Source organism: Pseudochaenichthys georgianus, chromosome 12, assembly GCF_902827115.2.
Source record: "Pseudochaenichthys georgianus chromosome 12, fPseGeo1.2, whole genome shotgun sequence".
Lineage (NCBI taxonomy): Eukaryota > Metazoa > Chordata > Actinopteri > Perciformes > Channichthyidae > Pseudochaenichthys > Pseudochaenichthys georgianus.
Genome location: NC_047514.1, coordinates 5596592 through 5740770, shown reverse-complemented (window position 1 = coordinate 5740770; position 144179 = coordinate 5596592). Strand labels below are relative to the sequence as shown.

General features: G+C 40.8%; 3 protein-coding genes across 4 annotated transcripts; 1 reads left to right on the top strand and 2 right to left on the bottom strand.

Annotated features, from left to right (window-relative positions):
- Positions 1–31704: 31704 nt before the first annotated feature.
- On the bottom strand, positions 31705–98953 carry igsf9a (immunoglobulin superfamily, member 9a). Its single transcript, XM_034095361.2, is given in 22 exon segments — positions 31705–41241; positions 42115–42188; positions 42631–44859; positions 45165–45201; positions 45590–45760; positions 46828–46912; positions 47426–47634; positions 50198–50391; positions 52598–52709; positions 53428–53578; positions 55256–55372; positions 55790–55930; positions 58771–58913; positions 59609–59754; positions 68001–68056; positions 68058–68143; positions 72403–72514; positions 73444–73592; positions 76121–76267; positions 86377–86586; positions 86716–86810; positions 98706–98953. Coding segments are annotated over 21 exon segments (4761 nt in total). The 5' UTR covers positions 86777–86810; positions 98706–98953; the 3' UTR covers positions 31705–41110.
- A 786-nt stretch (positions 98954–99739) lies between these two features.
- tmem230a (transmembrane protein 230a) lies at positions 99740–110945 on the bottom strand. Of its 2 annotated transcripts, none has more exons than XM_034096483.1 (4): positions 110817–110945; positions 104511–104607; positions 104025–104147; positions 99740–100543 (listed from the first exon to the last, which is right to left on the bottom strand). In XM_034096483.1, the coding sequence occupies exons 2-4, from the start codon at positions 104589–104591 to the stop codon at positions 100403–100405; spliced, it is 345 nt and encodes a 114-aa protein (XP_033952374.1). In that variant the 5' UTR covers positions 104592–104607; positions 110817–110945; the 3' UTR covers positions 99740–100402. The 2 variants fall into 2 exon arrangements, with proteins under 2 accessions (XP_033952374.1, XP_033952375.1); XM_034096484.1 differs by having other exon boundaries at positions 110831–110945.
- A 14288-nt stretch (positions 110946–125233) lies between these two features.
- Positions 125234–138417, top strand: adra1ab (adrenoceptor alpha 1Ab). The gene is made up of 3 exons (XM_034095386.1): positions 125234–125388; positions 130972–132272; positions 136986–138417. Exons 2-3 carry the CDS (start codon positions 131357–131359, stop codon positions 137453–137455), a joined length of 1386 nt encoding a protein of 461 aa, XP_033951277.1. The 5' UTR covers positions 125234–125388; positions 130972–131356; the 3' UTR covers positions 137456–138417.
- The last annotated feature ends 5762 nt before the right edge of the window (positions 138418–144179 follow it).

The following is a 144179-nucleotide window of genomic DNA, read 5'->3' as shown; positions in this document are numbered from 1 at the left end:
TTTGGCCTTTCGGAAAATGCCTAAAAAGAAGGGGGAAATATGAAAGCATGATTGCACGTTATCAACTCGCTTGGCTCATATGTATTTATGATTTAAACAGGGACTAAACTGCAGTGTATTTTTGGTCATCTTGTTGTGGGCGGGTTGGGGATTTGTATGCACTGTAGCCTATGTGTAATATATGCTGGTAAAGGTAGGAACAAAGACTGCAGATGTACATGATAGATAGCAAGAAGGATGGATGGAGTGTTCTGTTTAAGTCTTTTAAAAGAGTAAAGTTACAGAAAAATACAATAAATGTTTGTATTGATAATCACCCTACAATGTTGTCAGTGCTGATTTCAAACAGTGCTACATCCTAAATGATGACATCACTTTATTATTATTAGTATGCAAGACCATACTCTTGGAATATCATCTCACCTTTTCCTGTGGAGTTAAATGGAAATGGTTTAAGAGTTTTTGCTTTTTATCCATTTCCCAGACATCAATGCAATGACACTCAATTCAGTCAAGTACTTATGGAATACACCTATATTGTAATTCATATTAAGTTACATTATATATTTTGTCTCTTTTTTGAGGTTTTGTTATGAACAATAAAAGCCTGGCCACACCTTAATTCAAAGTAAACTTCCTTGAGATACTGAGAATCAAAGGTAATGGGAACTAAATGAACTTTATAATTCCACAACACAGAGCAATATCTCTTAAAATGCAATTATACTCTTGTGTCTTTTCACTATGAACTATTCATATAGCTTATTGACTTAACAAAACAAACAGTATAAAATATAACTTCAATCAAATTAAACAACAGGTCTAAACTGAGCTCATAATACAGGTCTGTCACTGCAGAAATATCCACATATTACATAGTTAAAGTTCTAAGTAACGTGATCATGTCCTAAAATATCCAATTAAAGTATGTTTTTCTACACATATACAGTAGAGAAGGCGCATATCCCTTTTCTAGTTGGTACTGCACCGAGTGGATTAGAGTTCACATTTCCACTGATGATCCCAATGAAACAACACCAATTGAGAGTTTAGCAATTCAATATGCAGTGGAACTAGCAGTAACCTGCATGGGATTAGCATGCACACACAGCCATTCTTTTGATTGGGTTGCGCCACCTTGAATAATAAAGACATCAATGGTTTACCATGACAGCCCAAGGAATCCATTTAATTGCCTTCCTTGCAGCAATATGTCTCAATATTCGCAGGGACAGATAACAAAGATGAATATTCATGGCTGTGGTTGTCCACCAGTTGGTGCTGCTGTAACCTGTGTTTCTTGTAATCAGCAGTGATGGGACCCACCTGTGGCACTTGATTCCAGTAGATAAGAGGGCTGCAGAACAGGCTCTCGTTCTCTCTCAGCTGCCCTGCTCGGTGCAGCAGGACAACGCTCCTCTGTTCTGTTTTATTGTTGGTTGTAACCACTGTGTTGGATAAAATAAATGATTGTTTTGGGCAACTCCGGTGTGGAACTGTTGTCCTTATTACATTACATTACATTGCATTTAGCTGACGCTTTTATCCAAAGCGACTTACAATAAGTACATTCGACCAGGAAGACACAACCTTGAAGAAAACAGAATCATATAAGTACATCAGGTTTCATCGAGCCAAACATTTCAAGTGCTACTCAACTGGCTGTAGATAAGCCAGTCCTTTATTAGTATATAAGTGCTTTGTTAATAGTTCTTTGTTAGTAATTCTATCGCTCGAAGTGGAGTCGAAAGAGATGAGTTTTCAGTCTACGCCGGAAGATGTGCAGGCTTTCTGCTGTCCTGATGTCAATGGGGAGCTCATTCCACCATTTAGGAGCCAGGATAGCAAACCCACGTGTTTTTGCTCACGGGAACTTGGGTCCCCCTCGCAGCGAGGGTGCAGCAAGTCGTTTGGTTGATGCAGAGCGGAGTGCACGTGCTGGGGTGTACAGTTGAACCATGTCCTGGAAGTAGGAAGGGCCAGATCCATTCGCAGCATGGTATGCTAGTACCATTGTCTTGAAGTGGATTCTAACAGTTACCGGAAGCCAGTGAAGGGAGCGGAGGAGCGGCGTGGTGTGGGAGAATTTAGGAAGGTTGAAGACCAGACGAGCCGCTGCATTCTGGATGAGCTGCAGAGGTCGGGTGGCACATGCAGGTAGACCAGCAGGAGGGAGTTGCAGTAGTCTAGGCTGAGATGACGAGAGCCTGGACCAGAACCTGCGTGGCTTTCTGGGTCAGCTGGGGACGTATCCTCCGGATGTTGTAAAGCGTGTATCTGCAGCAACGGGTTGTAGCAGCGATGTTTGCAGTGAAGGACAGTTCTCATTCATAACACTCCGTTCGATGTCTCACTATGGGATGCGCCTCATCGCGGAGCAAACAGAAGCATCAATCTCATTACGCCAATCCTGATTGGCTGGTGATCTTGACGTCAGCATCAGGGAATTCACCCCCTATAAGTAGCTTGCGCCACGACGCATGCGTCATTCAAACACCTCTTCTCGCTTCAGAGCACATCTCTACAGTAGCCGGGCAAGCTTCACTGTCTACAGACTGAACCCAAATACCCATTTCGGTCGACGGGCGCTCGCTGGCTACTCCTTCTGCTTCGCAGGAAGACGGTAGTACTAACGCTGTTAGTATTTAAAATCGACCTCGCCCTTCTCTTACCCGAGAAAGTAAGGTAGGTCCGATTTTTTAAGCTAGCAGCACACCTGTTGCTAGCTCGCTCCCTCTCTACCGACACCACGGTAGCGAGGAAGTTTTTTCTTTTCTCTTCTCCACGGAGGAAGAAAGGATTAAAAAGGAGCATACTGTCACACCAGTCAGTATTCTCCGGGAATAAAAGACCCACACCGTCCTCTTTCTCCGGATTAAGGACAAGGTTGTAATACCTTTTTTCCCGTCCCACCTGTCGAGAGCGGGCCCTCTCCACGCCACGAGGCGAACAAGATGGACGCCCCTCTCCCTCACACCAGAGGAGTCAGGGACTCGGTGGCTCGACTCGGTGGCTCGACTCTGCGGCTGCGGGTTGAAGATCTCGGGCACAGACACACACCAGGTCTGTTCGTCCTGCCTCGGGCTGGAACACGCTATCGACAACCCCGGCTCATGCGGACATTGTGTCCGCTTCACCGTCAAGAGCCTCCGCCGACGGTTAGCAAGACAAGATAGCCTGTCGGAACAGGACCCCCCCATGTCCATGGACCCGCCGGCCGGCAGTCAAGACACGGGGGCGTCCGCCACAGAGAGTGAACCCCTCTCCGTGTCGGTCTGGGGCTCATTATCTGCGATGGCTATAGAACCGGAATCCCACGCCCTGGCAGGCCGGGACCCGGTGACGACAAGACACCAAGCTGGGGCTCCCGGTTAGACCTCACCATGGTCTCACCCGCGGAGGATGCCCTCGAGCTGGACTACGAGGAGGACTACGAGGAGGACTACGAGGAGGATGCCTTGGCGTTCCTCCTGTCCGAATCGGATGAACAGGAAGAGGACACCTTCATGTCACCGGCTCAGGCTGCAAAGCCTGAGGCGAGAGCGGCTCTCCCGGGCGATAGCACACCAGCTTCGCCCGGTCTGAGCATGGACCTGCAGGCCGTGTGTAAACGCGCTGCGGCCAGACTCAACGTCCCGTGGCCCGAAATGGCCAAGGAGACCTCCGGGTCCCGCTATGAGGGAAAACATCTTCCCCAAGCAGCGGGGAAAAGGAGGCAACTCCTTCCTGTCTTCCCGGAGATGTTGGATGAAGTGTCGGTCTCGTGGAGAGACCGGCCCTTCAGCAACAAGGTCCCAATCCAGGGTGCCTCCTCCCTAGACTGCGACGGAATGGAGAAGCTCGGCCTGCTCCGCATGCCACCCATGGAACCGCTGGTAGCGGCCCACCTTCTACCACGGGTGGGCCCGTCACCAAGCAGGAACCCCACGCTGCCAGCAAAGTCGGACCGTTTTCAGTCAGCAATGACTGAAAAGGCCTACAAAGCGGCAGCGTTGTCCGCCAGGGCCCTGAATGTGTCCTCGCTGCTAACCGCCTACCAAGCGGAGCTCTGCGAGGACCTGTCGGGTAACCCGGGGGCAGCCACTCTGGACGAGATGGCAGCCGTCACGGACATTTGTCTCCGTGTCCAACGCTGCGCCGTCCAGGCCACGGGCAAGGTAATGGGGATCATGGTGGTGCAGGAAAGAGCGAGATGGCTCAACCTCACCAACCTCCCAGACCGGGAAAAGGAGGATGTGCTGGATATGCCCATCGTTCCCGAGGGAATTTTCGGCTCCGCTCTCGCCTCCATGCAAAGGAGGTGTGAGACGAAGAAGAGGGAGGACAAGGCACTCCACCTCTGTCTCCCTCGAAGGGTCCAGCCGCTGCTTTCACAGCAGCAGTCCTTTACCCAAGCTGCCTCGAACTCTGCTCGGTTTAAAAGCGGTTGTTACGCAGACAAATGCCCTCATAAAGCACCTGCTCAACCTGGGTTTCATAATAAACACAGAGAAGAGCATGTTGTGCCCCGCGCAGACTATACTCTTCTTGCGTTTACGCCTGAACTTGGTGCCCTTTACAGCCCGACTGTCAGCGGAAAGAGTGAAAGCTTTCAGAGCTTGTCTTGCTCTTTTCCAGCTGCGCAAACATGTTCTCTTCAGATCATGCTTGCGATTGCTGGGGCTCATGGTGTCAGCCATCCTGATCGTACGACTGGGTACACATGAGGGAGTTTCAGCGCTGGGTGGCCACCCTAAAACGAAACCCTGCGCGTCATGGCGCGTGGAGAGTGATGGTTACTGTGAAATGCGTAATGGCACTGCGCCACTGGCTGCACCCGACTTTTCTAGTACGAGGTGTGCCCATGGGTGCTGTCCTTTCACGGAAAGTGGTCACCACGGACGCATGTCTGACAGGTTGGGGAGGTATTTATGAAGGTCGCCCGGTGAGGGGTCTCTGGAGCAGAGACCTCCAGCGGGCGCACATAAATTACCTGGAGCTTTTAGCGGTGTGTTTCTCACCCTAAGACACTTTCTGCCTTTCCTCAGGGGACATCACGTCCTCGTGAGGACAGACAATACGACCACAATATCGTATATTAACCGCCAAGGGGGTTTGCGTTCTCTCCAGTTACACACACTGGCGCGCAAACTTATCCTATGGAGCGGTCGGCGTTTCCTCTCTCTGAGAGCGACGCACGTACCGGGAGTGATGAACCTCGGGGCAGATCTATTGTCCAGAGGTGCACCACTTTATGCAGACTGGACTCTACATCCAAGGATTGTGAGCCAGCTGTGGGTGCGTTACGGCAGGTGGATCTGTTCGCTTCGAAAGACAACGCTCAGTGTTAGCTGTTCTTTTCGATGCGGGATCTGAATGTACCGTTAGGCGTGGATGCACTCGCGCACGATTGGCCCCCGGGCCTTCTGTACGCGTTTCCACCACTGGCTCTGATACCTCCAACTCTGGCCAGAGTGAGAGAGCAACGCCACACACTTATTCTGATAGCTCCACACTGGCCAGCTATGTACTGGCTAGCGGAGATATATCAGTTGCTGTGCGGGCAGCCATGGCAGCTCCCACTACGCAGGGACATACTGTCCCAAGCGGGGGGGGCGATCTTTCACCCACACCCAGAGCGATTGGCTCTGTGGGCCTGGCCCGTGAGTGGTACCGTAATTGGGGGTGCTTTGTCATAATGACCAAGCACCCTGTGTCCTGGGCTATCCCTTACAAGGGCAAGCCTGTTACTAAGCAACGGCTCTCCCACTATTTGTGGAAGCAATTGCTGTGGGGCCCGTACGAGTCAGAGCTCGCAGGCACCTCCGGGTTCGCGAGCTCTCTTGACTCAGGGTCTGGCTGCATCCTGGGCTCCGTCCAGGATGTCTCCCATCCAAGACATTCATTTAATTTCAAACCTTTATTTATACAGATAAAATCCCATTGAGATCATTGATCTCTTTTCCAAGGGAGACCTGCTCAAGTAGTTCCACATGAAACATAAAAAGAACAACAAAAGGACATCATACAGCATCATTTACAAAATTATCCACATAAGCAGGTACCAATAGCTTCCGATTGAGTAGCATCCAACCGAGCTTTAAAAACATTTAGTGGCACCAGATTGTTCAGTTTCCATTTAATTTGCAGACTATTCCAAGACAGAGGAGCTGCGCATCTAAAAGCTGACCTCCCTAAGACAGTCGTAGCAGTTGGCACATTTAATAAAACCACAGCATTCGATCTCAGGCAGTAGCCACTTACAATTCTCCGTGAGATCAGGGAGCAGATATAAGATGGAAGTTTCCCTAACATGGCTTTGTATATAAAAATGTACCAGTGACTGAGCCTCCGTACAGTTAGTGAAAGCAAACCAGCCCTTGCATACAGGGTACAGTGATGGGTTAATGCTTTACAGTTTGTCACAAATCTCAGTGCACTGTGATACGCAGCATCTAACTTGACCAGGCAATTGGCAGGTGCATTCATATAGACCAGATCCCCATAGTCCAGCCCAGGTAAAAAGGTCACAGTGACTAGCCTTTTCCTGGCCTCAAGCGAGAAACAGGACTTGTTTCTGAAAAAGAAACCTAGCCTAACCCTCACTTTTTTTAGCAGGTTATTGACATGAAGTTTAAAAGAGAGACAATCATCAAGCCAGATACCAAGGTATTTGTAACAGGCAACAACTTCAAGTTTTGTTCCTTGCGTAGTTACAATATCTAAAACAGGCTCTGGTGTCTTTTTTGCTTTTGAAAAGAGCATTACCTTGGTTTTATCCACATTTAAAAGAAGCTTTAATTCAGAGAACTGAGTCTGAATAGTGTTAAAAACAGCCTGTAATTTAACAACAGCCTCTTTAATGGAGGGACCTGCACAATACATCACAGTATCATCCGCATAAAAATGTAAAGTAGCTTCATCCACATTATCACCTACACTGTTAATATATATGGAGAATAAAAGTGGTCCTAAAACAGAACCTTGTGGTACACCATTAGAAATGTTTAACCACTCAGAAGACAGTCCATCAAAATGAACACATTGGGACCTTTCAGAGAGGTAGTTCACACACCACCCCACTGCAAGGCTGGATATGCCAATACTGAGTAGCCTCTGCTTCAAAATGCGATGATCAACGGTGTCAAACGCTTTGGAAAGGTCAATAAATAGAGCTGCACAACTCTGCTTATTATCTAAGATACTAGTAATGTCATTCACCACTTTCATTGTGGCAGTGATGGTGCTGTGTTTCTTTCTGAATCCTGACTGATGTTTAGACAGGATGTCATTTGTACATAAAAACTCCTTTACCTGTTCACTCACTAGGCGTTCAAGAACCTTAGCCAGAACTGACAACGTAGAGATTGGCCTATAGTTATTTAATAAGGTGGCCTCCCCTCCTTTCAGTAAAGGCAAGACATAAGCAGACTTCCATACTTTTGGAATTGTATTTGTGCTGAGGGAGAGGTTAAAAAGAGAAGTAAGAGGTGGAGCAATAAAATCTGCAGCTATCTTTAAAAAGAAAGGTTCTAAGTTGTCCGGGCCAGCCGGTTTCTTAGGATCTAACTTGGTTAAAGCTTCATGAACAACATTGACAGTAAAAGGAGTAAAATTGAAAGGGTTTTCCAGACCACGTTGTTCAGAGTCACAGACTGTAGTGTTCACAGAAGCAGAGTTAGTCACAGAATCAAACATAGAACCGCAGGACACAAAATGCTCATTAAAGCAATTTAGCATAGTGGCCCTGTCCGATATAGAGCCAGATGCTGTGGTAAGGCACGGAGGTAGCTCATTACGGATCTCACCGGTTGTTATCGATGTTATTGCTTTCCAAAATTTCCTAGGATTATTTAGGTTTTCTGTGGTAACTGACAAATAGTACTTCGACTTTGCACTTTTGACATTTGAAGTGAAGCTATTCCTTAGCTGCCTAAAACGCAGCCACTCTATCTCTGAGCCTGATTGCCTAGCCTTTGCCCAGGCCTTGTTTCTCTCATGAAGGAGACTAGACAGCTCAGCAGAAAACCAAGGATTGTCTCGTCCCTTTACTCTAAATGTACGCAGGGGTGCATGTCTATCAATGATCTCCATAAAACCAAGATAAAAATAAGACCATGCGGTTTCTACATCAGCACACAGATCGATTTTACCCCAATCAAAATCAAACAGATCATACACAAAACCCTGCTCAACAAAATGTTTTATGTCTCTCTTAATGATAATGCAAGGTTTAACCTTTTGGACCTTAGTGTCCTTAATTGTGGCTACAACACAGTGATCGCTCAGATCATTTGCAAATACTCCCACAGATGAATATTTATGGGGAACATTAGTTAAAATGAGATCAATTAGGGAGGATTTATTAGGGGACTTAATATTTGGGCGAGTAGGACTGTCCACAATCTGAGTAACATTCAATGAGATACAAAGGTTTTTTAAATCCTCTGACACTGCAGTTAACCAGTCCCAGTTAAAATCTCCAAGTAGGACTATTTCCTTGTAGTCTAGTTGTGATAAAAGATGTGCTAGTGAAGACAAGGAGTCTTTGACAGCTGAGGGGGGTCTGTAACAACTCACTACCATGACCTGTTGACCCTTTGCCACTTCTATATTTAAGGCTAAAAATTCTAATTGCTTACTGATCGATTTGGAAACTAATGTGGTTACACTGAACTTATTCTTAACATAAATTGCAACGCCACCACCTTTATTAGGCCGGTCGGTACGATACACATTAAAACCATTTAAGGCAATGTCAGAGGCCAAAATAGACTTATTTAGCCATGTTTCAGATAAGACAATGACGTCAGCGTCAGTCGATTTTGCCCAGATGCGGACAAAATCTAGTTTACCTAACAGACTGCGCACATTCAAGTGGATGAAACCCAACCCAGACCTAGCTTTAAAATCAGCAGGAGTAGCGATCTGACTATTACTACTGGGCGGACCAGGGTTAGGTTGTACATTTCCTGACAGTAATAACAACAAAAAAAACAGACATATTTTCCTCTTAAATGACACACATACATTGTCAACTGATTTAGAAACACCGGAAAAGTCTGCGAGAGTGTGATTAGAGCTTAAGAAGCAGTCCTGAAGAACCATCAACGCAGGAAAATAAAAAAGACAAACATATTTTGTCGAGCAGATTGACTGTGACAAGGCAACCGGGAATTGTTTGAGCAACACATCCGAACCTTTGCAGGGGATGCCCACTGCGGGTGGCAGAACAGACCTGAATCCAGTAGTCTTCTCAGAATGACTAGAGATCTTCTCATAGTCCAAAACAGTTAACAGGCACAGTAGAATCACGATATGGGCCATTTTCCCAGACCAGCACAGCATCCGGATAGGCGTGCAAGCAGGCCCGAAATGTGGAGGCGCTCCAGTCTCTCCGCGATATCCCCGTGGTAAAACGTCCTCGGCACCGTAGAGCACGACAGGTGGAGCAGGTGGATACAGGCCTCAACTACAGCAGGTGTAAAGCAGGCCGCAGCCCGAACGCGAAGCCACTCCGGTCTCTCCGTTACGCCCCCCGGGGCAAAATCTCGCCAGGACAGCAGCACACGACAAGTGGAAGCAGGTCCCCGCCACAGCACAACTGGGCAGGTGGAAAAAGGGGGCCCAAGCAACAACGTGCAGCCGCTCCGTCTCTCCGCGACTTCCCGGGAAAAACCTCCCCACAACAGCACAGGTGCACAGGTAAACCTCCTATCCACGCCGACGGAAGAGAGGCAGCCCTGCCCCTCACTTTCCACGCTCCGTGAGGCGGATGAGAAAATGTGCTCCACTCGCGAAAATGCGCTCCGCTCGCTCTGATCGACGAGTGTAGAGTGACGGCCGAGTGTAGAGACATTGGTGCAAGCGGCGAGCTGGTCCTCGCCGCTCACTTTTGTCCGCCTCTTAACAGGCTGGACGTTCTACTCCCAGTTTTGACTCAAGCAGTGCTGGGCACCTGGTTGAGTCGGAGCCCTACCTGTTAAAGTTCTGGTCGGTTTGGTGATCTTCGAGATAAGCTCGCCTGACAATACGGGAGCTACAATATCCCATAGTGAAACATCGAACGGAGTGTTATGAATGAGAACTATAGGTTACTTACGCAACCCCCAAGTCCTCAGAGTAACATGAAGTGAGATGTCTCACCAGACGGCCCTCCTTGCTATGGTGAAGCGAGAAGAGGTACTTATTTTGAATGACGCATGCGTCGTGGCGCAAGCTACTTATAGGGGGTGAATTCCCTGACGCTGACTTCAAGATCACCAGCCAATCAGGATTGGCGTAATGAGATTGATGCTTCTGTTTGCTCCGCGATGAGGCGCATCCCATAGCGAGACATCTCACTTCATGTTACTCTGAGTACTGGGGTTACGTAAGTAACCTATAGTTTGTTATCTAGGATCACACCCAGCCTGTATGAAACTCCCACTTTCATGAAAATATACCAGTCAACAATACAATTGTTGTTAGAATTTGTGTTTGATGAATGCCATGTAAACAAGAGACAAGATGTACTCATACATCTACTTCTATGTGCAATTACTCACACAGTGTGTACAAGCACTGCATTGTCATGTCCTTTTGTGTGGATTAACTAGCATTTAGCGGTTAATTGGGATCAACTGGTAGACACCTTCAATTAATGATAACAATGGGATTAATAAGTATAATAAACACAGGACAATGCTGTGAATGGATCTGACAAATTGTCTTCTAAGAACGATGCAAAGCACTGCAGGGGGGGATTTTTTCACTTGTTTAAGAAACTATTTAAAAAAAGTCAGTTATGGTACAACATGATTTGATAAGATGATGATTTCCAGAAGCAATTTGACACAAGACCATGGAAGAGCAGGGCTGTACACAAAGAGACAGAATAACAGTTAACTGAAGCATCAGAGTGAATAATGGAGGTTATTTGTTGAAGTGCGTGTCAGTGTGACGGCGTGTTCAAATTCAGTATTTACCACTTCCAACTGTAAACTTGCTTAATTATTATTCTCCTCGCAACTGTTGCATTGGTTTGAAACCCAGCAAGGGCTTTTAGTCTTTATGGCTTTATTTCTAAACAATATGTGATGTCAGGGCTTTGGGAGTAACGGATTGTAACAAGTTAACGTAATGAAAACAAACTCCCTCTGGAGGGAACTTGGGGATTTTAGCCTTTGCAGACATGCACAAACATCTTTAAAACACTAACAAAACATGCTATTGGTATTTATTTTAGTTTTTATTTGCTTTGCATTTGACATTGAGGTAATCAAAAAGAAACAGAAAGTAATCAAGTTAGATTAGTTTTATATTTTGATACTCAGAATATGTTACATTTTGTACAGGTAACTAGTCATTGTAATTTAATTAGTTTTTAAGGTAACCCTTCCAACCCTGTTTTGTTCTACTTATAGTAAGTTCCACTGTATATCTAGAGCATTAAAGGGAGCAAACTGTGTGAAGTTTAGTCAAAACAAGAACGGCCTGATGTTGACTTTTAATTACAGGCTGCGGGTGAAGTGAAAATAAATCAGGTGTAGTAGAGGTTAGTTTGTGGCTTTATTTATTGCGGTTTTATCACTGAAAACACCTTGTATGCAGAGCATGTGGAGCTGCTACTGAGAGACAGAAGACGGGAGGGAGGGAGGTTGGAGGTTGGAGAAAAAAGGCGTTATCTCACAGATAGGAGCAGAGATGCCTTGTCTGAGTAAATTACCAGCTGCTCGGGGGAAGTAGCCTGTGTAGAAGTGGCTTGTGAGGCGAATCACTCCAGTGGTTTGCGGCCTGCAGGGAGCTGTGTGGGGACAGCAGCCGGGCACTGAGCGATGAGTGGCAAACAAACAGTTCACTGAGTGACATGCAGCGTACGCAGCATGGACACCCCGGGTAGGAGGTTAAAACAGCAAGTGCAGGGAACTCTCCAGGGTGGCAGGAGAACGAGCGAGAGGGGGAGAGTGTCTATGTGTCAGACATGAGGGTGTGTGGGTGTGTGTCTAATGCAGAGAGAAGGGGGGAAAAGAGAGGTAGAGGCAGATAAAACAGCAAAGATTAAAAAAAAGTCGTCATTTACTAATTACATGTTATCCATTTTATGATTGGGTGTTACGTAATTTCTATTTTCCTAGGCTACTGCGTGTTTACACAATTGCGATTAATTATGATTATACTTAATTACACATCACAAATGATCTGAAGATTAGGATATCAAATTGAATCTTTAGAGTGTAATTTTCGTTTAAACACTTTTCTTATGAAACGTTTTAATTATTTCCCCACAGGAGTATGAACAGGAGCTACAGCAATGCTAGCAGCTCTGTTGAGAAACAAAGTAGCTTTGCGCTAAAGGGCTAATGCTAGCATGACACAACATGACTATAATGCTGATATTTATTTTTATTTTGTAACACTTTAATCTCAACCGGAAATTGCAGTTCAAATGTATAGTTTATTAAAAGAAAAATAAATTTCTATGTTAATAGAAGTATTTGTTTTCCATTGTATTTAATGCCATCTTTTTATTGTATATTTTTAATTAAACTTCTTGTGTTTAAATACATATTTTTTATTCTATTTTAAATGTTTTGTATTATTACTTTATTCAAATGAATGAAGTATGCTGATAGAAATTAATTTATAAACGGGTGTACTTTGGTCTTGTTTTTGGAGTTCATTTAATAAAATCATTTTTCACAAAAAAAGATCTGAGCCTCAACATGGATAGGAGAATTGTTAATCTTTTTACAAAAACTAAATCATTTTAGAATATTTTAAATATTGTATATCCTCTTTGTGAACATAATACTCAGCTAAAAATCTAAACATACTCTTATTGATCCATTAAAAATGATATTTCTACCAAGCTATAAGGGACAGTTATTCAGACTTTTGTGATAATGCAAAAAAAATAGGTCCTTTTAAGCCGGTTTCTGTTTGAAGGGCTTTCTGAGGTGAGAGTACAAACGCCAGTACAAAGATCATTTTATGTGCATCTGTCAGCAAATCACTTCCAAACTGCACTCTTAATTGCTTTGTTGACATGCTGCTGTCTTCTGCTCTTGAAGAGTGTACTCAAGAGCTCAGAAAAACACAAATAGACTGACTACATTTGACTCTGATTATCCTGATTTCTCATCTTATTTACACGGCTTTGTGACATTGAAAAAGGAGGACACAGGAAAACAGTAATTGATGAAGACCAACAAAACTTCTCTGCTTGAGAAAACATCAGCCAAAAGGTGTCAAAGTTTGCCCTTGTGCAACAACAGCTAAATGAAATGCCTTGTTATCAAACTGAATGTATAATCCTAACTCATTTACATTTCAATGTGGATTTAATAACCAGACTGAAATGAAAACTGTTTTTGTATTTGATTACAGGGTAATGAAAGTCTTTAGATCTGATGTCTGCAAGTGTTGACAAGTGTTGTTAAATGAGACTCAAAATGTCAACAAAGAAACGCAAAACCATACCAAAGAGACACAAAACAACCATAAAGAGACAATAAATAACTACAAAGAGAGAAATTAACTACAAAGAAGACCCAAAATGACAATAAAGAGATATCAAACAACAAAGACATGTGTTACAAATCCAAAAATACACAAAACAGCTATTAAGTCTGAGTCTCTTCCACCTACTGTATGTAAGAGGTAGTGCTGGGAGCCTTCGACATGTCTGTGCCCAGGGGCCAAATATATCATAATCCAATTTAGCAGTGGGTACTCGCAAGATACATATTAAAAAGGAAATATTCAAATGGTAGCAGCAGAGTCCAAGATGACTGGCTTTCAGTCCCTTGTATATGAATGTATCTACAAAACACCAAATCCTACAAGTCCCATAATGTGACACTATAACATCCTTTACCATGTTTAACATCTGGTAAATGCCCCCTCTCAAGCTCTGTGCTCTTAAAGCTGGATTACGTAGATTGTATGTCTTAAAGGTCACCTGTCATGCTATTTTTATGCAATAGCATAGGTCTCAGATATATAAAAAAAATATAAAAAACATGTTTATGAAGTGTTTTGGTCAAAAAACCAAACCGATCACCCATTCTAGCCATGTCTCATATCCCTCTATTTCACTTCCTGTTTCAAAAGTGCTGATTCTGGGTATAAACAGGTCTCTCTTGAGAATGAGAACCTGTGTCTCAATGAGATTTTCACCTGTATAAATAAAGACTAAATAAAAAAGAATACGTTTATCTGCGAAATATACCTTTTATAACTCAATCAAATGTAGCCCTGTTTTGACTAATGATTTGTATGTGTACACACATATCACTTACATTATTCAATACATCCTTTGTACCGAAGTATTCAAAAGTAAAAATTACATTTTTAATATAAATGAAACTCTCTGATTGTAGAACCACGCAAAAAAAAAAAAGAAGCGGATAGCAACACCTATACAAACTGTCAACAAATCTTTGCTGAGTCTAAAAATAATCACAAATAAATAATGAAAATAAATATATTGCAATGCTCAAAACAACAGCATCCAACAGTCTCTAATCCTTGGATATTACATGTCACTGCATGCATGCACGGAGCACCCGTAGCGCGGAGATGATCATAATCATTCTGTATTGTATTACTTAACAAAAATAAATAAATGCTCTTTGAGCTGTTACAACCTGCCATAAGGCTGGAACAAATAGGGAGGCCACACAGAGTTAGATGCCAAATATCTGTTTATTCGACTCGTTCGCGACCGACACATCACTACTGGCAGATACTATCTAAAATGCTGCGGTGATGAAACACAAGGATTATTAGATCAAGGATTCTCTCTGAAACAGTTTGGTGCTCAAAGGCTTTCTCTCTTGCCGGTTACACCACAAGGTGAGTTCCTTTTTATTTCCTGCTTCTTCACACACATGCTCTCCAGTACAGGTTAGCTCTGAGTGTTAGCGATGCTAATGTAAACACCGACCATATTACGTCCAAAACAGTCAGGCATTGTTTCTGATAGCAACGTTTCTGATAGTGCCGTGGGTCCGCCGCCAATATTACGTCATATCGGCCGCAAATCTGGATCCGCTCCGTTGTACCCCCGTTTTTAGAGATTTGGGTACGGAGGAAAAGAGAGAGGGTTTTATTTTCTGACGCTGCTTGAGTTCCCTGACACACCGGGGACACATATTTATGTATAAAAGACATCAACAAGTGCATTTTGCATGATAGGTCCCCTTTAAGACAACTCAAGATCAAACTTCCTTCAAAATCCTTCCAAACAAACCGAAAATGATAAGAATGTCATAACTTTCCAATGTTTTCAAGGGAGTTATACTGAAAAGCAATCCCATTTACAGACTTTCCATGTCAGCTGATTCTACAACAGTGTGTACCAAAGTGAATCATGACATATTATATTTGTTCAGACAAGCATAGGAAAGACTATCCAAGCAAGGACCTCCAGAACTCTCTTTCTTCTCTTGTCTAAGAAAGGATCGTTCTTCTATTGCTGGGTTGAAGTATCACTAAAACCTCCTTCTGTGTAAGAATAAAGACACATTGACAGGCTGTGGTTTTAAAATGGTTCCCTCATTCACTGAAGTTCCCCCTGAGTCGAGAAAGTATTGTTCAGACTTTGCTCGTAATATAACAAGATGTCCGGTTACGAGTCAAGTCAGGCCTTCTTACTGAATACCCACTTCAGCACACAAAAGGTGACAATGTTCTGCCCCCATCTTCCTGCTTCATTCACAGAGAAGCTTAAAAAAGTTCTCTCCCTTTCGGTTGCCTAGCGGCGGCAAATTGTAACGGAGCGTCCACACTACAGCTTCAAAAAAAGCTTGGAGCTGGGCGTGTCTGGAGCTTGGGGATTTTATTCAAGCAACACGACCAACAACATGAATCTCACGCCCCCGACATACAAAGCAAAAAACCCCGGGGATTGTATGGGAGCAATATATATATAAACTCCCCAAACAGGCGAAAACCTACCAGTTTCACCCACTGTCTCTGCCACCTCCCTCCATGCCTGGTTCCTCCGGTTTGTATCCCGGTAGGTGAAGAGGGTCTGGTCATACAAAACCGGGTGATTGCTACGGCGATAGTTAGTTTCTCCTCCAACTTTTTTTGAAATATAGAAATGAACGGCGGGATATCTCTCCCAGTTTAGACGCGGTTTGATTGGCTACGGCTTCAGCTGTCAGATTTTCATTAACGGGATTTGATTGGCTGGCGCTGGCTACTCCGGCGGAGACGGACCGCTCTGCTACCCACAATTCAGTTCGGCGAAAAAGCGAGGCAACGTGACGTCACCCCATTGAAAGTGAATGGGCAGATTGGAGTTTTCGACGCTGTCGACGCTGTAGTGTAGACGGGCCGTAAGGCTCACTCCAATCGAGCATTTTCCCTGAGGCTACTATTACACTTGTTTTTGTACAACTACTTTAATGTTTTAGACCCTTTCACAGTGTTTGTGTATACAGTTGCAAGAAAAAGTGAACCCTTTGGATTCTCCACACATTGCGTTGTGTGTTCCTTCCAAACAACTCACCTTTGGTTTCATCTGTCCACAGAATATGTTGCCAGTAGTGCTGTGGAACATCCAGGTGCTCTTTTGCAAACTTCAAACGTGCAGCAATGTTTTTTCTGGACAGCAGTGGCTTCCTCCGTGGTGTCCTCCCATGAACTCCATTCTTGTTCAGTGTTTTACGTATCGTAGATTCGTCAACAGAGATGTTAGCATGTGCCAGAGATTTCTTTAAGTCTCTAGCTGACACTCTAGGATTCTTCTTCACCTCATTGAGCATTCTGCGCTGTGCTCTTGCAGTCATCTTTACAGGACGACCGCTCCTAGGGAGAGTAGCAACAGTGCTGAACTTTCTCCATTTATAGACAACTTGTCTTCCCGTGGACTGATGCACATCAAGGCTTTCAGAGATACTTTTGTAACCCTTTCCAGCTTTATGCAAGTCAACAATTCTTAATCGTAGGTCTTCTGAGAGCTCTTTTGTGCGAGGCATGGTTCACATCTGGCAATGCTTCTTAAGAATAGCAAATTCAAAACTGGTGTGTATTTTTGATAGGGCAGGGCAGCTTTAACCAACACCTCCAATCTCGTCTCATTGATGGACTCCAGGTTGGCTGACTCCTGACTCCAATTAGCTCTTGAAGAAGTCTTAAGCCAAGGGGTTTCCACCCTGCACTGTGCATGTTTACATGGTGTGTTCAATAACAACATGAAAACATATCATTGTTTGTGTGGTATTAGTTTAAGCAGACTGTGTTTGTCTATTGTTGTGACTTAGATGAAGATCAGAACACATTTTATGACCAACTTATGCAGAAATCCAGGTAATTCCAAAGGGTTCACATACTTTTTCTTGCAACTGTAGTTTGATTCACCTTCTCTTGTCACTCCTTTTTCCAAAATAACTAGATGGTGAAAATCAAAATGGAGATGGGCAAGACCCCACATGTGAGGCTTCACAACCATAGTCCATGTACTCATTGGTGACATCAAAAGAAGTAACTCCATTTATTATGTAAAGTTTATGGTTTAGTAGCCAAAATATAAGGGCTAATGTTGAGGGGAAAGATAATGGATTGGGTTCAAATGTATAGTTAAAATAGGCAGGTACATCTGTTACTGTACCTCGCATAACATAATGTGAATTACTCATGTGACGTAAATTAATAAGAGGTCAATGCCCTCTTGTAATTCCTAATAATTGAGCAGCCAGGTAAATAAATGACCATTCCAACACATTTAGGACATGCTTATCACCACCAATAACTACTTATATTGCCATTTATGGGCTGATGAAAAGATGCAATTGAATATTAAAGTCCTGCCACAACGTTATTTTTTAACTGTTGTTATGCATGCTATATAAACCCAATGCTTTGTTTTTCTTACATGTGTGGTTATGATAAAGCGCTTGGGCTGATTAACAGAAAACACCACAGGTCCCAAGATAAAACCTTTTAAAGTTGAATATTCCAAACTACATTCATTTTTTAATACAATGCAGGGGCAAACCTTTCAAGTATTTAAAAACAAATTAGCATTTGTATCCAGTAGCTTAGAAGGCTCTTGTGATCTCTGCTTGATGGAAATCAAGTGACAAAGCAAAGTATTTGTTGTCCCTGCCCACACGGGGAATGAAAAGAGATATTTGATTGTGGAAACAAATATTGCAAAACCTGTTGTGTTTACAAAGATAATAATTATGGTTGGCAATGGGAGGGAAGTAATTAAAGTTATTTCTAGTTTCAGTGCTGAACAAAAACAACTTTTTCTCTTTTAAATGCTGTGACATCTTTGTGGCTTCGAGGACATGTTTGACCAATTGTTCTTATTTTGACACGTTAGTCTTATTTGGTTTGGCAAAAAATATAATCATGATGGCAAAGTGGTAAAATGATGACATTCAGCAAAGCACTATATCCTGAAATGAATTTTCAATGTTAAGCACACAATAATAGGTAGGAAGTACTTTATGACTTCCCCTCTCATTTCAAATTCTATGTACTTGAAATATTAAAACTAACTTGTTAAATGTTTGTGTGTAACACAACTGTTAATGGGATGGGTTGGGGGTTGTTATATCCTTTATAAAAGTATGTAATACCTCTATATGCATCACAAATTACCATAACAAGCGTCCATGGACTTCTTGGGTTCTGAAGTGTGAGTTTAATAGTGTGTTGCATCTCCCGCTGAGAAGCTTGCTGTTTCTGCGCTGACACACTTCTGGAGATGCTAACGCAAACAGAACATGGCATTGAGAACAATTGACAACCTCATGACACAGTGTACCAATTACAGTAAATGTAGCACCCTCGTTATCGTGGACTGACTGACTCGTCCACTGCTGAGGCGCATGGTGTCTGAACATCTCTGTGCTGCGTTGAAATCATTTGTTCCACTTTGTAGCCTACTCGCGCAGTGGGTGTTCTGTAACGAGGTCTCTTTTTATGTTTATTACATTACATTACATTTAGCTGACGCTTTTATCCAAAGCGACTTACAATAAGTACATTCGACCAGGAAGACACAACCTTGAAGAAAACAGAATCATATAAGTACATCAGGTTTCAAAGAGCCAAGCATTTGAAGTGCTACTCAACTGGCTTTAGATAAGCCAGTCCTTTATTAGTATATAAGTGCTCTGTTAGCAGTTCTTTGTTAGTCATTCTATCGCTCGAGGTGGAGTCGAAAGAGATGAGTTTTCAGTCTGCGCCGGAAGATGTGCAGGCTTTCTGCTGTCCTGATGTCAATGGGGAGCTCATTCTACCATTTTGGAGCCAGGATAGCAAACCCACGTGTTTTTGCTGAACTTAGGTCCCCCTCGCAGCGAGGATGCAGCAAGTCGTTTGGTTGATGCAGAACGTAGTGCACGCGCTGGGGTGCGCAGTTTAACCATGTCCTGGATGTAGGAAGGGCCAGATCCATTCGCAGCATGGTACGCAAGTACCAGTGTCTTGAAGTGAATTCTAGCAGTTACCGGAAGCCAGTGAAGGGAGCGGAGGAGCGGAGTGGTGTGGGAACATTTAGGAAGGTTGAAGACCAGACGAGCCGCTGCATTCTGGATGAGCTGCAGAGGTCGGGTGGCACATGCAGATAGACCAGCCAGGAGGGAGTTGCAGTAGTCTAGGCGTGAGATGACGAGAGCCTGGACCAGAACCTGCGTCGCTTTCTGGGTCAGCTGGGGACGTATCTTCCTGATGTTGTAAAGCGTGTATCTGCAGCAACGGGTTGTAGCAGCGATGTTTGCAGTGAAGGACAGGTTGTTATCTACGATCACACCCAGATTCCTTGCAGTCTGGGTCGGGGAAACAACAGAGGTGCCGATGTTGATAGTCAGGTCAAGAGTGGGACAATCTTTTCCCAGAAAGAAAAGCAGTTCAGTCTTGTCAAGGTTGAGCTTGAGGTGATGAGCAGACATCCACTGAGAGATGTCAGCTAGACAAGCAGAGATGCGTGCGACGACCTGGGTCTCTGAGTGGGGAAAGGACAGAATTAATTGGGTGTCGTCAGCGTAGCAGTGGTATGAAAAACCATGCGGGCTAATGACAGATCCGAGCGAGTTTGTGTACAGGGAGAAGAGGAGGGGACCAAGAACAGAGCCCTGAGAGACCCCTGTAGTTAATTGACAAGGGTCGGACTCGGACCCTCTCCAAGTTACCCTGTAGGTACGGTCTTTGAGGTATGAGGTATCATATTACACAATGAAACACACACTGCCTAAGATATCTTCACAAACCACATAGTTCGGTTGTTGTTTAATGATGTGTTGAACCATACAAGGCCACGACAATACGACATTGTTGAAAGCATTGGTTAAAGAGGACATATTGTGTTCATTTTCAGGTTCATATTTGAATGTATGCTTTACTTTGACAAGTTTATGTTTATGCTTTAATATTCAAAAAGGTCTTTATTTTTCTCATGCTGCTTGTGATGCAGTAGCTCTTTTCACCCTCTGTCTGAAACCAGAGCCCAGTCTGCTCTGATTGGTCAAAAAGTATACGCCCCTTAGCCTATCAGTACAATGTATTGGAGAGCTAGCCAATAGAAGCACAAGTGTAACATAGTGATGTCATTTACGGAAATAAAGAAAGGAATCCAATGCAGGTGTTTTAGGTGGGAGGGGTGGGGGACATAAAACTATATAACACACCAAAGGAAAGGTAAAACCCAAAAAGCATAATAGCGCCTCTTTAAGCCTCAACCTGGTTAAAAAAAATCCTGGAATTTGATGGTGAGATGTGAAAGTATACCATCTTCTCCCGCTTATCCGTGGTCGGGTCGCGGGGGTAGCAGTTCCAGCAGAGAGCCCCAAACTTTCTTTTCCCTGGCGACATCAACCAGCTCTGACTGGGGGATCCCAAGGCGCTCCCAGGCCAGCGAAGAGATATAATCCCTCCACCTGGTCCTAGGTCTACCCCTTGGTCTCTTCCCAGCTGGACGTGCCTGGAACACCTCCCTAGGGAGGCGCCCAGGTGGCATCCTAACTAGGTGCCCGAACCACCTCAACTGGCTTCTTTCGACGCGAAGGAGGAGCGGCTCAACTCCGAGTCCCTCCCTGATGACCGAACTTCTCACCTTATCTCTAAGGGAGACACCAGCCACCCGGCGGAGGAAACCCATCTCGGCCGCTTGTATCCGCGATCTCGTTCTTTCGGTCATGACCCATCCTTCATGACCATAGGTGAGGGTAGGAACGAAAATGGCCCGGTAGACAGAGAGCTTTGCCTTCTGACTCAGCTCCCTTTTCGTCACAACGGTGCGGTAAAGCGACTGCAATACCGCTCCCGCTGCTCCGATTCTCCGGCCCATCTCACGCTCCATTGTTCCCTCACTCGAGAACAAGACCCCGAGATACTTGAACTCCTTCACTTGGGGTAAGGACTCATTCCCTACTTGGAGTGGACAGTCCATCGGTTTCCTGCTGAGAACCATGGCCTCAGATTTGGAGGTGCTGATCCTCATCCCAGCCGCTTCACACTCGGTTGCGAACCGATCCAGTGAGTGCTGAAGGTCGCAGACCGATGAAGCCATCAGAACCACATCATCTGCAAAAAGCAGTGGTGCAATCCTTACTCCACCGAACTGCAGACCCCCCCCCCCCACGACTACGCCTCGAAATCCGATCCATGTATATTACAAACAGGATTGGTGACAAAGCGCAGCCCTGGCGGAGGCCAACCCTCACCGGAAATGGGTCCGACTTACTGCCGAGGACCCGGACACAGCTCTCGCTTTGGGAGTACAGAGATTGGATGGCCCTGAGTAGAGACCCCCTCACCCCATACTCCCGCAGCACCTCCCACAGTAACTCCCTGGGAACCCGGTCATACGCCTTCTCCAAGTCTACAAAACACATGTAGACCGGATAAGCGTACTCCCAGGCCCCCTCCAGGATCCTTGCGAGAGTAAAAAGCTGATCCGTCGTTCCACGACCAGGACGGAATCCGCATTGTTCCTCCTCAATCTGAGGTTCGACAATCGGCCTGACCCTCCTTTCAAGTACCTTGGAGTAAACTTTCCCGGGGAGGCTGAGTAGTGTGATGCCTCTGTAATTGGCACACACCCTCTGATCCCCCTTTTTGAAAAGGGGGACCACCACCCCGGTCTGCCACTCCTTCGGCACTGTTTCCGACTTCCACGCAACGTTGATGAGACGTGTCAACCATGACAGTCCCTCAACACCCAGAGCCTTCAGCATTTCCGGGCGGATCTCATCCACCCCCGGGGCTTTGCCACTGTGGAGTTGTTTAACGACCTCAGTGACCTCCCACCGGGAGATTGGTGTTGATCCCCCGTCATACTCCAGCTCTGCCTCTAACATAGAGGGCGGAGTTGTCGGGTTCAGGAGTTCCTCAAAGTGTTCCTTCCAACGCCCCAACACTCCATCAGTTGAGGTCAACAACGTCCCATCCTTACTGTACACAGCTTGGATGGTTCCCTGCTTCCCCCTCCTGAGGTGTCGGACAGTTTTCCAGAACAACTTTGGTGCCGCCCGAAAGTCCTTCTCCATGTCTTCTCCGAACTTCTCCCACACCCGCTGCTTTGCCTCGGCCACGGATGAGGCTGCTGCCCTTCGGGCCTGTCGGTACCTTGCAACTGCCTCAGGAGTCCCCCGGGATAACAAATCCCTGAAGGCCTCCTTCTTCAGTCGGACGGCTTCCCTGACCACCGGTGTCCACCAGGAGGTTCGAGGGTTACCGCCCCTTGAGGCACCTAGGACCTTGAGACCACAGCTCCCCACCGCGGCTTCGGCAATAGAGGCTTTGAACACCGACCACTCTGGTTCAATGTCCCCAACCTCCACAGGAATGCCCGAAAAGCTCCGCCGGAGGTGTGAGTTGAAGGCCTCCTGAACTTGGGCCTCCTCCAGACGTTCCCAGTTCACCCGAACTACACGTTTGGGCTTACCAGGTCTATCCAGAGGCTTCCCCCGCCACTCGACCCAACTCACCACCAGATGGTGATCAGTTGACAACTCCGCCCCTCTCTTTACCCGAGTGTCCAAAACATACGGCCTCAGGTCCGATGATACGATAACGAAATCGATCATGGACCTTCTGCCTAGGGTGCTCTGGTACCACGTACACTTATGAGCATCCTTATGTTCGAACATGGTGTTTGTTATGGCCAATCCATGACTAGCACAGAAGTCCAGTAACAAACCACCACTCCGGTTCAGATCAGGGGGGCCGTTCCTCCCAATCACGCCCCTCCAAGTGTCTCCATCATTGCCCACATGTGCGTTGAAGTCTCCCAGCAAGACTAAGGAGTCCCCTTCAGGAGCCCCATACAGGACTCTTTCCAGGGTCTCCAAGAAGGCCGAATACTCTGAACTGCTGTTGGGTGCATAAGCACACACAACAGTCAGAGTTTTCCCCCCCATAACCCGCAGGCGTAGGGAGGCGACCCTCTCGTCCACTGGGGTAAACTCCAACAACGAAGCACCTAACCGGGGACTTGTGAGTATCCCCACACCCGCCCGGCGCCTCACACCTTGAGCAACTCCGGAGAAGAATAGAGTCCAACCCCTATCCAGAAGTAAGGTTCCAGAGCCGACGCTGTGCGTAGAGGTGAGCCCAACCAGATCCAACTGGTACCGCTCCACCTCCCGCACAAGCTCCGGCTCCTTCCCCCCCAGAGAGGTGACGTTCCACGTCCCCAAAGCCAGCTTCTGCCGCCCGGGTCTGGTCCGTCGAGACCCTCCGCTTTCACTGCCACCCTTCTGGCAGCGCACCCGACCCCATCGATGTTTCCCGTAGGTGGTGGGCCCGCGGGACGGAGAAGCGGAGGTGTTGCCCACGTTGCCTTTTCGGGCTGGGCCCGGCCGGGCTCCGTGGCAAGCCCGGCCACCAGACGCTCGCCGACGAGTCCTCCTTCTGGGCCTGGCTCCAGAAGGGGACCCCGGGCTTCCTCCGGGCCGGGTATCCTCACTTCTTGTTGTTTCTTTCATGAGGTCTTTTGAACCAATCTTAGTCTGGCCCCTTGCCTGAGACCAATTTGCCATGGGAGACCCTACCAGGAACACAAGGTTCCAGACAACACAGCCCCCAGGTTCATCAGGGCCGTGAAAGTATACGTTTAGGATTATTTTGTATTCGACTCCCAAAGGTGGCATAATGTGAATCAAAGTGCTGTCCTTCTCACTAATCTAATTCTCCTTTTTTTTTGCATGTTTAGTGTCCTGTGATTGGTGTTAAGTTTAGCCTCCCCTTTCACTTTTGAATTTCTATTGCCTTTTTCCCCCAACTGCAACATTACATAAAGGCGCACAATGATCATTTCCAGTCCAGTGCAGATTCTCTGGCATGTTTTCACTGCACAGATGATGTAACTGTGCATTGTTTTAGAGTGTAGAAGTATGAGTGTTGAATTTCTAAGCAATACACCAAGTCTCAATAGTGGGGTCAGCATTTTACAATATGACCTGACGGTTTTACCATCAGTTAAATAAAAAATCTAGTTCATGAATATTTGAAGCTTTTAAGGAATGTATGTCTACAGTCAGCTCATACTCGATCTAGTCAGAATAAATTCGCCACAGAGGTTATGTTTTTGGTTCGGTTTGTTTTCTTGCAGGGTAAAATAAAAATTGCTTGACCAATGAATCACGGACGGATACACACATTTTATTCACTTACAGAAGTAATAGTCTGCTTTTCCGGGTGCTCTGATAGCATTGAAAAAGTCTTATTCCCTTATTTTATTAGGGGTTCTTGGTTTAATCTTGTTTCCAAATGAGTTATCTATCCTGTGGTACCAAATTGATTTTGTCCGTGTTTCAACAACAAGATCAGTGCCAGTCACGGTGCAGATGAGGAAATGCTTCGACTAATTGGGTTTTATGAACTGTTACCTGGACTTGTTTCAGTACTCAAATGACCTAAAAAAAATGATGATGTACGCTTTTACAGCATTCGAAAGCAGGGCTTTGCATCTGCCTGATTTCTTTAACTGTAATGTATTGTGCACTGGCATCTGTTGTCTTTTCCGTCTGGCAGAAGTTATAGACGAGCACAAACGCTCCGGGCATTGTCCAATCCCAGATACTGAGAGTTAGCGGTGATGGACCAACACAAAAGACAGAACAGAAGAACTCAGAAGGGCGAGCAGCTGGAGACGACAGAACACAGCAGACGCTTGCAGAAATCAGAAGACAAACAGCCAGATGTGACCACCGGTGAAGGGTTACACAGTACACTCGACAACAACCATTGTAACCGAGCAAGAAATGAGCTAACAGACAGAAAGGAGTATACAGTACAGTACAACACTGTCCTGGCATGAATAACTCAATAGACTGCAGCACAACAAACTGATTGCAATAACTTTTTTCTTAATCTAATTTGCAGTTTGGCTGACCGCTCGACTCCACTAACCCATTTGTAATCAATGTGACTAATGGAGTAATCCATCTGCCTGAAATAAACACATTCATCGTGTAAAATAGTCTATTGACGGCTGTATTTGGAGGTGAAAACATACAAATCATATTGTAATCAATGCATTTCAGGCTTTAGGCTATGCATCTATGCAAGAAAGTTTCATGGCATTCTGCGATGGATTTTCATCCCAAAACTGGCATTTACAGTATGAAGGATGACGCAACAAACACGCTGTGCCTTTGTGTGGCACTGCAGGACATTTTGCTTGTTTGGTGAAAGCTCACACTGACAGCACTTCTCTGCCACATGTGCTCACGTCGCTTAGTTCTGGCATTCTTGTCTTTTAAGTGATTTGTCCAGGAAGAATATGTTGCCGTTCTGTCCAAGCCCCGGGCCTTATACAAATGCCATTTCACAACACATTATGGATATCGCACGCAAAGTAAGATTACATGTCAGGGACAATCTCTTCACTCGTGGTTCTCCTCTGAAGACGGGGTTTTTTTTTTAAGAGGGGAGGGAATCAACAGGTGGTTTATGGAGATTGCTTGAACGTGTGCCGCTGTGCAGCTGCTCTGACTGTAATGGACAGCTGCAGGCAGATTCTCCTGATTGAGGACAAACTGTCATGAGAGTGACAAGTCTGAGACAAATTCGCCAAAACGAAAGCACTACAATCAGCAACACACCTGAAGATTATTCAAACCTGTGACTAAACACTCCAAAATGAAATGGATATTTTCCCTCTGGTAAGTCTTGATACTCAGATAGAAGCACATACTTAGACCGTGTACAGATAAGGACATTCAAGACCTACGTTCTTTTTATTTTTACGGCCAGCGATTGTCGAACAGCCTCCCAGAAGACCTGAAGGAAGCAAAAAGCATTCATACTTTAAAGAGCCAACTCTAGACATTTTATCTGGTTTATAATTTATATGTAATTATTATAATTGTATTATATAAAAAACACCTTACTTTAAATAGAAATGGCACAATCTCAGAGTGTACAGACGTCAAAGGGAGGAGGTGATTGGTGCAGTGATTCATAACCCTTTTGACATTTTAAAGTAATGTTCACAGGTTAGTCTTTAATGTGGGTTCAACCAAAGAGTGTTTTATTTTTCCTCCTGAGATTTTGAAGGCCACAGAAAGGTGAAAGCATCCAGTAAAAGGAAAGAAAAAGGCAACATTACATTTAAGCATGATTTGTTTCATTCTTTCTGGTTCAAAGCCGAAAGAGCAGAAAAACAGCATAAAGGAATAAAAAAGATGGCATAAGAAAATTGTACTTACATCACCAAGTGGGCAGAAACACAACTCCCAATGAGGACGATGATGACAGCTGCTAGATGTGTACATAAATAAACAACAATGTCATATCACACAATTAATTACAATTGATGATGTTAGAGTCATTGGATTTGCAGGTGTTTGATCAACCATGTTGGACACATCAATACTCATTTCACTAATTTCCTCTCCTCGACTCTTCGGTGCTACGGTAGTGACCCGGAAATGGATTTCAGCGCGCCATGTTGAAGGACATCTCATTTCGCTGAATGCACTTGGAGGACCGAGGATCGAGCACCGAGGAGGCTCTCTGGAAGAGCTATAATCGAGGATACACTGATGGGTTCTCCGTGGATGTATTTCCGGCAACAGAGATGTTTCAAAGAGTCGTGACGCACGGCCGGACTTATCTCAGCCAATGACAGCTCTGCATGCATCTCCTGGATATTATTTTATTAACTGCTTTCATCGCGACGTGATGTTTCCAGAGAGTACAGCTGTGCGGTCCGTGCAGAAAGCAGAGCAGTGTGTAAAATATATATCACTCCGTATAACAGGCCTACTCTCTGTATTTGTATGCTGTAGTTTAGTAGATATCTACAAACAAACCCGATATTTTACTAAAACCATTTAGTGCTTCACATAATAAAATACACAACGGCTGTAGCCTTATTATGCTTTAAGGGGTGTGTGTGTGTGTGTGTGTGTGTGTGTGTGTGTGTGTGTGTGTGTGTGTGTGTGTGTGTGTGTGTGTGTGTGTGTGTGTGTGTGTGTGTGTGTGTGTGTGTGTGTGTGTGTGTGTGTGTGTGTGTGTGTGTGTGTGTGTGTGTGTGTGTGTGTACACAGTAGATGCAGCAGACAGACAGGTCTCAGTTGGTTTGGTGTCAATATGCTTACTTTTAATACTTGTAAATAAAACATTTGGCCCTTAATTTCATTTCCTGTAGCGACTAGAGAGGGGGGGGATATATCTAGTCTCTGATAGTGTTACGTTATGAGAGTGCTCTCATACTTATTTTAATCTGAAATTGTATATATTTATATAAATGTGTGTGTGTGTGTGTGTGTGTGTGTGTGTGTGTGTGTGTGTGTGTGTGTGTGTGTGTGTGTGTGTGTGTGTGTGTGTGTGTGTGTGTGTGTGTGTGTGTGTGTGTGTGTGTGTGTGTGTGTGTGTGTGTGTGTGTGTGTGTGTGTGTGTGTGTGTGTGTGTGTGTGTGTGTGTGTGTGTGTGTGTGTGTGTGTGTGTGTGTGTGTGTGTGTGTGTGTGTGTGTGTGTGTGTGTGTGTGTGTGTGTGTGTGTGTGTGTGTGTGTGTGTGTGTGTGTGTGTGTGTGTGTGTGTGTGTGTGTGTGTGTGTGTGTGTGTGTGTGTGTGTGTGTGTGTGTGTGTGTGTGTGTGTGTGTGTGTGTCCGCATCTGTAGCCTGTTATTGTCTCATTATACCGCACTGTCAATGAATTAAAAGTAAATATATAAGTCATCATGAACACATCTGTCCATCAGGGCTGCTGTGCCTCCTGTCATCATTAACGGACGTCTCTTTAAAATGACCGCTCAGAGGAGAGGAGTTCTCATTTCTCTAACCGCCTGCTGCTTCCCCTCCTCTCTCCTCGGTTCCCCTCCTCGACTCCTCCGCTCGCATCTCCTGTGGGCGGGACTAAGACACGAGGATAGGAGTAGAGGAGGGGAATTAGAGAAATGAGAAAGGGCTGCTGGTGCCCTGCATGAGACCAAAAGTCAACATTGACATATTTATGTTAGGTTCTTTACTTTCCTGCATTACCTTTTAAATAAAAGTTCATTCAAAGGAGATACAAAAACGTATCTACGCAACAAACGTACCTCATTCAGACCCAACCCCTGAAGTTGTCCTTAACATAGCAACCAACCAACCAAGTATTTTGGTTCAAATTCCCAGTAACCACGTACTAAAATATAGCAAAGTCTTAGGTCAGGCAGGCCACGAAGTCAGACTCAACTCACACTTAGGCTGATAGCAGCTGCTGTCAATCAAGCCTAATCAGCTGATGGATCCCTTCTTTGCATCCAATTGGCCAATCTCATACACTGCACTTTATCTAGGCTGATTTTGCCTGCCTTGCCTAACATCCTGAAGCCCTTCCTTTTCAATATGTATTTCATCAAAATAAATACTTCTGTTTTTTTCACTATGTCAGTCCTTGCTGCTGTATGCACAAAGAAGGGCTGGAATGTTTGCCCCAAAAGAAAGTCATACAAGCCAAAGTCTACACTGCAACTACAAATCAAACGTTCATTTGGTCCTAGATTCACTTTCACTGCAGTGGCATTTGACAGCTTGCAGCAAAATCCATGCAAAAATAACGCCAAGCAGCCCTTACCAAGCGTCCATATGGGACAAGTTGAGAATAAAGACAGTTGCGGCTACACCTGTTATGATGTTGGCCTCATTTCCAGATGTAAAAATCAAGAATTTCTTAAATGATGATCCTTAAAGGAATGGTATGCTCATGACACTCATTTTTAAATAATTATCATCCGATAAAACAGACCAGTCTCTGCCAGTCTTTCTTTTTTTTTTTTTAATCCGATGACATTATCAGTGATTTTAAACTGATTATATACCGAAATAACATCAACACTGTGGGCGCTGCCATTTTCCGGACGTGACGTAAACCATGCGTTTGGTTTTCGAAGACACGTTGATCTCCATGTTATTTACTGTAGTTTCTCTCTTCAAATATGCCTCACTGTATCGCGAAATATTGCCACAATTCTGATAGGAACAATCCACGGAATGCTCGGTTCCATCTGTTGCCAAAAGGTAAGCGTAAGAAGTACATTCAGAGGCAGTGGCTAGCGAAATGTGGCCGGCCCGAACCGAGAGATTCACAGGCTCATGTATGCAGCGAACATTTCAGATTTCCGGACGACTACTCTGAGAGTATGATAAAACATAACATGGGATTTATGGAACAACCATTACTTAATGGAGATGCAGTACCATCGGTCTTTCTGGTGTCATCACCGACCAGGACACCAGTTCGGCCAGTTGAGAAATCGCCCTCTGCAAGTGTGAAGCGACGGAGGAGCAGAAGTAGTGCTCGGAGTAAGAATAAGGTATGTTATAGCGCATTTCCATTGCAGCGGCTAGCCCCGTTTTAACGTCATTTAGCGCCCAGGCCAGGCCAGTTTTTGGGGGCCTTTCCATATAGCGTAGTACCGACTAGTGTGTATTTTACCCCAGTTTTTTCCGGCCCCATAAAATCGTGATTCTATGGCCAGGGACAACGAAGCTGAGTATGCTAAACTAGAGAGGGAATTGCTAGCAAGGGTGGTACTACATGCATACATATAGTATCTTATATCATCTTCCCATTATACACACATGCATTTCCAAACATTTGGACTACCTATGTTGCAAATGTATTATCTTTTCAATTTACACACGGCATCTATTGAACGTCTGTCCGTCCTGGGAGAGGGATCCCTCCTCTGTTGCTCTCCCTGAGGTTTCTACCATGTTCCCTTTAAACTGTGGGTTTTCTTCGGAAGTTTTTCCTTGTACGATGTGAGGGTCTTAGGACAGAGGGTGTCATATTGTCATACTGATATGTATGGCTGAATTCCCCCATCCAATCTCTTCACATTGGTCAAAACTTGTTCCTCTGCTGACGAGTCCGAACTGAAATACTCCACCATGGTTCCGTGTGTTGACAAAGTGAACGCATGGATGACGTCACGACCATCACGTGACTACTGAAAATGGCAAACATGGCGGCGGCCAGACGGAATATACAGGTCTTGATAAAAAAGAGCTATAAAATCATTATTTACCGGGGAATATCGCTGATTTCTTCAGGGTATGGTTTAAACATAACGTTTCACTAAATACTGAAGTTTTGATTAATTATCTAATGAGTGGACCATTCCTTTAAACAACAGACAGTGCAAGACACTATCTCCTGAAGGTGGTTAATTAATAATTATTCACTAATGACTTTTAATTAAACCGACAATTGCAGGCTTATTTTTCTGTAACCATAATGAAATCACAAAAAAACTGTTTCTGTAAGTTATGGGAAGTATTTTGATTGACTTGTATTAGTATTAACTACCTTTTTTGTGTAGAGGAGAAACGGCAGCCAGTCCTCCTCACTGTTCCTTTGTGTTGTCTGACAGTGCTATAATTAAAACAGACACTTTGCCAGGTTTACTCCTGTAATTACTGAGGAAGCGTAGACATGCCCACTCAACCCCCCTGGTAGTGTCGCTATTCATGAGCAGTTCAATTTCCTAACTTTTTTTCTCTTTGTCAGAGGGGGGTCCAATGCTTCAAACTCCTCATTTCAAATTGGTGATGTGAAAATAATAGGCTAATTGATCCTTCACAATGTGCTTTTTTTTTAAACTTGAGGTACTTGCTGGACCGCGAGCTTCACAGTGATTTCAAAGACGGTTTGTCAGGCACCACGAAAACTGCTAAACACTGAGTCTTATTGGGTATCACTGTGAGGAAGAAAAAGTCAGTCAACCTTTTTAAATGTAGTAATGAGCCATTTTGGTTGCGGAACCAATGGATATTGAATGTTCTTGCTATGTTTAGGAACATTTTACTTAGTTTTGAATAGACCTTTTTATTCCTCGTCCAATAAGAAAGCTCCATCTTTAATTTATATGCCAGCTAAAGGGCTTACCTGCTGACATTAAGCTACTGCGAATTCAGTCGGTTTTCAGTAGTGATCTCGGGTAATCGCACCCTGCCATGATCAAAATCCAAATGAGATGGAGATGAAAAAGAAACTGTCTTCAGAGGCGGATAAAAACGAAAATCAAAAATCTTTAAAACCTTTCCTGTCAAAGAAATTCACTAAATGAATGGATAACTTTTTTTGTATAAATAGTTTGAAAATGAACTTTGCCGAGTCATTTTCATGCCAATGGGCGCCCACATTTCCCCCAAATAGTTACATGTTCAAAGGGGTTCTGATCAACGAGGTTTATTGATTTTGAAAGTGCGTATGCAAAACACTGAAAATGGCCAAAGGGGAATATCAATCGGTTTAGGAAGTTCAAAAACCAGAGGCTATGAAAGGTAAAAATGCTTCATGTTTATTCATTAAAACAAAATCCATTGCATAAATTTCTGTCCTTTAAAATATGTTTGACATAGGAAAAAATAAATCAGTTTTAAGAGGCAGTAGAGGAGATTTACGTATACATGTGAAAATATCATGCAAGAAAAGCTAATTGCACTGTACATGAAGTCTTTAAATGTTAATCTTACAATGTTGCATTTATATTTGAAATGATGAAAACCCTGATTCAGGGATTGAATATCAGAAGTATATATATATCCAGCATATGTTTCAATGGTATGGTTTTACAAGACAAACAATTACACAAAACACTTAAACTCAAAATGTGCTTATACAATCAAAATGTACAAATAAACCAAATTATGACATGGAAAAATGTTTTTTAAGCCAATATTTAAAAACTCACTATCCTTATTCAAACGTAAACAAAAGTACTTCATAAGACATCTTGACATACAGTATTTCACAATCTTAATGAGTTTAGTTTCAGTATATTGCTGTAAACACTACTGCAATCTCCATAAATACATTATACAACTTAATGCTTGATTTGATAGAAATCTCATATCTATATATATATATATATTCCAATATTCCTCATAATATAACATGTACATATATTCCTTCCCTTTTAGTTATTCATCAAAGTCCACACTTAAAATATTTCCATTTCAAGTACATGTAAGTTAATGAAAATGAGTAATTGTTATCAGACATATTAAAACAATTCAGACACCTTAAAAGTGCTTTGTGATATCATCGTCGTGCACTTTGAGATATTTCAGCTGAAGCACGGGTGCGTTGTCAAGGACATATTATAAAAAAGTACATCAATTTGGGGGAGCACACTTTGTAATCAATGACAGAAGAAACACAAGGTTATCGCCCTCGGGATAACAAGAACATAGATGTGTCTAAAAGAAAATAAGTCTCTTGGGCAATTGCCTGATTAAAGTGGAATAGAGGTTAAGAAAGATGCTGCTGTACTGGTGAGCCAATACAAAAGAATAAAAGTCATTCTTTCCCCTGATGCTATTATTCCACACTCAGCTGGGAGGCTTTCGCTGCAGTAATTAACTTTGCTTACATGTTGTGAATTCTCGCTTCTCAGTGCTGGATGTGCAGATAGACTGATTGAAAAACTCCCATTAAGGTTCCCATCTTTAAATGATCCAACTCCCGCCATATTTCTACGGAAATATAGCTGATAATCACACTAATATTACACCTGGCAGGAGATAATAGTCGCGGCTTATCGTGGGCAACAAGCGCTAATTGCCATGCCCGGATTAAAAGTTAAAAGAAAATACCGGCTGGAGTACTCAGAAATAATTATGTCGGCAAGGTTAAATTAAATGTAAACACCTCAATCACAGCGGAAAGCAAATGGTACATTTGAGCGGTGAACTAATTAGGGGTGAATTTGTTGTGGTGAGCCCTCAAGATGTTAAGTTCAATGTACCGTACCGTGTTGTTATTTTGTACGGTGGCCGACAGATGCAAAAACACAAATGTGCCAAAACACACAAGAAACGTTTTCACCAACATGAAAACCCAAGCGCATCATTTTCAAAATATTCACCAACTTGACGGAACATGCGCAGCGTTTATGGACGACTTTATAATCGCTGAATGTCAAGATTGTGTTTTGAGCTTCTTGCAGGGGTTTTGATTTGCAGCGTCCCATTAATGCAGTGCTTTTGCGCATGTTCAGTCAAGTTGGTAAATGTTTTCTAAATGCCACACATGTGTTGTCCAGTTGGTAAACATGTTTCTTTATTTGAATGTGATTTACCACATTGGTGTTCTTATAGTTGCATGTTTTGAAGCGTTCCTCCCAATAGATATGTTTTGGGCCGTTGTCCTGTCGTCCGCCATATATTTGCTTGACAAGAATCAAACAAACACATCATTTCTAATATATTAAAATGGTATGTTAGTACCATAAATGGTCCAAAAACACATTTGATATCATATGGAACTGTGAAAATCAACAAATCCTAATAAATGATACGGCTTTGCTGCTTTTCAATAAATTAACCGACAATCGTTAAATCACTATTTAGCTTTCTCGCTTTCTGTCGATGAACTTTTGGACTGCTTGAACTTTGAAGGATTTCTGTGTTTCAACTTTATAATGCACATAATCAGGGAACTCTCTCTCTGTGAATGACATGTCAAAGCAAAGCTTCCACTGAAGAGGAAAAAACATTGTGAACTTTTAATTACGTTTGCCTTCAGGTATCACGACTGAATGACTTTACCATAATGGAGGTCATTTAAATACTGGGAAAGCTTGACTTGGAAATTGACCTTGAAATCAACATTTTGAATGATATATGTTTTTTGTTGGTCAACAAATGCCATATTGTCGAGAAAGAAATAAAAGCATTTAAAAGATTAATTTAGTAGTTTTAATTTGGAAAACTACTAAAAAAATAATTCTTTCCAAACAGGTTTGTACACAAATTTTGCATCCACTTAATTACTTTTACCAAATAATATTCAAATTCTTCATCATTTTTCTCCCCGTCTCATTCTTTGATCAATTCCAGGAGTAAAAAGCTAATTAATCTACTGGCTATCGTAAAGGCCAATCAATATCGACACTAAGTCCCTTCTTAGCCTATTGTTTTTTACAGGCAATATGTAAATATGCAAAATCCAACCACACTCTGCAAGCTTTTTCTTGGGAACTTTTTTCAAAGTCACAGTATTGATATTTACATTACATCAAACCCCTTTTTTCATTTCAATAATGGTCGGATTTTTAAGTGGAAGCTGTTTTCCCATTACCTCTCTAATTAACTGGTTTTCATTGTTCGAGGCAAGGCCATTGGAAAAGTCTTCACATCCATTATAATTCAAAATAAACAATTCATATGCAAGTCACTGTTTTTAATTGTATCGCATTGACAACACCCTCACTGTTTACCCTATCGGGGCTGTATGGAGATACTGCTAATGCAAACCAAACATTTCATACAACAGCATGATGCTTCAAATTGAAAGCTTTTAATTGGAAAAACAAGGGTTGGCATTTATTGTAAAGCAGCCATAGTTAGAGCAAAGTAATTTAGGTGTTGAAAATAAATCTACAAACCAAGGCGATAGGCATTTTCAACCAACAGCTAATTAGCAGATCTCTTTGCTACAAGGACATTTATTGCACATTTTCAGTTCAACTTGTTCTATTTGTATATGGTACAACTGTCAGAAAATGTAATTTCCCTCTGGGATTAAGACATTTTGATTGATTAAGGGACGCCATGAAGTTTAGTGTCTGCCTTAGGGTTAGGGTTAGCCCTGTTAACCCTTGTTGGAAACCCTGTTATCGTAAAAAACCAGGACAGAAATCTCATAATCCATAGTTTGTCTAATCATGCATACATTACTCGCATATAGTGCTCCATGAGGTAACTGGGAATAAAGGTTCAAAGAAAACAAATTGTCACTTCAAACCATCAGCGCCTGAAACATCTGTGTCAAAGATCAACTAACACAACAAACATCAAAAGCGATATATAGCATCATACCTCCAGACCAGGGATGGGCAACTTTGATGGTGGTGGGGGCCACAAAATGGATGTACTGGCCACCAGGGGGCCGCAGATTCACTTGGAACACACACACACAAATTCCATGTATTGTATGTAATTATTAACAAATATACTAAGTCTGACATCTTCATTGACATTTTGTATGACATTGGCATGTTTGTATTGAAAAGGTTATTTAACAGTGGAATAAAACTATTGTAAACTATTGGAAAGCACGGAAAATGTGTGCATTGAGATTAACCATTAAGATGACATTAGTTGTCTAACTTGAACCTAAGACACTTGTAGCCAGTCTCTGCATTCCCCTTATTCCACAATAAGGGGAATGTCAACACAAACACCCGTCGGCCCGCACTCTGCTGTTCCTCAGCGCCGGTATTTGAAATCATGTACGCAGCTCACAACATAACTAGGAGTCTAGTGGACGGTATCAGTACTACAAGTATGAATTACATTGTTTATAAATTAATCTGAGGGCCGCAAAAAGAGGAGGTGGGGGCTGCATGAGGCCTCCGGGCCGCCATTTTCCCATCCCTGCTCCAGACTTATTCGCTTTCTCTATACAAAGCTGAATCGAGCTGTCATTGTGTCAAGAAAACTATTAGAAAAGGAATCGAGAGATGAAATTAACGAATAATATCACAAACAACCACTCACTTGTGTGATGGCAGGATTGAGCCCGGAAGAAAGCCTGAATTTCAATTAACACGCCGCTGAAAAATTCACACAATGCACACGTTGTTGTAAAAACTGTCAAAAGGCAAACTAATTTGTCGTCTGAATGCCACGAGTCTTTGCCTTTGAAATGAGCAGGGCGGCACTCGTACAGTCATTACCACTCTCAGCAAAACTGTACTCTGCCAACACAGAAAGAAGTAAGTGTGTGTGTGTGTGTGTGTGCGTGCGTGCGTGCGTGCGTGCGTGCGTGCGTGCGTGCGTGTACCGACCCCTCATCTCTGATGCCCAAGTGACATACGAGGCTAAACAAATGGAATGGCAGAGGGTTACCTCCATTACCTCCGATCATGTTCTGTAATCTAGTTTAATTGGAAGCTGATTCAACTATTCCTTGAGCTCCGACAGGCACAGAGTGTGCTTCAAACTACACATGAATACAGATAAAATGATCATTAATAATCGATACTGCTTACATAGATATTGTCAAAAGTTGGTATTTCAGGTAGTTCAGTCTGGCTTGGGAACCGAAGAGTCACCGGTACAAGTCCCAGGACAGACCAAATGTGAAGAACGGGCTGCATGGTACAAATACTTATAAGGGCTAAATGTAACTGTGTGCGGTGCGGTCATCATGAACATGTGTGTGACGAATGAAGAGGTATTCATTAGAATCATCCCCTATAAATCAGGTCTGGTTTTTGACTAGTGAGAAGTCTGTTTTTTTCTTTTAGTTACTTCAATAATGTTCACCTGCCACCTCCCAAAGAGTCATCCAGGAACCAACTGAGAGAGTTTCTTTGAGTTCAGAGTCAACCTGGCTCTGAGTGACAAATACATTGACGGGAAAGTGTGTGTCTTTACGGCGCAGTGAGGCTTGGTGCTTGTGAACGACTCAGTGGGTGTGCTTTGTGTTCCTGGGTTACTTCACTGAGCAAGCGTCTGTTGCTGACTTGTTCCTCTCTTCAGGGGGGCTTCGCTCAACGAGAGTCACATTGAACAAGAGAGTAGATTAATCGGAATGCTGACAGATTTATCCAAATGCAGGTCACGGTAAAAAAAGAGATGTGCAACAAGGATCACAACAAGACTCCTACGAAGGAGAAGTATCAACAACGGTCTTAACAACAATTGCATTCAACAAGTCTGAACAGGATTTGCAGTGAACGTTTCTCAACAAGAGTCACACTGAAAAAGAGTGTAAGTGAGAATGAGGCTGACGGGGAAGTCCACATGAGTTAAACTAGAGTCCAAACAAGATGTGTGCTTAAGAAGAGTCTCAACCAGGGTCTGAACAACGAGCACACAGAACTACTTTGAAGGCGTTGCGATGAACGTTTCTCAATAGGAGTTGCGCTGAACAAGAGTATACTCAAGAGTTTTGTGGACAGATAAATGAGTCACATTTTGAAAGAGTTGTTCTGATCGAATGAGACCAAACGAGGCTTTTGCTCAATGAGTCCTAACAAGAGTCGCATTTGAAGTCTCAATGAGCGCCGCTTAACAGTCTAAACGCTGACAGATGAGTCTAAATAAGAGTCGCGCTAACTAAGACTCTTGCTTCACCTCAAATAAGACCTTAGCTGAACGATTCCCACGAGTCACAGTAAAGAGGAGTCTCAAACAACTTACATTTGAATCAGATTGTTCACATTTCTATCTTTGGTGGGTTTTTTGGTCATTATCATTATTTCTTGTTCAACTAATTCGAAGGACACTGCCACCAACTCACTACTTGAAGGACAAAGGAACACTTTTGAATGTGTAGGAATATTAAAAGTAAAATCTGAATAGAGTTTCAACTAGTCTGTCAAAGTTAAAATAAATATTGGTATTTTTCTGGTAAAAATTGAGGAAATTACCATATACTGTATGGTTGTAGAATTTTTCAGAAAAACATGTACTTGCCATCTGAGGGATTTTAAAATGTTTAAATCACATTTAATTTGAATTATTAGTCTCCAGTCTGCAGAATTGCACAGCACTTTGACATTAACAGTTACTCAGTCATTATGGTAAGTTGCCAAGGAAATATGAGCAATATATATTTAGACTTTAGAATTTGACATTTATTTTCTTCAGACAATAAATTGTGTCAAGTTTGAACAGTGGCATCCTGGCATTTACAAATAATTGATTTGCTGCTTGATAATCGTGATAAAAGCATACTTTATTTAAAGCTAATTCCACTAAGTACACAAAATAAGAGAACAATCTGGCAGAATAACATTCAGGTTCTTCCCCGATTGATTCCACTATTAAGGTTTTCATCAAAAGCAGGCAGAAATATTTAAAAAAAAAATATTTATGTCAAAATAAAAAATGCACACATTATTTGATGTATTGCAAGCACAATATTTAGATTTGTGGGCAACAAAGTAGTGCTGACTACAAATCCCCAGAGCATCGCATGGTGGTTTGATGATTTACAGAGTACAATATGTGTACAACTGAAAATGAAATTGTCTTAAAGAAGTGAAACATTGATGTGCAGTAAATGTAGCCTCTATGAATGAGTTTCAATTATAGGATGGATACTCCACCATGCTTTTGTACGCTGTGGAGCTCTGAGTTAATTATTTGGTTGACTAATGTGAAGGCCTTAAGCTAGAGCGGCAAGCAAAACCCAATGTTCATTTTTCTTTCATTGTTGAACAAGAAAAGAGAGCATGAGGCATGAGCGTGATCCTCTCAGCAGGTTTTGGGCAGTGGTGGCAGGTTGTATACCAGGATAGTTGCTAGTTGTATCCCCAGAACTAACAAGAACAGACTGAATCGACATTGGAAAGTAGAGCTTGGCCAGATCAATGGTTTCAAATGCGTTAAATCTTCCGATATCAATATATAACACAGGTTACATAGCACATATACAGTGTGTACCCAATCACACCAGAAATTCATTTGTGCTTCTTACTCTTGAAGAAAGTCAACAATATTCTCGTCTAAGCAGCCTGCTCAGTCAACAAATAATCAAACATGACTCATGGATGTACAAAGATAACTGTTTTCAGTATTGAAGGCTGTCCCTGTTTGTTCTCAGAGTTGATCGATGTCGCACAAAGAAAAAAACTGCTTTGTTGAGCCAGATTAGTAACTTCTATTGATCGGTAGAACAAGGGCTCCAGTGTTTCTTAACCTTGCATCCGAATAAAGGGATCTATAGACAGTAAATGACTGTGCTGTATAAAGAGAACTGGATACAGGTTTTGAGGCAGGGCAGGCACTGTTCATTTCTGCCGAAGTTACTTAGTATGACTCAATGTAAGCCAACAGCAAAAAGCATTTTTAGGCCCGATTGGGTGACTGACACAGAAGTTGTAGAACAACCATTTGGCCACTATAAAAATATGTCTTGACAGGAAGTTGATTATGCCGAAGAAAACGTAATGACAAAGGTTGGTTTACAACTGAACCAATACTATATGTACAATTGGTTTCAAAGCCTGTCATTAACCATGCATCCAGTTGTCTTTATACATCCATGAAGTGAATGAGTTGCAATGTGGGTACCCAAAGACCAGTGGCGAACCGTGTCTATCACAAGTGGACCTTCTGTAGACACACACACACCACCCTCCCCCCCCGGCGTTATAATGTCCGTCTTTTCACTGAATTGTCGTCTTTCTACCCAGAGACCCAGAACAAGATCTGATTGGTTGCTTTCTTTTCTAACACAAAACCACTGAAATGCGTAGTGCATGGTCCGAGAAGGACAAACAAATCAACGTAACACTGTAATATTACAGATCAACAACACAGATACCATTCTCATTTATTCATTTTATATACATTCGATTACATTTTATTTATATAATTAAATCGATTTTTTGTTTTGTTTTATCTGAGTGTTCCAGGGTATTCTCTGAATACCTTGAAGGCCCTGACGGTTCGCCACTGCCAAAGACCAATTATTGTACCCCATTGTTTGCCTAGGGAACTTAATGAGATAATAGAAACTTTAAAATGAATATTAGCCAACGATAAAGATCGGTTTTTTGGGCACTTCCATAATATTTGAAACAAAGTCAGATATGTTGGAGTAAATCCATTTAACATACGCTTTCCCCTTAAATGAATTCATTTGGGTCTTTTGTTGTTATACAGTAAATAGTGATGTGACTGAGCACTCAAATGTTATTTTACTTTCACAATTTGCTTGTAACTCTTAATTTCATTGTAAGTCGATGAAAAAAAAAAGAATGTTGAAAAGTCTGGGACGTGTTCACTACCTGGTTCCACTTAGCAGCACCTCCGTGTTCTCCCATGTGTCAATGACAACAGGTAGGTGAGTGTGAAACAGGCTGGGGCTCATCGAGTGGATGAATTGGCTTTTTGTAAGTCGTAAGAAAAAAAAAAAAGCTAATTTCCCTTTCTGTCCATAAAATAATCAACAAGGACCCTCAAAGTTTACTTGATCTTCTTCAATTACCAAATTAAAGGTCTTGCATCGCTGAACGAAGAGATGCCTGGAGAGAAAAATAAGACTTTTATACACATGGTGAAGATTCCAAAATGCAGTTTCTTAAAAAGGCAAAAGAAAGCAGATAATGATCGAATCCGTATTATCATGAAAGTACCAGTGTAGCAGAATTTCTTATTCTATTTATCTTACTTATTTATTGGCATTTCACAAGCAGCTAATGTTGATCTCAAATGTGATTGATGCCATCAAGAAACGTAATCATGCCCGGCCTGAGTCACTTGATGATAACTGAGATTGTTTTCTCCCTTGTGTGGCCACTGACTCATCCCTGGATGATGAATGCATATCAAACCACACGAAGAAAAACGTGGTGAATCCATCAGCACGGCAAAAAGCTTTCACATTGGCAGGTTGGCAGACTGTCTCAAAAGAAAATGCCAAGAGCGTGATGGTGGACGGTCACAAAGAAAACTAACTTTGTACATCTCTGCATGAAGGGTAGAGGTCTTTTTGTGTCTCTAATTATTTTTCCTGAGACGTGTTTTGTTGAAAACCCTTATATTCTAACTGTGTAACAAAGAAACCAAGCAGAAAACCCCTCTAAACTGCTTTTGTTGTCCTTTTTTTCAATCTGAATTCAATTCGATAAAACCTCACTTTCTGCCGCATGTTTTTTCGTCATCTCTTGATGGAAAAAGTGAAAGGACACACCAGGTGAGAGGAGCCGTAGGCGGGCGATGTCAGAACAGAACAGTGTCTGGTTCGGATTCAGCGGAGCGACTGCTTTGATGCCCCAGGAGTGCCTTAGTGGAGCACTGCATTTTGGGAAGGAACGTTGCAGGCTTCAGTATCTTCAACGGAGGGAGAAGGTCTGCGGGTAAAGAGAAATTATCTTTGAGTTCTCCTGATGTGATTTTAATAAATATGTGCATCTTGTTAAGATGCCTGAAATCCCACAGATGAATACTCTCAGAGGTTAAGGGTTGAATATTCAATACTTGCTTCTGAAATGTTGGTTAGCTTGCAAGGTTAATTCAAAAGAGTGAAAACATGTCAGACCTTTGTGGTAATGTATTCTTTAAGCCCAGTTACAAATGTCACCTGGATCAGATAAAACATTGCTAAGTGTTTCAGTAATGGCCTGATAATTGTTCTCTCTACTAAGCATGCCACACTACGACTAAAAGCCACATAATTAAAGTCTACTGGTCTTGCATACAAAAACACAACAAAATCATGGCATTTCGATGGTTAATGGTTGAAGGGATACTTTCTACCGTACATACTTTTTTTTTCATGTTAATCACACACTTTTATGCCTTACGGTACTTTGCCATGGTGTATTTTTAAACTGCCACACCTGTAGCGGCCGTGTTTCCCCCCAAATAAACTATTTCATTGGATATCTTTCTATCTTGAGATGAGGGACTTGTGTTATGGTATTTATGATGTATTTGTTTAGGCTATCTGGAAAGCAAAGTGCCTTTCTAGCACATTTCATTTCCTAAATCTTCTTCATCCACTAAGAAACATGTCATCCTCTAAGATTAAACGCGGAGGATTTGCCACAACTGAAGACACCGTTTAGATGAATAGATATTAAATCCATATCCATCACCCAGCATATCATTTAGTTTCACTTACAGCATTGATTTATGAAGTAGACATATTTAGGTATTTCTCACCAGTGTTCATACAAAAACATAACCTGCATATTATCGACGAGAAAATCAAAATTCCTCACCCTCGTGGTCTCCAGGCTGAGAGCAGAAATCAGAAGCATCCCACTCGTAATTCTCATCAACTGAGGCTTTTCTCCTGGAGAGGTCACAAAACAACACTTCATATATAAACACAGCTGGGGTGTTTACTGCAGGCATGGATGAACCCTTTAAAATGCAGCATATGAATGGCAAAAATCTCTCTAAAAATAAAACTATAAAACAGTGTTTATATGCATATAATTTAGTCTGTTCGTTAATTAATAACGTTTTATATTGTTGTGAAATTCCTTTAATCTTTATTTCTAACATAAATTGACACTTGTTCAACCATAACTTTTATAATTACATTTGACACCAACTACAGAACAATTCTAACAAAAACGATTAAGTCAGTTTCTTTGTAAATCTGTTGAAAATGACCGTGGGTTAGTGAATTGAAACATGAAAACAACAAAGCGCTGTCTTTGTGTCCTTTTGTCAAAGGACAAATGCAGCGCTACAAGCATTAACCCCAACATTGTCATTGTTCTGGATACCTTTGGTTCAGCTCCAGTATGTGACTGTCCTCTGCGTGCACCCGGCCCTCCTGTATGGTCTCAGGTGAGCTGGGGAGGGTTGGTGAAAGCTGACAGAGGGAAAGACGTCTGTTAGCCGGCTCCATGCTGCCTCGTCCGCTACTTGCGTAACTGCTGTAGCTTCCTCCTGAGTCTGGCCCACCTTCATAGCCCCCAGCCTCCACTTCCAGTGCCTCTTGATAATTATCAACAGGCGGTAAGCATCTGGACGCCTCCTTCATCGCCTCCAAGGAACCCTCTGTGTCCTTAATGGCCTCCTGGTAGTCCATAGGCCATTTGGCAGGAAATATGGACGCCGCTCTTCTTGGCTCGTAGTGGTGAGGCACGTCTGCTCTGCTCCTTGGAGATAAAGCGTCCTCAGCAGGAGGTGACTGGCGGGCAGCTTGGGTAGCAGAAGGAGAATTATTAGGAGATATGGAGATCTTCCTGATCGTAGAGCTCTGGGGTTTCGAGAACAGAGTGTCTGGCCGACAGGAAGACGCATCAGAACAGTTCTCTTGGCTGAGAGAGTCTACCCACGCATCGGGAGTCAGGAACCTGCTCTCTTTACGTCTCCGTGAGTCAAGGCTCTGACTCCGCCTCTTAGAGTCCAAGAGTTTGGAGCGTTGGGCCGCATCTCTCCAGGGTTCTGGAGTTCGCGGAGAAGCCCTGATTGTACCGTCCACAAAAGAAGGACTGCGGCAGGTAAAGCTCCTACTCGCATCTTCGTGCCGACTTCTATGAGTCAGGGAGTGCCCTCTCTGCACGTGAGATGCGATTCTTTCGTGCAGCATGGGCTTTGCAGGCCGCATCACACACAGTTCCAACTCTGGCTCATCCACACTCATCTCCACACACACTTCTTCACGATCGGGCTCGGGTAATTCTACCTCTGCTTCTGAAGGGTCTGGCACCCCGTCGAGAACCAAATGACATTTTTCTGTATATTTGCTGCAATGGAAAGATGGTGTTGAAAAGCTTCCATGGCTGAGATTGTTCCGTCTCCCTGCCTCAGAGCATGAATCATTCGTTTGCATTTCTAAGACTGTGGATTGTGGTGAATATGCACAGCCCTCGGGTGCTGCCTCAACACTTTCATGTCTCTTGTGCTTTGAGGAGAGAAGTGGGAGAGTTAATCTGCCTTTGGAAAGAGTGCCTGCCTCCTCAGACCAAAGGGGGGCCTGTTTGGGGAAGGGTGGAGCAGCGCGACGGTTTCCGGATTGAAAACAAGAGGGATTCCCGGGGGAAGACGTTCTGAAACAAGTCTGGGTCAGATGAGGAGGAGGAGAGACAAGTTGACGGGGGTCCCACTGCACAGAGGATGAAGAGAAAGGGCTCTGTGGCAGAGCAAACCTGTCTTTGCCGCCCTGGGGGTATCTGTGGGGCAAGGTGCTGCTCTTATATTCCCACAGAAGTTCATTACCATCCGCCTCTATCCCTTCCACATCCGAATACTCCCTCTTCATCTCTCTCATGGAGCCTCTTTCCAGCGTGTACCTCTGGAGCTCCATCTCCAGCCCCTCTCTCTCCTGAGCCAGCTTCAAGCAGCGACTCAAGTTCCCTCTCTCGCGATCGTGCTCCATTTGGAGAACCAGAGAACTGGCGGTGGTCGTTGGCTGACCGAAGCCTTTTCGGATATGCGGGAGAACTGGAAACGTGGGAGTTACTCGTCTTTCTTGATGAGAAATGGTGGCCAAACTACTGCTTGAGCACAGGCTGCTTAAGTCGGGATCGGGGGTATAACGGTGATGATTGGGAAGGCTCTTGGACATTTCGTACATTTGGTTTGCAGGATTAGCTTGTGCTGGTGCAAAAGGCGGGAGGTCAACAGAGAGCACAAACGCTGGCCGCTTCCTATCTTCCCTCTCCGAGTGCAGCGACAAAGACCGTCGGACTTTAGTTTGGTCGTAACTTCTTCTTTTCTGGTCGTGAATGTTCGCTGCGTCATTGTCGTACGATAGGAGTGCAAAACGGCCATCTGGACCGCGAGAGATCATCTCGATTGGCGGAGAAACGGGAAAAGAATGTGTCTGAGTCAGGCGGCCTCGGGTGTAGTTGGACTGGAATTGCTTCTGCTGATGATGATTCTCAGAGCTAAAGGAGGAACTGTCAGTCTGCGAGAAGGACGAGGAGGTGGTGGGATACAGGATGTTGGCCGGGAGTAGGCTTTTCTTCAACACACTGTCTGGACTGCCAGTGCCTGAAGTCTTTCTGTGGGAGAGAGAAAGAGGTGGAGGGAGGGGTGAAAGAAATGGTTTTTTGGGGAAAAAACGGAGGAGTAAGAGGGAGAGAAATAGCGAGCGTGAAAAATAAGATTGAGTGAAAGAGGGGGCGGGAGAGATGTAGACAGAGCGAGACCAAAACAGCAGCAGCAGCAATAGATGACGATGAAGAAGAAAAATATCTGAAAAAGAAAATCACTTAAAGTGGTGGCATTTTCAACATTTTGTTTCTAGGGGAAGCAGAGGGAAAGGTCAATGGGAGACGTTATAATGAAATGATAAAGGAGTACTTACATTGATGGGGGGCATTTATAAATGGCAGAAGGGGGCTCTGAAAGGGAAGGAGAGGGGTGAGATGACTCATTAAGATGCATCCACACTGACCATGAAGTAAAAACACAATCATTCCTTATAAGAGCACATTAAAAAGGACCGGAGGCCCCGAGGCTTGACCAAAAAGTTAATTACACTCACATTTATCAGCCTCTAATGAGAAATTACCCTAATAAGCAAGTAATGTAAATGACATCGATAACTTTGTTAACTGGATGGACGAGCCGGGACAGGAGGAGCGCCAAAATCCATGCACTGGGGTTTGATTTATATAATGGATTGAAAGTGCCTTCAATATTTTATTGAATAAATGATGATATTCATGATGCAGTTCATCAAAGTGAGTGTCTGCTGAGTCTCTGGGGCGGGGTGGGGGGGCATTTTACCATCCTTCTTCTTTCTGCGCCGGGCGTCCCTCTTGTGGCTGATGAAGCAGGCGGACCCCAGCAGCAAGACGAGTGCCAAACACATGAAGCCCACCCCCCCCAGCACGCCGGCCAGAAGAGGCTCCGGGACGTACTCTAGGAGCTGGGATGTGGCGGGGTAGATCTCCATCCCTGTGGACATTTCATCAGGGATAGTGTTAGAGAAAAAGTCAAAGCAAGCCAAGTGTTACTGTAGTGTCAGCAAATAATGTGAACGAAATACAAACTCATTCAATTAAAGCTGTTGATGGCTGTAGTAGTAGTAGTGGATAATAAGACAATACAAATGAGTAAGATGCCAAGATATAATTATTCCCTTTCATAAAATATATTATCTCTTATTTAATAACATTCCATAAAATGTTAATGAAAGCAATAACTATAAGTTAAAAGTGCAGATATATTTATTGCCATTATAAAATATATATATTTAAAAATACATTTATTTAATTTATAATTGTTAATGTTATTAAATTAAATGTATTAAAGAATACATATTTCAGTATACATGTTTAGGCATCTTAGGTTTTGCTCAAATAAAAAAGTAAATTATTTAACATTGTTAACATAACAAAACTTTACATTGATCCAAATATCATTAATTGATAATCTAGACATTATTTAAATTATTTTTAAGAGTACACATATATTTTTAGAATCTTTTTTTTCAAATCCTCAACATCAAAAACAAAGACAAAGAAATTAAACATTGCATTTAGTTTGGCATTTCTAGTTTTAATTTAATCGAATCACCAATCTACATACATGATAACCATTATCAGCTGATCCTAAATCGAGTGAGAGTTATGTTAAACAGTAATCAAACCATGTCTCAGATTGTTGTTAAACTCCTCCTGCAGAACCAGTGGGAATTGTAAATGCCTAAGTTTGATATCTCAGTAGCATATCTAATGAAACATTCATTTCACATTCACATAAGAAACAGAAAAGACCAGCACATTCCCTCCCTAACTCTATTTAGAAGTTATTAGTGGAGTTATTTCTATCATTCAGGCCTCTAATGGGCAGCATTCCCCTGGAGGCTTGCTCTAATTTCGGTCCAACGCTGGTAACAAAGGGGGGAAATAAAGAAAAAGAGAGACAAGAATTGGAAAAGTAGACTGAGAGAGGAGGATGGGATTGAAACTGAGGGGTGGGGTGAGAATGCGAAGGGGGCAAGGTTGCTTTCGAACACCTACCCATGGTGGAGACATTGACTGATGGACTGGGCTCGCTCAGCAACTCCCCGCGACGAGATAGCAGCCGCAGCTCGTACACACAGTCCTGAGAGAGACACACACACACACACACACACACACACACACACACACACACACACACACACACACACACACACACACACACACACACACACACACACACACACACACACACACACACACACACACACACACACACACACACACACACACACACACACACACACACACACACACACACACACACACACACACACACACACAGTGGGGAGGACAGAGGATGAAACCACACTTTGTCAACACGGGGACTATGCCTGCAATGCTAATGAAGTTCATTTGAATTCGTGTAGGCCTATATACGAGAGAAAAAAAGAAGGCAGGGAGAAGAAACGGCAGCGGAGGCATATTGAAAGATGACAGAGAAGTGATGGCTGCCATGTCGTCTGCATAATTGAGAGTCTACAAAAATAAAAAAGGCATGATGTACTGTACAGCCTATAAAAACAAATCTCCAAGGCATTCAACAAGTGGCGTGGACTGATTAGTCTCAGGGGGAACGGTGCGACCGGCTTGTTACCTTGAGCAGACCCGGAACGACTATCTCGCTAACGTTGGCGTCGATGTCCTCGTCCAAGTAGAACCACTCGCCTTGTCCGATGCGTGATTGGAGGAGGAACCCTGTGATCGGAGGTTGAGGAAGGGACCATCTCAGCACGACACCTGCTGAGCTCTGATTAGCTGTCAGCGACGCGGGGGGCTTCAGTTTGCTTCTCAACAGCGGAGGATCTGATGCAGGAGAAGAAAAAAACCTTCAGTTGGTCAGCCAGATATATATACACTCGGGCTGGAAAATGTAATTACTGTGGAGGAAATTGCTACTGCCACATATGTTCCACCTTGAGAGTATGAGAGGAGTAGGGTTGGGGCTGATGTTAGTTATTTAGAGTCTGTTATGTGATGTTTGAGCCACAATAACCTCAACATGAATATTTGATAGCAGCCTTTGGTTGAGTATGGCACAGACATGCAAAAGGCCATGTCTCAAACATAGGAACAAAACACTGGTATTTAGCCTCTTTCTGGCCGTTGTAATTGTGGGTCTCAATCATTTAATTTAGTCTCTTCTGTAGTTTCTTTATGTCTCTTTAAAGTGGTGTTGTGTCTCTTGGAAGTCGCTTTGTGTCTTTTCGAAGTCGTCTTTTGTCTCTGTTGTGATTGTTGTTGTTTTGTGTCTTTTTCTAGTTGATTTTTGTCTCTTTGAAGTGGTTTTGTGTATATTTGAAGGCGGGTTATTTTTTCTCTCTTTTCATATTTTTCATTGGTTTTTGTAGCCGTTTTGCATCTCTGTAGTTTTGGTGTGGGCAGTTCTTAGTGGTCTTTACATATATACATATATATCATTACTACTATTATTATTATAAATACACACTATTATTATTATTTATTACATTACAGATTTGATTTTTTTACTCCTGGAAATAATTACTGCACTTTATTCTATATTCCTAAGTATGTATGCTGCGTGTATTTTGTTGTCTTATGTTGTGATGTTTTGTTTTTGTTTTGATGGCACCCTTGAAAGGGAGAAGCATTTATCTCATTGTACATGTATAATGACATTAAACTATTCTATTCTATTTTACGTTTCTTCGGTGGTCATTTTGAGTCTCTTATCTGTCAGAATGTGTCTCTGAGTAATATTTCATTGAAAGTCAGAGGGAGGCCTAACACTTTAGCCTGTGCCAGATAGGCCTGTCATACCACGATACAATCACAAAACTTGATAAGCTCTAAATAAAGATGACTTATTGTGTTTTATTTTGGGGGTTCCAACAACTAAACTTAACAAGATCAGCTCGATTATTTCCAAACTATGGCCCTATTCCTTTCTGGAAAAACATTTTTATTTTGCGTGGGTTGCATCTTCAAAGTTTTTTCCCTGACCTCCCAGGATATTATCTCTCGGTCGGGAAACACACTTTGTTCCCAGCGGCAACATTCTTCAAACTTTGGCATCCACTGCCCTGGCAGACTCTGAACAAACATTTCAAACAGTGCAAACATTTGATCACCCCTGGAAGTCTGTCGACATCTGTAAGATCAGAAATAAACCTTTGAAGATACAATCCACTTCAGGATGACAAATAAAACAGCTACACCCGACATATGAGAGGTTGTATTTGGTCACAGCCCTGGCTTAGAGGCAGTTGCAAACATGGCGTGACAGTGTCAACATGCAAATATATGGCGTGAATAATGTTGTACCGTGTTCACCATCTTACTTGGTAAGTTAAGCATGTTAGCATGTCTTTACCCCAGACCTATATGTTCCCAGGGTTAGTTACTATTTTCCCAAAGCTCATGGCCTTTTTGAAAATAACTTATATTCTCAGCCATGTTTTCTCCCAAGGCAACATTTTTAATGTACGTTTCAATGGATCACTATTTTGATTTCCCACACCCTCAGCTTTGAGTCTAGTAATGTTATACCCACATTTTTTGCCAAGACCATTTGCTTGACTTTAAGCCTTGATATGTCCACACTTGAGTCAATGCAGTTTGACACTATCCATTTGAATCAACCATCTCTATTCGTCCATTTGTAATTTAAAATGGGAAGACAAACCTCTTATACTAAGGAACATAGGAATGACCCCAGTGCTAGCATATGCTAATAGTCAGGAAACGGGAAATGGTCAGGAAAGCGGTAAAAGGGACCCGCTGAGAGAATTCTGGGAAATTCTTTAGTTTTGAAGATGTTTGGTCTTTAAATATTTGTTGCTGTAAATCATCAACTGTATGTAAATGTGTCCTTAGAGGGATAGGAGTGTCTATACCAAAATGTCATGGCAATCCATTCAATAGCTGTTGGGAGATTTCAGTTTGGACCAACAATGCAACATCCCAAAACATATGTTTAGGTTTGTGTTCGTAATGCTATTTGACCAAATGATGTTAAGATGTCAAGATAACTTAAATTAACCAAAAAGTTGTAATTGCAGAGTGGTAATAATGATCTTTATCTGGGTACAGACACCAGGTTTTATCTTAAAATACAGCACAGGATATTAACCAAGCTTCCTGTTGGCCTTTGGGCAAGTTACTCAGGTATTCAACTTTAATTAGCTACAGTTGATATAATCTGCTGGCAGCGTTTGGCCTCACAACCGGCAAAACTGATGGTCAGCACTGGGTAAAAATGAACAGCCTGAATATTCTGGGGGTTGTTACTAATAACAAGGATAAATATAAGACCTGATAAGAGATGTCTAAGCTCAGTGAGCATTTTTCAAATCTGCAACTGGCATATAATCCTCGGATTTAGAGGAAACTGCAGAATGATACTGACCCAAGGTCCGCATGGTGGTTATCTCGCTGAACGGTCCTGTTCCCATCTTATTCTGGGAAAGGAGGCTGAACTGGTATTCTGTGGCAGGAGACAGGCCCGTCACATGCAGACTGCTGCCAGAAGACGGGGGCACAGGCACAGAGAACCAGACCTTCTTCCCATCATTAACACTCCTCGCTGAAGTCTTTTTCACCCTGCAAAAAGAGAGAACATTTGAGAACAAAAGAGCGGCGGGGAATTCTGGCGGTCTGGTTTTATGAAACATGACAGAAAGTAGGTTTCATTAATCATTCATACTCATCATCAGCTTCAGATTTCAGGGCGAAGACAGCCCTGATGTGTCCCTGCTGTTCCACAAAGAGCTGGCAACTTAAATTATGGGGAGTTTTATGTTCCTGAGGATTCGGATGTCTCGTTTATACGGAGCAAATGACTTGACCCAGAGGCTAAAATAAAATCTATTCACCTTTAGAAAATTATTAATATCAGTCTGAAAGCTAAAGCTTTTGAAGATGAAGGCTTATATAGAAGTTCAGTTCTTTTATGAGAAAATAGAAAAGGCTAGAGTGAAACTCAGGTTAACCTGTGGGTGATTGACTGGTCATTATTTCTTAGGCAATTTATGTTACTGCAGGTTATAGTCATAAAGCAAAGAACAAGGACAAGGATTTGTTTACACGTGAAATGTGTTGGTGTTTTTTCTCTTCTGCGTTAAAAGGTGGGGTAGGTCATTCACTTCAGAAACACTTTGTTATATTCCATGGAATGCTCTTAACATCCGATAGCAATGAATATATTAAATGCTTTGACAATAAATACATAAAAAAATGTCATCTGTGGAAGCCATAGTACTGTAAAAAGCTAGACCAATTATTTTCACCGGCCCGGCTAAAGTAACTGGATGGCCTACCTGCCTGTCAGCCTTCCATCTGTGCACAAACTTATCTCGTGCCCTCATTGGTCATGTGCACGTTTGTGTGTGTTGGAGGAGGGGCTCTGTAAGGAAGTCTGAAGGAAGGGGCAGTTTTTTTTCGGCTGCGTACTTTCAAATTCTAGCGCACTCGAGCTGGTGTCTCCATTCTTACCTACCCTACCTTCAATCGATATAAGTACATGGTGTATTTTCAAAAAAGCTCTGCTACCATTTTTAGCCTCAATGAGAAAAACTGCCATTGAAATGTTAAAGGGAAAATGCTCACAATATATCTTCTTCGCGTTATTACAGCACAGAAAAAGCGCAAGTGTTGTTTTTCTCCATAAAAAGGGATTTTTTCTTTGCACTTTGACTTTTCTCTCATAATATATGGTATTAACATGTCAGGCTGGCAGAGCGAGAGGAGACTTGAGAGGGCTGTTTATACTGATTGGCTGAAATTATATTTATTTCAATTCTGAGGCGATGACCCAGTTCAGGGATTAAGATAGCTCATCTTTATCTGATGTCGTGCTCCAAGGTTACAATGTGATTAAGATGGGCATTAGGTGAAATGTTGTGTCATCGTCGTCAAATCTGCAGTTCAGTGAATCCTCTTCAAAGAGGCCCTATCATGCTTTTCAGGGGTTTTCCATTTCCTGTAGTGTTTTATACAGGTTTGTACTGTATGCATGTAAATGGTCTACAAAGTTTAAAATCCCAAAGTTGTTTCAAGAGTGTGTTTCCCTCCCTCCCTGAAACGCCTCCCTGAAACGCCATTGGACTCCTTTATTGATTTAAATAACATAGTGACATCACTATGTTACACTCGCAATTCTATTGGCTACCATTACAACATATTATACATGATAGGCTTAGGGGCGGGACATCTCTAAGCAGTTGATCAATCACAACAGTGCCATCCAGCTAACCAATCAGAGCAGACTGGACTCTGGTTTCAGACAGAGGGTGAAAAGAGGTGAATGAAGACCTTTTTGAACATTAAAGTATGTAAACATGTCACAGTAGAGGAACAATATGCATATATCAACCTAAAAATGATCATAATAGGACCCTTTTAAGGAAGACATTATAACTGGACTAAGAACATTTCATTGGTGCATTGGCTGCAGTTTTATATTTATTTCCTGTACATACCATGACCTTGACTCACTTTTCATACAACACTGTCATATCAAAACTTAACCTTAAAGCAAACATCCTCAATTATTTCAAAGCTAATAGAATAAGCACGGATTCACATATGTCTTCCGCTTTCTTTTTTCCCCTCAGTCACCTCCTATCGTAGCTAGCATGGCCACTGCATTATGAAACTATGCTCTGCAGCAGCGTTTTTTATTGTAGCTGCCAAGAGGTGATAACGGATAAATGAATTCCTCATCCTCGAGATCAATAGAGTAATACTGGTGCAACCGATGGCTGCCATGGTTACAGCGAGAGAAGAAAGTGGGAGGCTTTACACCCACCAAACTGAAAATGTCTGTGCTGATCCTCCATCAAAGCCTGCCTCCCAGGAAACGTTGGCCTGCCTCACCCCTGGAGAGACGGACAGAGAGGCAGCCGCATGGGGACTGGTGCCTGTAATGGAGGGAACAGTTGAACGTGCCAGCACTTGAAAGCGCTTAAGTTTAGAGCAGGGGTGTCCAAACTACGGCCCGAGGGCCAAAAGCGGCCTGCGGGACAATATGAATCGGCCCTCAGCAAATTCAAAAAGTATAATGGAATACGGCCCACAAATGAAAATTGAGCTTTTCTTGTATTGTACTTATTAAATATATCTGTAAACATATATTACAGAGAGAGTAGTGTTCATGTGTTAACTTAATAGTAAGCCCAATTACATTTGAAAATATGTTCTAACAAATCTAAGTCGATAAGAAAAAAGCCCAATAACTTATATACATAACAAAGTTGAAATATACCCTTCATATTACCTCTTATGATAATCAATCTGGGGCTCCTGTTGTAAGGGATGTGCTGCTAAGACATTAAATGAAACTCTCTGGAGAGCTGTGATGTAGGCTGTTTATTGTTCTTAAATTAAATTCAAGTATCAAGCATAATTTACCTACTTTTGATTGATTTTGCTAACTTATAACTGAACTTATGAGGCAATATACCTCACCTCTAGTGAGCGGCCCAGCCCTTCAAATATGTTTCTGTATGTGGTCCTTGGTGAAAAAAGTTTGGACACCCCTGGTTTAGAGGCCGTCTCTAGATTGCCATCAATAGAGGTTCAAACGGGTATAAAGAAAACAATTTGAAAAAATAACAAAAATGTCCAGTGACCACTAACCGAGGACAAAGACTTGTGTGACAGCTTTCACCGAGGCTACGCGGTTTGTGGCGCTGCACTCCCACGCCCCCTGGTGGTCTTTAGTGACGGGCTGCAGCAGCAGAGAACCGTTGCGTTCAATGGCATAAGATGTGCGACGAATCAAGTCCATCTACAAGAACAGAAAGCATATTTACACATGTAAGAAACTCTATGTCTCAGTAAATACAGTATATCAAATCAAGCCAAATAAATATGTTTAAGATTAACTGAGTTGTCCATTATGTTTCAAGGGAGACTTATTTCCTCAGAGGAAACGGCTGTAGTTTTAAATACGTCAATAATTAAATGATGATTTAATAAACTCCTTGGTTACGTTTAGTAAAAGATCATGGTTTGGCTTAAGTAAGTAGTTTGTTTTCTAAGTTAAGTCAATAAGCAAGTCAATGTTGATTTGTTGTTTCACGCGCGACACGAAACGCAGTCAATGCTCGTGCAAGTGTTCATGGGGATGCTACTAAAGAATAAGAATATGTCTTAAGCATGAAAGTCACACAATAAAAAAAATGCAACTGAAAAAAATACAATTCATAAAACAGATAGAAGGTTGTTAAAATTCGACATGGTATAGAATAGATGATGCTTTATGATTATCAAGGTAAATCGAACTTGTTTAATAATGTCGATTCTTCGTCATAAAGTCCAACTCTAATATATACTGCTATCAGAAAGTATTAACATCTTAAGTAATAAGCGTTTCTCCTTTTTTGTGTTTTTAATAAAACAATAAGTACCTTATCACTAATTTCATTAAATAAATTACACTTTGTTAAACTGTTAATTGATTCTGATCCCATTGTCTGTGAGTCATGATTTAAAAGCCTTTATTTCCTGCAGGAAAAGGGGGAGGGGTTCATTTGCTGATTTCCAGAGCTCGCTATGTCTGTATTGAGGAAAAGCACTGATTCATTGCATTGTGAGGCTGCACCAACACAGTGGACAGATGATATTGCAACCACTAGATGGCAGCATTGACAGAATGCTTAGCGTTGGCGTCCGAAGCGTTACAGTGGAATGACTAATTGCAAAATGGCAGTACAACTGAATATGTAGGCAGGGTATAATAATAACAAGTGGGATTTAATCAAATCCTAGAGCAGCAGAGGACGGTTGGCGTCCATCCACTCCTCCCTCTAAACATCCTACGTCAAACACGCTCTTTTAAAAATTCAACACAGTTTTTGCCAATTGACAAACACTTCCTACCTGAATGACCTACATTATATATTGTGTGAGCTACGACGACGAGCCACTAGCTAACAGTGAAGTTAAGTTTAACATGAGCTAACTGAGCTCATTGCCCAAACTAACATGTAGTGGAGTCATTCACAGAAATATATTAACATTTTACAAAAAGGAAAGAGACAAGGATTTAGAAAAATACTTAAGACGAATATGAAAATGTTGAACATATATTTGGTATAAACCAAATCAGAACTGAAACAGAAAATAATTGAACCGCTCAAAAAGATCATAAAATAAGATTAGATAGAACTTTATTGATCCCAATTTGGGAATTGTTTGTGTTGCAGCAGCATAAAAAGACAAGAAATAAACAAGAAAGTAGAAAATATACATTGAATTTACAAATGAACAATAACAAGACATAAAGCAAGGTATTATATTTACATATGTATGTGACATACATCAGGAACATGTTTTACTAAGTGCACAATTCTGTAATCCTTCAGCCTTTAAACACTGCATAGAGAATGTCCTTGTCAACATGTGCAGGGCCATAAATAAAGCAGGACTGCTTAAATTGAATAAACTGCACAGGGTAATTTACCTTGCTCCAGGTCACTTTAATTGTGGGGTCCTGGTTTCCTTGACAGGAGATGAGCAGAGTCCGGCCCACCTCCTGTCTGTACTCCTTCTCTGGGGTGACGCTGAATGATGGGGGGTCCTTTGAATTTCCAGAAAAACATAGCAGAGAATCAAGGAGATTGCAGCAAAAGAAACAATGGGATTTTAAAATACTGGATTATCCCCGCTTTGGACGAGATTATCTCAATAACAAAAGGATTAGCAGCACAATTAACTCGCCTAATAGTGGGAAACATTGTAGGGAGTGTGAGTTGACTTCTATTAATGCCAGGGGGGCTCACGCATCCAAGTGAAAGGTCAACAACATTTCGTCAGAGTTAAGTTTTTAATTCTGTGTGACGGGTTCATGTGTGGCTAATTAACATGTGCATACACTGGAGTAAATGGACAGTTTAGCAGAACTAAAAGGACATATTTGGTTGCAGTTTCTGAGCTTGATGCGTCACATTATGAATTTTAAATGTAGTTATTATCCATTGAGTTAGAGCACACTTACTTGTAGTATTACATCCACTGGCTCAGATGCACCCATAGTGCCATAGCTGTTGAATGGGGTGCAGGTGTACACACCTGCTGTATCGTCATTGACTGTGGTCATGAGCAAAGAGCCCAATGGTGTCAAGGTCCATCCTGGATACTGAGAGAAATGTACAAGGCTCACAGGACATAAAAAAGACGAGCTAGCACACACAAACAGACACTTGAATGATACATGGCAGCCGTACATGAGCAGAGAGCTTAAACAGCCAAAAGGCAGGAAATCTCGTACGCATGAGCTCCTCAGCTGCGCCTGAAGGATTTACAGAAGAATTCGTGATATCTGCCGTCCTGAAGTGGTTAAGTACTTAATGCCAAACGGGCAGATTATTTCCAAACTTCTCCTAAATGTTGCATTATATAAAATATAAAATGAATGAAAACAGCTTTTGATATCTAAAGAACATGAAGGAGATAAAACGGTCTTCTGTTCAAAACAAATGCTTTTTTTGGCAAGGGGCATCCACAAAGCCCTGGCAGCACATCACTCCCACCCTCATCCACCTCCACTGGTTGCCGGTCAAGTTCCGCATAACTTACAAAGTCCTCCTCCTGACCTACAAGTCCCTCCATGCCCTTGCCCCCCAGTACCTATCGGACATCCTTCACCCGCATGCCCCACTCTGGCCTGCTTACCACCCCCCGCACCAAACTGCGAACCTTCGGGGACAGAGCCTTCAGCGTGGCAGCCCCCACCCTCTGGAACGCTCTCCCTGCGGAGATCCGCAACATCCCCACACTGGACGCCTTCAAAAGGGCCCTCAAGTCCCATCTGTTCATCAAGGCTTTCGGCCCTTAAATCTATCTGTTGTTTTGTCTGTCTGACCTTTGTTTTGTTTTGTTTGTGCTTGCCCTATTCCTGTAAAGCGACCTTGGGTCCCTTGAAAGGCGCTATAGAAATCCCAGTTATTATTATTATTATTATTATTATTATGATTTATTTGACTTCTGTACAATAACACTTATTTTTGCAACCATTGGAGTCGCCCCCTGCTGGTCATTAGAAATAACGAAGGCTTAAAGCATTACCACAATAGGCGCTTTGACACCCGAGTACTTTTCCCAGGAATAGTTCTGATAGTTCCTGGGATTTTGCATTCACACCAAAGATATCTGGAACTAGAACTTTTTTTCGGGAACCTTTTCCCCCCTTTTCAGTCCCTGCTAGAGAGGTGGTACTTTCATGGGGAGGAAAGGTTCCAATTTCTGATTGGCTGGGCGAATTGCAAACCACACGCCGTAAAACTCTGAGAAGTGTTGTGAAGCCGCCATTTTATTTGCTCGCATTAGCATTATTAGCATTAGCCCAGCGCACCAACGGAGAGAGAATAACTTATGGCAACACAACAGAAAACATGGGAGCGGTGGAGTGATGAGGAGGTGTCGGCGTTCTGGCGATTTACTCGGAAAGCTTCAGTAGAAGCTGCTTGGAGTCCCAGCAGCTTCTACTGAAGCCAGTCCCCAACTCCGGGGACTTCCGGCCGGGGACTTCGGGTGGCAGTATTACGCCATGAAGTTGTTTACGGCCTGCCAGTAAACCCAAAGCAGAAGAAGAAGAAGTGACGTCAGCGTAATCCTCCCTCAGGGACTTATTCCGGTGTGAATGCGATCTACAAGATAGTTCCGGAACTAAAGATTTCCGGGGAACTAAGTTCCGGGAACTATTCCTGGGGAAATTACTGTGGTGTGAACGCGCCTAATGACTTCATGGCCCTAAAGTGGTACTTCATGCCAAATGGGCAAATCATTTATATCTTCTATTAAATTGTACATGCTCTGCTTTTGCAAGATGAGGTAAGATAAAGTGGTCTTCTGTTCGTATTAAAAGAAAAAAATCTTATGGACATTTCCTTTGAGGTGGATCCCTCAGTTCTTAATATAAATTCTCTGGAGAGCTTCGAAAATCCCTTTTTGATGCATTTGCATTATAAGCCATTACATTTTTTAGTCATTTTTCCCCAATAAGCCGCACCAGAAGGCTCGTGTTGTGCTATGAATGCAAAAGGTTCACTCTCACTTTAATGAAGTCAAAACTGCCAGCATCCTTCCCAGAATGAGGCTGTGAGAAAGTATTAGTGTGTGTATGAGAGCTTGTGACGTCCAGTGTGGAATTGCAATAATTGGAAGAATAACAGCCTGACTCCTCCCGCGCATCAGGGAGCACTACAGGAATATATCACATTTCCTGTGGCGCTGCTCATCCAACGACATGTCCATCGCAATGACACCAAAGTGTCGAGGTAGGGGGGGGCAAATGCAGCATGTGGAGGGGAGGAGTGGTTGGATGGAAAAAAGGGGTTTAAAAGCTGGCACCCTGTGATAATATTTTTAAACAAAAGTAAGTTTAAATATGGATTTGCGATCTGAAATGCTGAGGTTAAAAGATCCTGTGGTGCACTACTGAGGAGTACCCCAGCCTCTCATCTACAAAGGTTCCTATCCTGTACGCATCCATCAGAAGAAGCAGAAGATTGAAATGGAAGTGGGGGAAAGAGAAACGTGAGAGCAAGGGGCAGTAAGGAGTTCCTTGGGGATTGCTTCAAAAGCTTTTAAGATTGCACATCCCTGTCCTTAAGGAATGACTGTCCAATTGAAAGCATATTTCCAATAGTGGACACTGAAAATGTCCGACTTAAAACGAAAAAAATGTCTTCGCCCTGCAGTAGCAAGAATAAAGTTGCCCTTCTGCTGGTAAGAAAACTTGAGTTGGCCGATTGTTAGAAAAGCTTTTCATGATGAGCTGCTGACAGCGGCTCATAGATGTCCACAGTCAGCAGCGGGGCCTGACATTTCTCTGCTAAAAGAAGATGAATGATTCATCCTGTAATGTTTGCAGCATCAGGGATCAATAAACGGAGCGATGTTGACCGGACAAGGGACAGTAAAGGTCGGTCACTGTTATGGCAGCGCTTCTCAATCCAAAATGATCATTTTTATTACCAAGGACAGGTCGAGTGGTTCTCCATCTTTGGTCCAATCCACACGAAGCAGAGGAGGCTGAGCGGCCGATGGACAGGCAACCGTTCCCTTCATACCTGTCGGGAGGTACGATTTCTGGGGCATCGGAAGAGCCTGGGCTGGATCTGAGCAGAGGAAAGACATTTGAATACATCTGTAATTTATACGTACATCGTTTTGTTATGAATTGCTGCCAATTGAGAGGACAAAGCTATTTTACACTGTGTTAAAGTGGGCTCAATAAAACGAGTTCTACTCTGGTTAGAAAACTGTTGGAGGAACACTCTGCTTCAGTTTTATCCGCTTTACAAACCAGGTGTTTCAAGTGTGGTAAATCTATGGGACAGTTACCGTGACGTCAGCTTTAATGCATTTGAGAAAATAGTTAGAAAATTGGCTCTGAATATTATCAGAGATGATCCTCAGCCAGCATATTGCCTCTCAGAGGAAATGCCATCTGAAAGGGAGTTAAAAACAACCCTGGACTTTAAATTGTACATTTTAAGTCCCCTCTGCATTCATTTATAGAAATGTATTGCCGTGGCAACAAAGTTAACTCAAGTTTAAGAGCAACTTACCAAGAGCTCTACAGGCTAACAATACACAGGTAGTATATAATTATTAGGTACAATATATATATATATATAAATAAAATCTTTTGCTGAAAAGTAATTAGAAAAATATACCATTCATGTTTTATTCGTAATAACCACTTTGGTTGCAAGTGATTTGTTGAGACTCTTGAGGAATAGAAAAAAGAAAAAGGAAGTATTTGATGTATTACGAGGGTCATGACTGCAGACTACAGACAGAAACGTACGCTTCACGGTGAGGTTGGCGGAGGCGGTGGGGGGGTTCAGCAGGCCATTGCTCGGCATGCAGGTGTAGTTCCCAGAATCCTCAGGGATGAGACTGGAGATGAGCAGAGTCCCGTCTACCATGATCTTCACCCGCGACTTCAGAGACCTTGAGAATAGAAAACAGATGGAACTTCATCGATATGTAAAAAAAAACAGCTGCTGGTGAATAACAGTGAGAGGCAATTCAGCTCCTCCACTCCAGTCAAGGCAAACACTGTCGGTGAGCATCAACAGTGTGGGAGTGTTTTTTTTCTCTTCTTCCTGTGAGTTATTCACCACTGTGTGCAGATGGAGGTTAAGGAAAATTCATTTCATTTCAGTTAGTGGGTAGAAGAGGGCCCACTCATTTTATATATTCTTACATTTACAGAGAAACATGGAGTACTGTACCAGGCTGCAACAACTTGCTGATCATATGTGGGACGCCTCACAGTCACACATTGTGGCACACTACCAAACAGGTCAAATGACTCATCTACTTTTACTGACACCGATAATTCCCCAGACTACTGTTTTTCTCACTTCACATAACGGTAACCTATTTAGCTTCCCTTTAGAATATTTTTATATTACCAGTGAAAAAAAGGACATATGTTAACGAGTCGCTTGCAATGACAAACAAACCAAAAATGATCACCAATAGTTCTAGGCCCTTTGGTCAATACTGATGTCCTTTTGTTGTTCTGTTTATGCTTTTATGTTTCATGTGGAACTACTTGAACAGGTCTCCCTTGGAAAAGAGATCAATGATCTCAATGGGATTTTATCTGTATAAATAAAGGTTTGAAATGAAATGAAATCTCAACAACCATTACACACACTGTCATGGTGTGAATTTGACTGTATTATAACTTTGGTGACTTTCCATCTAGGGCTGCCGTCATAAAGTAAGAGTGACTTGTCTTATAGTGTAGCCAAATATCTACAAAACAAATGACATTAATTATTTGGCTGACTGTGCTAATTAGGTAATGTTGGCATGCTGACACGCTGAACTAGGATGGTTATTGTATATGTCACATCTGCGTTAGTGTGTTAGCATGCTGACATTAGCATTTAGCTAAAAGCACTATTTTTCCTACAGACATCAATCCAGTTATCAGGACTGTCAATTTAACTAAGTAGTCATCTAACGTTATTAAACTATCGGGGTTGCATGACTGACTTCAACACTACTAACTACAGGTGGACACGTGTTTGCCGTGAAGACGTTTAAGAGTCTCATTTAGCCACTTGTTAGCAACCAACACTTTTAAGACACGTTAAAGCTTCCAGTTCACAAGTAGAGTTTTTACGGATGTAATGTATGTCCTAGAACAAAATGTTCAAAAGTCTTGTAATTGGTTTGCCACGAACCCTATTTCAGGCATCAAACCAAAAGCCCATTCAAATATTCATTGACTTGAACCAGAAGGGCTCAAATGGAAGCTAATGTATTGGTTAAAGGACTCATTCCTGCATTAATCCAAAACCTAAATGATGCTAATAAATCAACTCAATTCAAAAGTTGAAACAGCTAACTCACTGAATTCTGTTTGAGGGTTTATGTTGTTTCCATCATTCATATTTGATCAAATGGAATCCCTGAGTCGTTAAATATACAGAAAAGAAAAATGAAATATTCAGCGATTATGACAACATAAATTGCTTAATCTTGAACACAGTAATGCAAATTTTTAAACCAGCTTTTATAGTCAGCTATAGCCAAAAAATACGCCCTTTAAGTCATGACTGTTAACAACTGCTATATGTTCCCTTTACACTGGCGGATCCTTACTGACATATGATGGCAGCAGGTTCCATCTGCAGTCTCTAACTGCGGTGATGTTTATGCAATGTCAAGCCACAATCAGGCACAGCAGATCTGCTGGCGGATATTTAAAGCAACCAGCAACAGCCAAAATAATCCCAGAACCCCCTGGTTATGTGAACATCAAGCGTTCCCTTCATAACCTATTCCAAACAGGTTGCACATCAACAGGCCTGTTGGAGATTGCAGCAATTAAAACATTTCCCATGAATCTACAATAAAATGGTGAATAACTTTACTCTCGAATAATTCACTTTTGCTGAGCCCACTTCAGGCCCTGGTGTGCCTCAGGTACTCCAAGGCTACAAAATTGCCAAAAAGTGTGTTTGGCAAGCTCTCAAAGAACTTGGCAGCTCCTGATTGCATTCTGGGTGTGATGCTAGGTCAACAAAAATAAGGCCTGTGGTGTCCTCTTGTGCACACAGAGCAGCAACTGAACATCGATTTGTGGAGGGAGAGAGAAAAAACAACTCTGTGGAGAGAAAGTACTGATAGTTGGAGGGACATCTGAAGCATGACTCAGATATATTATCAAAATCCACAGTCATCAGCACTTGGATACATGTTTTAGAAGAGTGTTACAGACCTGTACTGTATATACTCGCCCATATGGATAATATTGTCTATCCTGATGTAACATTATTACAAAACCAGCTTAATCTCCGTCAGCAACATTAATATGCGCGTCCACGGCATATATTGCACGAATAGGTATCCAGGAAAGCCCAAGGTATCCGTTATAAATTAGTTTTCCACAGCAGTAGAAAATGGACATGAGGCGAGAGAGGGCGTGAAATGTGTCAATTGCTCAAGTCTCACGGTTAATGCATGAGTGCTGGCAGCCCTGTGAAAGAAGCAGGAGGTGTGTGACTTACGGTGAATAATGCACACACTGCAGGTGCTGCTGGGATTGTATTTAATCTGAGCTGTATTTTATGCGATTTCATGAGACAAAGAAGAGAAATGTGATTAATTGAAATTGAATGTGGTTGAAGTTTCGCCATCCTCACCTTTTCCTGGTTATATTTGCATGTTTCTTATCGAAATAAAAGCTCACTTAAGAAGATTTTAGTTAATTTTCTGTAGATTGATTTATCATGAAATAACACCGGTATAAATGTCAGGCATGGTCTTTCCTTATGTGTTAAAAAACATTATTTGTTACACTTTAGACATAAGCATAAAGTATATTCCACAAATATTCCCTCTTTCTATGATGATTTACTTTTCATAACAAACTCTTCCTGTGCCAAGCTTCAAACACTAACCCCCATGAAACTCAGATATCCTTATAAAGCTGTGAGTAATTGTAGAAAAAAGAACATTTTACAAAAGAGCTTGTTATCCCGCTAACTCAAAGCAGATCAGAATAATCCTTGTGCAGTACTCAGCTGTTAACAGCATTATACGTTCAGCTCCAAAAAGCCTCTCAGAAACTTTTCTCCTTGTCAAAATCAGCTGGAGTATTAACCCGAGTGTAACTTGGATGAATTAGTATGTGTGATGGAGAAATGTTGAGGAGGGGAAGTAATGCAAATGAAGCCCTCCACCTGCTCGACTGACCCGAAACCAGCCACAGCTTTTTAAGAGTGTTCAATCGTCTGGTGGATGAATCCTGAACCGCTCTCCACTCACTCTCGCTGCCACTGAGCACTGCTATTGTCAAACCTCTTCACCAGAGAACATCATGCAGTGCTTCCACAGTTTCAGGCAAGCTACATCCTTTGTTTTTACAGTAACATGATGGACGTTAAATATGATGTGTGTTACGTACATTTGTTGGCAAATGCTGTATCCTGTTGTCTTCATTAAGTCTGCAGTCATTAGTTATTTTGGCCATTTAGGTTTTTATGGGAGAAAATGCTTTGAAGGCAGACACCCTCCCCACAATTAAGAGAAGGCATAAGACTTTCCTTCAGAATCAGAAACAGGTTTATTACCAGGTAGGTTTATACGAGGAATTTGACTTGACGTCATGGTGCGTACATACAAATAAAACATGAATTAAAACACAGGTAGGGAACTAGAAAAAATATTAAAAACAATACAAAATATAATACAAATATAGTAAAATATTTACATTGCAATGGAATGGAATGAAAAAAGGAATAAAATATGAATACAAATCGGCAGTAATAAAAAATATAAAGCTTAAAGTTAGGGCTGGCTATACAGTGTAGGCTTAGATTACGGCTTTCAACTTTAATAATATTAATACGCGTTATTTATATAGGACTTTTCAAGCATCGGGTGCAAAGTACTTTAACAAGGTTCACATCACAATTTAAAAGTAAACACAACCAGAGATTTACATAAGGCAAAAAACACATGACTTTTATGGTTATTTGGGTGAAGGTTCAGTCAAAAACTATATTATGATCTGTGATGATGAGAGCACTGAGACTGAATCTCATGTTCCAAGGATTCAAAAAAATATAATTGGTTTAATATTATTATAAATAAATTGAAAGTTATATTTTTGAAACAATTTAATAAAAAATGGAGTAAGTAAAAAAGCCAAAGGATTTTGCACTTAAAAAGAATAGGAAATGGATTAAAATACAGAATACAATCAGTAAAGTACTTCAGACAACTACAAGTAGAAATTGGAATATTTGTATTTCAAAATTGATGAATTGATTTTCAAGGGCTGTACATTTTTCCCTGGACCTTTGGGGGACCAAGGGGTTTATAATATCCACTTCTGTCTAAATAAAGCTAATAATCATTGTGTTTGTGTTTGCTTAGCACGATCCCTTCACATAGGAAACATGTACTCTATAGTCAGTCAGCGACAGTATAGTGCAGCGTCCATGTTTTCTACAGTAGCCCAGAAGGGACAGACTAAAGGGAGGAGGGCTGAAAATGAATGCAGGAAATCTGTGCATTAGTGAAAGAGAAGCAGAGCAAATCAAAGCACTAACAGGGGCTATTTTAGTGCGTGGGCAGGGTTATAAGGAGAAAATCTGAACATGAAGTGGAAAAAAGCTCTATAGATTTGATGATAAATCCTACCACCTATGGTACTTTCAAGCAAAAACACTGATAATCACAACAAGGAAAAAACCGTACCTCACTACGAAAAAGCCACTTTTCTGATCCACCAACAAAACATCTCTACATGTATGTTCTCGTTTGTATTGTCGAACACCTCGGATGTGCCTGTAAAAAGTACATTGCACATTGTACTTGCTCTTTGAATAAATACGCACCACTCCATATATTCACTGAGAGCTTTCTTTGGCACTGCTGTGTTATTTTACATTTGCTGCCTTTTGTTGTGATTTAAGTTCAAGCTAAAAATATGTATTTTAACAACAAATCCTCTGACCACATTACCCCCATCCTCATCCAACTGCCACTGGCTTCCTGTTCAATCCCAGATCAACTCCAAAAACCTCCTGCTCACCTAAAAGACCTCCACAACCTGCCCCCCCACCTATCTGGCTGACCTGCTTCAGGAGTGCACCACACCACCATCTTTGAATGTTTAAACAGCATTGTGTCTGGTGTTGTATTATACAATCCATTGCTTAAACCAGCGGTTCCCAACCTTTTCCAACTCAGGGCCCACTTAAGAATCACATTTTCGCGGCCCACATTCAACCATTAACAATACGGAGGCTAAATAAGGTTCTCAGAGTACTTTTTATTTTAATTAGAAGAGGAGCTGGCTATCAGTAACAAACAGACATTTGTATTACAAGGTTTAGTTGAATACTTGATTCTGAACATGTGACACGTTGTTAATCCAGTAGTACAGCCCGCTGTCAAGGACAGCTAAACTAACTAAAAGTTGAAATTAGCCTACTCACCATCAAGTGTCTACTTTGTATCCTCCATGATTGCCTATTAGTGTTTTTTTTAATCATGTTCTGTTGCTTTTGAGAAGAAGAAATTGAGCCTTTATTTATCGCTCGAAATTCAGTTCTCAGGCGCGAGGGAGCAGTTGGGGGTTCGGTGCCTTGCTCAAAGACACCTTGGCAGGGCCCTGGAGGCAAACTTGCACCTCTCCAGCTACCAGTCCGCACAGATCATTGTAGCATCCCATAATCCCCTCTATTTCAGCCATGTTTCTAAAGTGCTGATTCTCTGTCTGTTACTTTAGATGAAAATAAGGAGCCCCTCCCCACGCCCCTCTGAGAGACATTTGGTTAAGAAGAACACAATGGTGCTCTAGGAGGAGATGCAGGTGAGAAGGTGGCGGGGGGGGGGGGTTACCTCAATAATAATAATAAATTATATTTCTATAGCGCTTTTCTTGAACCCAAAGACGCTTTACATTTGGGAGGGAGGGTATACAAACAAAACAAAAAAGAAACAAAGAAACAACGAAACAAAACAGAAAAGCAGTCAGGAGAAAGTTGGTTGAGAGGGGGGGGGCTTATGGATATACAGAGTTGAAGAGGTGGGTTTTGAGGCGGGACTGGAACAGGGTGAGGGACGCAGGTCTTGGGGGAGGGAGTTCCTTGGTTGGTGATTGGCTAATGGTTACACAAGCCAAATCGTTATGACATAAAGTGGCCAAAAATCTGATCAGCTCATTTTCAGACAGGTTTTTATAGAAATGGATCAGGAGAAAAAGTGAGAATATTTTTACACATGTTGATGTATAAAAGACACGTGGATTTTGCATAATAGGCAACCTTTAAGTATTAACTCAATTATATGGTGTCCTTGGGTGTAATGAAAGGCGCCCTTATATTAAATGTATTATTATTATTAAAAGCTTGTCAGCAAACTCAGAGAAAGAAATCATGAGTTTCATAAAGAAATGACCTTATCTTACTTCTTTATACTTTAGGCACAAGGCTTCTAAATGCGTGTTTAATTATTTAGTTAGAATAGAGATGAAAAACGGATACCTTTTTTGGCCATGTGTCACAAAAGGTTGATTCAGAATGTACCTCACATGCGCCAGACCTGCAGCAAAAACACTTTTCTCCACTTACACATGTCAGCTTTACAAGGGCATTCAACATTAGTCATCAAATCCTTCAGTGAACCGCACATGACTGCATGTCACACAGGCTTCTTGTTTTTGCGCTGGGACCCGCTCTCATGTACAACGGAGCAAGACTCGAACATGGAGGCAGATATTAGTTTCTATTGATGGGGAAGCAGTCTCTTTTATTACAGTGCGGTCCGTTCGATGGTTTCGAAGACCTCATTCAATCACAGCTAAGACGAGTTGGAGAAAGTTGACCTTGAGTGACTTTCTGAAGCAGATCATTTGGAGACCTGTGGTGGAGAACTGAACTCTGGTGTCGATTACAGAGGAGCCATCCAACCTCTGCAGCTTATCCAGAAAGCACATCATATATTACTTGACAAAGAAGAAGGATGTATCTTCTACTGATGAACCTTTGGGAGAAGAACTCAGATCTTGTACGTGAGTAATTAGAAGTACCAGAGTGCAGGGCTACGCTGTTACAAGTAAAAACCCTGCATTCAAAATCGTACTCAAGTCAAAGTTAGTACAGTACTTGAGTAAATGTTTTATTTATTTATGAAGACGTTATTATTTCTTTTTAATGAAGAAACTAATATTGGCTTCTGGATTATTGAGGAAGCCGATTTTTAGATTCTATTGATATACTGTAGAAGCAGAATCTTATTTTACATTTTTCTTATTAACAAAGAAGCAGATTTGACTTTTTAATTGATGAATAATCTAGATTGTTGCTTGCATTGATGAAGAAGCAGATGTTAATGTGTGTAGATAATATAGTGGATAACATTGCTTAACTTTGCTGCAGCTAGAAGATAGAGACTTAGGGCAGGGTGTCTCAAACTCAAGGCCCGGGGGCCAAATCCGGCCCGATACTTCATTTTATGTGGCCTCCGCAAGAGCTTGCAAAGATATAATACGTTTATTATACTGTTACATGCCACTTTACAGAAGCCAGGTTGCCCATAAACGACATGTCCGCACAATGCATCTCGTTTTGTGACATGCGCACTGAAGAGACTTGGCAATTATTTGCCCTGGACTTCTGCTTTCAGACATATGTTAATTACTAAGTTATTATCCTATCCGATAATAATCCAAGTCAGAGGCATTAATGTAATATAATACCTTATATATATATATATATATATTACATATTTATATAGTTACAACCGGCCCTTTGAGTGCAACCTTTATGCGAATGTGGCCCACGATGAAATTGAGTTTGACACCCCTGCTTTAGGGGAATAAACATATTTTTTAAATTTTCACATTCAGAAAGTTAATCCGACACATTTTACCGCAGGTACTTTGTTTATTTACAATTTCCACTACCTCTTTTTGTTGATATCATTTTTCCTCCCTCACTGTGAAACATTTTATTTTTCAAATCTTCCATCAAAAGCGCAAAGTGAGATTTGATTTAGATGGAAAAATCAAAGCAGAGCCCGTAGAACTAAGGGAATAAAACAGAAAGCTCACAAAGGTAACGTTTTCCTCCGCCTGCTGAGGGACCTGCATTAAACATCAAAGGGGGGAGATAAAAAAAAAAAGCTGTGTTTCAGGAACAAAGAGTAAAGAGCGCACTCACTCGATGTGATGGACATTCTCTCCACCTTTCTGCCACACGTAGGTCATGTTGGGGGGGGTCGGCCACCGCCTGGCACCGCAGCAATGCATTCTGGGACTTGTTGAGAGAGGTGCTTTTGGGAGGTATGACAATAACAGGCGGACCTGTAGGGAGTCACAAAATATGTGATTACAAAAAGGGATACAATTAAATATAATTCTCTAAAATGACAGGGGAAAAAAAATACTTTATTTATCAGAGGGGGGATTTAGTTTTTGTAATAGTCGTTCTGTTTTAGAATTATATTAAATATTAAATAATAAAACAGTATGGGGAAATAAAGACCTTTTTGAGCATTAAAGCATGGAAACATGTCACAGTAGAGAAACTAAATACCAATATGAACCTGAAATGAGCATAATATGTCCACTTTAATTATATACTCACTGTTAGTCTTTAAAAAAAGCGTTTCACTTTCCGCAAAATCTGCTTTATCATTTCAATTCAGCCGGTGAGTGTGGCAGAAGTCACAAAAAGTGCCCTTCTTTTTGTCCTTTAGGCTACACTTTTGCCGAAAACGTTACAGCAGTGATCAAAGTTAACTTTGATTGCGAAATAACATGTTTGTATCAAACAAAATGTTCTGCTTCAATTGTTTCTTTTGAGTGTTTATCCTTTAAAAAACATGTCCACTGCACTTAAAAACCCTTTGTTTTCTCGCTTGCCAGACACAAATGGAGACAAGCTCCTGTATTAAAGGGGCGGTCTCAGAGCAATCCAACAGCAACATAAATAACATTTAAAATAAAATAAAAAACAACTTTCTTTCTTAGGGTCAAAGTGTCATTAAATATGATGACAGTCATTCATAGCTTCATTCAAAAAACATTAAAGGAGCTTTGAATGTAAAAAAAAATTGTCTTCGGGCACATCCCAACGTTTAAATCTTACAGAAATAATACATACATAAATCTTAGACTTAAGGAGGACATGCTTTGCTTATTTTTAGGTTCACATTTGTATTTCGTGCCTCTACTGCGACATGTCTTCATGCTTTAATGTTCTCCCTTTGTCTCCCCCATAGCTCTTATTTTTAATGTGAATTTAATATAGCCTTCAGTATCTTTTAAACGTCCTAAATGCATCAAAGAGGACGCATATTTGTTTTTCATTTACTGTGGATCTATGAGAGAGTTACTGATAAATAAAAAATATACGTAACATACCGACATGAAAGTGGAATCAAGTGTGAAATACGGCGGAGTTACACATCATAAAACTCTGATCATGATCTACCTCACACAGAGATGATTGGTATTCGCCTCTGTAGTGTAATGTGATACGACACACTAAACACATGTTTTCTGAAGATTCCTGGCTTATCAGTTCTTATGAGTTGAAGGGATTGAAGGGAAAATATTAGAAATGTAAGTTTGAATGTTGGTGCAATACATGAGGATATATATTAAACTGCCCCTATCCGTTTTCAATTATTACATAAACAAACTCATCTTTAAACAGTTCCTTTAACGTGTAATTAATATTGTATTCTTTGTACTTTAGTGTGTTGTGTGGAGATTATTTTAACATTAATTTTAACCTGCTTTGTAGCATTATTTATTACATTATTTATATATTTGTATTTGGTTTATTTTATTATGTGAATATATGTATTTATTATTATTGATTATATATTTTGAGGAAGTACTGAGTTGTTTTACTAAAAATAAATAGTGGAATAATAAATACAAATAAATAAATGCTTTATTAAAAGAATGTTTGTGATATACCAGTATTGACAATAACACTGATACTTAAAAAAAGGAACAAAATAAATATTTCTATATCGATTAAATGTTTATTAAACCATCATACTGCCCTGGTGAATTATCACATCCAAGATAATGATGTAGTTAAAATGTGATGGTAGCAAATTAGGCTAATTTAAATTAATTTAAATATTTGTACACAAAATAGAAGAAAACATAAGAAAAAGTATGTGGTGACAATATTTTGGATTAAAAAATATAAATCTACAATGTTTGTCGAAAATACTGCATAAAATTTGTTTTACCATAAAGAAGTAAAGTACCTCCTCCATTGTTAATAGTACAGCATCTAAGTAAATGTATGTAGCTACTTGCCACAATTGGAGTGTAATAGTGAATGCATCACTGGGTTAAGCAACAAACACTCATATTACTGTGAGAAAATGAGCTGGGGATTTGAGTGTTGAAAGTCCTGATTACTGCTTGACGATTACACCAAAGCACAGGAGGAAAGCTGTCGAAAAGAACCTTTTCAGAAACAAAATAATTGAAAACATAATAATACCCAATACCCCGAGACTCGTGCTGGAAATTTCATGTAATCTCCTAGTAAACTAATCATGAACGCCTGTTAGAAGGTGTTGTCATGCATTAGTTTGGAGGTTACCGAAAGCTTTTAGACTTCATCCAGATCAGCTATAGTCTCCTGTGATCCATCCATGTGGCACCGGCGCACAAAAACACAGCCAAAGCTCACATAATGTGACTAAGACTGACAGTATTAAAGCGGTATCTGCTCGGGATGATTATTACCGTACTTTTCGGACTATAAGCCGCGACTTTTTTCCCCATTTTTTTTGTACAGTTAACAGCCACTAGCGAACCTCCTAAATCTATGGATTTTACAGGTAAAATTAACCACCTTTAACTCTATGGGCTCTATGACCGGTCCGCGCCCGCCACCTTTAAGCGGCGGGCTCCAGCAGGAAAAGCTGGAGGCCGGAAAAGAGTGAGACAGGTTGCGCGCCAAAGTAAAAGTGGAACCGAGAGACAGAACGAGAGCAAGACAGACGGACAATTTAGCTGCTGCGGCTTATATGCAGCAGCTAGTACTTTATAGTCCGAAAAGTACGGTATTCAAGATTCCAGAGATATTATGCAAAAATAAATAAAACAGACAATGTTTCCCCACGCAGCAGCACAACGCTCCAGACGAGTCCTGGCCCTCCGGAGAAAAAAGACCCCGCAGTAGGTGTAGGTGTAGGAGTACAAAAAAGGAGTCAGGAATAAACAGCACAATGCATTACGTCGTGCTGTGTTGGTGGTGGAATCCTATGATACATAGCAGAACATTTGAATATTCTACATGTATTTGTCCTCATATTGGGCAGTCAATTCGTACATTTCAGGCAAGTCGTTGCTGTCAAAAGACACAAAACTATGGAATCTACCAAATGAATAAAAAACCGAGCACATTGAAGTCCTGGATTCAAGAGAAACAATGTTGTTCTTAAACCTATTACCCATGTAGACACACTTGTATTTTATATATAGAATGTATCTAAGTAGATGTGTTTTTTGTTTTGTTTTGAAAGAATAACTTTTCCCTACAAACTCAGAAATGTTGATACCTATACAAGTGAAATTCTATTATTCTTGATAATCCAAAAAACAAGTGAAATTCTACATACATGCCATTGATATATTGCTCATATTAAAGCTCATTATTCCTTCACTAATATGTTTTAAATATGTATTTGTTTATTATAAGGCTGTCCTTCAAACAACTGTTTAATTCAAGTTTCTCACCAAATACAAGATTACATTTGAATAGTTTATGATAACGATATAATAATCCTTTGCCCAATCTTATATTTACTGAAAGCTTGAACGAGTCATTATATAACTCAATGAAATCTTGCTGTGTTTACCTTAGCTGTTAGCTTCGGTAGCTAAGCTTACCTCCAGCTGCTAACAGCTAACAGCTAACATTTGGTGTCTAGTTCTGCTCTCAACACATATACTCTTCTGATTTTAAAACATTTTTCATATCAGGAAAAACTAAATCCTCCTGAATAAGATCTCTGTTTGTACCATTAGCTAACGACCGGACAAAATGAGTCTTGGGCCTGACAGTGCTAGATTGCTATGGTATGGCTACAAATGCTAATGCTATAGCTAGTAGGCTAGCTATAGGCTATGTGTTTTCTTGGGAATCTGTCACATTTTGAAAACATTACATCTCATGATATAATGACATATGGTCAAGCCCACAGCTCAAGAGAAATGTACATTTTCAATAAACCAGTAACATTTTTAGATATGTAAAAAGACAATTTGTTTCCCCCTGCAGCAGCTTCACAAACTCCTAAAAACCGCGTTAAATCTCTGAAACTCAGCCTGCAAATTGAACCAAACGCAGAGCTTCATGACGATAAAGCAACTCTCTACATCCCCAATGAAATCCTGTCTCAAATGATGATATCAATATCATAGCGCCAGAACATGAGTGAAATTCAGTTTGAGTTGCTGCTAAGACTTGTGTCATATGATGCAAGAAGGAGAAAGAGAAACGGATGGCATGCAGCCAATTTAGGCGCACACACACACACATCCCAGAGACTGAAGGAACACACACACACACACACAGTGACCTTTGATCTTGACTCTGGTCACGCGGGTCACGTTCCCCTCGGAGTTGGAGGCGTGGCAGGTGTACTCTCCTGCTGACTGTGCGCTCACTGCTGGCAGAGATAAGGCTCCTTCCTGTAAACATCATTATCAGATCAGCCGAGAGGCACATTGACGCAACTAGCACATATAAATACATAAATGTAACAGATAGTGTACGCACATACAGACAGGTACACACATACTGTACATGCGATACATACTTATGATGGATTAAAAGATGTGGAATGTGTGTAGGATACACTAAGGAATGCACTTTATTGAAACACAACGCATTTGGTGAAGAAGTTGAAAGTCTGTTTGCAGAATAAGATTTTAAGTGTTTAATTTGAAGGATTACACAGGGCCGTCCCTTGCTCAGTTGAGGCCCCCTCCGCGAGGTGAGGCCCCACGCAGTCTGTGTGATCTTCCTGTAAGGAGGGACGGCCCTGGGATTACATCAGTGCTTCTGGTTTAATTTGTTAGTGTTTCCTAGCTAATTCAACTTTTAAGAAATTCGTTAGTTATTATTTGGAGGAAGCCGACCACTAGATTGTGAACCAGACTGATCCGCCTATGATTTATTTTTATATTTGTTTATTTTTATGAGTAATATTGTTTAATCTAGTTCCGTCGCTACCAGATGCAACAATGGGTAACCATGAACACACTTTAACACATACAGTACTGTATACAACCCTTGTGAAATGAATTTGATGGTATGTAAATACTGTTATTTGTTCATTTTATGTACACATTTGACATAAAATGAAGATGAAATATAATTGTTCTGAAGCTATAATCCACTGCTCGTTAATGCAAAGAGCAAATCAGACAATCATGTCGCAGTCATTTCGTGCATTTAAGGATTTATACATCAAGATGATATTTTTAAGATCAATCTAAATCATCAGAATTTGGCTGATTTAAGTGACTTTGAACGTAGCATGGATGTTAGCTTACTGTAGCACTAGACACAAAAATGAAATCCATATTCATCATTAAAGCACAGTTGTATAACATACCTGATCTTCTGTCCTTTGAATGACACTGCCATCCTTTAACCAGGTGATTGTTGGAGTGGGGTTGCCATTAGCAACACAGGTAAGCGAGAGGGATCTTCCAACCAGAGCTTCCACCACAGGAGGCGGGGCTTCGGCGAAGGTGGGTGGAGCTACGGAGTAAATCATTAAAAGATTAACGTCAATTCATTTATACAAGGAAAGGATTTATACAAGTAAATCCCCTTTGGTTTAATTTGTAAAACACAATATTCTCTATGAAAATACACCTAAATAAGGGCTGGTCGATATGTAAAAACAAATATTACGATATTTCTGATGAAATACCTTCATATCGATATTGCGTTGGGTTGACAATTGGTGCTTTAACTAAATATGTATCAGTTATAAATAGTATAATTGCTGGTAGGTTATGAAAAATTAATTACTTTACTGTAAGCCTTTACAAACTAGAAAAGGATACTTAATATCATATAAGAAATTACGATATCTAGTCTTATATTGCGACTTCGATACAATATCGATATTTGGCCCGGCCTTAAAATAGAGGAAAATGTAGCAAAATAAAACTCTACAGCAGCCACAAAGCAGCAGCAATACGAGAAAAAACTCCAAAGAGAAAAAACAGAATATCAGACAAAAAGTCCTTTGTCTCCATCCTCAGCATTTTATCAATTCATGTACAGCAGCTCAGCTTCGTTCATTAAACAGCAGCCGTCTGTGTTCAGTTAACTTCCATCAAGTTCCATTATTATTTCAACCAAAGTCAAAAAGCTGCCTTTTTTTTTTTAGAACTATAAATGATTTACACTTTGATCTCATCACAGAACACACACAGAGAATTTTCCTTTAACGTCCGACCCTAAACGAACCGCTTGCAACAATTCTTCTGCTTTAAACATTTGTTGTAACTTTGTATATTAAATAACCAGTGGAAAAAGTTTCTTTCTACAAGACTAAGAATCATTTTTCTTTTGTTATCTGGATTACCGGTTGAAATGTTTGTTTTAGTGTCGGGGAGGCCTGGTGAAACTATGGTTTATAATTCGAAAACGACTGGCAGACACTCCTGGTCTAAAACAAATACACTTTTAAATGTGAATGGCTTTTGTTCTTTGAGCATTTTCCGCCCATGGAGGCCTTTGACAATCTCATATGTTGAGACAAACACTAGGGAAATAAAGAGCATACCTGCGAGGGCTGTCAGTGATGGTGCGTTCAAGGCCTCAGTCATAATCTATTATATTACACTCTTTTCTAACGGGTGCACACAGGCCAACTCGGTGCAACTGTCTCGCCTCGCTTTGATCTGCAAGCGTCAGCCCCAACTTTGTTCTGTATGTTTGTGGCAAAGGTTTTCCCAATTGCGTATAAACTTCAAAGCACAACAAAATAATGATGCATATTTAGATGTATTATTTAGACCTATCTATACGTAGGGTGACAACTGTAGTCAGGAAAAAATAGCGTGGAAAAAGTCAAAAGTTGCCCAACTTACCTGATCTGTAAAGAAAGTTTACCTTAAAAAAAAATTCTAAATAAAAGTTTAGTTTAAACAACGTGTACACAGAGTTTGAGTGGTGCTTTACAGAGTAGTAGACAGGGATGATGGTATAGATGATGTAGTAGTTAAATTGGACTATTCTGCTAATAAGGCTGAAAACCATGTACTTGGAACCTTTAGATTTATTGTATTATTTGGCATAGAAAGGGACAATTTCTGCAATAACGTCATTGTATACAGTAGGAAGTGGCAGACTGGAAAATACAGTAGGATCTACAGGAACTTGATAGTTCAAACCTGCTCTGTGCAGCTTTAATGTCAAACTGATTAAATATATCTCAAGACATTTGTATAAAGGAATTAATACACTTTTTATTTATTTGTCTGCAGTGAGAGACTGACGCTAACGCTAACCCACCTCCTTTGTACACTAAGTGACACTTTGTGAGAGCTGCCAATGACTAGGATTATAATGCCACCACTATATACTCTAATAATAATATTTAAATATGAGACTATGCACTTTAGCCAGTAGCGCACTATAGTAGCCGACATTGTGTCTCATAATAACATCGGCCCTAAGAAGTCAGTCAAACACTGCCATGGGAAACGCCCACCAATACGTATAAAACATGTATTATCCTCTTTTGAAAAGTGGCACATTATGTACAGCTGCATATAGTTTCAAGTATCGTTCGACATAAGAGCCTCATATATTACATTTTGACTAGACCAGAGACTGTGTATAAGGATCTGGTTTCATGCAGCCTAAGGCCAATGTTCCCTTTTTAAATGCATCTTTTGGCATCAAAGATCCGCTCCTGCTGCCATTATGATCCTGGCTCACATTGGGTTTGGTTCTAAGAAAGATATGGAAAGAAAGTTGCCACAATAAGAGCAAATTATCAAATGTAATAATTACAGCTGTTTCTCTGCTGTTGTTATAAGTTATGCATTCGGACTTTCTGTGTTTTCATTGGCAGACCAGGCGAAGAGCAATCTTATATTTTCAAACTACATATTTTATTTTATGTATTTATATTATATACACACGCAGTCATTTTCAACTATGGAAAAAGGCCTTGCCAGAGGTCTCTCCGAGTGCCATTCTGGTTAAGGTTCGGATCACTGATTTTCTCCTATGAAGCGAACGAAAGACAAACACACACCACCCACCGGTTATAGAGAGCCGAGTCCAGGTGCCATTTTGCGGCTCATCCGTGGATTCATCCAGCAAGAGGATTCGACACTCGTACAAGCCCTGGTCACCCAACTGCAGCCCCTCCACCCTGAGGTCGGTGAAGCGAACCAGAGACACCCGCCCTGCAGAAACAAAGCACACAAAGACACATTATAAGCCTGCACCTGATGCTGATTTCACCTGTCATTTCACTCCAAGCATTATTGTTCTGGCCCGAAACAGTACATTCACAAACAACACACACAAATAAATCCTGGTTGCCAGGCGAAGGCTTCCTCGAGCGCGGCTAGTAACACCGGCCCTTTATCTTTTTTTCCCGTCTGCAGCTCACATCTCTCCGGTGTCCTTCTAGATTTCACACTTTATCAGACAGACAATTATGCGGCAACTCAACAGCAGGGAACGGCCCGGCTGAAGAGAAACTGTCAATGGAAGTATTATTGAGCTCTGCTCTCAGGAAAACAAGACAACATGAACACAATAAAACAAAATGGAATAGTGCTGCTGGGATGAGCGTGTGGCGACGGTAATTATTAACCTAGGCTTTTTAGTGGCAGGAAGGGACAGTCGAAAAAGAACCAGGAAGTTGGAGTTAGGCATGTTGGCAGGGATAACACACCTTATTTACTTTTCCGTGCTGCCAAAGGGGAAGTAAATCCATGCGGGAGAAGAGGGGAGGGAGGAAAACAGTGGAGGAAAACACACATCAGCAAACACTCTAGGGATTAAGCATTTCAAAATCCTAGCCTTTGACCCATGGGAGTTTTATTTTCCCCGTGGTGTGTTTACTCGCTCAGTGCGATATAGGTCAGTACAGCACCTCAGAGGAAAGGTTGCTTTGACGCAGGGAAACGTGATTGGGTGTCATCGGATAAAAAGGAAGGGTGGAGGTGAAGTGAGAGCATGACCCAACAAATGCCGCACAATGACACGATGCACCACGACAAGAGATTTGAATGCGAGGTAAATTAAGCGAGAGAGGGAAAGCAGAGGAAGAAGAAAGGGAAATGTGTGTGAATGCTTTGAGGTTTTAGTGAGTTTTTGGGCGTGTAACTCAACTGAAAAGTGTAGGTCATTAAGCTTTGAATGGTTGATGGAAAACAAAAGAGACAACAAACAATAACAAACAATGTCTCTGGAAAGACTTATTATAATACAATGAAAATTAGATAATAAAGGAGGCATAGAAACATTTCATTATAGAAACGACATTAATTAGAGGCTTCAAATGATGAAAAAAAGTATAGGTCTGGGTCAAAATCAAAATGATATATAATATAATTCATAGTGACTTAATATGATATACAATATAATATTATAAAAATTAGTAGAAGTAGTTCTGTTGTCTCTATTTAACTAAATTAAATCTTTCATTTTTTTATTTTAGGTTAAAGAAATAATATAATTTGCAGTAAATATAGATTAATCATTATAAGAATAATATAATAATCGATTTTTATATAAAAAGGATAAATAGTTAATATAATATAAAATATAAATAATTAGCCACACAAATGTTTATTTGTGTCTCTATTATTATCCATCCTACCTTGTATTGCTGCATTTTGATGTATTTATTCAGCCATTTTAACTTACCACTTTTTTTTTTTAAACATCATATGCACTTGCCCAGCTTCAGCGTTGGACTTAACAAATATGTTGTAACTGCCTTCAGTCAGATACACAGTGGAAAACAAGAGGAGGCTGATTTTGCAGCTTAATGCCAATGTTTTTGGAATGAAGTGAGTCTGGCCTGATTGATATGCAACACAACTGCTCCGGTGGCCCCTGTAAGAATAGTTGTCATGCTGTTGAGAGTAAAATATCAACAAAAATAATCCCCTTTTGTTGGGAAAATACTGAATGTACTCTCAATATCAGAGTAGCACATGATAACGAAGGCCCAACTGTAACTGACATGTACATGACAGGATGTATGATTACATGGAAGAGCATCAGGACTGTTTTAGGCATATGATAGCTGATGTGATTAACACGATGATTCAGCCTCTATGGAGATAGACATATGACAAGCATGCTCATTTCTGATGTGGGTCTTAGCTAATCTGAACTAAACATTGTATACTGCTTTGAACCGATATTCCTCCATCGTGTGACTGTGTAACTCCCTCTCTTGTATATCAGCATGTGAAGGCCACAGTTCTGGAACTAGTTGAACCAAATGCTACAAATACTACTTCCATTCTTGCAAGGATAATATTTATTATTATTATTATTATTATTATCCTGATATTGAAGCTCAAGCCGGTGACGAGTGACACCTTTGCTTGATGTTCTCCGACATTCCGTCAACTTTACTGACATCCTGCTCGCTTCAAAATGTTCCAAAGGAGTAAAAATACATTAAACCCTAGGTGGTAAAAGACTAAAATCATTCAGATCATGACACGTGAAACCAAAGAGTGAAAATGATACCTACAACAGGTAAAAGCCCCTCCCCTATACCAACATCTCATATGCCATCCCCTGCACCCCCACCTCTCACTTCTTTGTTACTAAACAATTCCCTTTATCAATTCAATTCATGCACAAACACACTGACCACACCCATATCGATTCTCACACACACACACACACACACACACACACACACACACCATTCATTGCAGAACTGTTTCCAACTGTAGACGGTCAACCATCAACCCCAGAAGGCTTGTTCCCTCAATACGGTCTCAGGTAACGGGGAAACACGAAACCATTCAGCGCTGTGAGGAAATACAACTCTTACAAAGGAGTAGCATCAGTCTGATTTGAAAGGCTAACAGACTCTACTGGCCTTAGAGGAGATTATTAAATGCGGCAGCTATGTTGCTTAAGGTAATAGCTTCAAAAAGGGGAGGGGTTTAATCCAAGTTCATTGATAGTGAATGTAAACACTTGTGTACAGTTTAAAACAGGACTATGCTCAGTTTGAGGTTCATATTTGTGACTCTAGTCTACTGGGACTGAACTTTGGGATTTAAGCCTTTGCAGACCATTGACATCCACAAAAACCTATATAACAAACTACAGGAAAGGGAAAACCCCACAAAGCATAATGGGCCTCTTTAAATCGATTGGTCAGTCTATTATGTTTCCTTTTCAATGCATGTTTTCCTTTGCTCCTTTAATACCATACGAATAAAGGATTTCTGATGCTGACTCTTGGATTCGACTTTAAAGAGCTTTTATTTATTTGTTTTGCAGCGTTACCCAAGTTGGGTTCATTCCTGTCCTCGCTTCCTTTTCTTTTTTTAAGCGCTGCAAATGATGAAGCTAATCAGGCTTTGAACTACAAAATAACCTTCAAAGTGAAACAAAAGCAACCATTCCTGTTAGGGATGCACGATATTGATTTTTGAAACCGATACCGATAACTTCCTGCTTCTCAAGACCGATACCGATAACCGATAATAATATAATATATATATTAAATGTACCTGTAGTTTTTGCACACCTGGTGGTAAAAAAAAGACTAGTAGTGAGCAAATGACATGAGCATTACTACTATGAACAAAACAAAGCCAAGAACAGTTTTGACTCTTCAAAGTGACCATATTTATTTTCCCAAACGTCTTGCCTTTTTCAAAAGCCTCGTCGATAGGTAAAAGCCCCGGTGCCTTTGCAGCTGGCTTTGGATTCGCCGCTAGTTTAGCAGCGCAGGCGTCTTCGTACGCTTTTAACACACCATCGTAGCGTTGGCGATGTTTCAGGTGACTAATCAGGTTGGAAGTATTATAGCTCGTTGCCTGTTTCCCTCCTCGTGGAACTTCTGCATTGCATTTGTTAATACAAATAGCAAGCGAACCATCTAACTCTGAAACTTTGAAATAGTCCCACCGACGACATGTTTGTTTACTGTCCTGGCTTCACGGCCGCACAACATTTACGTCACAGCCAGGCATGAGTTAGGGAGCGCTGGATTTGTGAAAAACTCCCCTCTTCCTAAACCACTAATACCACAGTACTGGCAAAACGGGAGGAGCCGAGTGAAAACAAGCGCCCCTCATCCCAATCCACCCACACCCAGTACTTTTTTCTTTTTTTTACCCAAAGAATATATTGTATATTATCGGGGCTATTAATACTTTTATCGGGTTTATCGGGATGACGTCATAATTCCTAATATCGGACCGAAAATTATCGGGCCGATAATTATCGTGCACCACTAAGTGCATACAACAAGTTAGTGGGTTTTCATAAAGCTACCATAGAAGTGGTGGAATGAGCATCAGGACAGCAGAAAGCTTACACATCTTCCGGCGCAGACTGAGAACTTATATCTTTCGACTCCACTTCGAGCGATAGAATTACTAACAAAGCACTTATAAAGGACTGGCTTATCTAAAGCCAGTTGAGTAGCACTTGAAATGTTTTGGCTCTATGAAACCTGATGTACTTTATGATTCTGTTTTCTTCACATTTGTATCTTGTTGGTCGAATGCACGTATTGTAAGTCGCTTTGGATAAAAGCCTCAGCTAAATGTAATGTAAAGAAGCAGGCCCTTAAAACGACAAAAGCAGCACGTTTTGTTGCCTCAGTTTTATTCAGAGGGAAGGCTGCACCAGAGGTATTGATTTGCTTCTCCCAAAATGAATGTGTAACATGTTGGAGACAAAGTTTACAAATGACAAAAGAGTCTTTTGGGGAATCAATGTGGAAAGTATTCGTTTTGGACAGCGCCTCTTTATGAAAAATAATTTAAATTCGATACTGCATTGTGTGACACAGACGTTTGTGGCCCTGAGAATGTGATATTCACGGGCGGGGAGCCAACGTCGTCTCTGAGGGATGTCGTCAGCTCTTGGCAAGCGGAGGCATTCAGGTAGCGGTTAAAAAAAAGCAGCAGATGAAGTTTCACTCCTCGCTGCTTGTTGCTCTATTAAACCCCACTGTGTGCGATCGAGCTGCTTCCTTGCTGCTCTAACAAATATGAGTAATCCCCGAGTAAACCCTCATGTTTGTCTATGTGGGAAAAGAAGCTGATTGGCATTGTTAACTGTGTGTAATGTGTTCAGATCACACTCCTGCTGATTGTGATGGGATGCGCACGGTAGAGCAGTGCATTTAAACAGCTGTATTTACTTTTTATGGAGTCAGCAGCTGTATGGGAGCTGAGGGACTTTCTGTCCTGTTCACAGAGGACAGAATAATCCTTTGATCTTTACTGCTCTATTACAACAAATACATTTAAACCCTTTTAGCTCTTAACACCCTCAGGGGAGCAGCTATCTGATGTATCTCACACTTAAGTGAAACACACAGCATATTGATGGATGAGGTGGACTTTAGGAAGTTTGATTTATATCCTCTTAAGGCAGCAGTGTGGATTCACAGAATTGATTACTCTAGACTCAACAAAGTCAGAAAAGACTTCCACTCTGACTTTAACACGAAATGACTCCTGACTTGGACTTTTGACTTAATACTTGATGTCTTAACTGTAGCCCAAATATGACAAAGTATGTTATGGTGTGCCATAAATTACCCTTTATTTACTGATCAACTACCATTAGAAGATATTCATTTATTCTAGTCCAAAGTTAATGGAGTGGTGCAGGAATGAGTCCCAAGACCTGGAGATGACTTGTCATTTTACCACTTCTAGTTCCCTCGTCTGAAAGTCAATGGTTTTTTGAACATGTTTGTGGTTAGAAGCCTAAAATAAGGCCTGTGGTTAACACAAGCTTAAGAGATTTTCACGTAATGTTCCACGGTATAAAATACATCAGTAAACACCCCACTGGTGAATGTCCAAAGCTTCCATGTGTCGTACAAATGGGGGTTGCTAAATAGTGACTAAATGAAAAGACTTAACCTCATCACACCAAACATTAGCTGCCTTTAGCTTAGCGATGGTCATGCAATGTAGTTTGTTTATAGCCTTACATTAGCTCTTTACTTTCGTGCCATTGCATTTACGCTTCAAAAATGGCAGTGATGTTAATGTGTGGAGATTATCCTGTTGAGAAAAACCTTTAGATATCATAATTGTGTGTTAGCCAGAATGCTTCTTTTCTGCAATTTACTCAAATCCAATAAGGAAATACCATTGCTTTTTGTCGAGGGAGACCGTGAGATAATAACTAACGGGTCGATGCACAAAAATCAGTGCACCACCCCATTTTCCAAATCCAGTTTTATAGGCCAATCCAACAGCATCCAATCAGGTTGCAGGAAAATCATGAAGACCTAATGTTAGGTTACTAAGCACCACTTCGAGAATGCTGTTAAATTTGATTAATAGCGCAATTTTGAAACTCAAGGTTTGGGACTTGAAACTTGTTAGTGTCGACTTTGGAATTAAGTGCAAGGACTTAAGACTCATTATGGGTATGGAAATAATTGACCCTGCCTTAAGGTGATGAATAAGGAGCAATGGTGGGAGTAAAGCGATTCCCAACTAAACTTGGATTTTAACACCAATGACATTCGACTTTACTTGGACATGAGTTGTTTTACTTAAAGATATTTGATATCTTCGCCCGAGCCAGAAAAACGTAAAGCATATTATTTCATTAGCGTGCCCCAAATCTATTAATAGACGTATGTTTTACTTGAGACTGAACCGACCAGATCCAATTTGTTGGACCAAAACCAAACCAAGTTGCATTTGAAAACCATGAAAAAGTAACGTAGCATTACTGTGCACCAGTTGGAAAAATTGATACCAAGGATTACACTACATTATATCATTAAGCAACGCTTTTGTCTAAAGCAACTGACAAAAACTGCAGAAACATTTCGATATCGATATGTTACTTGCAAGGATTGAGGATCCAACCACTGACCGACTAAAAGGGACACCCTTTTAGCCCCAGATGCTCACAGCCTGATAAAAGTGCATACCTAAAACAAACAGTTGTCAGCCAAAAACATTTTGAAGACTTTGAGTAGACATTGGTATTAAATTGAAAGAAAACGTACATTATGACTTGGGACTTGCGAGGAAAGACCTATTTGGGCCTTGCAAAACAATGAATTTCTGTTTTAAGGTGACAAACGGCTAAAAACGGTGGGTGCCATATGAACCATAGCCGAGTGAACCTCTTGGATATCTCAGGTAACCATAAGAATCGCACCTACTAAACAACAGTGGGACTCTGGGTCCAGAACCGTTGAGACACCCGAGAACAGTCATGGCCTGGGGGGGGGGGTGAAATCCACACTACTTGACCCACCTCTAAAGCGTTAGTTTCCCATGCGGCACCTGTTACTCCCCACACCAGCCAGTACCTGTGAGAAATCCCCGAACTCAGCATGAGAATGGACAAAGCATCTTTTTTCAAACCTGTATTAGCAGCTTTCTGTTAGTCACCTGAGAGGCATGTGATTAGCAAACCTGTCCTTTTTATAACAAGGCCCTTTATTGTGCTTTATGGTCTAGTGAAGCTTACAAGAAGTGTATTCATAGGCCAAAGGCTAGGCAAATATGTAGGTTTTTTTACCACCAGTATATTGCCTCGCATCTTCTGTAACAAAGAGCCAAAGTAATGAAGTATGACATCAGAGCACGTTGAAGGATTGTCTCCACAGTTAATGATAAAAAGGCTACTGTCTCTGAAGAGCCCGGGCTAGAATTAAAGCCTGCCCCACTCCCACTCACGATAATTCATCAGCCAAGGTTCGCCCTGACTTTATTGCTATGTAAATGTCTGTATCTTATTTCCTGCTGGGGTTGGGCGAAGGAGTGGCATTCGACTCAAATGAGGAATGCTCTTGTTTCAGCCGAAAGCAGGTTCTGATCCTTTGACAAACATATACTTCATTGTAGTGATTACTGTTGTTTACTGTGTGGCACTGCAACCAATGGATCTGAAATGCACTTTTGTACGTCTTTTATACATGAATATGTGTCCCCGGTGTTTTCAGGGAACTCACCAAGTGTCAGAAAACACAACCCTCTCTCTTTCCCTCCATACCCAAATCTCTAAAAACGGGGCTGCAACGGATCCGATACAGACTGATACAGACTGATTCGAAATATCTCAGAAACAAGGAGCTCCGCCTATATGGGCAACTCTCCACCTATGAGGGGAATGTGAGGTTGCCGTGGCATGGTAACAGCATGGTAACAGCATGGTAACAGCATGGTAACATGATGGTAACATGATGCTCGTGCCTCACCCCCCTCCTTTGCAGGGGGGCGTGGTCAGCTGTAGCTCACTTGCCACAGAATCAGCCCTTGAAAAAATAGGGCTGGAATACAGCAAATAGAGCTAAATGAGGCATGGCTAAAATGCATGATCTGTTTGGTATTTTGAAAAAAAAACTTCACAGACATGTTTTATATAGGTATGGCCCTACAATATATTATTCAAATATAGCATGATAGGTCCACTTTAAATCATCCTAGTGCTGTACATACTTGGTAGCAAACCAGATGGGTAGTAATTAAATATTTGTTCGGGGCTTGAGGCTGTGTGTTCATAAAAGGAAGTGCAGTGATATGGACAAACGCATTGATTGATTGATTTGATGAAAGTCGGGAAATCAAAGAATAACACTGGCCTTTTCATTAAATAAGGGCAAACCTGAAAAAGCATAATAGATCCCCTTTAAATAGGGCTGTATATTGGAGAGGATTTAATATAGAAAAATGCAGCATTTGTAGGGACCTGCTGATTGACATATGGGCCTTTTTCTACTTTTATTTTTCCCCTATTGTATGGAGCTTTTAAGTTTGAAAGGAACATCCTCTCAGTCCACATGGTCTGAGAGAACCACATTCTGTATCAGCTAGTGCCAGCTTTTCATTGAAGCCATACAATGTTTAAAGTGAGTAAAATATTTCAAAACTTCCTCGAATGGATGCATACTAAATGCCCTTTTTTATCCGTTTATACACATTTCCCTAAACTTCACCCTGATGTATTTAACATTGTTGGAAACAGACTTTAAATCAAGCTATGCTGATTGGAGCCACCTTTATTGTAGCTTCACAGCATGAATTTTTAATGACTGATGCAACAGCTGGTAATTTGGGTTTATAAGGTTAAATCTCTAATTGTTTCATTGTTATATGAAACAGTGATTGTTGGAGTTAGCTGCTCCCACCTGAATATTAAAAATAATGCATTTATTTCCCTCTTTGAAGTGGTATCATCATGCCTGCTGGGGGAGTTTATTTCTAAAAGTGCATTTTAGTCAAAACCCTACATGGCGCTCCAGCAGAAATTCAAATAGCCTTTGGAAAAGTGAAAAGGTCGAATATCTCTTCAGGCAACTCTATGGAAAATAAAAAAGACTGATAAAAAGGAAGATCCGAGCCACCTAGACATGCTCTCCTCTGTCCACACTAGTCCCATTGTGTGTGACTTTAAAGGATAACAGGAGCTACACAAAGGTATTCTTGGTCCATTGAGGATCCTTTTCCTTTTTCAAAGACTGTCTTTGTTCTGGGAGCTGTGGGCAGAAAGTGAACAAAAGATGATGATGCAATGCAAGAGTCTTAACTCCTTTTAAAAAGTAGCTCCCACTGAGGTGGGTTTGAAAGGCCATCAAGGTGTGATACTGAATGTCCTCTGAAAGCCATGTGAACTGAAGCATGTCGAAACCATCCTCATTCTATTCATTTTCAACCTTCTCTGGCCTCGAATCACATACATGGTGGCATAAAAGCAATTTCTCTGTTGTTCAAATATGCATATGGTGGTTTAACATCATCTTGCAGGTGAACAGTAAACAAGACTAAGAGTCAACAGGCTTTCTATTAGCTGTACTCATCTAAATAAGCAATTCAGATTAGCTTAATGCTAATAACAGTAACAATGAAGATGTTAGCATGCTGTTTTTAAGCTGGTGTAATGTCTAAAACTAAGTTTAGGGTGACACACTTCTTTTCTAGGTTCAGGAAAAGATTCTTGTTTAGGTTAAAGAACATTGTTTACAAAACTTTGACATAATTTGAAATCCAAAAGGAAAAAGTGTAACATCCCAATTGTATTCCCAAATGTCATGAACACTAGCAGTAACTTAAAAAGTGTGTGCTTGAGCTATGCATCAAAGTACATAACACCTGCATCATAATCAAATTACATGAAGCCAATGAAAGCCAGGTTACAAATAACGAGACATTTGTACATGTAGATCCGGCATGAATATATAGAGACAATATGTCCTTGTTTAGACAATAACAGATACATTTGCTGTAGCACAGTGAAGAGAAGTGATGAGTTTAACATTACAATGTTCTGTTGGATTAGAAGTGATCCTTCCCATAGTGCTTACCTTCATATTGTGGATGTAGGCGAGGCGCATAAGATCCAAATTTGATCAGGACGGGGATGTCCAGTCCTTTTCGGACCCACTCCACTACATGCAGGGACGCTGATGGCACAGTAGCCGGCCCTGATGGAGTGAAACTACACTCCAGCTCCACCACACCTCCAACCTTTCCAAGGACCTCTGGATTGACGCCTTCAGCGGTCACCGTTCGGTCTATAAGAAGCAACATTGACACGTTACTTGATTGACTTGGACAACGGTGTGCACATTATATGGAAACGTTTATCTGAGAAGACAGTGGGAGGCTAAATATATTGTTGATCAAACGATGGAGATACTTACGAAATAGGCAAACAAGTGACACCACAGTGAAAGTCTGCAAAGATAATTTTGCTGACCCCATATCTGTCACTCAGGCAACCTGCAGCATGTTCAATCTGTTGGCAAAAGAGACACAATTGTCACAATCACATTACTTCCTTGGCTGCACGCAAGATGACAGCCGTCTGCGACAGATTTCTAAAGTAAGAAGGCTAAAGCAGAGCCGTCATATTTTAACAGACAGGAGGAGAGGAGCGTTTAGATTTTCATACAGCTTTCCAATAACTGGAATTCTTCCCATATCATTACACAAATGGGTAGAGCTGCCTGTGCTGCCAGAAAACTCCCGGGCCCTATATCCTTTTTCTGAAAGTAAATGACATAAATGCCACAAATCTCCCAAGAGTCACATGCAGAGCGACATTTAAGTGTTTTATTTAGATCACATCAAGGGAGACATTTGGCTGGGGCGGCCAGGAGACTCAGCACTCAATGAGGGGGATCAGTTGAGCTGAAGGCAGCGTATGCATCAAAGCGTTCAACTTAATGTCAAGACGCTGCGACCGATTTATTACGGTCAAAACAACCCTGGCTTCCATGTCATCACTTGTGTGAACTCGAGTCAGGACACCAACAAGATACTGTAGGTCAGATTCAAGACATACACACACTAAACACATCCATTATCTCACCTCCTATAGGGAAAGCAACCAGCCGCTGTTTGAAATGAATGAGTAAATGCCACACATGATAGGTGTTATATCATGCAGGACATTTACTTTGGGCTGCTGGATAAGGTCAGATGTGACAAGAAATGAGCGCTCACATCAGCTCTATGGCCACACACCAGTTCAGCTTGCTAGCTTCAGCTCATATCTCATTAAGCTGAGGTAATTACAGTGTGCTCATGTAAAGAGCAAAGGTAAACATGTATACACTCACAAAGGCAAACATGAAGAAGTGTGCCAGATAAGAGACAGGAATTGCCCCGCCCCCCCCCCCCCCCCGTTCCACATGCTCTTATCAAGCTCCACATTTGTGGAATCAGCTTCCAGTTTGTGTTCGGGCGGCAGACACCCTATCCGTTTTTTAAGAGTGCGCTTAAGACCTTCCTTTTTGATAAAGCTTATAGTTAGGGCTGATTAGATTCAGCCCCTAGTTTTGATGATATAGGCTTAGTTTGTCGGGGGACATCTTACTTCTTCCTTCTCTCTGTCTATACCTGTGTACTCTCATGTTCCGATTAACCCAGCTTCCTCAAATGTCTTTCTTTTTGGTGTCTATATACGCCGGGATCCGGAGTCATGGATGATCCTGCGGTCCTGTGTCCTGGATCGCGAGCCCTGGATCTTGAGTCGTGGCTGTGGTCCTGGATCATCGGTCCTGGATGGATATCCTCGTGGATTCATCTTCCTATTATACACACATGCATTTCCAAACATTTGGACTACCTATGTTGCAAATGTATTATCTTTTCAATTTACACACGGCATCTATTGCACGTCTGTCCGTCCTGGGAGAGGGATCCTTCCTCTGTTGCTCTCCCTGAGGTTTCTCCCATTTTTCCCTTTAAACTGGGTTTTCTCCGGAAGTTTTTCCTTGTACGATGTGAGGGTCTTAGGACAGAGGGTGTCGTATTGTCATACTGATATTCTGTACAAACTGTGATGTCCACTGATACAAATGTAACATTTGTGATATTGGGCTATATAAATAAACGATTGATTGATTGACATGCGTAGAAAACTGAAAATGTATTTTGAGTGTTTGGTCCAAATAAAAGTTGATAAAACTGCAGCTACGAATGACAAGTCCCGTGATTTTTGATACATTAATCAACCCCAGCTTCCTCCCAAAGACAACTTCTGCGTACTATAATTTGGAAAGTCACTGTGATAAGTCAAAAACAAATACAAGCCAGGAGAAAATATGTTTCCCTTAAAAGCATAATTGGCTAAATGCAACTCCACTTTAAAGCAGAAATTGTGTAACCCTTGATTGCGGTGTTGGGAGACTTTTGTTTCTCAATGCAAGGCACAGCAGAACGTAGGAAACTGCACAAATCCTTGAAAAAATAAGAATTCAGTTTTAGTGAAGATTTGTCTTGGAAGTTACAGCACTGTGACTGTGCGTGGAAATATGAATTCATTCATTTGAAAGCTACCTGCCACAAAGTGCATGTCAACATGACCTCAAAGGGCGCAATACAGCTTTCCTGTTCACCAGCATGGAAATATGTCATCGACAGCACTTACAGTGAATTAAAAATTACAACAGTGCTGTAATTTTTTTAAAGACTACATTTACATAGTCAAAAGGTCCTTTTGTTCAGCCTCACAATGCTATTGGGTAGTAAATGTGTTTATAGGTCCTGCCCTCTGGCCATACACTCACAAAACTTCAGAATCTTCAAACGAGCAACATCTTTGTTTTATTGGACTGTGTAAGGGAATCTTCTGCAGCAATGGAGAGTCAGGACTCAGAGACACGAGGAGAGCTGGAGCTTTGATGTCAAACAATGATGTTTATTACAAGGATACGGCCGGAGAATTCATATCACAAGTCACAGCAGTAAAAGGTTCTGACTGCACGGTGGGTTGCCATGTCAATTCTGATCAGCGTATCTCTCGATAGCCCTTTTAACTAGTTTACAGAGAGTTAATGAGCAAATTGGGGGAGGAGTAAACATCTGTGGAGCTACAGGAGATGTCTCTCATATCTGTGGAGCTTAGAAAGCCAGTGTTCCCACAGTCCTAAACTCCCATATCAGGCCATACAACTTGACATGTGCTGGAGCACATTCCTTAAAGCTGGCGTCACGAACAAGATTTGTTATTAACGTCAACTGGCAATAAGGTTAAATATCTTAGGAGTAAGGAAGAATTATTCTCTAACAGACTGGATTTGTCAGATTCAATTAAGTGAAATGTAAGTATTTTTTTTTTGTGATTATCACAATGTCTAGAACATGTACATATTTTGTTTTTGTGGAATACATTCATCAAATTTGATTTTGTGCAGCTTATGTCTATGTTGTAATATTACAACACTGGGTGTGGTAGTCAAAATAGCATGAGCACCTGTCATGGAGATTGCCCTTCTTATGCCCCTTACGCGTTTCCAGCTCCGGCTCGGAGCTGGAGGGCCAGGCCCTCCCATTTGACATTCCTGCCCTCCCCCAATAAACACGTTTTTTTTAAATATTTGTACATTTAAAAAAAAAAAAAAAAAATCTTTTTTTAATTATAAATAAATTGTGAACTTTTATGCTACGATGTGTGTGATGTCAGATAGTAACTAAAAAAAAAAATCGCAGGCTACGTCAAATAAATTCATGTGTCTGTTGTGATTTGTGATTCGTCCACATTTAGACCAATCACAGCGTCACACTCTGCCGCCTATTCTGGATTTGTTTATTGTGCATTCTGTAGACTCCCATTTCTGTTTGAATTACAAAATGGACATCAGAAATTGGCTTAAAAGGTCTAAGGATTAATTCAAACGAAATAGCGATGAAAGAACTGCAGCCGATGCAGCTGCTGACAACCCTGCACCTGCCGTTGCAGCAGCACGCCTTAACCTCACAAGCTTGACCTCAGCAAACCCCGGGGCTGAGTTAGCGAGCCCAATCCTTGACTCGTCAAGGCGGCCGCCACCAACGCTGTCCTACGAGGCACAGCTCCTTGTGCCCCTACCATCAGCACCTGCGTTGCCCCTGTACCACACCCGCCAGCATCCTCCTCCTCCGTGCCGGTGCCCCCACTACAGACGCTACCTTGCAGCACATCAACAGGTGCTATTGGGCCAGCAACCGCTCAAAGACCAACAGCCCCAGATGATCTTGGGGTTAATAAACCCAGCCAGGTGAAACTGGATCGTTTTCCAGGGAGATTGTTTTCAGGAAAGAAGCGCACTTTTGCCGCTGCATGGTACAACAACAGACCATGGCTTGAATATTCGTTAAAAGCAGACGCAGCCTTTTGTTTCCCCTGTAGACAGTTTAAATACGTCTTCATCTGATGCGGCTTTTACTGTCAAAGGTTTTTGCGACTGGAAACACGCATTACAGACTGATAAAGGACTGCTAAGGCATGCCGCATCAAAAGAACACATTTCATGTGAGAGTTTATGGAGAGAGAGATACGCGAGGAAACAAATAAGGAAATGAGAACTTTGGTGCAGATCAGCTGGCACGGAACCGTTATTACGTGTCAGCTGTCGTTGATATTATAGCTTTTTTAGCTGTCAACCAACAGAGGTGACCACGATTCACAAAGCACAAAGATGCAGAGTTGGCCAAAATATTGTTCCAAGTTAGCTCGGCTGAGCGAAATGATGCACCTGCAGTGCATAGGAAAATAAACCATGCCCAAGGCGGGCTAAACCGTTCATCGTCTCCGTCTCTACTATTTCTCTCCGAGTGCAACGATGAGGAAGCTGCCATCCTTAACCAGTGTGCCTTGCTCGTGATTTACCAGTGTTTGTGCTGCCACTCCCACAATGTTTCAAAAGTGGTTTCTATGTTGCCCTTTATTTGTGTATGTATTTGCGATAAGTGTGCGTCTTTACACGATGCTGTTGGCCTTGCTGTGATATATATTGTGCCGCAGGCCCGCAGCACGTGACGGTTTTGTGTGCCCTCCCATGAAAATCACATGCCCTCCCTTTAGATTCGTTCTGGCGCCGGGTCTGGTTTCTGATGTGATGGCATGCAAAAGATTCCAATATCTGTTGATATCATTACATTTTGTAAACAACTTGGCAGTGTCAGAGATGGAAAAGAAAGAACAACTCTGGAAACTCAGACCCTGGCTTGATACATGCAGAGAGAAATGCCTGCAGGTGGTACCAGAAGAACACAACTCTGCGGATGAGATGATGATTCCTTTCAAGGCAAAGCAGGAGATCCGGAAAAGGAGACAGTTTCAGGCAGATCTAGCATCTTCTCTCATCCTGTTAAGAATGCATTTCTGCTATTTGCCGTTTGTAATACTTTTTTTATATCTCACTGTAATATAGTTGACTTGTATCCTAATGTATTTTTGTTCTAATCAGGTGAACACAACTCCCATGAAAACACCAAAGAGAGGCAGGCGACGGGAGCCCAGCAGCGACAGTGACATCAAGGAGCCTGTTGATTGCTCAGAAGAGACCATCCTCAGCTGATGGGAGTCCACCAAACGGGGCCCCATCCAAGAGATCAGAACCTCCACTGGCTGTACGGAAGGACCGAGTGGCACATGTTCCAGGGAAGACCAAGAGAGGACGCTGTAGACACTGCAGTAAAGGGTACACAAACACCCAATGCACCGAGTATGACGTCCGCCTGTGCTGTTCTGATGACAGAAACTGGTTTTTGGACTACCATATTCAATGAATGACTATTCATAAAAAATATGACTGATATGTGATTATTATTCATGCTATATACTGATATAGGGCTAAGTAAGCAATCAATCCTGCAAATCAACCCTTAGTTGTTCAATATATTTATTCAGACAATGTGAGTAGAAATACAGGAATTCAACAATGTTGCAATGTTACATGTCGCTAAAAACTTACCAAAACGTAAAACATGTGAACACTTTCATTTCTGCTCCAGAGGCGACCTACAACAACATGTGAAAGGTCAACAAAATAAAATTCTAATGTTTTTCTATCATCTAAAGAAATATTAACATCACTTAAGGCATGAATGACGTCAAACATCAAGTACGACTCAATGGGGTTGTGTACTTTATAGTTGCAGCGCTGTATGTAAACTGCTTGAATTGGTTTAAGGTCATATATTCTTCTCTTGATCCATCTGTCTGCAAGGTTATGTGTTCTATACAGCTTTTATCCTGTATAAGGGTCCATTATAAATAACAAGGCTGACTTTAATAGGTTTGTATGATCAAATAATGATGCCAGACTCAGTGACCTGTACACTTCCTGGATACGAACAGCCAACACACTTTCATCCGACAGTCCCTACGACTTTTATGGGCCTTTTCATTTCAGGGCCAGGGCAAAGTCTGAACCGGTGAAAAACAATTACGCAGTCTGTCAACAACTGCATGGCTTGTTCCAACAAACTGCCTTGATTCAGCAAACAGCACCGCATCCACTGATTGTCGACAAAATCAAAGTCCCCAATCTGAAGCGTGTCTGCTGAGCGCCCAGACTCCCCTGCCTTCCTGCCCTTCTTGGTTTTATGCAAAACAGCACAACAGAGAGTTCAGCCAGAACACATTACATTTGAATCAGACCTCGAGTGTTTGCTGAGACTGAGCCAGGAAGGCAAAAGGTAAAGTTTCAACATTATAATTATGGTTTGACATCCCAGCACACAGCAGTAGAGAGCAACACAATCGCACACATTAAGATGCCTGTTGCCATGACTAGGCAGCGACAACTCGTCCCCGTTTGGCACATAACGAGCAGATTCTCAGCATCTCCTGCCTCCTGTTAACTCAGAAGAATGGAGATGATAAGGTTTGAATACCCTGTAATGGCGTTCATCATTTCTCTAATTAAAGAATAAATAACCAGACACTTCTGTCTAAATAAAGAAAGCTACAGATGAATACTAATCTTGTTTATGGTTTTATGGCTCTGACAATAACAATTTGTTTATCCTGGCGAAATAGCAAGGCAATAAAGTGGAAAAACAGCGACAAAAAAAATATATTTTGTGGGAACAGAGCAAGCAGGGAAGGTGTGTAAAAAACGCAGCAAGCAGCAAGATCAGAGCAAAAAAGAAACCCTCGTTAAGCTGCGGGACATTTTCTGTCATTAAATCTGAAACCAAAAAACTTGCAGAGCTGCAAAACAAAGCGGTCTGCACAGGTGGAGCGCTCCGCCATGGTTACACAGATGGTCTCTAGACACTTCCCTCCTCTGACATACACAAACACAGTGACAGCGCAGCACTCTGGAAAATGTTTAAAGCTGTAATAAATGAGGCTGTAGCTCACAGAACGGAGAGGCTGTCTCACACAGATTTATCAGCTGACAGAAATAGAAATGCCATTGACAGGCACGCTGTAGAAATGCTGCGTTGTTGCCCTTTAGATCTACAGGAGGAGAGAAATGGGGATCGGCTGATTAATCCCGACTGAGGCACAGTAACAGATTTATCAACTCTTCTTATCACAATGCATTCAAAACAACGATAAAGAGACTCCTACACATTTGAGTCCTGATAACATTCCATTTATATGGCATGACAATTGCCGTGATCCAAGTTTGTTTGTGTCGAGGCTCAAAAAGTATTTTGTTATGTTCGAGGTAATGCTTCAGAAAGCTACAGGGACTGAATCCTTAATGTGGAATGAAGGATATTTGTTTAGTGGGTTGTTTCTAGGCTGTTTTATCTGCTCAATTGGACATTAACCTCTGAACATAGCGAGAGTAAAGAGAACAAGAGGCAAATTCCTAATGTGCTGCAACCTTAAAAAGATACAAATATACTTAAACGGTGGTGTTTTTATCTTTTAACTGACAAAAAGATAATGGCAAACATTCTTTAAATGGTTAAGCACAGAGTTAGCTGTAATGTTGAACACTTATTTAAAAAGGGATATCATCCTTCTCTCCACACATTCTTCTAAGTCATTCATTCTGGTATCACAAAACCCTAAAAGCAATAAAACCGCTGACAGTTTAGTTGGAATTCAAGGTGTGCTTAGCTAGTAGCAGGTAGACACAAATTATATTTGCCAAAACTTGCATATATATATATATATATACCGTACTTTTCGGACTATAAGCCGCGACTTTTTTCCCCATTTTCTTTGTACAGCTAACGGCCACTAGGGAACCTCCTAAATCTATGGATTTTACAGGTAAAATTAACCACCTTTAACTCTATGGGCTCTATGACCGGTCCGCGCCCGCCACCTTTAAGCGGCGGGCTCCAGCAGGAAAAGCTGGAGGCCGGAAAAGAGTGAGACAGGTAGCGCGCCAAAGTAAAAGTGGAACCGAGAGACAGAACGAGAGCAAGACAGACGGACAATTTAGCTGCTGCGGCTTATATGCAGGTGCGCTTTATAGTCCGAAAAGTACGGTACATAACGTTTACCAGAGCACTACAACACACCAGGTATACATCGCACAAGACTCGGATTCAGAAAATGTAACAAAAAAAATGCTGAAAAGTATCTACATACATGGACAAATGTGCATTTATCTATGTTTATTCTTTGTCTGCGTATGAATGAAGATATCTGTAAGTCAAAGGACAACGCTTGTTTTCCAAGTTGTGAGCAATCATGTTTCGACCAGGCTTTGGTTGGATGCATTCTGCGTGCTGAACAACTGTTTTTAAAAGTATAAAATGGCTACTTGTGAAAGTATCAGATTCTTCTTAGAAGTTGTCTCTACACACGCTCCATTATTTACTAATCTGAGTGCAATCCATGACCAACGAACGGAGAAGAAGTGATGGCTAAAATATCCTTTATTCTGGATTTCCGTTTCTGGATATCTGCAGGCAACACCAGAAAACCCAAAACATTGACCATTGCCACCAGATGCTAAATTATCATAATAGACAGATAGCAGATGGGTTCCGATATCGATCTACTCCTGACTTAATTGACGAGTAGATGACTCATCTCTTGTTGCATATAATGTGACTTTCCACCCCACAACTACGGGGTGTTCATCGCAGGGGACTTGTGTTCAGAAATATTAAGTAAAACTTCAGTGTCTGAAAGCTTGAATTCTTAATTATTGGGCCTCTGAATGGATGACTTTGTCCCACCCTATAAGAAACATATCAACACATCCTCTAGGAATGTGAGATATCCCAAACACTTGTGATTGACTTGAAATGTGCTAGTCAAGATTTTGAGACCTGATCAAATTCAATTTTGTATTCTGACTAATCTTATCACCACAGTCCGACTACCTCAATTTGTAACACACAGCCTCACTTGCAAAGCTCATCATTGTATTAACTTTGTTGAGACTATTCATCTTGACATTTACAAAAAAAAAATGTATTTATTCTGTTTCTTATCAACAGCTCTTGAGTAAGCTGAAATCCTTTGAAAGTTTTGTCAGAGTGCTGATTGCCAGACGCCTCAAACATTTTAAATAAATGCTGCTCATTGACATTCAACATGCTGTTACCTACCGATGCAGCAATAATTGTCAGTGTGATTAGGTTACTTCATAGATTAAGTTCTTCGCCAGCATTATATTGGTGTATATTTTGTTCTTCTTTAGCTCTGCACAAGGAAATAAAAGCCAGTTTTCATAGACAAGCTTTCTCTCACAAAAGAAAAGGCTCTCATTTGATGTGCACTGACTGAAAAAGGTAGATTAAATAAGGACAAACAAAGAGGTTTCCTATGCGTGGGTACTGCATCTCCGCGCTCAGAGTACAAACATTCGGTATCTTTTCAATGAATCAGAGAGCAGGCTGGAAAATCCAGATGAAAGCCACAATCTTTTTGATGTTGTAATCTATTCAATACATTTCAGTTGTATACAGAATAGCAATGATGTAAAGGGTTAAAAAATAATAGATGGGGCAAAGTCACTGTTTTGTAAGTCACAAATTACATTGAATTCTTCTAAATTCCGAAGTCCAAACATACAAGATTGTAATAAGTCAAGTCCAAGTTCTGAACCAAACCCATGACCACATGTACCCTCTATTGTTTTTACAGATTAACAGTGAGTATAATATTACAGAGGACATATTATGCTCTTTTTCAGGCAGATTTTGTTTCTGTACGGAGACATGTTTGTATGCTTTCATGTTCAAAAAAGGTATTTATTATTCTCATTATGCCTGTGCATCCCTTTTTTCATCCTCTGTCTGACACCAGAGCCCAGTCTGCTCTGTGTGGTTAGCTGGCCTGCTCTGTTGTGATTGGTGAACCACTTATATATGTCCCGCCCCTGAACCTCATGTACAATGGGTTGGAAACAATAGATAAAAGAAGCACAGTTGTTATATATAGTGATGTCATTCTGAAACCGAAGTAAACAATGGAGTCCAATGGAGGCGTTTCAGGCGGGGGGCGGGGGGGGTTGGGAGAGAAACTCTGGAGGGAACTTTGGGATTTTAGCATTTGCACATCATGGACCAAAATCTATACAACACACTGAAGGAAAGGGAGAACCACAAAAAGAATAAAAGGGCCTCTTGAAAATAGTACTGGAGAAAATAAATATTAAAACCAATGTGTTTATAATTTTCCATTAAATTATTAATAATACTTCTGTTTAAATATCTGTCAAATGTTTTGCATAGAGCCATCTGTTTTTTGTTGACAGCAGCAGATTTCTTACACCTCATTCTGATGATCTAAGGCATCATCTGCTGTCTGTCTGTCTTTCCCTAAAGAGGTGGCAATTTGATTGGCGGCTGTCAAATTGATTAAAAGCTTCTTCTTTTTTTCCCACTCTGAATAAAACAGAAGACTAGGCTACTATTGAGAAGTCTTTTTTAATGGGAGACCTGACCAAGATAGGCAGCAGCAAAGTTACAAACAAAAAAACACAAACATTTGAAAATAATTAAAAACAAAGCATGGAAACTAACATTTTAAAATAAAATGGTCACGTTTTATAACCAGGTACACCTAAAAACATTGCAGTCTTAAGAAACAAGCCTTTCTTTCTTTCATTAAGGATTTAAAAACATTTAACAAGATAAATTAATTGAGTTTTAAGTTGTTCTGCAACATATTCTGCGCCCTTTTTAACCATTTTTGTATGCTATTGAGACTGAAATGATAGAAAATCCCGAGAACGCAAAAAAAGAATATTGCCTGGAGATATTCAGCCAGATAAGAATACTACATCGTATGGGAGCAGACCACAAATAGCTTTTTATCTAAAAGGTGCAACAATTACAGAGCCCACGGGTTCCTTGAGCAGGCCATCCTAACCAAGAGTATGACTCACAGTTATGAGTCAGACCATATCTGTTGTCATAAAAATACAGAGCTTTTAAAATGGTGGGTCTTGAGGAGGATGTCAAGTTTTTCCAACTCAAAGTCAATTGAGTTCATTCAAGTTTATTTCGCATCTAACTCCAAATGAATAATACCTAATATCAGTCTGCTTAAGCATCATATTTGAAGTGTTTACTGCATTCACGTAATGCGGGTGGTGTCGATCAAGTTCTTTCCCTTCATAACAACATTAAATTATCCTGGCCTCCCTCTGATGATGTAACCTTTTTGGAAAATTATATTGTTGGGTAACTGCACCCATCTGGCAACTTGACGGTTGCAATCAAACCAGAATTGGTTTGAGCCATGTCTAGGGGAAGTTATGAGAATATTTCTCTCATAATCTGTGAAATTGAGGGACCTCAATTCAAAGTGAACAGAGTTAGGAGATGACATTTCATGTGTGGCTCTACGTATTGTTAGGTTGCAAGAAATATGGAGAAATAATAAATGATATCCATTTCCTTCCTTGTTACTGAATATAATATAGAAGGAAAGACTTAGAAGACTTAATGCACCATTGTTGTACATAGCAGGATTGGAAGCTGTGGGTTGTAATGTTGAACTTGTTGCACCCTGAATATTATTTTTAATTAATGGGAGAGCAGAGACCTAGTATTATTATTTTTCAAGCTTCTTGGTACAACAATTCCAGACATCCAGTTTTTCAGGGTACAAAAAGTCGTTCTAAAAAAGGCGCACACCTCTATCCCAATGAAATGATCCATTCTATAGGGAAATAAAAATCCTTGGCCTACGATGACTAACACTGACTCACGAATGAATATGTGGGGCTTAATCTGCTCCTGCTGCTGAGTTGAAGCTCCACACACTTTCTGCCAATTTCACATTTAATTATAATGAAAAGATCCTATAAAAAACGTCATTGCTCACGTTTAAATGCATGCCGTTATTCGGAGGATTGAGAGGTCGCACTCCCCAGTATGGACTCAGAGCATTAATTTCACATCCTTCCAAAACAGCTGGAAGCCAGAAACACTTTCAGACTCATGAACTGCAGTGGGGGGGGTTGTTTAATTTAGATGTTCCTACCTGTAGCTCGGTTTTCGGTGTGCAGCCGCTGTGCAATTTCCATTTAAAAACGCATCCTTCCTAAATCACTTTTAAGTTAACCGTGTGCCCAGGATAGTTCCGTGTGGAGCTCCGGATCACCGTAGTTCTGATTAAAGCGGGACCAGGTCTTTTGTGGTGTTGAAAAGGACCTGAAACACGAGCGTTTTCTTTTAAAACCCGCTAGGCAACAGGTGTTCATTTCACGTTCAGGTGACAGTGAAGCACCGACCCACTTTGCTGCTCCCTCCCTGTGAAAGTCCAACCCCACCCCCTTCCCCTTCCCCTCCAGCTCCACCCCTGCCAACTCTGGCTGGTGCGGGGTTTAAAGGACTCAACCCATATTAAACGAAAGTTTGCACTTTAAGCCCTCTAACATTCAAGCCAGTGCAGATTTAATATGAGTTTGTTTTTGCAGCAGAGAATGATAAGGCGATTTATTTTGCCCTTAATCCCTTTTTTTGTATTTAAACCAGTTTATTGGTGACCACAAGAGGGTGTCCTTCACCTCGTGTTGGTGCACGGCCAATCGAAGAAATTAGGAACACTTGTTGGCTGTATGACTCAGAATATAAGTATAAGAAACTGCACAATGTTGACATATGTTCTCTTGCATAAAGTGATGTGTTTGGCAATGAGAGGCTATTCTTTGCAGTTGCTCTCAAAAAAGAAAACCTTTACTCGTGTGTGAATGGCTGTTTGGTCATGGAAACACAATCTAGTTACTTTAGATAGATTTAGAAAATAAGAAAGTTTGCCTTGATTTGTTTGCTTTTCTTACTTTCTAATCCTTTCTTCGTTTGTTTTTTAAATGTTTTTATGTTACAAGGAAGGAAGGACTTTCAGTATCAGTATTTAATTAGTTGAAATCTGTGTTTCAAATAGGCCTTTGGTTTCTTTGTTACGTAACCGTTTCAAAATGTTATCTCCATAATCTACCATCACAATCAAATCTCAAAGGACAATCTACATAATTAACTTTCGTGCTTTTAAAATCACAGTAACAAACTTCTAAATAGATTTCTCCTTTACTTCATTTTATTTTTTTTAATCAGTCAATGCATGTAAAAATACATCTTTCCTTGATATTCAAAGACAATTGAATATACACAAACAGCAAGACTTCATACAGAAAGTAATACATTTCAGTTACACATATAGTGACCTCGACAAAGTAATCAATCTTTGGATAGTACTGCAAATATGATATGTCAAGGGAAATATCAGCCCGTTTGAGCTTTGCATTGAAATGGTATAGACTGCAATTGCAAATAAATACTTGTTTTATGATATACTATAAAAACAGCAGTGCAACTGTGCAAAGAAAACAAAGCTTCTCTGTCATTCAGGTCATGGACGGTCGAGCAGGAGTAACTTTAAAAAAGGCATCTGTGTTTTCTCTTATCTCAACACTTATTTATACATCAGCGACATGTTGCTGTACCGCAATAGGTCCCCTTAAGTGTTTGGCTCTTTCTTTATAAAGTTATATAGAAAGCCTCTAAGGTAATTCAAGCATTTGTGTGGAAGATAATACAACACGGAGCTTTACATAAACAACACAGAATCATAAAAAAACAACTAAACATGTGTCTCCAGTGATAAATTATTAGCTACATACATTCAGAAAGTAAACAGCAGGTAACAGTCTAGGTTATAAAGTATGGCGAGTGTCGGGGTCAGTCGCCAAAATCCGGGATGTCGTCATACGAGTAACCCCTGTAACCCTTTGCGGCGTAGTAGGCGATTCTCAAATGGTAAAATCCAGGAAGGAAAACAAGCACCCCTATGATGATGACAGGAATGGTGCGGTCTGGGTTCTGAAAACATCAAAAAAGAGAAAATATTGAGTTGAGGATAAATTGACATTCTTTGGATTTAAAATCTATTTTAGGTGTGAATCAGACTCATATTGACTCACTCACACATCAATACCCTCCTGCTGGAAGAAGCTTATCAGATTTATAATGCACTCATCAGGCTTTAACATGCTTAGCTCCATGTTTGCCTGCCAGCTCCATATAAACAGGCTCTGGATGAAAAGGGTGTGCAGGAGGCACAGACGTGATGACTTCATCTGTCTGAGATCTGGTGTCATGTAAATCACAAGTCATTTCACATTGAACCACCACCAGGCAAAGACAGGCCATCCTTATCATCGCCGAGTGAAGTGTTTTATTTCCCCACCAGATGGCAGTCTTGTGCACTGAGTAACTGTAACGCCAATACACTGCTGCATGGGCCATGCCTCAACTTACTTGGTCTTAAGCACTTTGAGCATCATTTCTCTTTCTGTCATGTACAGTATCTATTAGGCATGTATTTGAGGTGGTGTTGCCAAAAAATAACAGGAGAAGTGTTTTGTAGTTTGACAAAAATGCAAATGGAGGATTATGAATCATCTTTTGAATCTTCATATATGTTTACAGCACCACACACACGTGCAATTTAGACATTTAACGTTTTCTTGTAGGGGCAGTTGGCAGCTACATGTTGTATACAGAGTCTGGGGAACAGTGGGGGTCCAGTGCCTTGCTCAAAGGCACCTTTAAAGTGCCCATGAGATAAACTAGCTCCTCTCCAGGTAAAAGTACACACTCAGTACTTGGTACGTTCAGGGTCTTGAACCAGCGACCCTCCATTTCCAAAGCTAATGCAGCTGTTTTTCTGAGCTTTCAACCACATTTCATAGTCTTCGTCATCTGATGGAGTCTGCTTAGTTGAACTATCTAAATGAGAATCGAGCAAACTCCACGTACAAACATATATAACTGTGTGGATGAAAAAGCTCCAGAAAAAAGGTCAAAACAATTAAACCACATTACTTTAAATAGAACCTGCCTACATCCAATATGTCCTTCCTCCATTGCTCGAACATTGAGTAATTTCTGGTATTAAATATGCTTTTTCAACTCGCGTGGGCTAATTGGCAAATAGACGGCTCACATACTTTGATGCCGCCTTCATGTCAGATCAAATTCTCCGCAAATACAAATATGCAGACTGGAAAAAGCATTCACATTAACCTCCTGCTGATTATCAAATATATCATTTGAATAGTTGTCTCCCAAATGGAGTCCTTATTTGAAGAAGCAGGACCACAGTGGGGGATCTTCCAAAGTTGGCACTCAAAGAACGAACATATCAAAATCATTAGTTGTAATTCAAGCACGCAGAAAACAATCGTCGCCCTGCAGCATCAGAAAACTGGCTGCAGGGCAAAGAAATGCCATGATAACGTCTCAATTAAAGCTATTTAAAAATCAGATTAACTCAACAGGAGTTTTAATTACAGCATGTGTTTGCCACTATCGAAGCTGCGTTGGCTCGATGTGTAAAAACTGGGCTCACGCCTCAATACTTTGTTTTACCGATTGAAATATTTGTATGCGGTTGCGCCAAGTGTGGGAAACTGTCAAGCACCAAAAGCTGTCTTGTAATGCTTGGCCAGATTAACTGGCTTGTTTACTTATGTTAAAATCAGATATTTTGTGATGTAAAACAAAATGGTGAAGATTTGAAAATTTTAATTCAAGCTACTTTTTTTTCCTTAAAGCTGCTTATGTTTAGATTACTACGATCAATTCTAGAAAAACAAGTACTTTTTCATACATCTTGCAATGTCATAAAGTATTGGCACTTAAACCTTACGTGGAGAATGAGCACTAGTAGTGACAAACGATACCCGTCCCCAGAATTGATACACTGGAGGTTTGTTGATTGTTTGAAATCACTTGTCATATTTTAAAGACGTGAGCCATTTAAGACAAATAAATCAATCCCTGAAATAAACCCTCTTTGAGATTTGAATAAAAGGTATGTATAATATTAAATATGATAGTTTTCTTTATGTCATCTCTTTTTATGACTATTAGTTGTCAGTCTATGCCTCCCTCTTGGCAGTAAGTGGGAGGGTAAAACATTGTTTGGTGCGCAGTGAAACATTTCTTTTGAAAGGCTAAACCCCTTAGCTTAGCTCAGCAGAAGGACTGGAAACATGGGGGAACATTTAGCCTGGCTCAGTCCAAAGCTAACCAACTGCTGACTAACGGCTGCAGCTAGTTAGATCCAAAGATAATATAATCTGCGTTATTCCTGAACCTTCAATGAAAACTCTCCGGTGAATGTACAAGTTAAACAGACAATCAATGACCTCAGAGAGCTTGAGATGGATTGCTTCCTTTGGCGATGGCAGGCTATGTTGTCGCCTTTTTCTGCCATTTGTGCTTTTAGCCGGTGTACTGCTGTACAAAGCTTCACATTAAAGGTGGGGTAGGTCATTTTGGAGAAACCAGCTCGAGTGCGCTAGAATTTGAAAATACACAACCGGAAAAAATCTGCCACTTCCTTACAGAGCCCCTCCTCCAACACACACGAACGCGCACATGACCAATGAGGGCACGAGATACGTTTGTGCCCCGATGGAAGGCTGACAGGCAGGCAGGCCATCCAGTTACTTTAGACGGGCCGGCTCAGATGATTGGTCGTGCTTTTTACAGCGCTATGGCTTCCACAGATGACATTTTTTTATGGATTTATTGTCAAAGCACTTAAGATATTCATTGCTATCGGGGTGTTGAGAGCATTCCATGGAATATAGCCAAAAAGTGTTTCTGAAATAAATGACATACCCCACCTTTAAGTGTACAAACATAAAAGGTAGAAAATTCTGTTTATGTTTCATGTGGAACTACTTGAGCAGGTCGCCCTTGAAAAAGAGATCAATGATCTCAATGGGATTTATCTGTATAATTAAAGGTTTGAAATGAAATGAAATGAAAGAAATGTTCTCATTGAATTCTTAGTAAGAAAAGCGGTGAAGCATACATCACCCAACATGTCAATTCCTTTCTTGTCAAAAAGCATTCAAGTTGACCTGAAGACTTCCTTTAACAAACTGCTTTAAGAGATGTTTGGAGACACATTCTGGACATATTAAACAGAAAGGTAAAGAAAATATGTTCTTTTTCGCATAAAGGAGCAATTTAAAAAGAGATAAATCTTGTGAGTGGGAATTACTCAGAGAACAGACAGGCGGCTCAGACGGAAACATTTTTGTTGAAAATGGATTTTCCGGAGAACAAGCCTGACGGGGTATTTACTGTCAGTTATAGGGAACACAAACATTGTGGGAGAATGTGACATGCTTCACAATGAGCCCTTTGGCAACAGACACATTCACTGTATTCAAATGTATATACTGGGGAAGTATTTCAAGTACAGTCCAACCCTAGACCCAATATTGTGGTTTGTCAATAGGTTAGGGTTAGATCACAGATGTCATTACATTGACTGACTCACCTCCACCTTTATGGTTCCTGACAGAAGAAGAGCCCCGAAGATTATCAATAAGGAGCCAATCATAAACAGGAATATTGCCAGTGCGATTGCCTTGTAGGGGACCTTTGGCGGGCTTTTCTTGAACTGTAAAAGGTTAACAAAAAATAATGATTGGAAATATTAGCAGACAGTGCAGTGCTGCCTCAATATTGAGCTTAAAAGAGTGTATAGTTCAATTTAGCAATGAGTATTTTCTGTTTTTTTCAGTTAACAACAAAACTAATTAGCCTGTGTTAATCCCTTGCAAATAAACAGACATAAAATACTTATTACCCTTGTTCTTTTGCTAGCAGCAACTCATATCTCCTCGAGTATAATCAAGCAGGCACATATCCAGGAAGTCATTATTTGGGATCAAATGAATTGGCAGTGGGAATAAAAGGTAATAGTTCCTAGGCTCCTGAACAACATGCGAGCCGATGTTTGAGGAAGGAAGGAGCCTCTCACCTGTAAGTCGATGTAACCGTCGTCATCAGCTGCCAGCCGTGAATACTTGACCTTGTTGTTGGATTGTCCAGCGCCCAACATATTGCTTCATTAGGAACTGTTTGGAAAGAGACACACAACAGATATGAAGTCAATGAACTTCAATCACGTCTTATTTCGTCCGGTATTACACCAAAATGCTTTCACTTACGCATCTACCCTCCAATACAATAGGTGGTGCCGTATGCAACTTTAAAAATGGTTTGCAAACCGCCAATAAACAAAGAGAAGAAGATAAAACAAGGGCTAACAAACTCATGATTGTGTACCTTTTTCAGTGTCAGTTGCTCTTAGGAAACTTTATAGAAGAAAACATGGTTGCAATTTGAAGTTTTTTTAAATGTAATTAACTAGAAAAAAGGGAATATTTGAAGAAGTGTTTTTTGTGTTAATAGTAAGTTCCATGTTGGTCAGAACCATGTTAGCTCATCTGTGCTTTTCTAAATACATCTTGGCATTTCTTACATTCAGGTGTGCAAAAACTACAGGTTATGAACTTATTTTAAAAACTAAAAAAAGTGCAATAAATTATATATGTATACCATTTATCCCAATTCCTAATAACTTAATATGTCCACAGAAATCTTTGAGATCTTGAGTGAACTCTTCGACAACATATTGCTCTGCTTATTGATTTGAAATCTGAAGTAGGTAAGGCTATAGCCAAGTCAAAACCTATCATGGTAGGTACATGTTCCTTTGTTGATGACATACAGCAGCGCATACTGCCACACAACATTGCTTAAATCAGTTATTTAGAAACAACACACCTTGGGAAAATATGAAAATGTTTTTTAGGCGTAATTAGGAGTAGTCTGAGAATTTAAATAATAAACTGACCTTTTTATTCAGCGTCTGACAAAACTTTTCAGCATTTCCAACATGCGCTTTCACTGTTTGAGCAAGGGCAAAGGCGACTCTTAGTGCGTCTGCTAGGGGATGAATTAGTCAAATGAGTTGTTTGCAGCACACCGTCTAAGTGCTTTTATTTGGCAAACTTGAGATGTTTCGTGTTTTTCAACTAAATCCAATTTGGACTGAATGAAACACAATTTCTTGTATTTATTAAACACGTACCAAAAAAATTACTTTTCAAGATGATCAGAATTGCATCCGATGTGTCATCCCACAGAAACAGAGAAAGAAACAGGACAAAGTTGCGCATTGATCTGCTCCAGAGGGACGCAGAAGAGTTTGACTAGATATGATCTGATATCCTCAAGGCTTTGCTTTTGTGTTTGGCTCTGTGAATACTTACACTTGAGCCCCCCCAGAGGGAGACTTAATCCATGAATACAAACTGTTGTTTCTGCTTGAACAAGAGTTTGGAGGAGCTTACAGAAACCTGCTGTGGTTGTAGCCAGCAGCTGTCACAACAACTCACCACAGAGCCTCTCTGATGAAGAAAGCTGCAGGTTGTTGTGAAGTTACATTTGCTGCGAAGAGGGGATACTGCAGATTTAGCAAGAAAGGGAGGAAAGTCTTTACAATACGAGGACAAATTCTGGATGTCGCTCGATTTTCTGGGAAAGATAATTTTGAATGAGAGCTGAAACTTTAAATATGTAAGAATATTCTCGGGCTGCACAATTAATTGGCTTGGGAACCAAAGAGTCCTGACCTGAATGAGGACTGGGAGCTAGAGAGGTGCAAGTTCACCTTCTGGGCACTGCCAAGACACCTCTCCAGATAACAGAAAAGTGCATGTGTTTGTATATGTATCTACAGTACCGTACTTTTCGGACTATAAGCCGCAAACTTGTTTCCCCATTTTTTTTTGTACAGCTAACGGCCACTAGGGAACCTCCTAAATCTATGGATTTTACAGGTAAAATTAACCACCTTTAACTCTATGGGCTCTATGACCGGTCCGCGCCCGCCACCTTTAAGCGGCGGGCTCCAGCAGGAAAAGCTGGAGGCCGGAAAAGAGTGAGACAGGTAGCGCGCCAAAGTAAAAGTGGAACCGAGAGACAGAACGAGAGCAAGACAGACGGACAATTTAGCTGCAGCGGCTTATATGCAGGTGCGCTTTGTAGTCCGAAAAGTACGGTGTATGTATTCAGACCTAATGTGTATAGGTCCTGCAGTGCATGCATGTTTATTGCATTGAATTTAATTTCCCCTTGGGGATGAATAAAGGGTCTTGTTCTTCTCCTTCTTAATCATTATGTTATTGAAATCAGAATATGGACTAGTGCAATATATCCAAATTGCAGAAAGCAAAACAGTTGGTTAAGGAGATATATTTTAAAATATAACAAGTACTTAGTCTATCTTACAGACTAAATACAAATATCTGTGTTTGGTAAAGATCATGAATGCAGACCATGATCATGTTTGATAAACTGTATGCAGTGATAGTTTGTATAATATTCCAAAAATCAAGTTTGACAAAAATAATCGCGCATGTTTTTCCAAATCCTGCAGCCCTAGAGTAGAAATTGGTTATGGGGAATATGTTCAAATATTACAAGTACGTACTGCGGTTCTATAGAGAAGTCCGAGCCTATTCTACAGACTTAATAACTAATGCTGTGTTTGGTAAAGAACCTTTTACACCATGATCATTTTTGATATATTTCAATGATAGTTTGAATAATGTTAAAAAAATGATATTCTCTCGCAATTGCAATATCAGTCAAAAATAATCTAAAAAATATTCCTCCGTATTGATTTCAGATGGAGATTTGCGACAGGATTGTTTGCCTGAAAATCAGCATTCTTTCAAAGTCCAGATCTTTGCATTAGCTTTGCATCTGGTGCGGTCACGGTGACAACAACCTGCCCCTCATCACCATACAGACAATCACCGTGTCTGCTGTGAAAGCCTTCAGGTTTCTAAGATCCTAGGATTTAAAGTGGGATCCCAATATAGACACCATCAGGAAAAAAAGGTCAAGCAGAGCGCGTACTTCCTGTGGCAGCCTCAGGAATCTGCCTCAGGAGCGACTGATCCAATTTTACAAAGCAATTATTCACTCTGTTCTCTGCACATCCATCACTGTGGGGGTTTGATTCAGCCACCAAACAGGAAGTCATGGCTGCTGCATTCAAACTATTGTTGGATTTATACACCTCCAATCCATAGCCTGAAATCGGGCCGGAAACATCACTCACACCATCACATCCTGGACACAACCTGTTCCAACTTTTTCACTCGACAAAACAACAGATTTTTCACTACGATGGATACTTCACAGGAAGAATGCCTGCTGTGTTCACCCTGTAACACTAACTATACTTACCTGTACATTATACATTTTATGGTTTAAATAAATACTGTTTTAACATTTAAATAGCACCACTGTAAAAGATACATTTGAACATGTGTATACAATGTTATATCCAGCTTCCTTATGTATAAAGCAACCTGTGGCATGTATCATTCTGTATTTATTCCAGCACCCTTTGCACTATAGCCCTACTATGTATGGATATACACATACATTATGGTATATCTGTACAAAGTGTACAATGTGAATGCTTTTATAAATGTAATGTATACTATATTTTGGTATTCTTGATTTAGTTATAGCCTAAAATTGCACACATATACATTACATGGTGTGTTTTTGACTGATATGTTTAGACTAACGTCTTTAAGTGGTTATTACATAAGGCAGGGACTTTTCATTTCTTCACCAGATGGTCAGCCCTTAAAATAACATTGTTTTAAATGAGGAACAAACATTTGTTAGGGGGATGGGGTTTTACTGGGGAAACTATTTACTGACTCAGTAATGTTATATTTTAAACCCTGGCTACACTACATGATTGCAACTTTTATTATTATGTATTTAAGATGTTTAGCTTAACACATTATTTTCTGTTAACGACCTTTGTTATTATAATAAAACTGCAAATATTTAAGGAGCAGTGTTGGGTGTAACGCGTTACAAAAACGGAGTTACAGTAATATACACATTTTTGCTGTAACGAAGTAATGTAACGCATTACTAATGAAATTTGGGCAATATATTACCCGTTACAACGCTCACTAACGCAGTTACAATGCTCAGTAACGCAGTTACAACGCTCACTAACGCAGTTACAATGCTCAGTAACGCAGTTACAACACATCTTAACCCGAAATGAAATGGTGTTTTGTTGAATGTACTAACATAGCGAGACATTCCGACACCAGACAAATTGTGCGGGTAGATTAGTAAACCTGGTGTGTTTACCCTTCAGGCTCCGCGTCGGGATCTTCGGGGCAGTTGAATGTTATTCACCCTCTATTAAAAAAAGAGAACGGAGCGAAAAATACTAACAACAAATTGTGTCTGGCGCGCGTGACCTGCTCCGCTGTGCGTGCATCATTTCCAAAGTGCTTCCACAGCAGTGACACACATCTGTGGATAATCATTTATACGAAAATGGTTAAAGCAACCATCACTAAACGCCAGCAGCACTGCATCTACTGCAGACTGCAGCAACAGGTCAGATGGGGACATCACGTTACCCTCCGTTGTGGACACTAGCTTACTCCCGCCTGACTCGCCGCCCTCGCCCCCGGAGCAGCAGTCTTCGTCGCCCGAAACTACGCAGCCCCTCTGCGGCCCGCAGGTGCCAGGATACCACGGCAAAACAGAGCCTGCCCAGGTATATCTAAACAAGTACCCGCCTGTACAGTGGGGTTAGGCGGTCATTTTGCAGCTCGTGGTATACAAATAGACAATGGAATATGCATGTGAAAATAGTGCCATATTCTGCCATGCCTGTAGAAATGTTGGGTCAAAAATAATGCATACAATAGCACAGATGCCTTCACCACGAATGGCTACAAAGATCTCATATCCCAAGCTTATCAACGAGCTGATGTTGCAGCTGAAATGTTCTCCAGGTCACAAAGTCAACCTCACATGATGATGTGATACCAGTTTTCAAGCACAGTAAATATTCTCTTCCCAGAGTATATGATGGGACCAAAGTGATGATTAGTACATGGTTTTAATAATACTTTTGCTTTTCAATGTTTGCCATTTCAAACCATGAGCTGGTTCAAATAATATTTGCCTTGATTTACAATATGTTCTCATTTGTTTTATCAGTACAGCTTTGAAGCTTTGCTGCTTTTCTTTGCCACAGTCCACTTTGGACTATATGAAATATATATTTTAACTCACTTGAAATGTTCTCACTTGCTTGGTTTCAAAACATAACAAATGCCATAATCTGTTCATTGGGACCATCAATGCTATTTTTCATTGCTGTTGCCGGCCACTATTGCTCATGTAAACCTACTACTGCTGCACCCCCTGTAACCTCAGAGGCACCTGAGTCATTTTGTTCTGGAGCCGGGCCTGTACACGGCCATATACTAAACAAAATACAAAGCCCATTCCGTGTCCTGTTATTGTTTACTTCCTGTCTGCCTTCTTCTGGTGATTTATCTGATGTCCAGCGCTCCGTCTTTTAACCTCTTTTCCTTTCTCTTTCTTGATCCTCCTTAGCAACCTTCATTAGAGTCCTTGACAGTGGTCTGTACTGTATTAACAACGTGTCACATGTTAAGAATTTACAATCAGAATTGAGTATTCAACTAAGCCGTGTAATACAAGTTGTTAGTAGCCTTAAGGGCCTACACAGTTGTTATGTTATACCACATTGCCCTTCATTGGATATTGAGCTGCACTAAACTATATTTTAGCATTTAAAATACCTATAGCCATTCTTTTGGGGTTAGTTTGGTGAAAATAACTAAAAAGTAACTAAAAAGTAGTGTAACTCATTACATTTCAGTGACAGTAATATTGTAATGTAACGTATTACTTTCAAAAGACAGTAATAAGTAATATGTAATATATTACATTTTGGAAGTAACTTGCCCAACACTGTTAAGTAGTAGGCCAAGTACTACAGTATGCTTTCTTCTTTTAGTTTCCTGCTACTGTACCATGTTTGACTGTGTCGTCATATTAAATTGAATAGGAAAAATAAAGTAAACCAAAATAGTTGTGTATTAGTTTGAATTCACAACCCTCCTCCCATTATTATTATAGTTAAATCACGTGGGGCTAATTACTGCCAAGAATAAACAAGTAGCTTATGTGCAATAATAACATGATGTCGCTTAGGCTTGTGTCCAGGACACTATACACATAAAGTTATTCTCTGCTGTAAACTGAATAGTTAACCTCCGTCGGTTGTTTACGTCTCATAAACACTCGTTCCTAATTAGCTGCAGCATTAGCTTCTTAGAAGTTACGCTATTAAAAGCTAGCCAACATGACTCGTAACATACGCCATTACTTTTTTACAACTCACCATTCGTCTCTTACCGTCAGTCGATGTATTATTAGCACCGTGTGTGTGTTTATCTACAGCAGGACGCTCGTCTACACTGCCACATCGTTGTTTGGAAATGCATCCATTGGAAATGTACTTCCTTTTCCCAAGCACTGCGCATGCGCACATCATCCTCTTACTTGTTCTGTTGAAAATCAGAGGCTCCATTATCAATTCGTTACTAATACTAATAATACTAGAAATCGTCATAATAACAAAAACAATAATTATACAAATTATAATACTAATAACATAGTAATAGTGATCCAATTCCTAATCCTGAGTCTTTTACCCATTTACACTTTGCCTACTTATCTTTCACAAGTGTTTGGAATAAAGAGCAGCCATGGCTTTTTCAAAATGGCCTTTGGCAATGACTGAACATCAACAGCATTTAGCCTTTTCCAGCGAACACATTTTATTTTCTTACAAGACCCTTAACCTCAGCTCTTAAGTGTTTAATGGGTTGTTTGTGTTATTTTTCTTAGAATGACAAGATTTGTTATTAAAAGGTAACTGAAGTATAAGGCATGTTCACCCTCTCATAATTCCAGTCTTGCAGTCCTCGAAATACATCCTTGAGTTTGTCAGTGGTATTTTCACTTTTGTTGCATTTCCATGTAACTCTTATGCATGTGTAGCTGTATAGTTTTACTTTAGCTATGTTATCTCCCCTGCTCTTCTCTTTAATCACATTGCAGACTTTTTGCTGATTGACTCCGCAGCGGTTTGTTTAAGTGGAAAGTAAATGGCCCTGTACTTTCAGAAAAGAGAGCATTTTAGGTCAAGCTTTCTTTAAAGTGGATTGCCTGTGACGATCGTCAGTCACATTATAAGTCACATTATGTGTGTTTAACTGAGATGGAATTTTGAAAGATGATGCACTTACTATTGTTTTTGTTCCCTAGTGCCCTATAATGCTCATTTTCAGGCTCATATTTGTATTTTGTGCCTCTACTGTGACATGATTACATGTTTGGTTGTGTGGGAGAGAAACTGCCTCTGAAGGGAACATTGAGATTGTTGTCTTTTCCGAGCATTAACATGCACACAAATCTATATAACACACGACAGGAAAGGGAAAACCTCAAAAAGCATTGTAGGGCTCCTTTAGGCCAATGGCTGTGATTCCCAAAAAATACATTTATTTCGTATTTCCATTGGATTTATATTCTTTGCTCTGTGACAAATGTGTGCACATAAAACACACATACCTTTCTGTATCTCAACATAAATCATAATTTGGTCTGCATGAGGAGCCTCCATTATATAATAGCAAGCTAGGTATTGTCCTAGTAAGTGAATATGCTGTGCAAAAGCATTGAAGTAGTTTATTATGTTTACATTTTATCTACGAGTCTAAAGGTGCTACTGTCAGCAACACATTTCCATAATCTCTTATGGAAATTGGTTGCTTGTTAGAGAGTCAACTGGGAGTCATTTAGCTTAGATACAAACACTTAGCTTTGAAAGGGCTATAAAAAATGTATGTCCCCTATGTGATAGTATTATATATTATATCATGAGATTATCATTACTCATGCATTAATGTAAAAGCAAGGGGTTTTACTGTTGTACAGTAGTTGGTGAATGTGGAATAACAACACTGACATATTGCTTGTTACAACCTAAATAGGAGTAGTTTTTTCCACAAGGACGAATCCAAATAACTCCCACAAAACCACATGCACACATTCTGGGAAGCCTCTGGCAGTAATAAGAATAAAAAGCCGATGGTGGGAACAAACAGTTTAAGCTTGGAGCCTCGCCTGTCTTTCTCTACTAATGGCAGGAAACCAGGTCCCTTTGCGGGGGACTAACTGTGCTCAAATAGGATCTCATAGCATCATAAATAAGACATCACAGTGAGAACTACACCTCTTTGATCAGTGTGGGATATATAGACAGCCCCCGGCAATAAAACAAATCATAACTATCATCCAAGCCGTTATGAGAGAATAAAATACAGCATACATTTAAAATGACTTATCAGCAGCGTTTCTCCCTTTCTTTTTATATCAAATAAAATAGCGCATCTCCATTCCCTTTCATAACTTAGAAATGTATGAAAAGTATTTCAATCAGAGAGCACACTCAAATTCATGAATACAATTGTTGTCGAGCTTGTGATTTTCCAGAATTTAACTTACTTTTAAGTTACATAAGTCTGGTCATGAATGTATTTGTATGTGTAGTGTATCTACTGTATATGGTGGGCCCATTTGCATGGCACAAATATAACTCAAGATTCAAGGCTTTTATTGTCATTCGTACATAGATACAGTGTAGTTATGTCAATGAAAATCTTAGGTCCCAGGCTCCTCCAACAGTGCAACACAATAAAACAGATAAAATAGTGCAAGTAAATACAATAAAATAGAATAGAAGTACCATAAGGGTCTATATACAAGTGATACATAATTTGTAAGTTGCAAACAGGTGAATGTTAAGGATGTTCTTAATAACTCACAATCAGAGATGGGGTCGTTACTAAAAAAAAATAATATATTACATAATATATTACTTTAAAAAAAGTAATATATTACACTACTTCGTTACTCTCTACATAAAGTAACTCGTTACTTTACTCGTTACTTTACTCGTTACTTTACTCGCAGGGCCGGCCCGCCCCTCCCTGCAGGCAGATCACGCAGACTGCTAAAGTTTCAAATGTTCTCTTTAGTTCAGTTTCCATTGTCGTATTAGACTGATCCAGATCCTGAATGTTTTCCTATCTGACCGTGGCTGTCCTCTGTCTCCTGCCATCTGTATATTTTGCGCAGTCTATCTCTGCTCACGCTGTTGCGTCGGCGTGTTCTCCTGCGTGTTGGCCATGTGTTGCACTGGAACCAGACACCGCAAAAGGCGCATTCACACTGCGGTACTTTTCCCACAAAGGTTCATGCGAACTTAGTTCATGCGAACTCTTTAGTTCATAGAATTATCATATTTTGTCTTATTATTTTAGTTTCACACCATCCTTATATCATTAAACCTGTGGGCAAAGGATTCACGTCTTCAGAGTCTTGGTGTACGGAGGAAGTTTATCTGGCTGTTAAGCTATATACACTACATATACCCGGGACAGCACACACAAGTAAAGGCCAAAACCCCAAAAAGCTTCATAGAGCCCCTTACCTAACCATGTAACTGATTCATAATAGACATGTATGGGGTGAAAGAACCAGTTTGCTGTTTGCTAATTCAAACGAATGTCGCCACCTTAGTATTTGCAGTAATTAATAGGACATTCCTCAAACTGGCTTAGCCAAGTCGCAGCCATTAATTGTATGCCATGGGCCGTTACTCCATTACATTTCCATTTGAGGTTTTTCCCCTTCTTGCCCAGACTGTTGATGAATCCACCCTGTGTTTCTGTCCAGCCTACAGGCTTTCTAAGTTAATGAAACAAAAGCGCTCATTTCAAATTCCATTTTCCCGTTTCTGAGTGCATTCCATGATTAATTGGACCCATAGTTTCTTTTTTCCCAAACAAGTCCCCATGGTATCACGGGCTTCCACCATCCTCCCTTCAGAGCCCTGCCCAGCGCAGGAAATCAAATTAGGATCGACATAATTTCTTTGAACCGACAGCCTTGTGTGTACAAAGGGATGACAACATCTAGTCGTCCATTTGATGGATGTAAGTGCACCACAAGTCTATCGTAAAAAAAAGTGTAGGCAAAGGAGGCTGCACAGAGATGTGTGTCAGTGTTCTTGCTCAGTATAGAGAGTTCAAGCTTATCCTGTCTGTGTGACAGCATGTCAGCACATAACACAGGTTGCTGAGCATGCTGGGTAAATGGCATGCCAGTTAGAGCCACAAGGACAGGGGATATAAATGGTGTTGTATCTCCTTTGAGCACAAGTATTAGGTTTAGGTGTTCAGAAACTGTCATAAATGACTTTTAAGCCACATACTTCTTAAATGTAAACCTTTTGCACAGGGGCTAGATTCTGTGATTTACGGTAAACTATGGAGTGAAAATCAGCCACCCTTTCCTAACTTTACGTCTGACAGCAAGAATGAGCCCCAAACACAGAAAAGAGATAGCATTCTAGCACTTCCCTTTACTCCCTCGTCTCGAAGTCAATGGATTTGTCAATGATGTTTTGGTTAAATTCATGAAACAAGGTCTGTGGTTAATACAAGCTAACAATATTTTCACATTTTGTCCTATGAAAAAACGTCAGTTAACACCCCACTCGTGAACCCCTGAAGCCTCTTTGAGCCATAACAATGGTGGTTGCTAACGAACGAGCATTAGCCTGTAAGCTTAGCGGCAGTGACACGAAGACATGTCATGTTGTTGTACCTCCGTCAATAGGTGTAGTTGTCTGTTAAAACATGTCCTAAATTGACTTTGTATCCAGTTTCAAGCCACATAATATATTATACTGGTCTATTTTTAGATGGGCGTGACTTTGCCACTCAATTGTCTGGATCTTAAAGGTGGGGTAGGTAATTTTGGAGAAACCAGCTCGAGTGCGCTAGAATTTCAAAATACACAACCGGAAAGAATCTGCCACTTCCTTACAGAGCCCCTCCTCCAACACACACGAACGTGCACATGACCAATGAGGGCACGAGATAAGTTTGTGCACAGATGGAAGGCTGACAGGCAGGTCGGCCATCCAGTTATTTTAGCCGGGCCGGCTCAGATGATTGGTCGTGCTTTTTACAGTACTACGGCTTCCACAGATGAAATATTTGTATGATTTTTTTGTCAAAGCACTTCAGATATTCATTGCTATCGGGATGTTAACAGCATTCCATGGAATATAACAAAAAGGGTATCTCGAGCCGGTTTCTCAAACTTACCTCCCACACCTTTAAGTTACCAGAGAAACAAGCTTAGCAAACATAAGTGGAAACCCAGCTCACAGCCCCTCCAGGACGTCTTAGTCCTCCAGCGTCAGGAAAACATAGAATTTTTAATGTGGAAGTGCTTTATTCATGTTTTTAGGGGTTTCAATCAGCAGCTCAGTAGTTAGTTTTGAAGAAGAAGATACCTTTGAGGATAATTTATTTACCTGTGAAATCCTCCTGAAAGATGTGTTACTTCACAACACCACCAAGATATGTATTTCGGGATTGTTTTAATTGAGAAAAATGTGAAATGAGTTTGGTCTCTTAGGGGGCAACATAGTAGGTAACAAAACCAAAACAGTGAGCTAAAAGGGGCTAAAAAGCAGGGTTGGGTGCTAATTATCTAAAGGTTTGGCATGAGCGACCCATTCACATTTCATACACTCATTTCATTCAATGCTAATTCATAAATATTCATGAATGCAAGTTTAACAAAACACTTGGCATTGAGACAAAAATGGAAATAGACAATAAAATATCCATTCGCTGCAGTTAGCAGTATCCCTTGCTCCCCTGGGCGGTCAAGCTTTTGGAGTCTGAGTCATAGAAAAGGCCTCAGAGCAGATAAGCAAAGGCTCCATATGTGATTTTCATCCATTGCAGGCAGGATACCATTTTCCTTTTACAGCAACAAGCTGAGCATTCAAACTGAAATCATAAAAACGATTAGATTTGTCCACAAATAAAAACGGCTGTGATATTCTTGCAGCAATTCAAAGGATTTTATTTTGCAGAATGTTGGTTGAAAAACGCTTTACTCAACAGTAAAACATGGTACATTTGCTAGTATGAAAATGAAACAAGAAAGAAAGCAAATCTGCATATTGTGATGGGGTTATAATAGAATATTCATGTATTTGCTGGAGCTTGAAACAGGCCATTTAGACTAGCCTACTGATCGAAAATGCAAGAGACCCCAATTATAAATAAAATGATACAATAGCAATGAAGGGTTTTAAAAAGTTTGTCACGCTTTGTGGTTGCTTTACACTTAAATTACTTATTTAAATGTCAAACTTTTACACAGGTGCTAGATTCTGTGATTTATGATAAAACTATGAAGTAAACATCATCAACTTTACAGCAAGAATGAGTCCTACAAAAGTATGGTTGGAATAAGCATGGTTAGATTCCTTTAGCTAATACAAACTGACAAGATTGTTGTTTTCTATTAAAGAAAAGTCAGTAAACACCCTGCGAGTATTAAAAAAAAGCGGATTGCTAACACTTGACTAAATGAGAGTATTAAACGTCATCTCTTCTAATATTAGCCGCCATTAGCCGCCATTAGCCTTGCGGTGGTGACCTGAAGTCATGCACCATCATGTCGTTTGTTTATAGCTTTGCGTTTTACTTCTGGCGATTAGATTTAGGATTTAACTATTAGCAAAGCTATTATCCAAATAGTTTTCGATTCGAGGTAGAAAATTCAATGCTTTCTTTAGGGTTGTTCTACAAAAAGACGTCATTGCTGCACCACTATATTTCCCTTTACCAACCTGCAAAGTTGGAGGTAGCCATTTTCGCTTAGCTGACTATATTAAAAGTCTAAGGAGCTCTGTCAGTACTTTCTGAATGTCTTGTCTCTTTTTCTCATTAATGAAATCATCCCGGATGCTGGTGTTCAGCCAGCCTCACTCATTCGAGCAGCAAACTGGATGAACAATTAGGAGTACTAATCTCATGAGGGCAAGCCTTTACTTCCCTATGAATAATTTAGCATTTAACAAGCTATAGCTGATAACAATGAAATGCATTTCCCTCTGCCAAGCGGAGGCTGCAGCCGCACACTTTTGCATTCCCTTCCGCACTGAAAGGAGAGTGTGGGTTTGATCCAAAATGTAATCACTTTGAGATGTCTGATGTCAGCGAATGGGAGAGAACATCAGTTATGAGAGGATGCTCGGAGCACTCCTCTGCAGTAATGGCTCTTTGAGATGCCTGTCTGCCCACAGTGAGGAACCTGACATTGAAAGTGAAGTTTACTTTTATACTTTATATTTTTTGTGAAAGGTAACGCCATATGAAAAAAGAAGGCTACAGACAGGAACTGAATACCACAATCTGAGAAACTGCTACCCAAGGGATGGATGACGATAGATCAATTTCAGGGCAGCGATGTCAAAACTTTGATTACATAAGCACCTGTGCGAGTGTCCTTTTTGCAAGGAGCAAATCATAGCTTAGAAAACCACCTTACCTTCAATAATTGCACAGATCAAGGACAGAGAGAGTTTAGGGAATAGCAGGAAGAGGAAGAGATACTTATTATTGAAGTCTAAAGTGCAGTTTGTACTTCAGTGTGTGAGTCATTGTGTTAACCCTCAAAAGAAAAACTGTCATTTAAGGTCAGGAACACACAACTCCTCCTAGTTTACATCTGATAGAACTTTGTGACCTATGAAAATGAAAAGACGGCGGGAAGAAGAAGAAGATTTAGATTCTTAGAGGTTCCCACAGAGCAACTTGACATAATCCTTGAAGGGGTGTTTTTATATTTAGTGGCACAGGTCAGCATTTCTTAAACAGATGCAGATATTAATACATGGCATTATTTAAAAGCTTTTATAAATTGTCTAGGAGGGGTTCCGCAGTAAAAGTTTGCCATGTATGTTTGCAGACATTCAATAAGTCTCAGAACTGTTCTCTAATATATCATGATCTAGAGACATACCATTAGTTCGCCATGGGACTTCACAAATGCGATTTAAATTACAATAATACTAAATATAATGCACTTAAATTACAATTTATTCGGTACTACTACTGTAGCTAAAACTAAAGTCAAATATACTCCTGGAATTATTCATACCTAGGTGGACTACATTTATTTATTGTTTACAATTTTATGTTTCAAAAACATTTTACACAATGCCTTATGTACATTAGCAACACTCTTAAATTGTGGATATTTGTTCTTTCTTTTTACCGAAGAGATAAAATAGGAGACGTCACCTCCAGATGAACCGAATGTTCTTAACCATCCAAATGTGCTTTCCCCCCAATGTTGTTATAGATTGGAAACATGTGGGCGATTGTCTTATTATAACATGCACCCCCTTATCACTAAAAAAAGGGCCATGTGAAAACACTCTGACCCATGCGATAGAAATGGAAAAAGGCTGCAGTAGTGAGATTAAGGTTCTGATAAATAAACAAAGTAAGCATGTGATTTTACAGATTGTCAGTACTGGCAGGAAAATCTAAATCATCCCAAACCAGTATGTAAACCAGTAAGAAGCAAAACACTCAATCTTTCAAAGGTTTTTAATAATCTTGATTGGGACCAATGGACCTGAAGTTTTTCTTTAGCCATAAAAACAAATAACTAAACCATTATAATTACTCTAAAGCAGTGGTTCCCAACCTGGGGGGTGCAGCGCTATTACAGGGGGGGCGTGGGAAGCTTGGGAAGAAGTTGTAAAGAAACATTGTTTGCTTGTAAAATCTATAAAGATTGACTCATTTTTAACACAACCGGCAGTTAAAAGAAAAGTGGACACACCCACGACAAGCCTTTCAGCAATAATGCCCACATCAACAAAGTATGATGATGAGGCATACATCTCCCTGACGTTAGTTTGGTGTGTAACGTTGGGGAGATCTCTCTCTCTCTCTCTCTCTCTCTCTCTCTCTCTCTCTCTCTCTCTCTCTCACAGAATCGCCGCAGCACCGAGCACACAGAGATCTGCCGATGGAGAACAGAGCGTTCAAAAGTGACAATCTACAAGGTTTTCGACTTCCTTAACTCGGAGATCTGTTGCCCCAGTTATTACGTGTAAAGTGGGATAATTAATCAAAATCTGTAAAGTAACTAAAGGTATTACATACATGTAGTAGAGTAAAAGTACACAATTTACCTCTGCACTGACTGTAATGGAGCAGAATTACAAAGAAGCAAAAGAAATACTTAAAGCGGACCTATCATGCAAAATGCACTTTTGTACGTCTTTTATACATGAATATGTGTCCCCGGTGTTCCAGGGAACTCACCAAGTGTCAGAAAACACAACCCTCTCTATTTTCTTCCATACCCAAATCTCTAAAAAAGGGGCTGCAACGGATCTGATAAAAACTGATCCAGATTTGAACACTGTCCTGACGTCAGGACGGTGGCGCTACGGCTATTGGGCCAACTCTCCACCTATCAGGGGAATGTGGGGTTGGGCCACGGCCAGCTATTGCCGCTCGAAAGCGCTGGAGACGCTGTAGTACATATGCCAGGCCTGTAAGTGGCGCTATAGTCTGCCACAAAAGCAGCGAAGAAGACTTCCCGTGCATGGTTGCCATGGTTGACAACATTAGAAAAGTGCCGGTCAAAGGTCTTCTTTGTTATTTATTGAGCTTTAAAACAAATGAATAACAACTCTATATAATAATATAGCTGCAGCTCACAGAATCAGCCCCCTGCAAAAACAGGGCTGGAGAACAGCAAATAGAGCGAAATGAGGCATGGCTAAAATGCATGATCTGTTTGGTATTTTGAAAACAGAAATATATAAATATACCGTATATAGATACGGCCCTACAATATATAATTTACATATAGCATGATAGGTGTCCTTTAAGTACCTCAATATAAGTAGGCCTACAGTACTTGAGTAAATCTACTTAGTTACTACCACCACTGCAGGTATGTCATGTGTGCTAGCAGCTCATAATCCACATTATACATAAAATAAATCAATGTTAATTCTGTTTCAAATTAGTTTAGTTTTAACAAAAATAACCTATACAAATAATGTTAAAGTACCGGATGGTAAGCAGTATTTGTAATTGTTTCAATTAGGCCTCATTATTTCACAGTGGCACAGGATCATCTGCCAATACAAGCACTTTTGTTTTGTTGTTCAATCCATAATAAAAAAAAAAAATTCTAGTTGGATCTTTGTGTCTTATTATTATCAGAGGAAATGCAATGTTTGTACAACTATCTATAATTAATTCTACCAATCTCGCTGGGAACCGGGTTGGGGGGGGCTCGAAAATATTTCCAATTACCCAAGGGGGGCCTGACTGAAAAAGGTTGGGAACCACTGCTCTAAAGCCATAATTCAATTTAACTTTATGATATTTATGCATTTTTGTTCCTCAAGTTGAAAAATGTGTGTTTCCTCGAGACGGAAAAACTATTTGTGGACTGTGAAAACAACCCCACATTTTCTCTTGCCAAAGGAAAATCTAAAATATATAACATTTGCTGACAGAATAAGATCAATTCAGGACAGAAACAAAGAGGATATTTACAGTATTTACGTTTGATAATTTTGCCATTTCTTTTTGCTTTCAATCTAACAGTATGTTTAGATTTGAGGATGTTCATTAGTGTGTAGTCATTGATGACATGCTTTCATCCCTCATCCATCACAGTATATCATAATGTTCACCATCATCACTGACAGATAGTCTTGCTAGCAGCTCTTTGATGCTGTATTTAAGATCAGTGGATTCTTTGAGCTAAATGCTAGCGTCACTGACTATGCTAAGATGCTGAGGTTTTGCAGGACATATTCACTGCAAGTATGTGAGCATGCAGTAAACACAAAGTACAGTGAAGGCTGATGGGAATGTCATTTGTTTTACCTGTACTTTTTGTTACTGACTAAAGTATTGGAAGTCAAATTGAATTTTGATCTAATGAAAGGTCAGGGTTTCAGTGAGGTCACTTAAAAAGGACAAATGACAATCTCTTCAAGAAAGCAGTTGAAGGGATCAAGGGTTTGTTTGCATGTCAAGTAAACACATTTGAAAGAAATCCTATTTTCACTGCTGCCTTTAAAAGGGAATATAAGTAGAATAACACATTTTGATTTGAAATAATTGAACACAACTCCGGTGTTGCCGCTGTGATTCCCTTCCGTATAATGTGCGCTTTATGCTTTAGGGCATGTGCTCGTATCGTAGTATTCATATTGCGAGCACTATCTATTCTGGTCCAGTGGTCTCCAGTCAGTGAAATATATTTGTTTTGCCTTTTCGCTGACGTGCTGTGCATAGTAAACATCCGCACTGAAATTAAGTGAGGAAGTTGGGGTCAAACTTGGGAATGGGATGAATTTGCGACAAAACCGGAAAATGTAAAAGTGGTCTCTGAAATAATAGAATGCAATGTTTTAAACCGCTGCAAAGCCCTGTTTGTGCTTTAAAGTGTATCCGACTTAATGCAGTCAGGAAGAAGCAACACAATCATAAGCCAGCTCGGTGCTCATGCACAGTGTTTTAAAATACCAGGTAAAGCACCAAATATGCATCGACTAACTGATGTGTTCCTCACCACACTCTTTGGCAGTGGGGTGTGCCGTATCCATGAGATGAATCTTAATAGGAAGTTTCTTTTCAATGTTCCCTTGAATAAGCATCAGTTTACAGACTAAAGCCAACGCTCTGAATATCAATGCAAATGTTAATGAGCTTATGTTGATTCCACATATTCTGAACAATAAAACACTTTTTTATACTCAGCCAGGGACAAGTCCAAGGACAATATAAGGGCAGCCACTGAATGCTGCAATATACACTCATAATACAGACTAGAACAATCCATACACTAGATCAATACACCCGGCGGCAGCAGACTTATGAGAAAACTCTGCTATTTGAAGATGAATGCATCACCCTGACATTTAAGACAGGAGGGGAAAAAAAATATTTCAAAGAGAACACCGATGCCAGGGCCCTCAGCGGCATCTGAGACACGTGTGGTCGGGTCACAGAGCCGTCGAAGAAGCCTTAAATAACTCAACCTGAAACAATAACCGGAGAGATGGAATAGCCCATTTTTCATCCTTGAGGTGTGATGAACTGGACACAACCCAACCCCGTTCGGAGTCTGTGTCAGTATGTCTGGTATTCCAATAAGAAATAATGCCAGGCAATACCAGGGCCGAGCAGTTCCCTTCGGCCCTGTGGAGCAGAGCACATCCCTCATCTTTATATTTAATAAAAGTCCTGAAAATTCTAACTTTGTGTCAACCCCATGTGTACAGCTATTTCCAGTCTCATCATGACAACGTGTCTTCATGCGGCATATCATGTGAAGAATTCGTAAAACAGAAACACAAACAATCATTGTGCCGGAAGCATGTTTTTTTGTTAAAAAAATGAAAATAGTTCTGTACCAATGTGATCTATACTTCTTCAGATGAATAGCAACATTTGGATATTGACTTTACTTGCTTTGTATTTTCTTTGCTTTCTTTTTTAAATGTTCCATAAGCGTTCCATAAGTTGTAGCCCGGAAGATATAAGTGTCCTGTTATCCCAGGAAGGCATGGCATAGAAATGAAAGATACAAGTTCAATTAATTAATAAAAACGTATAGAGATGACAATAGGCATACACATTCTGGGAACTGTTGTTTCATATGTTGTTATAGCTAAGTATACTTTACTTTTTTGTACCTTAACATACATTATACGGAGTGTCTATTTGCACCCAGGGTAAAATAGTCACATGGAAGCTATTTGGCCATTTACACCCTGCCCAGGACGACTTTGTTTTAATTTAAGCTTGCACGTCACTTCATTCCGTAAAGTAACATGCCTAAACACCAAATCATTCATACATCCATGCTAAGCATGCGCCGAGTCATGGCCTCGTTCACGTGAAAGGGGCGGGGTTAGCTACATTTGGCCAATCACAAACAGGGACAAGTGTATTGACAGCGCAGCGTCATACTTCCTTAATGAAAAGTAAACTAATATTAGACAAATATGAACTTTAAACATCCATGATTTAAACATATAATCCAGGATACAAGCCACATAGTTGCACCTGCAAGGAGAATACAGAACAACTGGTTAAAACATAAATAATCTGCATGTTCTGAGTGTTTGAATTATAGGTTTGAATGCGTACAACAGTTGTATGATCACTGCCCCACACACGAGTGGATCTGACTTTAATTACATTTGAGTGTTTCGTCAACTTAATGTGTTGCTTAAAAGAATACTTCTGCATACAGTATATGTGACAATGTAAGTGTTGCACGGCCAGATACGGCTCGAGAAGCTGACTCAGATAAGGAAATATTGTGATATTATATGATCGATAATCTGATTGATGATGTGATATGAATGACAAGTGCGACACTTCGGCGTCTTCTCTGCATAGGCTACGGCAGTTTAAACTGTATTTCCTTTATCCTGTAATATGACTTGATAGATTTAAACTCCGCACACTGAGCTCTGATTGGTCAGCAGGCGGTGCTTTCATTGAGTTGATCTCTTTTCTATAGACGCCGGAGGCGGGCAGCGTCAGGTAAAAAAAAGGTTATTTAGCCATCCCAAACCGGAGCCTCACGCGCCGCCTATGGACCCTTGGTGAAACAAATGTTGATAGTAGCACTTAATACCTCACTTAATACCTCCTTCACACCAACGCAACTCCGGTTCAAGCTCCGTGCTAGAGCTTTTCAGGTTCAGAACCGGTTCTTCGGTTTAGCTCCGGCTCTGTTCACACTGCCCAGAGTCCGACTGGTGCTGCGTCATTGCGTCATCGTTTGCGTCATGACGTAGTAACCGTTTGCGTGCCTGCTTCATAAAGCCAAACCCTGCGGAAACCCCTCACAGCTGACAATGACAACAACAAGACCAAATTCCCAGTAGTTAGCTGGTCTCTTCAGTGGACCACTGCTGCTTGTTAAGTTTCTCCATCGTTGTGTACAAACTGGATAAAACGGCTTTTTGTTGTTGTTCAGGAGTTGATCTGCCCCTGCCCCTGCCCCTGCCCCTGCCCCGCCTCGACGTAAGCGTGACGTATGTGGTGCTTTTGCTCTGGCCGGACAATTTGTTGGTGCTCGAAATGAACCGGATTCCGGAGCTAAGAGGCTGCTCCGCTGCGGTGTGAACAGGAAAACCCGGTGCTTTTCAAGCTCCAGCTCCGAACCGGCCCTGAAACACCGTTGGTGTGAATGAGGTATTAGACGTTTTGTTCAACAGGATATTCCCTTTTTGACACCACTTTTGTGATTGCTGAGGCGGAAATAAAAAGCTAACGAAAGGCCTAAGCAACAAGGTTGCGGTCGCACCACTGTGCATCGCCTTCACCAGCACTAAGCTAAAGACGGACTCACGTTCAGCGTGATGGCGTTTATTATAGTCTCATTTAAACATATTAGCAACCAGGGTTTTTAATGACACATTGTTGCTTCAGACATTCAAAAGTGGAGTATTCACTGATGTACTTTGTCATATAACTAAACGTGAAAATCATTGATAAAAGGCACATTTTCTGGGGTTAGAACTCCTTCCTGCACCATTCTATTACTTGATAAAATACAACCCTTCAAAATTACTTGTAATAAACATCTACAAACATTTAATAACTTTGCTTGAGTTGTAGCCTTTAAATATAGTACAACACTAACAGCTTAGTTAGTTACGGGGTCACTCACATAATGGTTGTGAGGAAAGCCTATGCCGTTAAATTGAAGAGGCACGAGCTGTTGTGGCAGGGGGCGGGGCCTGTGAGGACCATGTCGGGGGGGAGGTCCAGTGTGACTTTCTCTCCCGCCAGAGGAGTCAGGAGGACGGCAGGCAAGGAGGCTCTGGAGCTATGTGGTCTCCGAGCTGCCCATGGAGGACACACACAATAACGCATGACTGCTTTCAGAGAAAATTAGCTCACGGTCTCCCCTTCTTTTTAAACTCGCTGCAGTGAGGTGTGTGCGCTCTGAACAAGGTAAGACCTTTTTTTCTTCCTCACCCCTAATCCCACCTCAGGCTACTTCCCTGGCTGAGTGACTTCCTATTTCCAGAGTGGATAGTTATGAGTATTTTTAATCAGATGGAGGATATGTTTTTTTTAATAGGCCACTGATTGGCAAAATTGCTTTATTGCCAACTTCAGGTAGTGATGGTAATTCATGCAGCCTAACATTTAGACATTGCTTAATCCTTGCATATTCTTAAGTATTCAAACAAGCAAAAAGCAATATATTATATATACAATATGTTATGCAAAAACAAAAGGCTTTTTGCCTCCGCATATTTATTATTAGGATAGATTATTTTGAGAATCTCCCCTCAACAGGTAGGCCATCTTTATCCAAAAAACGTGGTTTATGGGATGTAAATAAACATGTTTTATTAATATTTAAAAATGATAAATGACTGAAGCTGCAGAGGCTCGCAGCGCAGGAACATTTATTATCATCCTGTCAGATATATAACTGCCATGTGGGGATAAACACTAACTACACAACGTCCGACGGAAGCTTGAGACACTTTAACTGTCCTCTCTTTAGGGAGGTGTGCAAGAGCTCAAGGTTAATAAAACATAATGATTAATGTCATGCAGCTTTTGAATCTCCTCCCCTGGAGAGTACAGCTTTTTAGAGATACACTTCCAATGAAAAGCCATTCATCATGGAAGTGCTACAGACCTGGCAATAGTGTTTGTGCAAACAAATGATAAATGAACTCTGCAGTGGCAACACAATGCACTTTATACTAAGGAGAACTGTGTGTAGGATTTTTGTATTACATTTGTTCAATGTGACCTGAATATCAAATACAGAAATTCAACTCAATAGTGGGGATGTGGAGAAGTATTTACAGGATTTTAGGAATTATTACAACATGTTCTGCTTCCAGCGATTTGCTGCTTTTCTCTGTTTCACATTTGTCATTACATTACATTACATGTCACTTGTTAGACGCTTTTATCCAAAGTGACTTACATACTCAATACTGTGGACAATCCCCACAGGAGCAATTTGGGGTGAAGTGTCTCAGGGACACAACGACATGCTGACTGCAGTGTGTTTCGAACTTGCTATCCTCTGATTCGAAGATCAGCGCACTAACTAGCACACTAACCCTTTGAGCCACAGCCTCCCGTCATGAATCTATAGGGAAAACATTTTAACTGATTAAACAAAATTCACAATTTGAAGAAGTATATTTGGAATCTAGGAAATGGTGATGACTATTTCTCACTTTTTTCTGTCTTTGTTCCTCCTATTTGCAAAAACAACACAGTAGTGGTTTACAACACTAATAAAAAGCGACATACAGAACTTAACATAAAACAAAACAAGGACAGAATAAACATAATGATTCTCGTGATGAAATACAGGAATTTCTGTGATTGAATATGTATAATTGCCCAATGATTAAGGAAGAATCTGTTAAATATGACATACACATTTATCTTTATATTTTATTTAACACCTTTTAATAACTTCCATAGTATTATCGTCCATTTACTTTTATCTCTGGCATTAGCCAACCCATAAATCATTACATAAATCAATACAGTTTTCATGTAATGGATACATGAATAAAAAATGAGAATAATTGTAATTTCCAGGCCCGAAGACAGTAATAAATGAGATGTGTCAGAGGAAGCACTGAAGCCTTTATTCGGTCTTTCTACAGCCTTGATGTGATTATTAAATATAATGAATGTATAGGCCTTTGTGCAACACAATGCAGAGAGAATTCAGCATTATGGCAGACACACATGCTGCAACAAGAACAGGAGCTGCAAAATCTGCTGCATAGACGAACTGTCAGGAAGCTTTATGCCCACTATTGTGCACATTGCCCTTGTGATGTTAACACTGTCCTCTCTCTGTGAACTGCTGTTCTCATTAAATATGCCCACGCTTATGCTACATTAAGCTTTATAGTATGCCCGCTAATATTCTGTCCCGTAAAACAAAATCCTAATTGGGATTCCAATATAACATTTAGTCTTGTTTAAATTGTTTAATGGCCACTCTGAGGCTGAAGAGGCTCAAGCACTAAAGTTTCTTCAAGGGCAGAGCAACCATCTGTCCACGAGATCCCACTAATGCAATTCAATGAGCGGTGCACCTTTGGGTTCCAGATGTAAATTGGAGTGTAATGAAGTCCACTGAAAGCTTTTGATCAAATAGGATGCGCAGGGAATGAGAAATGTTTGCAGTCTGACGGTAAGGAAATGCACTTAGAGATGTAAAGAGCTCTCCATTCTTTTTTCAAATTGAGTAAAAATGTATTTTCTCAGAGAGCAAAGTAAACTTGCTTTGTTCCATAAAAACAATCCAAAACCCAAAGATATTGAAGACACAATTCTAAATAAAGTGAAAAGCAGCACATCGTCAGATTTTTGGCAGAAGGTATGAGCAAATCAAATATACTGTATGTTATGGTTGATTAATGACGTGAATCCATCAACCACGAATGCTCTTAAGAGACTTATTGATCGGACACATTGACTATTTGATCCTCTCCCAAAGGACACAGATTAACACATAAATGGGATTTAACATGTTTCTTTTTTTTAATCGATTAACTCTACATGTGTAGATCTGTGTCGTGACACACAGAAGCTATTACGTGAACCTTTTTTATCTGCAGCTACATAGAGTATGTGGAGAAGTGCACAGGCGTATTTTCTGTGTCTGCCACGGTCCTTTTGTGAAAAACATAAATGGCTCAAAAAGAATTGCATTTTCTCTGATAGGAAGGAAGGAAATGATACGTAAAGAAGCCAGACAACTGATGCAAGGCGGCTGTGATCATTTAACACACCCCGCACCACTTCATCATTCTGTCACACCGCTGCCATCACCCTGCTACTCCAATACTAATACTATTACATGCATGAATAAAACAGCAAGCGCATATACATATAGGAGTTTTTACTTTTTCAAAAGATTAAAGGGATACTTTTCCAACAAAATGACAATTTAAATGTTTTTGACTTGTCCTGTGTTGCCTTCAATTCTTCAAGAAAACTCAAAAATACCTAACATCAAAATCTCTATATAACCCAAGTATCATTTGTATGCCATTATTTCCAAACACACGCATTTTATGAAGTTCGGAAACTGATATAGTGTAGAAGTTGTTTAACATGGCCCCTATTTGCTTCAATGCATGTAAACGGTTCTAAATCTTTCAAAATTGGACCATTACCAGAAAGAAAAAAAAGGTTTCATTCAAGGTGACACAGGGTGAGTAATTGATACAACAATGATTGATTTGGCGGTATTCCTTAAAGCTAAACTAAGATCAATTCAATGCAGGAGCCAACACAGGACATGAAACTACAGTAAAATGTAATAGCCGCGTTCACACTGCAGTACTTTTCCCTCTTTAGTTCCGATATAGTTCCGAAATGTCGCGTTCACACCAAAAAGAGCCGGAACTAAAATTAGTTCATCAGAACTTTTTTTACCCCCTTTCCCGTCCCAGGTACTTTCGTGGGAGAAAAAGGTTCCTATGTCTGATTGGCTGGGCGGAATGCAAACCACGCCCCGTAAAACAAAACAAAAAATGTGTGAAGCCGCCATGGAGATGAGGAGGTGTCGGCGTTCTGGCGATTTACTCGGAAGGCTTCAGTAGAAGCTGCTGGGAGTCCCCGCAGCTTCTACTGAAGCCAGTCCCCACTCCGGGGACTTCCGACCGGGGACTTTGGGCGGCAGTATACGCCGTGAAGTGGTTTGCGGCCTGCCAGTAAACCCAAAGCAGAAGAAAAAGAAGTGACGTCAGCGGCTTCATTTGCCTAATCCTCCCCCAGGGACTTATTCCGGTGTGAACGCGATCTTAGTTCATGAGAACTAAAGAGTTCTCATGAACTAAGTTCTCATGAACCTTTGTGGGAAAAGTACTGCGGTATGAATGCGCCTAATGTGTTGGTTCGAACATATGAAAGACTTATTTCTCTTGTCACAATAGCCCACAAAAACAGCGGGGCTGTGTTTTCAATGGGGGTTTTCCATTTTACACCGGCACTTCACCGCACCATGAAATCTCATTACATTTGAAAAGGCCATCCGAGTATCATATACATTTAGCCATCCTGCAGAAACAATCTGAGATATGCATTCAGCGCCTGTTTGAATTCCATTTCCCCTCAGGCTACTGATGCTGGACATCGCGGCATTAAAGGTGGGGTAGGTAAGTTTCAGAAACCGGCTCGAGATATATTCCATGGAATGCTCTTAACATCCCGATAGCAACGAATATCGTAAGTGCTTTGACAAAATATCCAACAAAAAATGTCATCTGTGGAAGCCGTAGTACTGTAAAAAGTACAACCACCCTGTCTGTCAGCCTTCCATCTCGTGCACGCACAAATGTATCTCGTGCCCTCATTGGGCGTGCCGTCATTGGGCGTGCATTGCGCGTTCATGTGTGTTGGAGGAGGTGCTCTGTAAGGAAGTCTGAAGGAAGGGGCGGATTCTTTTCGGCTGTGTACTTTTAGTGCACTCGAGCCGGTTTCTGAAACGTACCTACCCCACCTTTAAGTGTTTGTTTGGATGAATTTTCGTTCCGCCTCATGGTGGGATGAAGCCTTTGATCTTGCACAAACACGTGACGAGCTTTATCGCAGCTTCTTCTACATTCTTCTTCCTCTAGCCGCTGTTTATCTCAGTCAGTGACATCCCAGCTCTCCAACACATACACGGAGAGTGCCACTGAGTGGGACTATCAGCAGGCCAGAGCCTTCCTCTCTGTAATATAGAGCCCACCTCAAGCTTCAATTCCTGGCCTGTCATCCACCGTTGAGTAAGAGCCGGCTTGCAGTCACAAGACCTTCAAGGAAGCCATCTCAGGCCCCGTCTGAACGTCTGCTCTTAAAACATTTTTTTTAATCTCTGCTTTCATTTACGTTTGTATTACCCGCATGGCTGGCTGGTTCTCTTATAATGCCACGGATGATTTTCTTTATTCCCCCGTGCATCGTAATTGCCGCTGTGGTGTCCTTGTTTTTATCCCCTGTTGTTGTTTGTTGATTATGTCTCCTTTTTTTTTATGTTTTCTATTATAATACCCGCCCTACCCCACTGCTCACCAGCTCTATTAAATAGATAATCGATATGCCTGGTTATTTGAAAGGTTAAACAAAAATCAGGTATGAGTAATGGGATGTTTTTACTTTTAGCTTGCAGAGTCAAAAAGACAAGGCGGCTGCAATGTTTTCTGGATGAAAAGGAAATTGTGACTGCCACTTAGGTTATTCAAGCAGAATACTAAATTTTCTCTAATGCAACGAGGGAAGAATAGAGGGACTGTTTCCTCTGAAAAGAGACTATTAAAGGATATTTGTACTCTTTAATCATATCCGAGTGCTGTATAATTACTTTTTTTCCATTTACCTTTAATGTCTTACAAGCTATGTGTGAAGTTTTGATTAGTTCCCGCACTGATGAATAAATATCAGCTCTTAAAAGGGTGATGAGCCTGTTGTGGATATTAAAATAATCCTTGGGTAACTAATGTTTTGTTAACTTTACTTATTTGCTATCTCTTTTCTTGTTTCTAAAAGGTTTGCTTCAAGAAAGCCTTTCAGCATGGCAGAACATGACATTCCAAATCCATCAGTGGCTGCCTCTGAGAAATTGAATATGTGTCATTCCCATTAGACTGTACTTGAATTCTGGACACAATTAGACAACCCATGGCAGTGTTCCTCTCTCTGACTGTCTGCCAAGGAACTCTGGCAGAGGCCATGTGATTGGTGGATCGTTGTCAAGTGTCCCCTCATCTACTTATGAACTGGAAGAGCAGGTTATGCGGCAGGGAGGCTTTCATCCTCTGCATCAGGAGGAGCAGAAACAGGGATGTAGCTGTACTAATTAGAATAACAGATGTGTCATGAGTGTTATCACTCGTCAAGGCATTTAGAAACGTGATGCACCCAACAGTTTACGATGGATCCCGCTGAGAACTCCAGTGCTTTCCCTGCAGCAGATCGATGTCCCAACTGCAGCTCATCCTCCCAACATGAAGTGGAAGTAGCCAAGATGGTGGTTCTGGGGATGGTTCTGTTGGTGTTTATCGTGTTTGGGGTCCTTGGCAACATCCTTGTCATCCTGTCGGTGCTGTTCCACCACCACTGGCGCTCTGTGACGCACTACTTTATCGCCAATCTGGCCGCCGCAGACCTGCTGCTGAGCTCGGCTGTGATGCCCTTCTCTGCCACCTCGGAGGCTCTTGGAAGATGGGTGTTTGGCCGCTTCTTCTGCAGCGTCTGGGCCGCTCTGGACGTCCTCTGCTGCACCGCCTCCATCCTCAGCCTCTGTGTGATCTCCATCGACCGCTACCTGGCAGTTAGCTATCCTCTGCGCTACCCTGCCATCGCTACGGGTCGGCGAGGCCTGACGGCGGTGGCTGCTCTCTGGGTTCTCTCTGCGGCTATATCTGTGGGCCCTCTGTTTGGCTGGAAGGAACCGGAGCCAGAAGACGAGACAGTGTGCCGGATCACGGAGGAACCCGTCTATGCTTTGTTCTCGGCGCTAGGATCTTTCTACATCCCTCTGGCCATCATCCTGGCCATGTACTGCCGTGTGTACACCGTGGCAAAGAGAAAGAACGCAACCCTCCGGAAGAGCGGTACGGGAGAAGGGGTTGAGGCAGAAGGGGTGACGCTGAGGATTCACAGAGGGAACGCTGCTCAGACTGAGAAGCAAGAGGAAAACAACGGGACAGTGGCACGCAAACGCACCACCTTTTCCCTGCCGAAGATGCTTAGGTTCTCAAGAGAAGAGAAGGCAGCCAAGACTCTTGGCATCGTTGTCGGGTGTTTCATTCTGTGCTGGCTTCCTTTTTTCCTGGTATTACCCATCGGTAGGTACCTCTTAACCTGGGATTATGTCATTAATGAACTATGACTTGGTATGGTCTTAAATAACCTTTTTCCCCCAGGACTATATGATGACAAGACAACACTGACGTCAAACACGTGGGTCTAGATTAATATGTAATATGTGACAATTCTATTTTGAGAACTAAATGGTAGTAAAAGAAGACAATAAGAAAATAGCTTACAAAATGTAAACTATACACCAACATGCTTTTGCCTGAAATGTGACATTACCTGTCTTATTATATTCAAGTCACAAAGTGAAGATTCTTCTAAAAAGGATACATCTTTTAAAAACAAAGTAGGTCATTTAACAACTTTTCCTTTATTAAACTATATTTTATCTGCAGTTATTAAAGCTTTTCTTGAGAACTTATTGAATTACAACACCAGCAATTCATTTTACAATCTTCACTAACTGCTGAGGAAGTATATAATTCTCTTCAGCTGCTAAATAATCCACTTTGTTAAGCATCTAGATTCTAGTCTATAACAATGTCTTTCCTGATACTGAACAGTTCCCTAACATTGCATGTTATCTGCCGATTAAATTATCCTTATCAGATGTTATTGGGGGTCAGATTTGATGGCCTTACACAACCAATTGGCTCATACTGTGTGCTGCTATGTCTTGGTAAGCTAGATAACTACAGGGAGGTGCACAATTATTAGGCGGGGACGCTTAGTGTTTACGTCAGGAGCAAAGGATTACAATTAGTGACGCTGACTTGTTGCAAGTGAGGTACGTAAGTATTTAAAAAAAAAAAACTCACCTCACTCAACAAACAAACATATTTACCTAGACATAGACACGTTTCTAAATGCGATCAATCATTCATCTTTTTATAAAAGTAACAACCTGGGTTTTAGTTTTAATTCACATTTTTAAAAACGTTTTACATTTGTGACTGTTTGACATTATTATGCAAAGACGCCATTTGGCCATTGATCAGTCTGAAGCATCACAAGAGTGACAACAGCCATTGCCATTTAATGAGCTGTTAAAACAGGTGAGCAAGACATGTTAGTGCTTTCTTATTGCTGAAAACAGATTCCTGTATCTAAAAGAGGAAACAGGAAAACTGGAGAGTAGAGTAATTTTTTTAATGTTGTTTATCCAAAGCAGCTACAGATTCAGCTGATCAATCTCTGCAGGTGTATTACTATGAAAGACTCCTATCACAATTTCAACATGTACACCTTAATTGGAATCTCAATCATGTTCATTATAACAAAATAAAAGACCTTAGTCGTAAGTCAGACATTTACCTGCTCATTTTGTACGACACAGCAACAAAATACACAATTTGATTATTGGAAACAAATCTGTTTTCATTAATACACAACAAAACCCTACTGCAGTGATATAGAAGAGGAGTGGGTGTGGGTTCAGGTGCTACAAAGATGAAACTACCAGAGAGGACATTTCAAAAGCGGCCTTTCTTTAGGATGAATATACAAAAATATGCAAATATGGATAAAGTTACAAAGTCATTTATAAAGCTCATTGGCTGTTCCAGATGGATAGAATAAGATTTGAGGATGTTGGATATACTTTAAACAACAGCATTGTCAAACAACCTTCTGGGTTTTTGGAAGGTTGTCGAAGATTTACTGCATTTCTCAGAAAAACAAGTCTTCATGGTATCTCATTGACTTGAATGCAAGGAGAATGTAATCAGTAAGAAAAATGGAAACTAACTTGTTGGAAAAGGACGAAAAGAGAAACTTAGAATATTTGATTTGCTGTGTCTGAAAATGGAAATACGGTATTTTCTGAATATAAATGGTATTTAAATGGTTCAGCCATTAATTGAGTCCATAATGAGGGCTCTGATGATTTATTGTAGAGGCCTGCTTTATTCTGTTCATTTAAATTCAGCAGAAGCAACACAGGACAGAAATGAACTAATTAAGGATTAGTCCACCGTTGTATCAAAACTCCATGTCGGAGCTTTGGTTGCTAATACCAAGAGCTCAGGGAAAGGTAAATGTCTACTAAACTCGATATTCTTAACTTTATCGTCTATATATTACACCTACAGTACAAGTTGTCAGACTCTTTCAAAGAAGGCGATAACAGCAATGTTATCATAAATGTGAGAGAGGCTAGAAACCGACCATTGTAAAAACTAATCTTGAATCTTAATTGTTTCTGAAATAACTCTTACGGCTTGCCTGCGAGCTGTCAGCAGTTACCGCCCAGGTCGCAGATCGTGAGATTATTTCTGAAATGTGTGTTTTGTTAGTGTTACACAAACTGTAATCGTATTGAACATGATGGAGGAGATGTGGTTGAAACACATCTAGACAAGCGATATGCATCACCTTTTTTCAAGTGAATGTATTAAAGGCCAAATACAGAATCCAACTGTAAACAAAAGGGATACTCTGCCAAAAACGGGGATTTATTGTCTGTAGAAAATGTATTAAAATGTCTACACACAATAACTACATTTAAGTACTAATGGTTTTGACTTAACTTTCACGGCTATTTACTCCAGTAGTGCTGCAACATGTAAATAAACACTTCAAACAGAAGCGCTTTTGAAATGTCACAATAGAAAAACACAGCTGTAAATAATAAAATGAATGATGGCTGAATATAGCTGCTTGTGTTGATGGGTGCTGGTATTGTGTTTACTGGCCCGCTGCCACACTGTGATGGCTTACTCTGGCCCTCGAATAGCACTGCCATAATTAGCTATGAAACAATGTTATTACAAAAACACCTGTGCTTTCCCGATGACAAGCCAACACGTCTGCTGTGAGAAGAGGTGTTTTAATTAGTTATCCGCTTGACAGAACGTTTATCAGTTGCGACAATTTTCTGCTTTTCACTGTGATATATCATTGAAAATGGAATAATCCCAAATTGTGGTCTGTTGGTTGGACAAACCGAGCAATTTAAAGATGTTCCCGTGCTCTATGAAACTAATGGGATTTTTTCATTATTTTCTGACAGTTTATTGACTAAACAAACAAAAATGCCAACCTTATGGTGGCGCTATATGAAATGTCAGAGGATTACGAAGTGTCAGGATCCTTACCCATGGGATCCTGACTAACAACAACAAGTTTTCATGGCAATCCATCCGAAAGTTGTCAAGCTATTTCAGTCTGACCCAAAGTGGCACGCTGACCAACTGACTGACAGATGATCTTACATACCAACATTGTGTCCATGGCTAAAAATGGCTTGGCATTGTAGCCATTGCGATACAAAAGCTGTTGAGGCTTGAGTCATTTGTATCATATTTCTTGATAGGTTTTGCACCATGAGCACAACCTCAGGCAAGGCCTTGCTACTTCCCCGCTGTCCCTCGACACTACTGCATGAGTTTCTTTACAAAGGACATCAAGAAATTCAATTTCAAGCAACCAAATAGACCAAATAAGACACCACAATGGGGCCGAATGGGCTTCTACTGTGAGATGAAATGGAATGAAACAAACAGTAGCCGCCTCCTATGAAAGCTATTATAGATTACAAGCACCAGGCTTAATGGGCTGTAATGCAAGGAGGCATCCTCAGTCACCCTGTAGTCTCCCAAGGCAGCCAGTCATCGGAGAATAGTTATGCATTTCAATTGAGACAGACCTTCATGGCTCATAGCACAGTGAGCATTCAAGCTTTGAGGCAATGATGGTCTGAGATTCCCAGACGGCTGTTGAGGAAAAAAATACTGCATTTTTTATTATTCCTCCGGAGCACTTCAGAAAGAAAGCATGTTTTGTGCTGAGGCACTTGTGACCGCCAGGAATGCTTTTAAGCCACCGTAACAACGCTGGCATTACAGTATGCATACCAAATTCAGAAAAGAATGTGATGTGTGCCGTGTAATGGCACCATATAGTATGGCACTGTGAAGCATTATGCAAGTAAGAGTAGCTTTTGGACATTGGTTTATGCAAGTTAACCCGAAGGTATTGAGCTTATTGTTGTAAATATGAATTACTACAAAATGGTAAACAAAAAACTACTACTATTTTTGGGCTAATGTCATGTTGAATCAGGTAAAGGCAAAACACAAACTGCTGCCACAAAGTTAGAAACACTCCAAGCTAATAGATCATTGATTGTTGAACGATGTGGATTTCTCTTAACTAGAACCAAGGGACCCAAATCATGAAAAACTGTGTATGGCTAAAAGCACACCTCAGTCAACATTTTGTTCAGTTGCGACAATTTTCTGCTTTTCACTGTGATATATCATTGAAAATGTAATAATCCCAAGTTGTGGTCTGTTGGTTGGACACATTGAGCAATTTAAAGATGTTCCCTGGTATTCTATGAAACTAATGGGATTTTTTTCATTATTTTCAGACAGTTTATTGACAAAACAAACAAAAATGGGTGTAGGTGGGTAGGGCATGGAAAGGTGGGTAAATCTAAGGGCATCTGTTGGGTGGATGGAAAATAATTGCCTATCAGCGCAAAACAATAGTTCTTGAGTGTGAGATTTAGAAAAGAAAGTAACCCTTAGGAGCCTGTTTGTACAAGGGGAAAAGGAAATATGTCTGGAAAGAAGTGAATGACGGACAATTTACGAGCATTCTGTGCTAGATGTTGAGCTTAAATGGAGGTGTTGACTGCCCAAGTGCATATTAGGCTTAGGGTTCATCTTGAAGAATAGCGGTGTATTAGTGTGTTTGCTTCCTTATTTGATTTGTGTCTCTTTATTTGGATACTCTAGGATCCATCTTCCCGTCCTGTAAGCCTTCTGAAACCATCTTTAAGATCACCTTCTGGCTTGGCTACCTGAACAGCTGCCTTAACCCCATCATCTACCCCTGCTTCAGCCGGGAGTTCAAGAAAGCTTTCCAAAACGTGCTCCGTGGTCGCTGCCTTCGAACTGGGGCGCCTGCGGTCAAACCACAAGGACACGTCGCCCCCCACCCCCCCAGTCCACACCACCCGTCCCGCAACTCCGATGTCTCGTGCCAAAACCGTGTCAATGCTTCCTCGTGGGGCTGCTGCAGGGCCCTGTCGACCTCCTCGTCATCGGTCGCTGGTCCGGATCAAAGCGCGCAAATCCAGAGTAAGAGTCTTCTGAAGGCGTGGTGTTTCTCAGCGAGCCGAACGCCGGTGCCCCAGAACCCCTGCAGTCACAGATCGGCCAAGGTCTTACGCCTTTCTCTCAGTGTGGCAGGAGAAGCTGTTTGATTGGCCCGCTGATGCAATGCCGGGATCTTTGGGAATCCAATCTTTGGTTTGCCTTCCGGAAAAACATCTGTACAACTTTTGCATGTATATTCAAAATTCTCAGAGACATAGAGGGCAGGACTAGGTCATAATGTGACATACCTCAAGCACTGGCAGAAGATAACTGTTGCCTTAAGACCGTATGTGTCAAAGGAAATAGGATTTTCGAAAGTGAATGAAAACAAGTTTTGTACAGATTCATCAACAGCATTCTGCCCTCAAGTGTCAACACAGGATCAAACCAACAAGAATACTGGAGAAATACTTAAAGCAAGATACTTTTGGAAAAAAACATTACAATTATTGAGTTAGCAGGGATCATTTCTGCACTTGCCATTGTACAATAACTGTAGAGACATTTCTTTAAACTTTAGTGGTATTTATTCAGAATGCACAGAAGTCCTTAAGGACCAGATACTCATGAATCATGGCATTCACTGACAGCTCTTAAAAGGTGTAATGTAGTGAAAGATTGTGTGTATTATATATGTGTCCTTCGTGTTTCTAAAGGGACAAAACACCTGTAGGATTCGATGTACCTGTCACAGAGAGAAAAAAACGTATGAATCTTCGGACTGAAGAGAAGTAGATCTGTGAGTGTGGTATGAATAACAGTTTGCGGAAGCAACCAAAGCCCTTCGTTGTACCCCTCTGAAGCTTTCAATGTTCTGTTTTTGTTGAGGTTGTATCAAAGTGTGTTGAATCAACTTTGTTATGTTTGACATCTTAGCTTGTGGTATTGTTGAATAAATGAAGAGGTGTCAGATAGTTTTCTCTGGATCTTTGAGTACTGGTTTCCTGCCAGTGCATTTTTGTTTTCCTCAGGCAAACATATTGTATAACTGACATCTGTATATTGAGCTGACAGACAGCCCTGACTATTATCGACTTAGCTGTCATGACTAACGTGTAAACAAGCAATTATCTACTTACAGGCATCCAGGAGACACAGAGCAACATAATAGTCACATTTGAGTTGTGTTTGTGTCCGCCCAACCTTTACTTTATCTCAAGTTTTAATTTCTAGCAATTCCTGGAGGGAATTAACAGGCTCCTTAACTGCTCAATTTTCCTTTAGTGGGGGTGTTTTGCCGGTCGTGTACAGTCAGTTTAATAATTAAAAATACTGTTTATTTATAGAGCACCTAATATAAGAGATGTAACTCAAGGTGCTTAGGAAAATATAAATGCAACATTAAACCATCAATTAGCCAATAAAAGACAATAGATGATCAGCTTTAAATGTTTATTAGGCTGATTTTCTGGTTAATATTTGTGTTTTGTGACATACTGTACTAGCATCTTTTTTTCCCCTCTGTCTGAAACCAGAGGCCAGTCTTCTCTGATTGGTTAGCTGGCTGGGTCTGTTTTGATTGGTCAACCGCTTAGAGTGTTACATAGTGATGTCACTATGTTACTAGAAATAAAGCAGTCAAATGGAGGTGTGTCTGGCAGGGTGTAGGAGAGAAACTCCCTCTTTGGGATTTTAGCCATTGCAGACCATTTACATGTACTAAAAACCTATATAACACACAGGAAAGGGAAAACCCCAAAAAGCATAAAAGGGTCTTTAAGTTATAAAAAGAAGAAAGAAAGCCATAGTAAATAATACAAATTTGAATATTTGTTTAAAGAAATATAAGCTTGAAGTTTTTTCAGCTGTCGTTTATCTATATATTTATATATCTGAATTGTTCACATAGCCGGCATCTGTAATTGTCCTAGTAGATTATAATATTGGAGCATGATTTCATAGATTTAAAACGAAGTATAAAAAACACAGTTTAAAAAGGTCAAAATAATACGTCTGTAGCATTGCACAGATGGTGGGGTTTAAATCGTTACAAGTAGACGCATACAGACTGGTGGCATTTTAGCTTCCAAAGCTTAAAATAAATTAGTTGCATCTTAATGAAGCGACATTGCTGTGAGGTTGTTGGTATTCAATTCACATCATGAAAACGGTAATTGGCTTTGAATAAATTACTGCTGCACTATAGAAGCTACAAATAAGTATACATGTAACCTTCAATAAAAGTGACAAATACCCACATAGAAAGACTTTCAAAAAGCTATTGAAAAGATAGTGTTCATTGCCAAGGATATGCCTGCATTATACCTTATGAAAGCAGTGCCCACCCACGCCGTCTTTATTGAAAAGTAAGTAATTATATTAATTAGCAAGCCCATATCACACAATTCCATAAACAAACATTGTGTGGTCCAGTGTCGAGATAACAGCAGCATTTCATGAAATGAAATGGATGAATAGTTTCAAAACATGTTGCGGTTGTTTGATCCTTTTATAAGAAGTTGTCAAATGTTTCTTCTGATCTATTATCCTTTATTGTTTTTAGCTGGTGTGCTCGGATTAAAAGACACTTTTCTACCTTCAGACATAACAGGGATGAATAGCTGAGTATGCTAATCTGGGAAGTGCAGGGTGGTGAAAGGGTTTTTAGAAGACAAACTGTTTGTTTTTATTTTACAGTCACCTAAGGAAAAGACACAATAAAAAGTGACATTTGTTTTGCGTTGTCGTGCTAAAAAAAGGGGGTATTATGTTGTTGTTCGGGGGATAAAGTCTGCATACCACACACTTTATATTTTCATGACTGTCAAGGACAAATATAACAGCAGCTCTCGTAGTGTGCGATTATACAGCCAGGGACTCGATCTTACGCAGCGTTAGGCAACAAGTAGCTGAAGGCGAAGTGTTGACTTTTCATTAGAGGGGCATGACGGAATGCAATGAATATAATATATAAGTAAATACAATGACATTTACCGCCAAGGCTTAAAAACACATTATCTCCTTCTGAGAGAACGAATATAAAATGTATTTGCATCTCCAGGGAAAGCTTTCTCATGTTTGAATGTCAAACTCACTTACATATTCTTCACTTTACATATTTCAGTTTTGTTCAAATTCACAGCAGACACTGCCTTTCTCCTTGAAAGCTAATGGTGCGTAACACAATGTTATGGCTACAGGGACACTAGTATTCAGATGACTACTTTATATGAAAATATAAACACTACTCTCTGAAAACACTCAACTTCAGGTAAGTCAAGCATTCATAATAAAAAACATTGATTTTCCATTTATAATGTTACCCGTCAATCTTTTACTATGAGATTCATTACAGCTGCATCAATGTGTACGTTGCATTTTACTGCTACTTTAATTATAACTCCTTTATGTGTGTGGAAGTGTAATCTACAGCAATGCATTATATTTTATAATATCATTATATTTTTGTAGTTTTGTCACTGTCCTGTAAGATCCAGATATCTCTGGTTAAGAGTCTTTCCCTCTATGTAGTGTTTCATATAAACGATTCAATGTATAGATATAATGTTATAGGTTTGTGTGCGTGTGAATGCTCTCCAAAGGCTAAACAAAGTTCACGCCACAAGGAGTATTTCTCCCACACACCTGCCTGAAACACCTCCTTGTTGTCCTTTGTTTACTTCCATAATTTAGTGATATAACACCCATGCTTCTATTGGATTAGCACTCCAAAACATTGTACCAATCACAACAGAGCCGGCCAGTTAACCAATCAAAGAAGACTGGGTTCCGGTTCAGACAGAGGGTGAAAGAGGTGCAGCAGCACAGGTAAGAAGACCATTTTGAACATTAAAACATGTAAACATGCCAGAGTATAAAGCACAATATGCAAATATGAACCTGAAATTAGCATATACCATATATTATTTATGGGAATTAATGCATCTGATTTCCCATAAATAATATATGGGAAATACCACTCTCATTTTCAAAAAAGCAGCACAAGAGTCAAACAGCGCTGCAGCAGCTGTCATATTAAGGCAAACAGTGCTATGATAAATGGCTTCAGGCGCCCATTACTGGAAAGACTAGCGTGTGCAGTTTAACTTAGCAAAGTGATGTTTCATTACAAATGGCAATCATGATTAATAACAATGTAGCGAGATGACAAGAATTGAGCTGCGTCGGGAAGTCAAAGGAGCCTCATTATTTACAATGAGTTATGCATCAAGCTGGAAGACTTCCACAAAACTTCCGACAGTCTTTTCTTGAGTTTGGGACTGAGCATAAATTCTACATTTTATTGATACTCTCAGAAATGTTCCCAACAGTAACTCGAAAGAAATGTAAGAAAGTAACTGCACCAAATCCTTCAACTCCTGCTTAATGAATGTCATGTGCAAAGGTTCTTCATATTGCAAGTATCTGCAGTGATGTCTGTGCATGTGCTAAAAGTAAGTAGCATTTTTGCAAAGGCATTTCATGGTAGGCTATTAATATTAAAGTTGACGCCAGAATTCCACACTATGTTGTTTACTGTCTGTGTCCTTTGGAGGTGACAGTTTCTTTTTTACTAGCAGAAATTCAGTAGCCTAGTTTATTTTACGGTTCCTGATCATTGAAAGTGCTTCTGAAGGTTTGAGTCAAGGTCATATTTTTCTTTTAAACTGTCTCCCCATTATATATTTACTCAGTTGGATGGATTGGACAGCAGTTAGAATTGTAAAAGGACAACATTTCTCTTTTCCTGAAACATTATCAGTCCTATAATGCCCTTCCACCTTGGGCAGCAATAAGAGTTGAAAGGCGTCCCTGCCATGGATACTGATTGCACAACACACTCTCACTCCTTAAGCGTCCAATAGCGACGTTTGGTCAGTGTCCGTGGCGTCCAATTGTGACGCTCCTAGGCTCCTTCAGCGTCATAGAGGGACGCAAATAGCTTTCAACTGATTGCAATGTATTCCCATCTGCGTCGGGATTTGACGCTCATGGAAGCACGGCATTCGTTTATGTCGGCTGCCCTTAAAGGTAATGTGAGCGTCCATTCCCAGGAGTAAAGGATGGCAGAAGACACTACACTACCCAGAATCCCCAGCTATCGTTTGGACTACACCATGTGCTCTTGACAAACCCCGTGATAGTCCTCAAGCTCTGTGATTGGAGAGTGTGCTCCGAGTGTTAAGCCGATTCTCGAACAGCACTTGAAATGGGATGGAACCACGGCAGACTGGCCAAAACTGGATTTGAACGGGTCCACCGCGTCCCCCCCCTCCCCCACCCGTCCCCAGAACTACACATGCTGGCTATTCTGTTTCGCAACATGTTCTCTATGGCACGTCTCTACTGGGAGTTGTAGTTTTAAAAGACGTTTTCGTATTTCCCATAATAAGAAGTTGCCAGTATTAAACTGTGTACATCCCTGGAGGTTTAGGGGACAGGAAACACTCACATTTAAAACATATAATTAATAAATGGGTGAAAATTGCTTGTGCCCATAATGGGCAGTATTAATATATATACCCACACGCCAGCTAAGGTCAGAAGAGCTTTATTTAACAGCTGGACTTATGTTTGTGACCCCTCCTGTTGTTAATTGATAACATTACATTACATTAATTGATAAGCCTGAAACATGCACTTGTCAAGGTTCAGAGGCACATTTTGCAAATATGGCAGTAGCCATCGATCAGCTTAAGATAAGATATACTTTATTGATCCCAAGTTGGAACATTTGCGTTACATCAGCATGTGTAACAGTTAAATATGCAGTTGTGTTTATTTGAAAATCCTTTAGTATAATCACATAAATTCTGTGTTTTATATTCAACAATTCTGTGTTCTTTATTTATTGATTGTTCAATACCTGACAAGGCCAGAGATTAAATATCTACATACATCTTATAAGAGTATAATAAATTATGTATAATATCAGTTAAAATAAGTGCTTCAACATAGTTAACATTGCTAGAGGTATGCACACATATTGATAGATGTCTTGTAATGCACTATTGAGGAACCTGCAACCCAAGTTTTTCATTCAGTGCAGAACTACACCACAGTTGTGTAGGCCTATATGATGTGTCAATAAACCTTAGAACATCTTGAAATCTTGAAAGGGATGTGCAAAATAGTCATTACATACAGTCTTTAATTAACAATTAGTAGAGAATAACGAGTAATGAATATACTTTATAGGGATCGTATTAATATCTAATAATACAAATATTGAAATTCAATAACATGCTTTAACCACCAGGTGTCCCTTGATATCAACTGTGCACCTTTATGGTGTAAATACAGCCTATCTACCAACTGGATCAAATATAAAAGTGAGCCGAATTAGTGTTGATACTGCAAGGAGACGTATTGTGTGAAAAGAAATGTAAGATGTTGTTTAATGGCTGATATATTTATGATCCACGTCACGTTTTCAGTTCCTCATGTTTGTCTTCTCATCAGGGCTCTATAAATACAGAACTACGGCAGATATGTAATATGTAATGCAGCCGAACCGTGTATTACAATGCCGTTATGTGATGACTTTCAAAGAGATAAGCAAGCACACTCGGAATAAGGTATTATTATTATTTTGGTCTGTTTCCGGTATTTGTTAATGACGATGTGCTCTGAGATGTGAGACTGGAATTGCAGAGGGGGAAATAACGTAGGCTATCTTTAGATGCGGATTTTGTTAAACTAATATGTTTAGGCTGTGGACCAACACTATACGTTGACGGGGAAGGGGGTAGCAATAAAGATAACACCATTAAACAGTTACACAACATAACAGAAATAATATCGATAGCAGCGTCCCTAGCAACCACCTTGGTAACAATGAAAACGTCGCGATTTCCTGAAGTAATCTTCGTAATAACTAGCAAACTAAAG

Coding starts and splice junctions, on each gene's coding strand:
- tmem230a (XM_034096483.1), bottom strand. CDS start 104,591: ATGTTGGGCGCTGGACAATCCAACAACAAGGTCAAGTATTCACGGCTG. Junction 104,148..104,510: donor ACGGTTACATCGACTTACAG/GTGAGAGGCTCC, acceptor AACCTTTTACAG/TTCAAGAAAAGCCCGCCAAA. Junction 100,544..104,024: donor CAGGAACCATAAAGGTGGAG/GTGAGTCAGTCA, acceptor TGATGTTTTCAG/AACCCAGACCGCACCATTCC.
- adra1ab (XM_034095386.1), top strand. CDS start 131,357: ATGGATCCCGCTGAGAACTCCAGTGCTTTCCCTGCAGCAGATCGATGT. Junction 132,273..136,985: donor TTTCCTGGTATTACCCATCG/GTAGGTACCTCT, acceptor TGGATACTCTAG/GATCCATCTTCCCGTCCTGT.